The 121,369-nt window shown below is 41.3% G+C and overlaps 1 protein-coding gene across 2 annotated transcripts; it reads right to left on the minus strand.

Annotated features, from left to right (window-relative positions):
* Positions 1 to 13,849: 13,849 nt before the first annotated feature.
* GAREM1 (GRB2 associated regulator of MAPK1 subtype 1) lies at positions 13,850 to 117,130 on the minus strand. 2 transcript variants are annotated; one of them, XM_058831881.1, is made up of 6 exons: positions 116,388 to 117,130; positions 92,403 to 92,543; positions 38,276 to 38,406; positions 27,811 to 28,989; positions 22,688 to 22,854; positions 13,850 to 19,325 (listed from the first exon to the last, which is right to left on the minus strand). In XM_058831881.1, exons 1-6 carry the CDS (start codon positions 116,422 to 116,424, stop codon positions 18,413 to 18,415), a joined length of 2,568 nt encoding a protein of 855 aa, XP_058687864.1. In that variant the 5' UTR covers positions 116,425 to 117,130; the 3' UTR covers positions 13,850 to 18,412. The 2 variants fall into 2 exon arrangements, with proteins under 2 accessions (XP_058687864.1, XP_058687863.1); XM_058831880.1 differs by lacking the exon at positions 116,388 to 117,130 and adding an exon at positions 114,942 to 115,451.
* Between the last annotated feature and the right edge of the window lie 4,239 nt (positions 117,131 to 121,369).

The following is a 121,369-nucleotide window of genomic DNA, read 5'->3' on the forward strand; positions in this document are numbered from 1 at the left end:
CACCAGCCCTCCTGCTTCAGCTGAGTGTGTCAGCTGTCTCACGCCACCCACGCTAGGCAGACACGGTCCCAGGGTGTAGGGCAGGTGTCATGACTTTTCATTTTCTTTAGGCACAATTCAGAACAGAGATGTACCTTTTTTCCTTTTTATTTTCCCCACAGCTCTCCTTATCCACTGCTATTAGAGCTCAGGGTCTTTTGCTAAGACACAGATGCTGTCAGCTGAACTACCTTGGACTTTGATAAATAGGATCTTAATTCTCCTCTCTTCTTGGAGTGCATTTTCAAGCTATCTTTGGGGCTGGTAGTACAGATAGTTATGTATCAAAAGGAAAAGATAACCTACAATTAAACTGCCTTTTCTGAAACAGCCAGTGCTTTTCTTCAAATCTAGAATTACTGCTTAGAGACTTTTGTAGTATTGATGCAGTAATGGCACAACATCTGTATTTTGCTCTGTGTTATGAAGTTGTGAAGAAATATATGGTGATGTCATTTTCCCACTTCTTTCAATGACATATACTCTATTACAAAAGACAATTCTAAAGTGGAGATTTAAGGATTTGTTTCACGCAAAAAGATTATGAATTTTTTTTCAGCAGACAGATTCATGTGGTTGCTTTCCTTGTCTTCTCCCTATTTTGAGCATCAACAGAAATATCTGGGAAAAAACAATGACCACAACAACTCAGGCTGATTACTACTTACACCAGATACACTCTAACTGGTATCATAAAAGCTGCAGACAGGTTTACACTGGAGTTCTTTTGCTCATTAATACCTAAACTTCTACTGGAGATGAAAATTTCCATGCTTGATCTATGCCTTTGACGTCACCTATGGTGAAAACAAAATAGCATCAAAGAAGTTTAACTGGAACATCAAGAACTTAAAAGAACAAAACCAAACCTCATTGTTTCCCAAGGCTGTGCTGCTTAATCCTACAATACATAAACATGGTCACTCTTCCAATGCAATAGTCATGGGAAAAAAGACCTGTGTGCTCTTTATGAGACTTGAATCTTATCTCTAAACAATTTGGTGGAATATTTTGATGAACTTCTTAATGATAGCCTTTCTACTTCACAGTTACTAATATCTAACTAGAACCAGCCACCTTGTTCTGCTAGAGCTCTGTGTATGTGCACTTGCCCTTGATTTTTTATTTTAACTCCATCTGGATCTATGAAGTCTATGCTACTAAAAGCCAGATCAAAACTTTCCAGAGACACATCTCACTCTTCATCTCTACTTTTTTTCCCCCATACTTCTCATCGTGTTGTGAACGCTTGGCTTTGGAGGCAGCTTTCACCCATGTAAATGATATTTGCTTGTTTAAAACAGAGCATTATAAATTACATAAAAGTATCATTGCAACTCCAGTTTCTCTTGTTAATAAAGCTATTAGTTTATTGAATTTGGTAGTTATTAAGTTGTCGAATAAAATTTGTTTATTAACTGTGGAAGAAGTCTCTGTTGCTCCTTAGAAGAGGCAGGTTTCATTCTGGCAGCTACTGTCATGCTTTCATCACTAGAAAAGACTTGTCAGTGTAAGCTGGAGGTAAGAAGAGAAGAAGCAAATTAAAAGGTTGCCTTGACCAGTAGAAAAATGATCATGCTTAAGCCTTCACAGGTGCAGCTGGGACAAATGGGGAAAAAAAAAAGCTGCTGGGATAACATAGTATGAATTTTCTTAAGGGAAAAAAAAGCCCTAAGGAAAAGAAATAAACTTAAAACTGAGACAGTGAATACCTACTGTGGGCCACTGCATGATAATCTGTCTACAGGCCATGTCTTCCAAGCAGATTCCTCCTACTCAGCAGCCCACCCATTTGCTCTGCTTTTCACAGGTTGCCAGCTCACAGCAAGATCAATTGCCACTACATGTGTCCTTGTTGAATTATTTCCATCAGCTTACAGCAATGCCCACATCTCTCAGAAGCAAGGCCTCCAGCCACCAAAATCCCAGGGCTGCAAAGCCTCTTCAGGCAGCTCTCTCCCTTGGGAAGGTCTGAGAAGCTGACAGCCAGGAAGATGCAGAGCTGGCATAAGCATCAGACAAAACAGACTTGGGAGCTGGAAGACTGAGGAAAATCCTGGAAATGTAACCCTTTCCATGGACAAAGCCAGTGGTAGTAGCTTGTTGGGCCAGCTCTGCTGTGTCTGTGTGGAGGGCTCATCCTTGCATAAGCTGCAGCTGGGACCAATAAATAAAAGTGGTTCTTGCCTTGCAGGATTTGCTGGAGGAACCGGTGGAAACCAAAGCTCAGTTTCACACAGACACTGAAGACTGGATTTTGTCCTGCTCCCTTGGGGGGGGGAAGTCACCATCCCACATCCAGTGCCCCTTGCCAGGAAGCCAGGCTGGCCCTTCCCAGCACTCTGCCCCACACTGGCTTCCCTGGCCAGGTCCCCACAAGGTCACACAGTGGGGGCAACAGCAAATCAATTTGATTAACATCACACCTTCCCCACTGGCAACAGCCTGTCCATGGAAGATCTGTAGAGCTTTGTCTGGCAACAGCCTTCTCCCAGGAGTGTATCTTGAGCTTTGGAAGAAATTTGAGTTTCTGAGAAATACACATAGCCACAGATGCATCCATTTTGAGTGCAATCCTAGCAGTCTATAAGACATTTTTCAAGTGAAATGTGGGGAAAGGAGAAATAGAGGTTTATTTACTTTTTTTCCCCCCTGGGGGTTCAAATGAGCAAGCCACTCCACCCTTTGTGCTAAGAAAGTAATAAAAATGCTTTTCTTTATTCCATAATAATACCTGGGTGCCTAGATCCGGTTGTGCTACTTGTTTTCATAAAAGCAAGTCATCATGGCTTCCACTTGCCTTGATTTATACCCATACTGCACAAACCACTTTGCAGGTGTGTCAGATTGTGTATTCGCTTTCTCACTTATTTCCCACAGCACCTCAATGACCTGGAGGACTAGGACAGGCTGGGTTAAAATTACTTTTTTTCTTTTCCATTCCAGAAATATTCTTCAACTATAAAACACTTTCCTACTTCTTATTAGGTGTCATCAAAACCATTTTGAGGCTTTGTTACCCAAGCCCTCATGGGCTGGGGTGCAGGAGCTCAGGTACAGTGGGTGCTGGCTGATGCAAACATGGGTGCACAATGTACAACCCCTTGCACCACAGGAGGGTTTTAAAGCTCAGAAGATGGAAAGTTTGATATCTTTGGAATGCAAGGCTGAGCATCAGTTTTTTAATCAGCAGTTACAGCTGCTGTCAACTGCCTTCCTGGCAACCCCCTGCTGGTGGTGGAAGTGGTTTTGGGAATGTTTTGCAATACAAAGATCACCTCTTAAAGGGGAAAGCAGAGCACTTTGCCATCTTCTAGCTTTTTGCACACAGATTTTAGAACAATGGAAAAAAACTAAACAGCCAAATAAGCATTAGAGAAATCCTGACCTTTCTTTGCTACCATTTAATTCAGCATACACATGAATAATTAAATTGTACTGAATAACTGGTGCAGTATCTGTGAGTGCCCGCTTTCCCTTAGTTTATTAAACAGGTGTGCAGGAAGCTTTCCTTCCCTACCACGTTGTCTTTTGTCACAAGAGGTGCTGAAAGCATTTGAAATTTCTGTAGCTACTGGTGAAGTAAAATTATATCATTGACAAGACACTCCTTTCCTCTTGGCCCTCAAAGTGCCACAGCTGTTAGCAGACAGGCCTCAGCAGCTGGATAAAGGCAGTGGCACCAGGAGTACCAGGAGTCCCTGATGATGTGTCAGGGGATGCTAACCCCGATCTTGATAAATCCAAGGAAGTGTGGGGATGTTGGTGTCAAAAAAATGCAGCTTTCCAGTCAGCTGAATGACATTTACAGCCATCTTTTATGTACTACCACTTGATCTTCATAGTCATTACTTTTTATTCAGTGTTTTCTGAGCTCCTTCACTGTGAAAAGATGAAGATGCCTTTGACAGTGTTCCAGGTATGCTGAAAAGTGTCAAAGCTTTTCCTGCTTTCAAGTAATGAAGATCAAAACTTAAAAAGTTTAAAACATTCACTTAAACCTTGTAAATGCCTTGAAACATCTTTACTACATGTTTATTCCTCCTTTTATTTCATTCGTTATTCAAAAACACAGCTTCCATACAAATGTCATAAATGTCCCATCTGCTTCAGCTTAATGGAAGAAAATTGTGAGCAAATCAAATCAACATTTTTCGTTATTCCACATACAGGAGCCTGCCACGCTTCACCAGGATCTCCAAAAGCACAGGTCCAGGCAATGGGAAGAAGACAAAGCATTAGAGAAACATGTGCTCAAGCCTTAAAGTTCCCAAAGTTGAAAAAATCTGGTTAAAGAATTTCAATTTGAATTTTATTTTATTATTTTTTCAGCATTTCTTCTGTAGAATGCTACTGACTCTACGCAAACTTGGAAACCATGCAACACTAATTAGCTTCTAAACTGCTTAATAATTTGTAAGGTTATACCAACAGTATTGGCGTGTATTGTAATTGCAATTTTCATTTCAGTCTCAAACTGGAAGGAATAAAACCAGAAGCTGGATTTTCTACAGTCAAGACTGTTAAAAAATATACAAAAGAAATGAATCTGTTTTCTTAAGGAAAAGTTTATATTACTACAGTGTTATTGCATACCTAACACTCCTCTAGACAATACTGCAACACAGGTGGGTAATGAAAACATCCTCAGAAATTCTACTCTTTCAATAAATGAGATAAAAATGCTCAAAATGTACTTTCCTTTAATTAGAGTTCTTTCTTCAGAATCCTCCCAGAATAAATATTTAAAAAAAAAAATTAACTTAAAATCTCACTCCATATTTCAAAGAAGCTTGCCTGTGTCCCACCTAGCTTTGCATTTCATTAAGGGACCAATTTCTGGCTTTATTAAAGCTTTAATAGACAGTCCTCTGGATTGCAAAGTGCAGCAGATCCATTAGCATGTCATTGAGTGCCATTAGACAACTGCTTTGAACTTTTGTGGCTCCACATTTGGGTACCCAGCAAGGCAATGCAGGTGGTGAGCAAGTGCTTTGGACAAGGGGTTATTGGGCAACAGATCCCATCTGTTCTGACATGGTTAAAATGCCACAGCAGGGCCCTGGCATTTCAAGTTGCCCTCTTGAGGAGAGAAATGACATACTGGAAAGATTTGACAAGGATCATTCTTTTAGTCTAATCTATTTTTTAAAGCAAGTTATCAAATATTTGATTGAAACTCTGCAGAGAAACAAAGAGCTTGATTTATGTAAGGAAGATGACATCTCTCTCTGCCAGGAGCTGCTCTGGAGCAGGTTAGAGTTTGCAGCTAATGTAACTTAATTATGGGTACTGAAAACCAAGCATTTAAGAATGAAGTCACAACTGAACAGCTACCATCACTAAACTGACAGAAGTAGAATAGTTCCATCAACTTGAGCGATAAAGAGAAGCCCATTCGTGAAATCAGTGGGTGTCTCGCCCGAATGAGCAGCGCAGGATTAGACTCGATTGCACATCATGCCAGCACTAGTTAGAGACATAGAACAGATGTCAAGTAAATAGGGATGTGTGGGACAAAACAGAAATAATTGTAAAAATGTGCCCAAGGATAAAATAAATTGATCCTAAGACACTAACAAACACTCTTGTATAAGGCAAAATGAGTCTTTGTACTGGGTTGGCTTTTATTTTCTTGCTAATATTGCATAACAGAACTACGCTGGCATGATGAGGAGGGGGGATAATAAAATAACTTATCAATGCACTATTAACTCTACACGCTCTTACCTAATAATAAGATATTGATGTCTCCTTTAATGCACGCCCTATTGTTGAGAACTTTCTCATTACCCTGCAGCAGCATACACAAAATGGCTTTTTTAATATACTCATGGCCATGAACGTTTGGTGCTAAAGGCTTGCTTAAATGGTCAAAGATACCCTATTTAAGAAACAGCAAACACTTACATTGCACATTACCAACATTAAATGCAATCTCATTATCTATTAGCCAGTATTAGTGCAATTTATATCTTACTTTGGTTTGAGTTTTGCAGAATTTCTTGATCTTTGCCACATCATCAGTTGAGAATGTGGATGCTATTTCTTTGCTCATCAGTTTGATATTATTAGGAAGCATTATTGTCCTGGGTATTTTCCTGCAGATGCAGAGAAATGTCATGAGATTAACTATTAAATAAATACTGGACCATTGTTTACACAATACAAAAAAAAAAAAAAAAGAAATCATTGGATTTATTCACTTTATTATGGCTTGGCAAGTGAAATCTACACTGCAAGAGGATTCAATGAAGCTCCAACATCAGCCCCCGCAAAGAGGGCTCATGGAAGAGCACGGACACAACTCAGGGGACATTGAGTTGTTACTGGGGAGGGCCCAGGGCCAGGTAAAGGGAGGAAATTTGTCAAAGAGGAGATTGCATTAGGTGGAAAGGGTTGCTGTCCGCTCCAGTGGTGGTGTGGCAGTGATCCCCAGCAGGGAGCGACTGGCAGCAGCTGGCACAGGCCAGGCCAGCTCCTGGCTCTGAAACAGTGGGATCCTTCTCAGTACTGGAAGCATGCTGAGAAGAAATTTTTAAGTGTTTGGTAAATGCCAGTCCCTGCCATGGGACACCAAGTTCCTATCAAGCCAGTGCTGTTGGCAGCCTCTCCTGCTGCCATGCAGAGTTTTATGACTGCCTTACTCCACCTGTGCTCTGGCCAAAAGAAATTGATTTTTCTGTGAAAACCTTCCACATGATATCTGTAATATGGGAAGCAGACCATTTGCTCTTGAGACATAGGGTATTTGGATATTTCCCCACGGAGGAGGAGGAGGATGGATGGCAACTCTGGCAGCTACACAATGGTATGTTGAGGAAAGGAGGATGTAATAGCTCACAAGTTACCCATATTTTTGTTCCAGTGCCTGCCTCAACCTGAGCTGCAGCCAACACCTTAAAGATAGGTAAGGACACCAGGATTTGAAGAGACATCTGCCTGGGGATGCCTGCTGTCCACTGAGGGACAACAGCTCCCCACCGCAGCCACAAGACCAGACAGTGGGCACCCAGTGAGACCAGTGCTACCAGCAGAGCAGGGGGAAATGCTGTATTAATTCTTGCCATTAATACTTTCTGGGTAAGGAAACCCAACAACCAGTGCATATTGCCTTTTATACAGTTGAGAGACGAAACACAGACCAAGTTACAACAAAGCTTAAATCCAAAATAATTACATTTTGTCACAATTCCTTCCACACAGTCCAAGCTACCAAGGAAGCCAGCTGCCAGCACCCAAGGAGAGACATGATTTGCTCCACAGTTCCCTTCAATCCCACTGCAAAAACTTCCAAATGTTTGAAACGGGGAGCAAGTAAATCTTTTAATGCTCTCTGAAAAGCAATCAGCTCACCGAACGCATCATTCAGCAGCCTCTAATATAAAGTAATTAAACCATGAAAAGCTGCTGCAGTAATCTTACTTGAAAATCCTAAATTCCTTTACATTTTGAGGATCTGATGGCACTGACTCCCAGTCAGACACATACAGGCAGGGCAGAGACCGCGAGAGCTTCTCAGAGCCTGAACAACCCCTTCCACTCCTTGAGCAGAGACAGCTTAACTTTATGAAGATTTGTTGTTGCAGCACAACTATCCAAGAGATACAGCTAAATCCAAATTCATTTCATTTCCAGCCAAATTATATTTTGATGCAGGTCACTAGAAGCTAATCTTTCATCTCTGGTTTTCATACATGAAAACGAAAATAATTTCAGATTAAGCAGCATTTATCATACTAAATAGAATTAAATCAAATGGAAAATTGCATAAAGAAACTCAGTTAAAACAATTAAATTAAAAAGCCCTTTACCTGTTTGAATGTAATCTTTGATTTTCTCAGAAGAGAAGAGAACCTTATTATTAAGCAAACTTAAAAGGGATCCTGGATTACCCTTTCCCCACTTCCCTGCTCTTGAACTGTCAGTCTGTCTTCATGAGCAGACTTTGTTTCCTATCTGTCAGGCAAGTTCACTTGCTTGTTCTCACATGCCAGAAAAACTCGAGTTTTCAGTATTGCAGGAGCACTTAAGCTGTATAGTAAGCAGCAGATGAGTCTTTTACTAGTGAATTTTTTATTATTTACATGCATATATAGACAGACACACAGGTGCATATCTGCACTCAGTAGTATATAACACAGCTTCAGCAGAAACCTGAGCTCACTGCAAGCTAGCCTGCATTTAATAACCTTTTATTGATGCTCTGACAGCTCCCATCTGAAATAGCTTGTGGTAAGTACTAAAAATGAAGAAATAGAAAAGCTTTCTAGAAGACACCTATTTAAAATGATCTCACAAGTATTTCAGCTTAACTGAAGAAATTATAATTCTTCTTTTTTCCCTCCAAAATTTGCAAGACTTACATTACATCAATTAAAAATACATTTATGATCTTGGCTTATGGCAAAAGGGAGAGCAATAAGCAGTTGCTGTTTTGGAGAATAGCTCTCTGGGAAGAATTTTTCTGATATATAACAGAGGCCTAAGAGGCTCAATAATGCCTTGGGTCAAATTTTTGCTGATGAACATTACCTTAGTTTCTTGGCTGGAGTCCCCTCTGGCTTCTAAAAATCCAATTTCATTTCAAGGCAAGTTTTGTCTTAGAAATAAATGCAGAAAACCATGTAATAAGGTTGGTTTCATACAGAACTTGAGAAATGCTGAGATTTGGAGTGCCAGGCACCATTTTCTTCTACGGTATGTGGCACTTTTCCTTTAGAACCCCATGAATGAGTTGGTGCAAACTGCATCCCTTGTCAGCTGGGAGGGTGTTCTTAACCAGTCAGATACAAGCATCCCCTAATTCCAAGTGCTCCACACGTTATTGCATGAATGTCAAGCTCTGTGAGTACTGACAGAAAGTTGTAACATCTTAGAAAAACATCCAATGACAAAAATACCAGAGGCAGAGTCACATACTGTTTACAAAGCACTGGGGTCTTTGAATGCATCTGTTCCTATAACCTAGATTTTTGCTTGGTGCTTCAGAACAAAATCCAATATTAGCCACAGGTAAAAATTTGCATTTTAGCATGAGACTTCAAAACTCATTAGCGAAGACAGTGACTTTTAAACACCACTACTGTCTCTGAAAGCCCCTGAGATGTAAATCATTAGAGGTGGGGAAAGCAGTCACAAAAAACATTCTGGTGTTTCCTGCTCCCATTCCTTTGCCATGCCCTTTGCTTGGGGCTGCTGCAAGGGAGGTGATGCCAGGCTGCAACCTCTGGCTGAGGTGCTGTGGCTCAGCTTACATTTGCTTTTTTTCTGTGTGTTGGTCCTTCACGTTTGGAGATGAAAGGTGCAGTGCGACAAAGAGGCCTCTCCTGTCTCCTTTAGAAGCTGCCTCCTTGTCTCTGGTTTTGCACATTTCAAACGCAAGACTTTGAAAAAGATTTCAAAGCTGCATCTTGTATATGGAAATTCATGGCTTTGGGCAGGTTCATGATCAGACCTAAAATTTCAAGCTTAAGAACCTGCTGCCTAAATGAAATTAATTTTACTTGTGCTTTGCCTTTCTCTGATTGTTAAACAAGAGTGGGGTGTTTTATAAGCATTACTTACCTGCTTTTATATGTGGGTATCACTGTACTTGATTCCTTCAGGATTTGCAGGCATGGTGGAAGCCAAGCTCATTGCAGTGGGTGCTCAGAGGTTAAAGATCTCAGAGGAGGAGGAGGAGGGGTGCAGACAGCAGGAGCAGGTCAGGAAGAGGATGAGGTTTGCCTGGACATGGCAGTAGGAGTCCATGTGGGACCAGATTTGGGCAGCCACCCACCCCTGCAACCACACCATAACCCGTGGCAAGAGGCACCTAGTCAGGCTCTGAAGACCAAAAGGTAGCAAAGGAGGGTGACAAAATGAAAGGGGTTGGGGCTGTAGGTGAAGTTGGGAAACCTGGATTTGCACTATTTATTGCTTTTTCAATTTGTATGCTTTTTATCCCTGACCTGCCACATTCCTTCTGGAGCCTCAGTTTCCAAGTCCTAGTTTTTAGCATTGTACAAGGAGCTCAGATTGAAAAAGATTGAATTGTATAGAATAAAATAATTGTATAAAATAAAATAAAAATTAACATTGTGGGATCTGTGAAATGACACTTCATTTTTCAGTAAACCAACTGTAGCGGAGAAGAATCAGAAGAAGAAACAATATGTACCCTTAGAATTTTTTTTTTTTTAATCAGGAAGAAAAGGTTATTGGAAGCCTTACTCAACAGGTAAGATAAAATTTTAAACATCATTGCCTTTTATTAAAGGAATCAGAAGAGAAAAATGTTTCAGTAATCAAGAGTAAGGCAAGAGTAACTGCAGACCTACAAAGATGCAGAGAGCACTATGCCCATCTCTATTGCAGTTTCACTGACTTGTTATGAAAGGAGAAATTTCAGAGCCATGGAAATCAAAGACGTCTCCTATTAAGACTGAGAGTTGTGGTTTCTTAGCCTGGAGAAGGCTCCAGGGTGACCTTAGTGCTGCCTTTTAACATATAAATGTGGCTCACAGGAAAGATGGAGAGAGGGTTTTTATCAGGGTCTGTAGCAAGAGAACAAAAGGCAATGGTTTTAAACTGAAAGAGGGTGGATTAAGTTTGGACATAAGGAAGAAATTTCTTATGATGGGACACTGGAACAAGTTGCCCAGAGAAGTTGTGGACCCCTTTAAGTGCGCAAGGCCAGGTTGGATGGGGCTTGGAGCTACTTCATCTAGTGGGAAGCAGGGAGTTGGATGAGATGATCTTTAAAGGTCCCTTCCAACCCAAATGATTCTATCATTCAAGGAAATCCAGTGCAATTTTTCAGTCTTTTTTTGTGGGATAAAAACACCCATGTTTTTCAGGAGGAAACTGGAGGGCCAGTTACCAGGATGGCCAAGGCTCCATTCACCAGGAGCAGAGGCTACTATCCAGGACTAGCACTTAGGATAGCTTCTAGCTGTCGTATCTTTCTCCCACTTGCAGAGCTGCAGTTAAATAAATAAGATTAGCCAAGATATATGCAGCTCTTCAGGGGTCTGCCAGACATTCTGGCATATTTCACACTGCTGACTTACTAGAGTTTCCTCCTGCTTTCTGTTTGCACTAATCTACTGAAAACCCAGCTCTAGAGACCCGCCTTGCTGACCCCCATTTTCATTAATAATGATTGTTGATGATGTACAATGGAACAGCACCAGCAGAATTAAAACAGCTCCTTCTCATGACAGAGCTTTTGTGGCGCTGGCAGAGTCCTAATGAGGTCCCTGAACCCATCCATCACCCACTTTAGCCCCTCCAGCAGGTTCTGTCCTCCGGGGCTGTGTGCCTGTCTGACACTGTGTGGCACGTACAAGTACTACAGCAGCTGCTGCCACACACAGCCAGGGGACACGTCCCTCTGCTTCACTGCCAGCTCCCTAGGCTTGGCACCTTAGAAATGTTTTCTCCTTCATCCCTATTTTTTTTTTCCCCTTTTATTCTTTTTCCTCCTACCCCAGACTCCCTGCGAGGAGTGGTTTTCATTTATTCCAAGTGTGTTTGGCAAGAGATTTCTTTTGTCCTGCCCAGGAGTCAAGGGCATTTTGAGGTCTCATTGAGCAATAAATAAACATTTGAGTCGTATTTCTGTTGTCCCATTGTGGTGGCCTGGTTAACCACCTTGAGCTTTCCACCTCTGGAATCTGATGGAGAGAATGGTGACAAGACACCTACTTCTCAAAGCCACTCCTCATATCAGCTCTCCATTATGTCAAGTAAGAATGCACATAAAATGATTTATCCTGGGGGGAAAAGAGAAATGCCAGGTCCAGGCAAGTGAATAAAAATATAAATACTGCCAGCTTTCAACAAAAATTGATCTTCATTGAGTGTGACAATCACAGGCAAGAGAAAAGGATTCTATATACAGAATACAATTAATAGTGAGTTTTTGTGGAGCTACCAGAGCTGCCAACAGTTGCCCACACAGGCAGAGGTAGTGGCCAGCAAGGGGTGCCAAGGAAAATCTAAAAATAATGCTGTCATGGAAGTGAGGCTGCTAGGGAAATGGTCCAGCAGCACTGAGGGCCTAAGCAAAATCACCAAGGGCAACTGCCCAAGCAGGACTGATTTTATGTTCATTCTGCAATGGCAAATCCCATGAGGCATCAAATGAGCTCACAGCACAGAAAAAGGGGAGAACATGGGAGCTTCACCCAGGTTTGCAGCTTTGAGTCACTCAGTGCACAGGAGAAAGTGGTTACATGTGACGTGTGCATCTGGTGACATAAAATGTGTTTATACCTGGGCAGCAGAGCATGGTGTAGAGTGCCCCAAGCTAGCAGCGACCTGAGCTAGCGCAGTCCTCTGCACCCAAGGACTTGAGGGATTGATCAGCGGTGACACGAGACAGCACGTCAGGCTCTGTCAGCACCCCGGGTCCCTACAGCAGCTCAAGGCCAGGAGCCCCAGCGAGAGTGAGGACAGGGGCTGTACATACCTAACAGACCCAGGAGAGCTCTAGTTGATTGTATCACACCAAGAGGAGGAGCATGTCCAAGAGCATTAAGTTTGTACTTTCCAAAGAGGAGAGAGCTGTGTTTTCAAGTCCCAGCCCTGCCTCTATTCTTTATTCATGTTTATACATAGCCATAGTGACTAATCAGGAGATTTATGTCAGGCTTGGTGACTACTACAATATATATATTATAAATAATATACCTGCCTGGTTTAGAACAGCACTTTCCTGAGCAGGAGATGGACATGTTTTGCTTTGGGCTACAGCCCTTCACTTCCCTTGCATGCAGTGAATGCTGTCCTGTAGATCCTTTTGCTCAGGCTGGAGCCAATTAACTGGAGCATTCAAACAATTAGATTTTTTATTAATAAAATTATTTTTCTTCCCCTTCTTAGGAGAGGGGAGCAGAGATGTGTCCTAGACAGACCTGCTCATGGTGAATCTTTCTTGTGAAAGTAACTCTGCTTTTCTCTGTCCCTCCCCTCACCCCCCTGTGATGCACATCCTGCCTCCAGACACACTACTTTCCTCTCCCAGATGTGAGGGTTGGAGGCAAGTAAAGCACATCTGTCTCAGATTCAACAGCAACTACTGTGTCAGATTCTGCCCTGCTTCATGTCTCATAAACATATATTAATGATTCCTTCCATGAAACCCTTCCACAACTACTGTTGTGCTGTAGTAAACTTTCTCTTGGCCTGGTATCAGCGAATGAAGCTTCAGCCCAAAGGAATCTGGCACAGTAGCAACTTGTCTGCATAAGATGTTGATGGCTGTAGAGTTGACATTTCCCTCCATTGCCAGTATCGAAGGAAGTGAGAACAGGCAACCTGCAACCTACAGCACAACATTATTTTGTCTCTGATTTCCTCCCCATCCAATAAATGCCTCTGAAACTTTCTGCAAAGCAGGAATGTTTGCACATGGTCTTGCACTTAAAAGCATATCCAAATTATGAAAACTGAATGCTTTCCTCCAAAAACAAAGATAATGGGGCTTGGGACAATAGTGTTTTAGGTGAACGTCTGCTAGAGACAGGCAAGCTGCCTGGCAACAAATTCTTTGGGGAAACACAGCTCGATACTCTTGCTGAAGGGGAAGAAGTGAAATTAGAAGACAGGGAAAAGTAACATGTCTTAAGAGGTTAAATGCAAAAGCCTGATTACTTCTCCCAATCTTACTTTGCAAAATTCACTATCTGAGAAGTGCTTATTTCCAAAGTATACTGAGATGAGCAAGAGGGTAAGTCAGTGAAATTACCAAATGAAAACCAAGCCTTTTATATGATACACGCAACCCGACCAATTTAGTACAACAAATTCTGTACACATTTGAAGTATCATGAAAATAGTGTCTTTAATATACAGTTTATATACTTACAATACGTGGTTTAAATTTGTTCATATACATTACAGGGATATTTATTTGCACCTGGTTTAAATAACAATCTGCCTTCAGCCTTTTACATAAAAGCCCAAAACAGCACAGAATTCCACAAAACCCATGCTTCGTTTTATAACGGAAATGTACTAAGCCAAAGTTTTGGGTCTTTTTCTTTTTTTTCCCCTAAGTGTTACTTTTTTGACATACCCAAAGTGAATCTAAAGAGCTAAGAACAAACATATTTCTAATACAATTCAGAAGATTGTCCAAGTCAAGAGAATCACTCTGCAGATTTTCACACTGAAAATTTGGTTATTACACACAAAAATTGTGAAGTCTGAACAACTCCTGGACTACTAGGAGTTTAAGACATAACAAAATGAAGAGTCATTTATTGCTAGGTCTCAGCAAGGGGCCTGCATTTCCCCACTGCCCTGCCATTCCTGTAAGTAAAAAGGATGATCCCTCTTGCTTATTAGGATTTCATCTGTACCTTCTGGCTTGCATACAGGAATGCTGCAATTTCAGAGCATCAGAAAGAGGAGCCAGGAGAGCTGGGCTAAGCCGTAGTCCTCTCACAGGGCTGATGTTTGGCTGTTAAGTACCACGGTGTAAACCCCTGCCTGGCCTGCAGGCAGGACTTGGCTGGCCTGTGTTACAGGCAGGCAACCCACTGGGAAGCACACAAGAAGCTGGTTCAAGCACAATTTGTTCTGTGGGGGGGACAACCAAGAAGTTGACTCAGGATGAAAACATAAGAGAAAACAATTATTTATAGACAGGTTTGAAACACGGTGCGTTTTCAGGTAGCTTCGCTGTTTACGCTGTTTTCCTTGAAGCTGTTGTTGTGGAACAAAGTTCTTTTAAGTGGCAAGTAAACCTGTTCTATTAAAAAATACACAGTAAATTCTAACCCTTGCTTCTAGCTGAAAAAAACACTTCAAAATGTATTTCCCCTGTAATTTTGCATGGACCAAATGTTTTCCATCCAAGTTTCTAGCCGTAGGCAATTTTTACAATATGGCAAGAATGAGAATGCAAATATGCAGTTTGAGTTGCTGTCAACACAGCTTTGGTTAGCCAGGCAGGCAGCAAGACAGAGAATCTTAATCCTAGGCACAATGAGCATTTGAAAGAAACTAGCATTTCCCCACAAGTTTCCTCTCCATCCCTCCCCTGCCCAATTCGGTGTCCATCTCCAGAACAGCCTCCATGCCAGAACCCAGCTTTCACTGCTGAAGGCAGCATCAGTCCTTGTGCCAACACGTGACAGTTGCATAGAAAGGATGTGTTTCCTGCTGCAGGACAGAGAGTCAGCTCCATATACAATTACATGATGTGTGTTTTGCTACCAAAACCCTCAGACAAACAAAAACCCCAAGGATAACACACAGGTCAGACACCAATAATCAAGAAAGCACCAGAGGCCTTACATTTATTTAAGCTGAGGAAAAAAATCCAAGGTTAGGATGGGCTATTTTAGTGGACTGCCTTGAAAACATAAGTGATTTTAGGCCCACTCTGGCACAATGTTCAATGGTTACAGCTCTCAGCCCCCAAAGACAACCAACACAACTCCCATCAGCATGGCTGAACTCCACTACTGTCCAAAACCAGATTGCTTTTCCCCAGTGCTGACCTCCATGCTGTGCTTGGGAGTTGCCATAGCCTGGCTACCTATGGAAAGGTACCCCTTTCCATAACCTAGGATCCAAAGGCTGTGCCACACATTCCACATGCCCAGTCTGCTCATCACTCTACTGATTTCACCAGAGCAGATACTTCAGTCCAGCTTGTGTACCACAAGCTGTACACAAATGTTAGGAACACCTAAATCCCCCTAAATCTTTGTCTTTTTACAGGACATTAAAAATGGCTTGGAAAGTGAAGGTGATGAATGGCTAAGGGCAAAGGAAAAAGCTAAATGCTAATACATTATGCATAAAAGTAAGTAAGCAGTGCCAAGCCAGAACGACACAACTGGAAGGTCATCAGAAGCAAGTTAGCAGTAAGAGGTTTTAGCTGTACTTTGGTGCACAGGCTCAGCTCCTGCAATCAATGCACATTTCTAGGCCTTTCTGTGGGCCAGTTCTATCTTGGTTTATGCACATGGGATGTTAACGCAGCACGGTCATGAATGCAAATTCCACCAGTCTCTTTGCAAGAATAACCACTTCAAACAGGTAAGCAGAGATAAGAGAAAAGGTATGAATCCACAGTCAAAGAAAACTCAGGGATGTTAATATTCTGGGGAGTGTTAGTAATATTTAATGCTAATATTACCAAGACTGCAGTATTTTCTTTTTCCCTTTTTTGGGGGATATTTTAGGGTTTTTTTTTACCTAGAATGAACAAGCTGAGTGAAACAAAGGCAAGTACCTGACATAAAAAATTTGGCCCTTTCATATTTGAAGACTCATTTGACACACTGAGGTTTAGAAGGCAGTTGGTTTCAACCTGGATGAGGTCTACCAACAAGGATACACATCTGAACAGTATCTGAATTTTATCTACTCTTATTTGAAGCTAAAATATTTTAGAATGCTAATTAAAAAGCATCTGGAGAAAGCTATTGATCTGTTGCTTGAAGTCAATACATTACATAAAACAGGATTATGAACTCTTGGGGGTTTTTCTATTGGGATATTTGTTGGCTCTATAGTACCCACAACAAGTGGGCTTTGCTTTCTGGTTGGCAACTGGTGGTTTGCATTACTGGAAGACAAATAATGCCTCTTGGCTTCAGCGTGGTGACATGACATGAAATGTGTCTCAACAACAGAAAGCTCTATTTGCTAATAAACTCTTTTTAATGAGTCAATGTGGTTGAAAAAACAGGCAAATCTAGCATTTTTGTCTCTGCTCTGTACTTTCTCTTGATGCTCACACCATTGTGCCCTACAATGGAGATATTTTTTAATACATCAAAAAGGTAAGCAAGGCAGGTGATGGTGTTCTCCTGGCCAGGGCTCTTCTCAGCAGTAAGTGAAGGTGAAGTTGCATTCCTAGCTTTGATCACCTGAGGATCCTGGGCATGCACACTTGCTGACAAGGAAGGGATAACAGAGACTGTTTCCTGACGATCTCCACAAATCCTCAAATCCAGTATATAAAGGCAGGGGGATCCTGGGGTCATTTAGACACATTTCAGAAAGCTCTGTCAACTACAAGAAATCCACAAAGGACTATCAAAAGTTAATCCCATTCCTAGCCTTTTGAGCAGTTAAATTTGAGTGGTCTCCAGGGGCAGACTAATGCCCACTCACCATCTCTGTGCTCCCTTTCAACTGCTACTTCTGTGTGACATCTACTGCAGTGAGTTTTTGCAGCTGGGCAATTAGCACATCCTTTGATGCTACAGCTCCTCCCACTTTGACACCCACATCCTCCTAGCCCACCACAAAGGAGACAGGTGAAGTGAAAAGATCACAAGCATTTCCTGTGGCATGGCCCAAAACCTCCCTCAGCCCATTCTCAGCAGCATGCCATGCTCTGTTTCCGATCCCTCCCACCCTGCCAGCACTTTATTTCAAAGGCATGGCACGGGAGCACTATCACCTTCCCACACAGGTCCGACCACAGGAATAGGAGAGCAGACCAAGTGCATTTTCAGACAATCAGAACAGCAGCAGAAGAAACACAAGGAGTTGTTACCTTCCACCACAGCATGGCTCCTGCAAGGGCTGTGCTAGCAGGCTGCTGCAGCAGGGAGGATCTGCTGAGAAAAGAGCCTGTGCACTGAACTGCTTTTCCCATGAGAAAGCAGCACGACCAGAAGTCATGCTATTTACTCCAGTCATCCGACTACAAAAGCAACTTTTGAAATCTACAGGTCATAAACTTTTAATTGGCCAGGGCAGAGTGGCTCAGTAGAAAATCCCCCTTCTCCCTCCCCTCTGGGCAACAAGCTAAGCATGACTCTTGGTTTAAAAACATTTAACTCTTTTTGCTCAAAGTAACATGGAAAATGCATCCATGTTACAGATAATCAGGAAGATACTGTTAATAAAAATAATGCTGCAAGAATAGTGTATTAGTGGCACTTCACAGCAATTCTTAACATTTTCAGATGTAGTGTCAAAACCAATGCTTTTGTATATCTGCAAATCACAGCATGTTACCAAGTATTATGTGAACAGAAATAATCCTGTAAGAAATACCTTTTTTTGCAGTTAACACAAAACTGTAAACTGGATTGGTGTGTGTCTTTCAGCATCAAATTGTTCAGTAATAAATATGACCAAGTCTTAACAGACTATGGAGTCAAAGTTCCCTTAGTGTCCAGTTTTTAGCAGCTGTTGAATGTTCAGGGATGCACAAAGGCACACCTCTGCAGATTCTCTACCTTTATTATTGACATAGAAAAAAAAGTCCATTCACCACTGAAAAATGCTTATCTGCATAGTAAGAATTTTTCTACTACTATTTACAAGAAGGATTTTTAGTGCAAAAAACCAGGAAGTGATGTATTAGCTCAAATGTATCAAGTACAGTTTCACTAAAAACTAGCCAGCATCACATCTTGGGCCGCCAGCCATTAATGAACTGTAATATTTTCTTAACCTGCAATTTGCTTAGCTTGAAGTCTTCTGATAGGATTTCTTCTGTAAGCTGAACCAGTAAATTGCCATCAATCTTCTCTGTGACAAAAAATGATATGACATCTTCTGACAGACCAATAAACCTCAACGATTTAGATACCTCCTCTATGGAGAGTCCAGAAAGGTCTGTGGGTGGCTGCCAGGGAGAGCCATCCCCACAAGACCTCGGTGCTAACTGGAGGTGGAGGGGAGATGAGAAGGGGTAAGACACAGAGAATGTATCCTGCATGCCCTTTTTAGTGAGATACTGATCTTCCAAGACGACTGGAGAGCCAGCTTTTGATTCCTCCTCGGCACCATCTATTTTCAGTGGCAAGGGACACGTGTCTGCAAGTGTCTTATCTTCACTTGGCTTTGGTGCCCGAGGAGGTAAGGCAGGACACGAATGGCTCTGCTTTGTGTTGCTGTCTCCCAGAGTTTTCTCATCAGTGCAGTCTAGAGAGTAACTTGCTGACTTTGGACAGCTGGAGATGGTGTTTGTGAACTCTGCTGGGGTCAGCGGGGAGTACCCTGTTGGGAGTTCACACCCATCAAAGTCAAAAGTCAAAGGTGCTGGACAGTTTCTCTTTGGCGTACCTGGAGTCTTCTGTCTGGGGTAACTGTAGCTCCTGCTTGGATCAAGCAGGAAATCACTCCTATTCAGGCCTTCAGCAGTTCCTGAAAAATGGTTTGGCCAAGATAACCTTGAAGGCAGAGCTTCAGCTGAGGGGCTTCCCAAAGGCATTGTGCTCTCAGGCTCTTTGGATTCAGTTTTCATCATGTTACAGGGGTAGCAGGAAACAGGTGTACTCTCAGTCAGGTTGGTGTTGTCGCTCTCTGAGACGTTACTTAAGGAACAAAGCAGAAAGGATGTTGTTAGTAAGAAAAAAAATTGGCATTTCAATAAACCCATATATCATCTGACAGAGTCAGAGGACGACCATCACAAGGAAAGAATTTTCATTCCTCCAGCAGAACTTTTCACATTTGAATTAACATGTTTGAATTAACGCATTGACAGTTCCTTCACCCCTTCTACAAGCCTGACAAGATGCTGATATACCCAAAAGCCTCATGTCTTGTTTTTTCACGCTCATAAAAAGTAGATGTCTCTATTCAGTTCTGTGTCATCTCACAAATGCTCAGTTTTTCACTGTTGAATTCCTTGGGGATACCACCACAGATAAGAAACAGTCTCGCATAGACTAGAAAGATGTTCTAATCCAGTACTTTTCTATATATAAACCACAGATGTGTCATGGTATGCAAAAGCTCATGAGGGCAGGTCACCACTGCACTAGGCCAGTGCACCAGGGCTGAGTACACAGTATGGAGTTAATGCTCACTGCCAAAGGAAGAGTTTCTGCTGGAAGGGCAAGCAGACCTAGCTGGACATGCTGAAGTATCAGGCTTTAAGCTTACCCAGAGTAACTTGCTGGTGTTTGGATCTCTAAAATGCTTTGATGTTAAACACTTGATTTCAAAGAGTGAAGAAAGTTACCCTGGATTCACTTCCAGGTGGTGAACTAAGCTCAGCCTGTCCAAGGGAACTGATGGTTTACATCCAGAGACAGAGATGACAACAAAAGCATGCAAAGTAAATGTTTGCTGATTTTATGCCATGTTCTAAAAGAAAATCTGAAAGACTGTGCAGATTTTTGGAATTTTGGCCAACTAAACCAGAACACTGGAAAAACAATTAGGAGACTTATAAAATCCTTACTCAACACAACAGCTGGGAAAAAAAAAGGTGTAATTACTCACCTCTCTCTCCTGAAAACTAACTACTCAAGAAAGAAACTCAATAGTCACCCAATGACAGCTCAGAGAAAACTGCTTGAGAATGGAGCAGCTATCAAAAATCCAGCACAGTTTTCAATGGATTGTCACAAAATTACTTCCTTGTGTGCTTACAGTGGATCAGAGAGAAAGCCAATCTGGACTTGCCTAGACCAAATACAAAGTGCAGATGTGTAAAAACAGCCCTAGTCTACATCACTGGAAAATATCTGTTCCAACAGATACAGTTTCTCTTTCTAACCATCTCTCAGTCTCCATTCTGTGCCTTACAAACTTTTCATCTGTTTATGTCACTAATACAAGTCTGACAGGCAAAGCAGCTGGATGTTTACAATAGCAGACATGGGGTTTTTCCCCCTCAACAGGGGTACACCACCAACCAGTCACTTCTGGCTGCTAAAAGGCCAACTGGTGTATTACACACAGCGCAAACCATTTTTCACAAACCAAGCCATCAAGCTGAGAAAACAGTCAGTGAGGTGCTGTAAAAAACCAACCATACAGACCAATTAAATTGATTGTTCCCATTTCTGTTCTCTTATTCCATACTAGAATTGGAAGATGTATTGATTTCAAAGATTAATGGAATTTCTGAAAATTGATAAAGTAACATTTTAACATTTTCTAAGTGCATCCTTATTCGTCCTCCACTGAAGTGCGCTGCCTGGGACAGTATGAAAGGATGCAAGACAAGCCTCAAATACAGCTGAACTCAGGTATCAGGCATTTTTAGAGGCAGATAAGGACAAATCACACTGACTTTTTTTCTGTTTAAAATATTGTCTGCAACCCTTCATGATCCAGAAAACAAGATCATTGATATAAATGGCAAAGGTATCTGGTTACTCCACACAATGGCAATTTTCTAGCAGCTTCCTCTGCAACACCAAGTCAGCTCTACCAAAATGGGACATCTGGTCTGAACCCAGCTGGAGATGAATTTCATACAATTACTGTGAAAGTCAAGGCAAATCATAGAATCACAGAATTGTTTAGGTCGGATGAGATCTCTAATATCATCAATCCAACCACTAATTCAGCACTGCCAAGTCCACACTAAACCTTGTCCCCAAGTGATACTTTTTTTGAACACTTCCAGGCATAATGACTCCAACCATCCCTGAGCAGCCTGTTCTAATGCTTGATAGCCCTTTCCATGAAGAAATTTTTCTAACGTCAAATCTAAACCTCCCCTTGTGCAACTTGGGGCCTTTTCTTCTCATTCTATTGCTTGTTAGTTGGTAGAAAAGACTGACCCCCACCTCACTACAACCTTTTGCATTCCTGAGAAACTCCACTTCTGTTTTCCTAGGTTTATTCCCTAGTTTTTTCAGAAGGCAGATGTATTCTTAGCTACAAAGAGAGAAAGCAGCATTTGGTGGGCCTCTAAAGCTGGGAGGTCTTGTGCTCAGCCTCCTGTGGAGTAGACCTTGACAGAACTACCCAACAGGCTTTCATAAAATAAGCAAGCAGCCTTGATCTAGAGTGATCATTGCCAGATTCACAACACTAAGCTGCAAATGTGCAGTACGACTTAGAAAGGCAATTCCAGCATAAGTTATTATACCAACTGCATCCAGGCTGAAATGAACTCAGTGATGTTTCAGATGAGTTTGTAATATCCACACCGCTAGGTCTGTATCATTGAAGTGGTACCAAAAAAAAAAAATAAAATGGCATGAAGACATCCAAGGCAAAAAGGAGGTAATGCTTCAGAAGGTGCATATACTTTCTGAAGCCAAAGGAAGGACACTGTATCACTAAGAAAAGCTATGCAGCCACATAATTCAGAATTTACTGTCAACTTTCAAATAGCCTGGGTGGATTTTCCAGTTTGTGGGTTGGGTTTGTGCTGAAGTGTGTTTGATGTGGAAGCTGTCTGGCCTCCTTCTGCTATACCTCACTTCGCACTCAGTGGTGTCTGCTGGTCTTTCTTCCCTCCATCACATCTACCCTGTAGGTTCCCATATAGTTAGCACATTTCTGGATTACCATGCTCTTTTTGTGTCCCTGATTATCAGAGCTGGCTGCACGGCATGCAGCACTGAAATCCCACCCAAAAACTAGCTTTGAGGTGGTCTAGTTTGAAGATTCAAGCCTTTCAAGAAACATGATACACGATATTTTAGCTAGACAGCCTGTGTCACCCAAGAATGATATTGCCTCTAGCAGTGCATGCAGGTGTTCAAGATAAACTGCTAAGTCCTATCTAGTAAAACATGGTTTCTGCTGGAGCTTTTCTTCCTTTTGAATCTTTATAAATAACTCGACAGGTTAGCCCATTTTGCTGAAAGTCAGCAAGTCTGACATGGCACCGTGCCTTAGAAACAAGTGCCTTCAGAAAGAACCAAGCTAAATTTTACTATCTCAGAAAGCACTAGCACAGTGCTCCCACAGCTCAAACACATACATGTTGTGCAGTCCTGAAGAATAGTAGGACAGAGTGGGGCTGGGAGAGCGGGTCTGCTGTCGAGCAGGTTTCACTGTGCGAGGAGGGATGGAAGGACTGGTGGAGGACGGCTTTGAACTCCGTGGTGGGACTGGAGGAGCGTTGAGGAGCCTGCATTCCTCTTTTACCTGTACAAAAGAAGAACATGTAAGTGAGCAGCAAGAAAATCTGGGCAACAGCAGCCTCAACCAGAGGAAGCACATCTGGTTCTGCCTTATTCTTTGAAAGGAAATAATTAAAAAGGGAGGAGAAGAGAGAAATGAAAAAAGTATATACATTTGCAACACTACGTAGCTGTCAAAGAAATCCAAAAAGAACGCTTTGCCACTGGTAGAACTACCAGCAATCTTTTCTAGGGCACATTTCAGCAGTTTGATATCCACTCATTTAAAAAGTAGCAGCAATGAAACAATGTGAAAGAACCTTCCAGTAACGCAGCAAATCAGACAGACTGTTCCTGATATTACACATTCTGTAAGGATCAATTCATCACGCCTAAACTTCATTAGTGTTGTCTATTTAGATGTAATAAACCGAGCTTATGTAATGAAAAGATCTCAACACACTTCGATGTTTCCTGACTTCACCAGTGATAGTCAGTCATCCAAGTCTAAGATGATTGCCAGCCTCCCTCCCTCAGGAACAGTACATTTATCTGATCTATACCAGCTTCTGGAGTCAAACCTGGAGCTTCAGTCCTTGTGTAGCTGCCAAAGCAGGGCAGGAAAATGCTGTCCAAAATGTACAAGTGGAAAGGTGTACGGAGCCGACAGGTCTGCTCTGTGCAGCCAGACAACCTCACAGCTTAAAACACACAGCTGTAGCACTGATCACCTGAAATTTAGTGTGGTGTGTCTGTGTAGGAGAAAAATGTCAGGATCCATCCCCGCAGAAAATATGATGGAATTAAGGACTTAATCTCATCAAGACATATTTGGGAGAGCAACTTTATTTAGTAGGGCTAGAGGTGAGAAGGCTGCTGAGAATTTGGCTGCCAGGCAGGATTTTTAACGATCCACCACCTGCCCCTGGGCAGGAGAAGACCTCTATGTTCTCCTCGTCTGAAACAGTCTTAGATGCAGCAGAAAAGGGAAATTATTTTTGTGTTTGAAAGTTGAAGTTTATTTTTGTATTTCACAGCACTGCAGAGCTAAAAGTTATCTTAGCAATCCTGCAACACATAACTAATAATCAAAGTGATTTAATTTATTTAAAACCAAAATAAATATGGAACCTTTTGCAATCCACTTTAGTGCTTTCAAAATGCAACAACATATTTAGTACTTTTGTGAAATGGAAAACTGGGGACTAGGACATTGTAGTACATTTTTTCCCTAATTCAAAACAAGTCAAAATTACAGGAAATGCCCGACAGCATAAAACACTGAAATAAATCTTGTTCTAAGGGTTCTTATTTGCTCTTTCAAGGAAAGGGAAAAAAAAATAATTAATTTTATTCATGTTTGTTACTGAATTCAGGCATAAAACTCTTCAACCATTTTAGTGTTGTGCCCCAAGGATGCCTGAAGACTTTTTTCCCCCCAAGTCAGAAGAGACAAAGTTAATACTGAATGCTACTGAATATATATCCATGGGGTTAGAGAGACCATTCAGGGGAGCTCCTGGAGCACAGCAGATGGTCAAAGGCTTAAAGTGTTTCTTTCCTGGGAAGACTTGGGCATTCAAAGGTGCTGGCATAACAAACTATGCCAAACTCCCTTGCTGACCTAGACTGCAGATCCGAGCGAAGCCACAAATAATACCTGTTTGCACTCCCAATTGGTCCCGGTCACAAAACCACAATCACAGCTGCCACACACAGCCCCCAGGAAACCCAGTAGAGAAATAAAAAGGAGGGATTTTGCAGATTAAACTGACAAGCACAAGGGGAACCTTCAGGAAAGCCATGCTCAGTAGGTCCAAGAGAATGGCAATGAAATAAATGGAGATGAGCGGAACAGCCACCGTGTGACAGGACAATGACCTCACTGGCTGTTGCTCTTAGCTGGAAATACTCTTTGCCCCAGAAGCACTAGGTGTCACATGGCTGTCAGATACAGATAAAACACATTTACACTGCACAACCTGAAACTTCTATTTGACACTGAGCTCTCTCATGCTCCAACCCTCCTTCCTGGAACCTAGGAATGGTGGCCCACTTCCAATGGCATGAGGTGCTATGTTGATTTTCAGACTTCTGTTCCTTTTCCTTGCTGCCATCCCAAGCCCTGCCAGCACCACCTGGGCCCTGGGGTGTCACTGCTGAATCTGGGCATCATTGCAGTGACGAGCTCTGAGGCTACCTGGATAAAACCTGCCCTGTTACCAGCTTGATGGCGAGTGTAACAGAGAGCAGTTCCACACCCCTTGCTCACAAGGAGCCTGAACTTCCAGCACACTCCATTAGGGATGTGCTTTGTATCAATCAGGTAAACAGCCTCTGATTTTATGCAAATTAGCATCTGAGGAATGAAGAAATTACTAATTTACAGGCCTTAATTCAGAGGTTATTCCCTCCTCCTCAGCCTTCACGCTAATTTGATTTTCTGAAAGGTATTTAGAAAATACTGTGTGTTTAGAAATTGCTTCATCCTGCTGGAGAGAAGAAAACCAGAACAGCTTCTGAAATACCCAGATGTCCTTTCCTGTCCTGCAAACAGCTCCTGGACACACATTTTAAATTTAGTGCAAAAATACAATTGCCAGCCAACCTTTACACAGAAATGCTATGGAATATCATTCTAGAGGGAGTGATGACTAAACCGCATGTTCACTGAGCTCCTGAGATCTACTTACTCTATAAATACCTACATGGAAACCATGCAAACATCTCCTCAGCCCCAGCCCACAGATGAATTCTGTAGGTCGCTGATACTCATTCCAAAGCTGTTCCAGTAAGTCATAAAAGCAAGTCTAAATTATTAGAATCCATGGAAATGTAGGTTTTTAGTTTTGTTTTATTTCTAATGCGGCTACACCCCCTGCCCACCTCTAAATCCCAGCTAATATCTTTAGCAGAAGTTATTTCTCCAAAATGGTTAGAAAGCAACAGAAAATTGCTGACAGCACTCACACATTACCTCAGTAATGTAAGACACACATGACAAAATTGCACACTTTCCAAAATAACTCTAAAGGGCAACTTAGACATCTACCCCAAGTGTCACCCTGCCGTCCCCAAAAGGGAGTCATGTGGACTCCCCAGGTATGAGGTCCACACTGATGCTGTGTAGGTGCTCCACAGCTCTCCCAGCCCCCACTGCCCACACCTCAGGGATGCTGTAAGACCCTCATGTCTCAGACATGACCCAGGCACCTGGCACCCCCATGCCACAAGGGCTGCCCTCACCTCGCTGTGGGGCCAGCCTACCTCCCCCACCACTCACTCCCCAACACTCCAGCACTCCTCTGACCCTGTGCAGAAGCAGTTCAGCTCACAGAAATCAGCAGGAAGCTAATAATTTTCCAGATCCAGAGCTGGCTGCCTGCCCAGGCACAGGAGTGCCAGAGCCAGCACAAAAGGGAAGCTAGGACTATGTGTCTGGGAAAGGAGGAGGAGGAGGTGGAGGAGGGTGGGACCAGCCCCACACTGGTTAACGTCAGTGTAGGCTGCCAGGGAGCCTCATCCTGATATGGTGCTGCTGGGCACTTGTCCAAGAGCCTGGACAAAGTGTCAGTGCATACCTGACCTCAGCGGCAAGGAAGTGCTCTTGGGTTCCTGCACTTAGCATTGCACGAAAACACTTTGCTAAGAAGACATAAGGTCTGGCCTTTCCTAGCTGCTTAAACTGCTGCATTTGCTTTTCAGGGAAGTTTTGGTGGCAGAGTCCAAGGGCTGTAGTTGGACATCCCCACAGAAATCCACTGCAGGCTAACCCAGCATGAATGAACACAGCTTTCAACCAGGTTGTGTGACCTGACTCATGAGGGCAAGGCTACAGCCAACACTACTGGACTGTTAGACGGCAATAGGAGAGGTATGGAATCATCATGGTTTGCCGGAGCCTGGTCTCAAATTAGTCTTAATTTACTGTACAGCCATGCTCTTGAAATCACCATAGGGCTTGCAGGCAGAATGGCATTTTTTTAATTCCAGAAAAACAGATTTGATCAAAAATGATATACACCAAGATTCATGCCATGTATGTATCATCAACATTTTGCTAAAGACTTCTAGACACTCTTTCCTGGGGGAACCTTCTTTCTTTCTTTCTTTTCTTTTTTTTTTTTTTTTTTTTTAGATAATGCTTAGGACTATGTCAAGAGACCACATAATGGATGGATTCTCCAGCCAGTCTACATAAGCTTCCCTTGATAAAATTTTTTTGCATTTTTCCCTCCAAGGTCTCCATGACATTTCAGGTTTGGAGAAGTGATTTCTCCCATGAGTTTTCATTAAAATCCTTAGGCCAGGAAACATGCTGTCTTTACAACTGAGTCCTCTAGAAGGCTCATTTATCAATTCTGCAGAGCTCCTATTTATTTTTTTTCAATACAGAGTGATTAGTTCAGGTCTAGTTTGATAAAGTTTCCTTGAGGACAATGACACAATAGTCTTCAAAATCTGCTATAGGCCCGTAATAAAGAAGACAATCTCCTATTAACAAACACTTCAAATCTGTAAAAATTCTAGCTGTTCTCATTATCAGAGCCTGCTAATTGAAGACACACTAAGGCAATCTGAGGCATTTCCAAATGAGGTCATGGCCCATACACTCTGGCCATAGAAAATATGAGAAAAAATGGAGGTCACATGGAGAGATGATGTGGAAAGCAAGAGGATGAAGTGACTCAGCAATTCTTAGACCTTGTTTGCGTGAGCAAGGGACCCCAAATAAATATCACCCGAGAGTATCAGGATTAAGCTGCTAGATCAGTAATATTAAATATACTCCTGTGATTTTTAAGACATGACTTACACATGGTAGGAAACTAGCTGAAGTGGAACATCTTGCAAAGTTTGCCTGTCCCCTTGCCCTGTGTGTGCCCTTCCCACCTCCGCCAACTATCCCTAGAAAGATCTGCATGGAAACCCTTCACCACCTAAAAAAAGAAAGAAACAAACATAAATAACCCTGACTTACTGCTTCTGATTTGGGAGGCACTGGAGGTGGAGGTAGGGAAACATCTGAAGACTTTGTGGTTGTTCCGACAGTTGCAGGCACAGGAAGAGACGCAGTACCACACTTTGATCGGAAAGATCCTCTGTAGCTGTCACACTTGTTCTTCTCACTTAGCGAGCAAGAGAGAGGCTGATCACCACCCTTTCCAGACCCTTGGTCCAACCAGAGCTCTTCGTAAGGAAGTTCTGGTTTTGTAGGCAGAAACATAGATTCTTCACTAACTTCAGGGAAAAGGTAATCACTGCTACTGTCACCGGACTCCTGGTACTGAAGAGCATCGTGGGAGAACAGGGCCCACTCGTTACACAAGTCCCTGCAGCCGTGGAGGTTCACCTCGCTATTCCCGTGCAAGTTGTTCCCATAGACGCACACGGAGAGCCGGTGGAAGGACTGCGTGAGCTCGTCCCGCGCGTAGCTGAGGGAGTTTGGCACGTGGCTGTGCCCTGTGCACCGGCTCTTCTTCGGGCTCTTGCAGTCATCGTTCCAGTCAGTCTTTACGTCTCGCACGGCACGGGAATACTCATCTATGTCAAACTGTTCCTGGCATATACTAAACCAGTGCTGGATGAGGGGTTCGTGCCACAGCTCCCCCTTCACCACACTATCAGGTAGAATAAATTTGGGAAGCGTCAAGTGCAAGGGAAAATGCATGGGAATGATTTTGTTTCCACGAAGCACGCAACAAACTACCACAGTCTTGGTCTGAATGTTGACAAACTTGTACCTGTGCCCCTCACGGATGAAATGCAGGTCGTAAGGGTTCCTTGGTGTAGGACTCGGCACAGTCACGTTAACGGGCAGCCTGGTTTTTTCTACTATATTGCGAATTGTGTGCTCACCTTCTTGCATCTGCACCTCCAGTGGGCTGCGGGTGCTGAACTTGCCCTTACACTGGAAAGGGAGACTGATGCTCTCATTGGTCCTGTGGTTCATGCAGATGAGGCAGGGCATTTTGCCTCTGCCCAGCTTACTAATTGAATTAAGCTTCCCAATTTTTTTGAAGATGGTGTTGAGCCGGGACTTCTCCTTAGAAGATTTTGCATAAAGGATTTCCGCTTGCCCCATTAAAGTGAGCTCATCCCCAGTACTAAGGGTAATGTTGTAAACTTCAGTATCTTCATTGCATTCACCTGAAGCTACCTGCAAAATAATAAAAAAAATTTTAATTTCCCCCCAGTGAAGACAATACTTCAAATCTCATCAAATCTCTTGAGACTGAACTTACAAGACTATGTACTGGAAAAAATGAAAGTAGCTTTATTTGAACAGCTGACTGGTCAAGTGCAAAGTGATTAACCTGAAGTTCAGCTAAGTAACCTTTTAAAATTGTTCAGCACTTTCTTGCATCTTACTTGAGAGGAAAGAGCCACCTGAAACTGCCAAAGAAGGCATGAGAACAAACATTACCATTTTTTAAAGAAAGGTTAAAAGGGCAAATCCACATAATATCCCAGCAGTTCAAAGAGCCGCTTGTGTCATACAGCTACGACAGACCATGTCTGGATTCCCTCGTGTGTCTTTTCCCCACACCCTTGTTTTTGCTGTTTGTTAGAACTTATTTGCCAGGCTCTTGAGAGAAACAAACTTCTTTTGCCATCTTCAGCTCCCTGAGGAGCAGAAAAGGTGACTTCATCGTTACAGATGAAGCATATCCCTTTGATAGAATCTTTTCCAGGCTAGGGGGAATGACAGATGACATCTATTCCCTGAAGGAGAAATCAAGAATATCGGTCTATCCCATATGCCTAACTTCCCCCCTCCTTTGCAATCCTAGTCATAGACTTCCTTCCTCATTTTTTGATCATAATTGCAATTTAAGAGATTAAACAACATATGCACAGCCATGTGTGAGCTTTTCTAGTATGGAAATTGTACTAGGAAAAAAACCCCAACAAAACAGATGTCCAAGGCTCATTTGCTCCCGAAGTTATTTCCTTGTGACTAAAATAACTCTTTATAGACAAGATTGCCTCATATTTGAGTGGTTTAACATGAAAAGCCCTTTTCAGGGACCTAACAGAACCCATCCAATTCTTTGGTGGCAGCAGATTCCTACTTATAAATGAAGGTGCACCAGATAAACACTACTGGTCTGTTATAGACCATTTTATTTGAGAAATTGAACATACTAAAGAAATTGCCAATGAAAACTTATGCTAAAATTGTATATCCCTTTCTCACCTCCAAAACCCCTAAAGACTTCATGGACTTGCATGAAATTCAAACTCCAGGCTTCAAACACCGGTATCATCACACAATAGCCACGACATGAAATCAAAGCTGTAATTCCAGTAAGCCAATAATTGACAAGTGCTGTGAATAATGCTTCCTCTTGTAAGAGGTGACCTGCAATCCTCCGTATTTGCAGAACTGTGTTTATCTTCTGCAAGCCTCTCGGAGCAATTGCACAGGCAGCTCAGGCGAGGTGTGCCGCCTTAGCACTTCAGGCTCGGGGCTTCCGGACAGGAAGTCATTCAAACCCTGAATTATCTACACAAACACTAATTGGTCTAATCCAGGAAACCACTAGGATTTATGGTACATAATACTCATTCACAGTTTGCACCACTGTCCTGACAGCATTCTGAAACATCACAGTGTGAAAGAAAAGCACTGGGAGCTCTTTTGCTGATAACGCCCGTGACGTTCATTGCTGGTTTCTCCTCAGACTGTCACAGAGTGCTGAATTGGAGCTGCAGCCACACAAACCTGCCTTCGAGGGCTGAAAAGGGCTGAGGACACACAGGGCTCTGTGCCATGCAATCTCCCCCTCTTCTTTCTGAGAAGGTGTTTTCTCTAAGAATATTGGTTTCTAGAATCAGCAAGTCCCCACAAATGGCTGCTTTGACAATGGTGGACTTTCCACTGTTTTCACTCGATGCTGCACGATCACAGCTTTTCCTCACTACTTGTGGGACACCGAGTGAGGGAGGTGTCACAACCTACAGCTGTGGGAGCTCCTCCTTGGCCAACTTACAGCTCCCTGGTGATTCACAAACAAACAAGCCACTGCAGGAGGAAACGGTGGGTCAGATGTGAAACCACAGAGGTAACTAAATGGCCAAGCTTTACAATGAAGATCTTGTGGAGCAGCTACTTACTGATGTCATCCACTTCAACTAGCCAAAGAGCAAATGGGCTCTTAGGGTCAACACGCATGTTTAAAGACAAAATTATTTTCAATTAAAAAACATTGGAAAACATATTTTCATTGTTAAAAAAATATAGTCACAGGATCATTACAGGTGAAGTAAGGCTGATTTTAACCCTTGATGTGTGTACAGATGGGGGAACGAGATGCTGGAGAGCAGCAGTGTAGAAAGGGACTTGGGGGTCCTGACTGGTGGCAAGTTGAACATGAGTCAGCAGTGCTCTGGTAGCCAGGACTGACAACTGTGTCCTGGGGTGCATCAGGCACAACATGGCCAGCTGGGCAAGGGAGGGGATTGTCCTGCTCTGCTCTGCACTGGGGTGGCCTCAGCTCGAGTGCTGGGGACAGTTTTGGGCACCACAATATAAAAAAGGCATTAAACTCTAAAAGAACATCCAAAGGAGGGCCTTGAGGATGGTGAAGGGGCCTGGAGGAGACTGAGGGGACACCTCATTGCAGGTACAACTTCCTCATGAGGGCTAGAATAGGAGCGGACACTGATCTCTTCTCTGTGTGACCAGTGACAGGACTCAAGGGAATGGTCTGAAGTTGCGTCAGGGAAGGTTTGGGTTGGCTATCAGGAAAAGGTTTTTTACCCAGAGATTGGTTGGGCACTGGAATAGACTCCCCAGGGAAGTGGTCACAGCAACAAGCCTGACACCAGTTCAAGAAACACTTGGACATTATCCTCATGCACATGGTGTGACTCTTGGGGTGTCCGGTGCAAGGCAAGGAGTTGGACTTGATGTTCCTCATGGGTCCCTTCCAACTCAGTATATTCTATGACATTCTCTGAAAAGAAAGATGATGCTGTAGGTATAGTTTAGTACTCTGAGAAAAATACTGTTCTGCATTCCTCCTTCTAAACAAAAATACAAGGTATTAGTTGCTGTTCAAAATTATAATAAAAACTGAAAACATGAAATTAAAAAGTCTAAGACCAGAGAAATTTATCTCTATCCACCAAATTCTACTTGTGGTGATGTTAAGATTTTTGATACATCCCACCAGGCTACTTATATTTTAAAATTGGTAGGTAAATAGTAGGTAAATATGTGTTCCAGAATATTGGCAACAAAGATATACCATACATATCATATATATCTCTCTCAATACACATAACAGTGCACAAATATTGCTCAGCTTTTGTTCTTCAGATTACAAAGGCTAAGGATCATTAGGCTAAATGATCCTTATTTGTCCTTGTAGCAATGACATACGAAAATCAGACTTGCTCTGTCTTGTTCACTCAAACATTTCACTTTATCAGTGGCCACAAAACCTACAGAAAAATCAACAAAGAGCCATGGACTTTAGCTCAGCTTTACACTGCCTTTGGTGAGTTTCACAGGGCCTCCAGAAGCCCAAGATTTAGTCATGCAGAGCATTTCCTAAGAATAGATGGGACAAAAAGAAATGGCCTCAAGTTGCACCAGGGGAGGTTTAGACTGGATATCAGGAAAAATTTCTTTACCGAAAGGGCTGTCATTCACTGGAACAAGCTTCCCAGGAAAGTGGTTGTGTCACCATTCCTGGAAGCAGTGAAGACGTGGCACTTAGGGACACAGTTTACTGCTGGACTTGGCAGTGCTGGGTTAATGGATGGACTTGATGATCTCAAAGGTCTTTTCTGACCTAAATGATTCTGTGGTTCTGTGCCAAATAGTACACTTATAGACAACATGAAAGTGCATATCATAAATTATTCCTAGAAGGCAGAACCAGTAGCCCTGCACCAGTCCCATCTCCCTCTACCCTCTAAGCTTTCAGCACCGACGGAGCAGGATTTGCATCTTCACAACCCGGCTGAGAGCATTCTCTGGGCAACCTCTGCTTCCTGCCATGCAGTTGCTGGTGGGATGTAGCAGAGCCCTACACTATTTCAGGCACTTGGACCTGCTAGTGGCAGGTCCCAGCTGGTGAACATGACACAGCGTATCACTGTTATATGATATATACAGATATATCTGTATATACACAAGACAGCAGTGCAGAGTGTCTGAATTAAGGTGGTCCAGATCACAGACTAGTGCAGAAATAATCATATATTTTTGTAGTAAACGCCTAAATAAATAACTCATAGTAATTCTGGAAAAGAGGTAATGCTACAGTAGACAGAAAACACACAAGAAGCTTTCACTCAGCTGTACCACATATCCAAGGAAGGCTTTATACATTTTAACAATAATGTTTTGTGCACTGTAAGAACAACTCCTGCAGTTTTATTTTGCACTCACCCCTCTTTTGCTCTTCCCAGCCAGTTTTCATTGGTAACAGGTGGGAATAACCAACGCTCCCAGCTTTGTGAACGAGGCAGTGCTTGCCACACTACACTCCAAAGCCATCCAGGAATCACTAGTAGATATTCAAGCCGAACAATGAATACCAAAGACCCACAGAACCAGAACTTCCTCCCTGTTGTACTTGCCTTCTCCCTTCTGACTGCCAGCTGTTGATCCAAAGCACCTATTCACTACTGATGCCAGGATGCTGACCAGAAAGGATACAAACATACACACACCTTACCAAACGCACTGCAAAACAGCAGTGGTCTAAGTCACTATAATACTTTATATTTTAAGACTCACACAATTTCAGTAACATTGAAAAGCCAACTTTAAGTCCTGCAGAAGACAAGCATCAGAAAAGCAATGAAGGATCATTTAGGAAACATTCCTTTGGAAAAGCTCAGGTATACTCTTCCTTTTGCTTAAGGAAAGGCTAACTTGGAATAATAGATTTTGGTAACACCTGAGTCAATATGCTGTCTTGGACTCCAATCGTTCTAATTTGTTATAGTTCGAAGCACAAATTTTTAACTGGACACATATGAAAACCTTTATAAAAATGATTTGTGGCTTTACATGGGTTGGTATACCTGCTAGATTTATCAGAGTAAAGCAAGCATTGCATTCACTTAAAAAATAAAATTAAGATTTTTTTATATTTTTTAAAAAAAATTATTTTAGAGCTCTTGGTAACTGTGAGGTCTTTGATTCCTAGCTACACATATGGTTTTTACTATTAGAGCCAAGGGACCAATTGTAGATTTACACATATATTTAATAGATCACATATATAAGATATATATTTTTACAGGTCACAAAAATGGGAAAACATTTTTTTAAATGTAAAACAGTGCCTTTGGAAGAGCTGTTAGTAGAAAAAAAGGAAAGAGCAAACCTTTTCAAGGAAGTTGGCTAAATTTGGTATCCCATTTTACTTTTATAAATGTCTGTTTTCCAAGACAGCATCGGCAAGTAAAAGTCTTCATGCTAGCATACATGTACTTCTCTCTGGGATAAGAGGGGCTTTGCATAATTGCCACATTAACAGCTGGCTTCAGTGCTCTTTAAGGAGGTCTCAAAGAAATCAGTGGTCTAAAACTGCCCCAAAATGTGGCAGGTAACACTGCAGAGCTGTAACACGGAGCGTCTCTTTATGTGGGACGTCAGGAGCCACCAAGGCAATGGTGCAGGAGCAGGACCCCTCCCACCTCAACACAGGCATGTAGAAGCAGCTCTGCCTCCTCTGCTTCTCTCACTCAAGCCACCCACCTTTTTCCAGGAGGAAAAGAGGCAGCCACAGGACTGCAATGCCAACGCAAGACACCAAGGTGCTGAGCCTGTGTGCACCAGGGGCAAAGGGAACAAAGAAGAAAAAACCCAGACTGCTTGGAGCTGACTCTTGCTGCTTTGTAAGGCTGGCATCAAGCCACAAGGCCACTAAAGCACTAATTTTTGAGGTGAAGTATTATGAATTGCCTCAAAGTCTGGAGCCAAAATCTGCACACCACCTCATTTCAAGAAAGTCACTACTGCAGCACTTAAGAACGTCACCGTAAGTTACTACCTACTATATATGTGCTTTATGGCAACTCAGGGTGAGTTTATCAGAGGCACTAGAATTACAATCAGGAGATCAATTTTGCTCCACTGTACCGCATCAATATCTGCCAAAAAAAAAAAAAAAAGAGAGCAAAGTTTTTACTACAGATTTCTTTCTTTCTGCCAAAATGTACATTGTATGGGCCAACACAGTTAAATCACTGTGAAAAGAGGGTTACATTAAAAAAGATGAACAAATCAGGTATCAAAAGTTCCTGCCAGTCATACAATATCTTTGATAGGTAAGAATAGCCTCTATCATTATAAGGCTAATTCACTAACCCATTTCTTCATTCTAGAAAGTGTCTGCAAACAGCTTCACAGACTTTCCAGAGAAACCAAGTGATGTCTTCAGAACAAAAATGTTATTCTGGAAGACCTGAAGGGTCCTGCAACACTAAGTGGGCTGCTTTTTAGAGTTAAGGAACTCCTGGCTTGTCTCGTGTTCATTCTATCAGACAATACTGTTGCTTTTTTAAGGGAAGTTTTTGTGAATTGTCCTCAGTATGACTGGGGGGGGGGGGGTGGGGAAGGGGGGAGGGAGGGGATTTTTCCTGGTTTTGTTTTTAAGTCTTAGCACAAATAGCTTCCTGGGTGTTTGTACACACTGCCATCTGTATGAGACCAGAGCAGCTGAAAGCAGAAATCTACTCCTGTTGCTTCAGCAAAAGATAGGGTCCCGGGGTAGCTGAACATTCTGAGTATTTTGTTCCTAGCAATAGAGAATTAAAAAATTCTCACCTTTATAGCATAATGCTGCAACATAAACAAAGTCTTCTTCAATTATGCACTGAATATTAATACAAAAAGGGTTCTTACTTCTCTGGTCGGTGAAGAAAGGACAGAATACCTCTAATTTTCAGGAACAGATTAAACTATTGACTGAGTGAAATTCCCTTATGGCCAGGATGCTCTAAATTGCTGTGCCTGTAGATGCTGCTGGCCACCACTTGAAAAAACCAGCTGTTCCAAGTGCAGTACGTACAGACAAAAAAGTTACTAAGCACTTTTAGCCATTACAAAAGTTTTATTTAATCTATAATTTTTGTTTGCTATTCTCTGAAAAGATTCCATCTTTCTGTCCTAGTGGCACTTGCTGGCATGTGTTACAGCTGTCCTTCAAACAGCCAGCAGGTCCTCAACCCCCTGCCTCAGGACACCGCCCAGAAAGCCTGTCCAGCTCCAAAACCACAGGGAAGGAAGGGAGAACCATCTCCCCTGCCTTACCAGGATAAGGTGGTTGATTTTTCCCTTTAACAACTATTACAAGAAGCAAAAATAAAGGCAGCCCCTCGGAAATGATCTCGCAGCCCACCACAGCAAGAAAGCAGTTTGGTGAACGGCCACAATAGCTGTGAAATCCTGCTGGAGCAGCCAAGGATTTACACTCAGGAGCAAGGTTCACACCAAATGGAATCATAACCGTGGAGTAGTGGCACATGCAGGCACACCTCAACAAGCACAGACAAAAGCACGCAGTGACTGTCTGGTCACCTTGTAATTCTACGGCTCCTTCTTCAAAAATTATCCACTGAAGACTTGAGTGTTTGGAACAAGAAAGAATTCCCAGACTTCAGAGCTCCTTCTCATCTTAAGTGCTTCATCAGATATTTTAGGCAATTTTTTTTTTCTTTTTATATCGGATTAGCTACCTTCTGATACTCTCTTCTGAATTTAAACAGGCACGCTGCATTGGACAGGAATCAACCGTACTTAGTATTCCTCCCTTTGCTCTAATCAGCTTGACAGAATCTCTCCCCAAATTAAAATTTTAGCGTACATAATTCTCTTGCATGTAAAGGGTTATTAAACACTTTAATAAATCCTGCTAAGTTCATTTATTTTTTGGAAGATGATAACCTTGGAATAGACTTCTATGAAACTGGAAAAACTGCCAAGAGGAATACTGCCAAGATAACTGTGTAACTAGGTTAAACCTGGATTATTACTACTGTTATTTACATTAAGGAGTATCACTATAAAACCTTTTAAAAATGGATTTGATATCTAACAGTAAGCTATGCTTATTTCTCAGTTTGCTACATATGAAAAAGAGTTTTAAAAACACATTAAACTCAAGATATGGCATCTTATGTTTAAAGAAGCCTGTAGACAAATACTTTTTGCACTAGAAAATCAAAGCTGCACATTCTACTGTGTCATTCTCTTGGTTTGGTCATTGATCAAAAGAGAAATAACAGCACAGCTCTGGATAAGGCTACCAGTCATAAGGATTTTTTCTGAGCGGAGATTAAATTTTCTTGTTCCCTTGCCTAAAGATACAGAAGCATTCCAACTTTCTCATGTAGCCTTCATTCATGGAAGCCCCTGTTTTACAGGCTCAGGTTAATGCAGAGCACAAATGAAAGTAACCTACTGTTCTGCAAGGTGTGAGTCTTTGTCACTGAGTAAATTAACTGATAAGCTCTTCCACTTACACCTATAAAAATTGTGAACTAGCTGGTGTCTCCCAACTGTAGCAGTGCAAGAAAGAGGAAAAAGCCATTAAAAGGTTGTTATACAAAGCCCACCCTGATACACATGGGACCGGGAAATTCCAGATTGTTTTTGTACCAGCAGTATCAGCCGGTTTCCCCTGCGTGGCAGAATGTGTATCTCCACCACCAGCTCTAGGATGTTCTTCTACCAGTCTGAGATGGTGCTGCTGCTCACACCAACCAGATAAGCCTGAAGACCACTCTGCTCTCATGGCAGAACTGACCTACCTTGTGCAATGTCCCACATGTAGGTAGGACAAAGAAGAAGTTGTGTCTTCACTCTTTCATGCCACTGCACTGCAGTGTGTTTGGTGATAGCAAACCCTCTTGTGGGATCAGTGACCCTTTCATGAGCCCAAGAGCTGTGCACAAGCAAACACACACATATGCACACAGAGAACAACTGTGTCTTTTTTTTTTTTTTTTTTGTTATTTTATTCACAATGCTATTTAGCTATAGTAATTTTGAGACAAGCAACCCCATCATTTCACCCTGTGTGCTCTCTGAGAAAGAGGCTTTCTGGAGAGGGATTTGAGCAGCTGCTGTTTAGCAGAGAATGAAATTCAGACTGCTGGAGGGGGAGGAGAAAGGGGGCAACAAACAACATTTGCTTAAAATCTGGCAGGAGCATCCTAATTAGATGAATTATTGAATGGATCATCAGGATTGCTCCCCAAAGTGCCATAGGGCAGGAGAGCCCTTAGAGGACATGTTGATTTAAGACTGCAAAAACGATCCCAAAGAGCACCATCACTGAATGTGGAACACTAAAGGCTCGTTTGTCTCAAAAATCACACTTCCCACTCAGCGCCGTTGCTCACTTGCCATGTGTATAAAGGTTGCAACAGTTAATCATTTAGACAGGGATAAATATTTATTCAGGGACTACCTTAACGTTGAATGTTATTTCCTCCATGACGTAAACTCGTTCAGGAAATGCTTTAGCCACCTCCTCCACACTGTTAAAATACTGCACTGGTTCCTTAATATCTCGGTCTTGTTCCAGCAGCTTAAACTGCCCTGAAAACAGATGATAAACAGAAGAATAGTAAGATATTTATATTGGACAACTGTCACTGTGGCAACTGCTGGCTCAACTTCTTCACCATTTTGCTCAGTCAATTTTTCCAGTTATTAGCAACCAAACAAGACAACAAAAGATTGTAGAGTCTCCTGAACCTGCCATGAAAGACACCCACTTTCACTGGCTCAGAATGAAAAGAACATGTGGCAGCCAAAGTGAAATTAAAGAAGATTGGTTTATCACATGCTCTTTAGAAATAGTAAATAATTATAGCGGTATTTGCATTTGTGTACTTAATTCAGTGTCACAGTATCTGTACAGATAGCACTTTGGTGCCTTTAATATTAGAAGTTTTACAGAAAGAGACCACACCCATTACTACAAAACCCCCAAACAATAAACATAAGGAGTTTGGGTTTGTTTTTAGCATCATCAAACAGCAGGCTAAACCTAAGCCCTTTTACCCCTGGGCTTCCCTAATAATGGAACAGCATCTAACTTTCCTCAATGAGAAACTAAGCCCTTTGAGAACTTTAGCTAACATAAGATATTAAACCACATACATCTAAAACTCTTTTGAAGGTGTCTGCCTTCAGAAGAGCATGAGAAAGAAGTGTTTCTTGCTAACTTTACCTCCCCCCCAGCATGAAAACTTTGGCTATTTTCTATGTCTTGTAAAAGGCAAGAACTAACATGGAGAGAGCCACTCCAGGCAGGCCTGCCAGGGACAGCCAGGCACATTAATCACCTGTGTGCACTCTGAACACAAAGTTAAAAAACTTTATTTTATAAATACAGAGATAAGAAAAGCTTAGACAGTTCACTGTTTGCATGACTTAAGCTTAACATCAGTGCTGCGATCTTTCCAAATTTAGATATAGTAACTATTACTAAATTAAAGGCTGGTCTAAGCGAGACTTGATGTAAGAAATGACTCTAGAAAATGAGAAAAAGGTTGAATAAAATCTATGGTTGGTGCATCTCCTATAATCACATTTTAAAATTTGAAATGCATGCACTGGATTATTGTTCCCAAATAATGTTCAACTTCATTAAAATACATCCAGAACATGAGGATGTCAGCCACCTACAGAAATATTTTGTCACTCCTTCAGCATTCTTGTGCTCAACACCCTGCTGCCCCTTTACATCCCATCAGGCTTGAGACTTCTGTGAATCGTTTGGAGAATTCACCCACACTGAACTATTTCAGACCACACAACAGCAGAGGAGCAAACGAACACAAACTCAGCGAGCCCTGACGCCCATGAGAGTGAGCTGTCCTGCCCCTCTGCCAGGTGTGTGCACATGTGTACCCACCCATCCACTTTCCAGGAGAGGTGCCAGAGCAAGAGGCTCAGCGCTGCTGCCCATCCCCAGCAGGGGATGGGATGTCAGGGGCACGCCCTTTTAATCAGCATGTTCAGAGCTCTGTGGCTGTAACTCTGAATAGCAACTTGCAAGGCAGAGGACTTCCTTTAATACCCTTCCATATGTTTTGTCTTTCTAAAGTGATCATGGTAACTTTGAAGTATTATCAGCAGGCTAACTACAGATGCTCATTTCTCATTTCAGAACTGTTTTTCCAGTGTTTTAATAACCTTCATCAAGCTTCCAAAATTAGTTGAGTTTTCCCAACTTCACATCTGCTTCAGGATGATTTGACATTCTGTGATTCTATGATGATGCTACGATTTGACATTCAACCAAGGCAATTCATGTACTTTGGAGACCAGCACTGGGATAGAAACCACAGGACTTTTGGTCTGACCTGAGGAAGCCCTTCCTATGGTGTACCACAGCAGCAAGGGATTTTCTGGGTCAGGGCAAAGGTCTGCCTTGTGCAGCTTTCCACCTTAGACAGGAGTAAGCAACAGCTGTGTAAGGAGGTTGGACTTAATGCACAATTAGCAATACTACCCAGAATCTCCTTCACAGCTCTCAGAGGAACTCATAGCTGAAGGATGCCTAGAGCAGGGAAGAGGTTTTGGGCTTAGCAGCTCCAGAGGTCTTCTTTCCCGTATATTTGCTTAATTGCTTCCTGAAGGTATCCAAAACTTTCATTGTAGACATACATTCTTATCCTGAAAAATTTTGGCAGACTCTTTTTCCACAAGCTTTAAAGAACCTCTGGGATTAAGACTACAAACTGTAGGAGCGATAAAGCTATACCTGGGAGATGTATGAGTAGCCACAGGAAACCTGACAGCAGACAAGCATTTGGAAAAATGCTTCTCATACTTAATAGAAAAATGCCAGCATATTAAAGCTGAATTCCTCAGCCTGCCCACTTCAAATACATTTGGGTGCAAAGCAATAGAGAGGCCAAGGAGCCAACTTCAGCACCTTTGGGCAAAGGGAATCTGAAAAATTAACAGGAAGGTGCTCAGTTAACTGATGCTGGAAAGTGTGTTATGACTGATGCCAAAGCACGCACATGGAGAGATGAAGAGAGAGCTGTGCTTTTTAATCCCCAGTCTGCCACAGACCATGAAAATCCATTCTTCAGGATTTCCCTGTCAGCCACAGCCTAACCAAGAGGAAGATGCAGTCCCCAGCTGCACAGGTCCTTTCTCACAGAGGCACTCCACTTTCCTGTAAAAGAAACTGAGGAGTGGGGAAGAGGAGTCAAGTCAGGTGCCCTTGTACATGGAGTCAGGACATCCCAGGACATTGTGCAGCAGCAGAGACTATGAGCTGCACCAGGGAGCATTTGACAGCACAGAAAAACCACCACTCTAAAGCACAGAGCCAGTAAATGGACTTCAGATAGTCACTAAGGGCAGGATGCTCTTAAATTTAACAGATGTCATACAGTGTTCCTTCACCATGGGCTGACCTGAGGCTGTGCTTATTTTTGGTTGTTATTTTGACTACCGACACAGCCACTGGGATACAGCCCTGACTGACTGCCCAGTTTGGGATCCATGTGTCTGATTTGCAGGATTCCTGTTTGTGGCTACCATCTGAGGCAAGCTGTGATTAGAGTTTTTAATAACAAAAAAAACCCAAACTCAAACCACAGCAAGTTTAGGTCATCTCAGACAGATCTAAACTCAGTGGACTTACTTCTGATTTGATACTCTGTGCTTATGCACAGAATGAAGGCGAGTAGGATCTTGCATGGAAGCTACATAGTTTTTGGAAACTGCGGTATACTGCAGTGATAAAATTTTGCTAGCTCAGAAAGACATTGAGAACTCTCACTTCAGAGTGGGAAATGAGTTGGGCACAGCAACAAAGCATGAATTCACATGAATGAGGAAGGAAAACAAAATACTGAATAGTAATACACAATACGAACAATACTCATCCAGCCCCTTGAATGAGACAGTGGTCTTTAATTCTAGGTTCGCTAGTTACTCTGTTTGGAAGCATAATAATACTATTTTTTCTGTCACTGATATATATTTAACAACAGTCAATCTGGTGGCAAGACAAAGCCACTTACTCCCTGCAACCCAAAGCTCTACAAAGAAAGTCTCAAATTCCTCAGCACAGAAGAAATGCTTTAGGCTGTGTGCAACTGGGAGCAGAGTCTGCTCTTTACTACAGAATTACACATTCCTGAAAAAAAAAGAAAAAAAAAATCATCATTGGGAGCTTTGGTTCGGTACAAAGCGACGCTCAGAGCTGTGTCGCTATCTGTGCCATCCTCCCCGTCCTTCAGCTGAGCCTCACAAACACAAAGCCGTCTGTGCCCTCACTGCTAATAAGCAGCAGTTCATGAGGAGGTTGACGACAGAGGAGTACACACAGATCCCAAAGCACAGAATAGAAGGGCAGCATTAATCTCTGCCTGTTACGAAATCAAGAAGTATGCTGGGCATGGGAGCTGTCAGGGCTAGCTGTTAAAATGCCTCTTCCTTGAAAAAGATGGGTTTATAATTTGAGATTTTCTATGGACAGTTTTAAAAAAATTTATTACCTCATTGAAGAAAGCGTTTTTTTTACTGGAAGGAGACAAAGAAGGGCTGAAGAAGAGACTACAACACACATTTGAACCAGATGTCAGTAACTAACTAACTAAGCTAACTAACTAAACTAATGGGGAGGAAGCAGACCATTTCTTACTATGTTTCTCCCTTGTCTCTATTCAAGCATCCATAAAAAAAACCAAAGACAGCGTGGCTGAAACACAAGTTTAGCTGACGTAAGTATGGCTTTATTGCATGTTAAAGTGGAAATTTATTACACTTCACAAGAGGCACAATTTCATTGGGAGACTTAACAAATTTGACAGCAAGCCTGAACAAAACACAGGACAATTTCACTTCGTGTTAACTGGGAATTAAACAAAAAAATAAGAAAACCAAATATAAAGTTAAAAATATACCTTTATAGAAGCTCACCCCTCTGTCTGACTAGTACAAAAAGAATAATGAAATGTTTCTGTAGTAAATCAGTGAAGGTTCAGAAAGATCAAAGATTCATAATACCTGCATGGTCCACTGAGCAGGTATGGCTATTCCTCTGCAGCCAAACTCAAGGGAGAAATGAACAACTACCGCAAGCTTTAGATCTCTTTATCTTTCTGTCTGGCCTCTGGCAGGCACAGTATTGGAACAGTTTCATCCTAGTATATGTTATCTCTGTAGATTATGAATCCTTATTTCTCTGTGAAGGTACTTACAGCAAAGACAGTAAATCTACTGCTGGTGGATATGAGTCTGGAAAGCTAAAAAGGCAAGGAAGAACCTAAACCAGTGCTTATTCTCCAGTTTATGGAGGCATTTATTAAAACCCATTAGCAGCAGGAAGATCAGTCCATCTTCCTTCTTGCCAGATTGGCCCTGGAATGGCTGTGAGCAAGGGTATTAATCAGTCCTTTCCGTCCCAGCTTCTGCTGCTTCCCCTGCTTAGGTTCTTGCAGGCTTATACAATCTCCAACTCCAACCCAGCTCACACAGGTTATTTCGGTGATGTAAGATCCCCTGGTTTTCACAGTGACTTAGCCCTTACCCTCAAATAGTCCAGCAGTTTCCAACAGTCCAGAATGTTTCCAAAACAGAAACATTCATTCTGTACAGTGTCTGCACTGTCTCTAGACGCAGGCATCTTTATCTATGGCAGGTGCTCACTGGCTGGAAAAACATTCAAGTTTTCATTGATATAAAAGCATGAGAGCACTTTTATGCTCATACACCAAAAAGAAAAGCTAGAGAAAGAAACCTAAAAAAAAAAAAAAAAGCACGTCATCAATAGGAAACATGGAAGGTCATTGAAACATCTGCTCAGCTGTGTCAGCCACTAAATGTTTCTCCAAGGAGGCAGGAGCTGTATTGTCTTTCAGCAGCTTTGATTATTTAGTAAGTCTCACAGCCCTCCATGAGACTGTGTGCAAGGCCCAGTGCTTCTCAAGAACACGCAGACAGCACAGCAGGGTAGCAAACATACTGCAGAGGTTTATGTTTCATATTATTTGTTAACTACTGACTGCATTTCAGTATTTCAAAGAACTGCAGAGCTACTCAAAAAGGAAAGGCCCTAGCTGCCAGAATAACATCTTTTTCGAAAAAGACAGTTCTTGCCTACATTTTTCAGCATTCCTGTGCATAACACTGATAGCAAAGTGCTTTGTTTTTCTTCATAAAATAATGATCTTTGATATAACATGGGCAGAGTTGAAGAGCATAAGCCAAAAGTATACTTCAGCACATCTGGCTCTTGGATGCACCTGTACAGTCTTTATCTGATTGTAATCTACAACACTGGTAGACTGCCTGCTACAGATATAAATCCATTTTAGTGGGGGAAAATGGAAGGAAATCTCAGTTTATGGTCTCCCCTATCAGCCCATCAACTAGATCTTACAGTAGAGCTATTTCATCCTTAACTAATCCTTAGATAAGGCAGCCAGTCATGAGAGCATGGCAAAATAATGACTTTAAAATAATAGATAAAACTATAACCATAACACTTCAGCCTACCTGCAATTAAAAAAAAAGGGCAACTTTTAATTTAAATTGACATTTGCCATTATGTCTTTGCATTGGCATTTTGTTGTTGCAAGAAGTGTTGCCCTAGCAGTGGCTGTAGCTGTCTAGACTCGAGAAAAGAAAGAAGAGCCCATCACAATCTTTGACAGGGCTATCATGTGGCTAACTGGGGCCACAGTGTAAAGTTAATACTGAAGCTCTTTCAGGGACCAATCACTAAGTCAACGTGAAAAGGTCTGGCAGACATGCAGAAGTAATGATGAGTGGGAAATAAATTTCTTGCTTCACTTTTGTCATCTTCCAGCTTGTCCAAAGTGAGCATTTATTCCCAGCTCTCCAGAGGAGAGAAGAGTGCAGGCACACAGCAGCAGAGCCCCACTGCAAAGAGAGAAATTGCAAGTGTAAATGTAATTACAGAATACTGTTTTAAGAGCAGGAGCAGACAGTAGTCCACAAATGGACTAGTGCAGGCAGGCTCAGTGCTCACAGGGAAGAGAGGAAAGTGAATCACCTGCGCTGTTATCTCTCAACTCTCCATTGAAGGAGCTGCTGATTTCATCTCAGGCTGGGATGTAGCAGCAGACTAACATGGATGCAGTGCCATGGTAAGTTCAACCTCTCAGTCAAAGAAAGAGCAAGATAACCCAGCAGCACAGGTTCATCCTTATCTGCCACACCAACAGCTTCTGAGAGCTATGGGAAAAATGGCTTGGGGTCAGAAAGAATATTTTTTGGAGTTATTAATGAGGACTTCTTTGTCTACTTTCATACTGTAGCCTGCTGAAGGCATACAGGAAACTATAAAAGGGTGGAGAATACAACAGGAAAATAAACAAGTATATCTTTGGAGCACAGCTTCCAACGGATGACAACTGGGACACAAACTAGAAATGCTACGATTGATTCATGAGGCATAATCACCTTGAAACAGCTGTAAGAAACAGAAATATTCCTTCTGTTTTTTTAGGAACTGTGTGCCAATACTTTTTCTTGAGGAGACAGGTGAAGAAGAGGACCTCCTGTGTCCCAATCTATACCCAATCTTCCATAAATGTGGGAATGTATTAAAAAAACAGATGGAACATGGACTAGAGACAGATCTAAATAAACATGACACAAGTAGAATTCATCAAGTGTACCGGAGCTAAACTTATGGCACTGCAAAGCAGAGGACAAGGCACAAAGGCACATTCAGTCAGCAGATATTGGGTAACGTTTCATGGGGAAGGAGCCCTTCAGAATGAATAGTTTTACTTTATATGTATTAGTATTTTGAAGATTTTTGAAGCCTTAAATACCTTTATTCCTCACTGTGTCATGTCTGTGACACAAATACCCAATCAACCAAGAGAGAATGAGTCAGGCCTCACAACCTGGTGAGACATGTTGAAGCAGAGCATCAGCCCACTGACACATCACCTGTGCGTATGCACAGACACCATCTGAGAGATCAAGGAAGGGAATCCAAGTCTCCCACACAGCAACGCAGTGCTTGCTAATCAAACCCTCTAATCCTGTGCTGGCAAAGCAAAGGGGATGGTACAGCCTAGCATTCTCTTTTGTCTTATCTTACTTTTATGATTCGTAAGTAGCATAACAAAAAAAGAGAAAGATTCTGTTGGCAGCATAACAAAGAAAAATCAGTTCAAATGGTGACTGATGATAGCTTAAAGCAGATTTAACTCACAGATATTGCAAGAGAGGGAATTTTAGGTTACAGATGATGTAAAAAGACAGACAGGGAAAACAAGCCTAACCTCCAACCTTTGTTTCATAGGTTATTATCATCACAAATACAAGATTACCACAATTAAATGTTCCATTTTACAGGGTCACATGTTTTGAGTGTCTGGACTGTAAGTTAACTAGATGTAACTTACTGGGTTATCATCAATTTAACCTGTAATTTTCTTCCTTTCCTATATGCTCCCAACAGACATGAAGAGTGTGTTCCATAAGCAGTGTGTTAGCTCTCACACTCAATTGACCACGCTGAGCACTTTGGTGAGTTCCACACTGTCTGACTTTCCTAATTACTGTTAACAAAAGCTGTGGTAAGTTTCCTGTTGAAGAGTAAGAATATAAAGACATATACATGAAGATGGGATGCTCTCCTGGTGAGACCAGCACTTGCTCTGATCATGGCTCACAAAGGGATCGAGAGAAAGAGAGAAAAGTTATAGAAAGCCCAACTGAACCAACTCAGAGCTTGCATGGAACACTATTGAGGTGATTATATTTTACAGCAGTTGTCCAATGATAAAAGCTTTCCTTGTATGAGTATGAGCATCATTCCCTTGGTACTGGAGTGGATAATATCCATGAAGATCTCAGTTATGGCAATGTTTAATAGTCACTGAAAGCCTGTGGCTCCAACCTACTGCACCAGCATCCAGGATCATTATGAGAACTATCAAGTCTTCCTCCCTGCCACCAGGGGGTGGCACGTATAAGATGGTAAAGACAACTTAATCCATCATTTAGAAGCCTCTAGAAAAAACTACCAGAAAAGAAAATAAGGCAGAATCAAAGGTGAGAACGTACATGGTTACAGTTCTTACTATACTTTGAAACACTTGCTTTACTACGTAAATGCATTGCTTTAACTTATACTTTAACACTTATTTGGGGCTAAAAATCAATCCTAAGGAGCAGAGACCGAGTTTAGATATGTCAATGCAAGCTGAACATCAAACCTTGCACTGGGTGGCACATAAGACCAATAACAGAACCTTACACTGCTGTGCCTATGGATTTTTCTATTTTAGTGAAAGACATCACATACCTTTAACAGTAAGAAGCAACACAGACTTAATGTACCTTTGGATCCAGACATAGCTAGGTGATCTCCTCCCAAATCATCAGTATACATCCATCCCAAGACATACATACCTTAAATGAACAGGGTTGTCTATAACAGATTAACATTTAATTAAAACACAGAAGAAAGTTGAGATGAGAGTAACAGAATAAACTCCTGGTTAACATTTGAAATTAATATTACTGGTTTCAAGCAGGCTCAAACAGACTATGTTAGAACACATGTTAAAGGTTAGCCAAGCATGCTGGGATTTTCTATCACAGCTGCATCCAAGTGTTTTGCCTTTATACCACAGATTACTCACCTCATTAAAACTGACTTCAGAAGAAATTATGAATGTGTAAGGTTTCCTCCTCAATGTTGACAGAGAAAATCCCATTTCCTTTTATTCCACAACAAATTTGTAATTAATAATTTGGAGAAAACACTATAACAAAATCTGTTCCTGTGGACTGAAGCCCACATCAGCAACAGTGCAGCTGTAGTCCATAATCTGCATGGGGATTATGCACTACCACCTAATGAGTGCAGAAACCCAAGGACATCCTTCCCTTGCCTCAGCAGATGCCTCCTCACAGAAAATCCACCTTTCACTCTTGCCATTTTGGTTGCTAAACAGATAACCCAGTTCCTTGTGCAAATGAAGTGTCAATGAAGGAAAGTGGAGTATTTTCTGAGGGCAGCAATATTTCAGGACCTGAGTTCAGTGCAGTTCTAGTAGAACAGTTTTGTTTACTTCCAGTGCCTAAATTTGTTCAAAAAGATAAAAATTATTTTTTGCACTGACAGAAAGATAAAAACCAGCAGCATTCAACAAAGAAGCTGTGTTCACCTGTGGCAACAGAGAAATGCTATAGTGACAGACAGAAGGGGTTTCATTCTTAGAGAAACAGATGAGTTTACAAACAGGCTAATAATTTAAGGAGACCAAAATGTGATTGCATTGAAGAGAGACAACTTCTGCAAATTAGAAACAAGCAGATTTCAGACTCTGTGTTAGGCCTGGTCTGAATCCTATAATTTCACTTTGCTTTAAAAAAATTGAGAGATTGGAATTATAGGGAGAGATTTAAGATGTGCAGAAGTGCATTTTTACCATGATATGGATTCCAGGGATCCTAACCACAAGCAAGTTGTGGATTTACACCAGACAACTTTTTGCATTTGGTATCCATCTCTTAAAAAATAAATCTGCAAAGTGAAAGCAGCTCTCCCAAACAAGTTCATACACATTCTTCTATTTCTTGGTAAATCAAAACTTTCACTAAAATAACAGCAGCAACCTCTGAGCTTAATCATTAACTTTGCCTTACTGAGTAACAGCTTTTATTTATTTATTTGGCAAAAGCTTCAAAGCCAGCAGTAACCAAAACTCAAGCTCTTAATGTTCCTGCCACACTGCAAAGACATTTTCTTCAACTGCAAACTCACCATCCTTTATGCTTTCTTCTCTTTTGCTGACAGATCTTTTTCCTCCTCCTACTCCTACATGAGTATCCCCATTTCTATGACCTGACTCGAGCACTATTCTTTGCCCTCTTGCTCACTGAAAGTCTTTTGTGCCTTTCAGGTTCTGACCCCATCCCGTGGGCAACACACCCTGGCCCAAGTGTAGGACGGTGTGTCCTCCACCCAGGGAGGGCAGTCACATCCACAGCACTGCCCCTGGCAGCCACTTGTGCTGCTGTAAACAAAGCTAAAGAAAAAGTGCATTCACAGAGCAGAAATCTTTAAAATGCACATAGATCAATTCTGCATAAAAAGTGCTTTTGTTTCCTGCTCAGGAACAGGTTTTTTAATTAACTGAATGGGAGGAGTTGTAAAAAACAGGAACAATGACTGAGTCAGAAGCTCAGTCAGTTCTCAGTAGCTTAACAGGGCTTTAACATGAGACAGAATAAACTTATTTCATTCAGTTAGACATTTTTATCAATGTGTAGAGAGACTTCAGAGCTGAGACTTGGTATTCTGAAAGACCGTCTGTGCATTATAGAGCAGCTTATTGTTTCAAAGCTTGTATCTCATTTGCTTGCTGAATATATATGTAGTTTCTAGCAGAGCCTATATTTTTTCCCCTTCTTCCCTCCCCCTCAACATAAATCTACTAAAGTATTGTACTCAAATTAATGCAGAGCCTGTCACTCAAACAAGTTCCCAACATTTGTGTATCTGCAGTGGAAAAAAGTAGTTGTTTTTCTATGTCATTAAAAAGACAGTTTTCTTTTAGATAGAAAGGTACTATCATTTTGTATTGTCAATAGCTTAAGTTTACATATTTACAACGTGTTTAAATTAGGAAGAAATTCAATTTATTAGGAAGGAATTAAATTATTTATAACTCTGACCACCAGCAATCATGACCAAGTTCTGAAAAAAACAAGTTCACTTTACTTCTGGAACAAATTAAACAACATTTTAAAAACTGAAATGAAGCCAATTTCCAAAGAAACTCTTTAATTACACAATAGGTCTGGTTTATTCATCTGAGGTTTCCTGTCAAGGAGAGTATTCAGTTTTAAGTACATTCATGCTACAGCTAAAATTACATTAAGGAGAATTTAAAACAAGTGCAGAGCCAAAATAATACATGATCTGAAAATCACCTTGATGAAGTACACATAGGAGCTTATGCTCCAAAAACTGTAATGCTGGAATATCTATCAAGCATACAAAGTAACTTGCAGCAAGCAAATATTTCTAATTTTTTTTGGTCTAGGATCAGCAGTCACGTTTGTATCACCGCCTCAGTTGAGAGGCAGAAGGTGTTTTGATCTCTGCATTCTGCATGAGCTAAGCCATCTCTTCACTCACTCCCTGCGAATGCAACAGAGTTTGTCAGAATTGTCTGGTTTCCAGTACAAGAGGACATTGATTCAGCGCTGTGCAATTTACCCATGAAGCAGACAAAGCTCTTGATAACAGCTCAAGATGAATGAAGGCAGCTTTTAAGAATGAGCATTTTGGCATATGTTCACAGCGTGTGCTGAAGTGTCACCAGGAAAAAAAAAAAGGGAAAAAAAAAGGGAAAGAAGAGATGAGCTGAAAAGGTGGGTGAATAGAGATGATGAGTAAGAGCACACTGCTTCAGCACTGCCACTTCATTTAATTTTCACTGCTACTCAAGAAGGCAACAAAGATGATAAATCTAAAATGCAGATCTAAGCAAGATATGCATCTGCCTCAGTTCTCTTGAACGCATTCCGTCACACACGTTTTGTTTCACTACCTTAAATAAGGAGGGTACCATCTAAACCTCTCTCTGGCAGTTCAGCTTACCATAGCTGAATCCAAAAGGTATAAAGAAACAGAATGCCCAGCCAATTTTTCCCTCTTGTAAGATGCCTGCCAGCTTGCTGAGAGCCAAATGGAACCCGTTACTACAAGCTGCCAGCCTAGTCTAAAACAGCTTGACAGAAAAAAATGCTACAGACTACACATGGGGTGGTTTAATTCCAAAAATGTTTTCAGACCACCACTTACGGGATTTTGTTTCCTTCATCTAAATGATAATTCATGAGTTAAAGAGTTGCGCTAGTGAATATTTTTCCTCTATGTGTTTCTAGTGAAAACTTCTCACTAATACTGGGCATCTCCCGCTGAAAGGCATTTTTGCACCAATCCCACTTTGTAGCCTTTCACTGAAAGGGCTGTGAAGTGGTAATTATCAGAGTGGCTGGCCGCCTGTTTGTCTTTGAGTGCACATGGACTTCCCCAGCTGCTAGATTATCATGAGATATATTATTACGTACTGATTTCTAAGTACAAAAGATAACATTAGCAGCTGCAAGTATTCCAGGGAAACTCTGTACTTTAAATTTCTGCAAAAGGACTTTGGCTGTAAAACAAGGTGATCTTAAATCTGCCTCTGAGATAAGGAAAAATATTAAAACTTTCATTTAAAAAAACCGTTATTCCTTGAATAATGAAGCTAAATCAATACTGGGTAGTTTGCCTCAGCACATAGATTTAGAGTTGTAAAGATGCCATGGATGGGAAAAAAGGGTATTAGGGTTTCAGACAATGAGAATTGGTTATGGTAGGTATTTAGGAAGGGAGGCAGATGGTGCCGGGAGACCAGAAAAACTGGGACATCCCATGCTAAAAGTAACTCAAAACCAGAACCCATCATAAGATCAGTCTGCTAGAGTTGTTACAAAGTTTTCCTGACAGCTTAATATTCCTTTCAGGAAAATGACTATTTCAGTTGAGATTTCTGAACATAGGAAACAGAAAGGCAAACACGCTTTAAAACTCCTGCCTTTGGAATGACCAATTATGCTCTTTTGAAGCACATTTTTCCTCAAAAAAGCCCAGTCCTTCCTTTTTTTCAACTGCACTCCTGCATAGCCAGCAAAACAAAACCCAACAGCACACAAGGCCTTGACAGACACACAGTGGCAGTCATCACTGTGCTGAAGAAGGTCACTTGGTGAAGGGTCACCTGCTCCAAGGAAGCAGACCAACACTTATTTTACCTCTTCTGCCACCTCCTCCTACCATGCCAAGCTGCGTTGAGGGGACAGTGTCCCTGCCACCAAAACCATGCCACCGAAAGGGTCTCAGCTTGGCCAGAAGTGGGTGCAGCGTTCACAGAAAGAAGCTTCAGCGCCTGCCTACATAAATGAGTAGAAAGCACATTTAGTTAGAAGACTGTGACTACCTCAGAATAGCCAGATACAACCTGGTTTACAATTTTTGTCTGCTGGGCACTTACTGATTGAGGGATATCAAAGCTGGCAATTCACTTTTCCTCACTGCAGTCACTCTCCATGCTTTGAGCATGTATTATTTTGGCCTCCCCAGCCACTCTTCAAGTTAGAATTTCCCAGGGGGCTGAGATTCTAAATACATACAGCAGTTACTTGATGTCTTACCTGCATATTACCCTGCACCATGCCATGCCCCAGGGATGCACCCCTGCCTGCTGCAGGCTCCTCATGGCTGAACAGGCAGCTCATTTGCCAGCTCTAGCAAGACTCAGCTGAGCCAGCCCTCAGAAAGCTATATATATGCCAGCTGACCCAAGGTTTTCCTTGGACAAGAGTCAGAAAACCACTCAGCACACTTTCCATCTGATCCACATTAAATAAGCCTTACACCACGAAGTGACAAACATCTGCACTATGGGAAAAAGGTGGCTATTTTCATTCTCCACAGTGGAGAAGACAAGTGGTACATCCAAACAGGACGAAGGCACACAAGTGTCACATCACACACTCCTGCTCCCCTGGGCCAGCACGTCTGACAGCAGTAAGGGGGACATGGCTAAATCACCATGTGGCTAAGCACCACGTTCCACCCTCAGCAGCACAGGATGCCCCCCTTCCAGTGACTCCCAGAACACAGACCTTGGTTGCCATCACTTGTCAGGCTGCTGCTCTGTCCCTGCTGCTGCTGAACAGGGATGCTGATGTTCTTACAGATCCATGGGGGTATGTGGGCACACCCTACGTGCTTCACTTCCAGGGTTTCTAGAGAAAGTTTCAGGCCTTAAGGGCAGCTGATCTGCAAAGCCTGCACGCATCTTTAAGCAGAGCTGAAGGCTTAGCATGGCGCTTTGTATTTTATTTACCTTTTCCCTGACAAACATCGTGTCCGCCAATGCCTCTCTGCTCCCCTTCTCCCTCATCCACAATTATTTCCCTTTGAAGAAAAGGAAAAACAAGCAAAAGAGTATGTTTGAAATTATCTTCTGTGATTCTCCTCTAGGAAGTGGCATACGCAGGAATCAGTATGACCCAAATTTCATAGTAAACTTACGAAAACGTACAGTAAAGTAATCTATGCTTCACAAAATGATTTTAGCTTCACAGCTAGTATTAATATTTAGAGAAATCAAAGTTTAAAAGCATTCTACCCAGAGTAACAACAGAGGATAAGTTTATCTCTGAGCACATAGCACACCAAGCCTGACAATCAGTGAAAAAAGTTAATTAGTTAATTAGTAAATAAATTGAGCCAGATACCAATCCTTCACAACAAAAAAAAAAGCTTATGTATACCAGAAATATCAAATCCACACACTTAAGATCTTCATGCAAGATTACAGCATGAAGCGCTATTCATGCTATGGGCTAATCCAGGAACACCAGACAATTTAATTACATTTTCTACTGAAAAAAATTAAACCATATGCATAGCTCATCAGATCAAGCTTTCTAACATGTGTCTCGTTTTGATATCCAACATCTGTCTGAAAATGAGATTTTCATTTCCCTTATGAAATCTGATTCCACCTGCATGGTCAGACTCAAGAAGCATTGATGGAAAGAAGTGAGTGAAAAAGAGCAAGTGTTGCGTCATCTTATTTAGTCTTATAGCTGAGAGTTCAATCTCTAAATACTAAAGATCTTAGAATACAATATTTCTTTCTTCACAGGTGAAGGCAATAGGGAAATGCAAGAATACTCAGATTTTTTTTCCATCAAAAAATATATCCTAAATTGTCTTCATTTTCTTCCTCTAGAACTACAGCTAATTAGGGTCTCAGCCATTATTAAACAATTTCTCCCACACTGTAGTGCTCTCTCACTGGTTTTGGCTGTCTCCTTGAGAAAACCTTGCAGAAAGACTGCACATGTGCGATGTACAAAGAAATGACACAGTGCTTCTGCTGGATCAGCTCATCTGTCACCTTCATCACCTGTCCCCTGCTGTCACTGAGCAACACAAAGCATGCTGAGCTTTAGAAACCTGCCCATTGTGAGGATCCAGAAATACTCAGTGCTCCACCTCCTGTCAGCTGAACATCTATACAAAGGAGAACCAGGGAGGTGGTGATTTAACTCCAAAAAACAGTTGCTGTAGGTATTATTTTACAAAGTCGCAACACCCCCCCAAAAAAAAGTGCTTTTCTGATAGAACACAAGCCTGCATATTCCATCTGTATTTTACCTTATGCTAGAAATTTGCCTGCCATGTTTTTCAGCAGCTCCCTTCCAAAGGATCTTGAAGCTCCTCTGAACATTTAATTTCACTAAGTGTACAGACGAATTCTGTATTCAGAAACTTGGCTAAACTTTTCTGGCCCTCATACTGATCTGCAGTTTTAGAGTTGTTTCATTTTTTTTCTGCAACAGTATGATTCTGAGATACTTTCCCAGTGCTTTGAAGCCTGCATGGAATGCCTGCATGCACTCAGTGCCACCAACTAGGCTTAGAAAACCCTACATCTTGGTGCGCAGCTGGAGTTCAATCTACCCCTCTTCTGTTTCATTTGAGCAATCAACTTGAATTTATTACATCCCTGGTACAATCTTCAATCTTTCTGCCACAGTAAAAAATGTCAGAAGAATAAAAAAAAAAAAACAAAAAAAAAAAACTGCTCCAAATACAATCCTTGGGGCAGGGAAGCTGATTATACATCCTTATGGTCAAGGAACTGTGAACATGGAAAGCAAATTTCAAGTCACTGCTCCACATCCAGCAGGATAGGAAATGCAGGAGTATACATATCTTATATATTATTTGCAAAAGTTTTAAATCACTAGTTATTGTAGGGAACTATTTTCTATTTCCATTGTAGATCTGAGAAGCTCTTCAATTAAGAAAAAAAACCAAAACAACAAAACCAAAACACAAGCCTACTTTCAGACTGAACTCAGCATGCTACAAAATTGTGAACAGTTCAGCACCCCTATGAAAAAAACAGTTTAGCTAAAAATTAATTCTGCCATCTCTAATTTCAAACCTCTATGAAGAAATCATTATGAATGTTCACTCACACCATTCACCCACACTTACACTAATAGCCTGTATTTGACTATAAATTTCCTGTGATGGAAACACAATGCAGCAGCAGCAAAATATTTTACCCCTGCCATAGCAGAAAAAAATTAACTTGCATCCTCCTGGTTCAGGAAAAGTTTCATCAATACACATTGGACAGCAGGGTCTGGAGCTGTGAATATGTTCTTTTAATGATTTCCAAGCAGCGTTTGCTCATTACATTACTTAAAATAATAGCCCAACTCTTTCAGGATTGACAGTTTTCTAAAGATTAAACTGCTTTATTTCAGCTTCCATCCAGCAAGAAGAGTAGGAAATCACTCTTACACCAGAAGGGGGTTCCTTCTGACGAAGCAATTAACAAGATAATCCAAGATGCTGCAGCATTTTGGAGAAGCCAGCCAGCACAAGGGGCACATTGTTAGAAACCCCCTGCCTTGCAGGGGCACCCTGGCTCCCCTTAGGGCAAGGGTTCAAAGACTTTATACAAATCTGTGGAAGGGGCAAGCTGCAATTCACCTTCTGCTCTGTTTTTTCTCCTTGCCTGGGGTGCCAGAGGTGATGCCTTGGAGACAGGTTTCAAGGATCAGGTCTTCACCTTGACTTTCTGAACTCCTCTGGCTTAACTCTCCTGAAGGCTGGTGGCAGAGAAAGGGTTGGGGCTGCCTTCCCTTCCCTGTCAGGACTAGTCCCACAGGAGCACACAGCTCAGGATTACACAGAAGGGAGTTTTGTTTCCTCTTGGCATCAGAACTGATACAGAGAGTCAAAGGGAGGATCAGCACTGAAGATTCATTTGTATATCAAGGGGAAATCCAGAAGCCATTGAAATTGTTTACAGCAGGTTGAAAGAATAATAGGAAGAATAAACATTGTGCTGACAGATATTCAGATGGCTTTTGCAGGCAAATATCAATGCCTTTAGCCCAGCTAAGGCTCATTAACATTTACGTATCATCTCAGAATTTTATTTATAAAATTTATAAAGCATCAAACCATGAAGGCTTCAGATAAATGGGAATCATCATGCCTTCTCCCACTCCCTCCTGACTCTGCTTTATGACTGAATTGAATTTACATGGCAGAGCAAAATGGTTCAAACAACTGGTGCAGATGACAAAGGGAGGAATGGGGAAAAAGGTGTAATACACTGGGGAACTAAAAGATGCTGATCGTGCAGCTCTGTGGACAGGGCTTTTCTGTGACAGAATTTCTCAGAATTCCTGCAGTTTCACACTGTCAGAACAGGCTCCTGAAAGTTTGGAAAAGGCAAATCACATTTATGGTAGGAGAAGGCAGGTCCATTACCTTATATCCAAACACTTAGTTCTTCCTACATAAACTCACCTGGTGATTTCTATTGTTACTTGAAATCCCTGTATCTAAGAGGATGATGGAAAAGTATAGAAGGAGATGTTTCCCCACCAGACACAAGAGCAAGCCAGGAGTGATGTGTCAAGGAGTTGCCCACAGAGACCACTCTCCTCAGTGGGAATCAGGCACAAGTATCCAGACTTAAGACAAAGAGCCATGGAAGTTGAAAAAGTTCATCACTATTCATCCACACCCAGTTCATGTGAAAAAGGAGTTTATCAAGCAAACCCCTTTTTTATATGGCTCCCCCATTTTGTGATACTAAAATTTCCTGAGTTCTGTACCAATGCATTCCTGGCCACACCACCGACCACTGTTTCATGCACTGGGTACAGAATATAAACACTTAACATTTTTCAGCCTATCCAAATAAATCATTCCAGTATGCTGCTAGAAGTAAGAAAGGGTGAAAAAGTAGCACTGAATCCTTCACCTTCATGTAATGGCACTAAAGTTAAAATAGATTTACAAAATATTTGTAATCCTTAATCTGCCTTCAAATCAAAGTGATGTTGAGATTCACCAGTGTTTAGAGATCCCAAGAGATTTATTTGTAAATGGTTGGCTCAGACTCAGCTAAACCCTCCTTCTTTGTATTTAGCCAGTTTGGTGACCTGGTAACTATTCAGAACATAAATTATAATGAGAAAAATATCCAACAACCTCCAGCACATGAAGGTTCTGTAACAGACATTATAAAAGAAAAGAATAAGGTGTTGGTTCACAGAAGCTTGGGGGAGGGGAGACCTTTTCAGCAGCAGATGAATTCAGTGTTCAGAAGAGGCCTGAATCTTCCACCCATGCAATGTGTTTTGTGTGGTTCCCTGCACAACTAATCTGTTGTTACTTATTCTTTTTTCCTGCAGTATAGATGGACCCTGTGTAGCAGGGAACAGGGTTTTGGAGAACAGCCCTCATTTTGTTCAGTACAATACAGCCTTCTCAACCCCTAACGCTGCCACTTGAACCCTCAAACCGTACACAGGCGAGAGGAGAACAACTTTGAAATGAATAAAGCAAATAACTGATTTGAGCCTCTTTTGGGTGTAATGTCACATCCCAGCTTAAGGGCTAGTACAAACTTTTATGGAATATTTTTCACACCTGGTAGTTCATACAGATGCTCCCTATAGGTATTTCTCAACTTTCCAAAGGAAAGAGACAATTGCAATTGTCCTGAGCAGATTTCCAATCAGATGTTTGGTGAAGATCAGTGAGGAAAGGCATTACATGTCTGCTTCCACATGTTTAAGTGGCATCACTGCAGACTAGTGGATACCTTCATTTATGTAAGGAAAAGGTTTTAGGCTTTATCAGTGACATTTTAGATCACAGCCAAAGAACCTTTGCTGATCTACCATGACTCATCCAGATTAATACTTCCCATAACAATTTTTTTAATACTGAAAGAAGAAAGTGTAAAAATGCCCACAATAAACCAGAAAAAAAAGCTTACCACTAAAAGCCATCTTTGGTGAATGCTGAATTTTTATATTGCAGCACCCGAGAACACAATTCACACGCTAAATCTGTTCCATGTAGATAAAGTTCAACAGAATTTTATCCATAAAGGCATAGAGACATGCAGGCACAATTCCCAAAAGATGAAGGAATTCCCATTCTTATAGTTAGAAATGAAAGGAGTGGGCTGGAGAGGGAAATGACTGTAGTTAAAACTGACAAGGAGTCTCAAGGAATCCATACACATTGCCTGACCTGAATCTATTCCAGTTTCCCATGGTATGAGAACAGAACATTTGTTTCCACATGAAAAACAAAAAATAAATGTGTCTTCATGGCTTTCCTGGGTAAAGCTGCATTTGAATCTGTTTTGGTATAGCACTTTTTGTAATGGTTTGGTTACTATTATATTATTAGTTCAGAGCACTTCAGGCTGGTAAAGGATAAAATAGCTGGCTCACGAAAACAATATTGCTCTCAAGTATTGTAAAATAAACAGAGAGACATCATTAATTTCAAGAAAAAACCCAACCAAACACGATCAGCAGGAGACCTCTGTTCGTACTTCATTAAACAGGATGGAATTTATTGCTCAGTAAGGAAGTTCAGGATGTCAAATTTTTGCCATTTGGTGCAAAGCTGGACGTTGGTGTGCAAAGCAGGTGTGACAGAGAGCAGCATTGTTCCAGCATGCTAAAGCAAGAACGTCCTGTGAACTCCTCCAGAATACTAAGGCTTCATTTACTCATTTGTCATCTTAAAGTCATTCTTGTCAGCTTCAGGTCTCTGAACCCAAATGCTCCCAAACACAGTACTGGCACTTCATGCACTTGCCCCTGAGGAGAATGTATGACTAACCTACCTTTTAAGGATACCTACACTGAGCTACGAGACATTCTTGTACAAAATTCTGCACTGAGAGGTATTTAATTTTATCTTTTATTAGCAACTCTTGGCAAGTGTCATTATCAGCACTGCAACAAAGAAATTGTAGAAGATGGAAAAGGAAAAAGAAAAGGAAAGATCTATGATATTAATGGTTATAACTACCAAGAAACTAAATTCACATAAAATTATAAAATTATGAAGCTTAGAAATCATGGTCTTTCAGCTACAAAAAGAAAACTCTACCGTGTTTAGCAGAGGGAAGCTATTCTATTCCAAGAAATGAGGGGAAAAGAGAGTTGAGGTGAGGATTCAGAGGAAGCTATTTGGCATTGATCCCAGAGAACTGCTAAGCCCTCTCCTTCCATCTCTGCCTGAAGCCCCAACCCACCAGAACACAAAGAAGAGTTTCCAAGGAACTAACTTATGCCCCAGTTAAGAGGGAAATCTGGACCCACACATATAAAATAGGAAACAGTGAGGCTCAAGGATATCGGGGTCATTACATCTGATGGCAAGAAAGTTTGAGCATATAGGAGGCGATATAAAAAATAGGCAAAAGGCTGTTTATTCCTAAAAATCCCTAAATCTTAAAATACAGAGCTTAGTTTCTGCTTTGTGAAAACCACCCAGTCGCTTTGTGAAAAACTGGATGTTTGAGTAGCCAAAGAGGCAACCTGGAAGGGTGGGGAACATTTTGTGGGTGGAAGCAGGAAAACAAAGTGGTCGAAAAATAAAGAAAACTGTACATCAGCACAGCTACTCAGATGAACATGAGTATTCCCGGCTTGTATGCATAAGGGCTTAAAGCAGTAGAATCCAGTTTTCACAAGTTCACAGCCATGAGCAGAGAGACCTTCTCTCTCCAGAGAAGGGGAGAGAGGGGGAGGAGAACAAGTAAGTTAGCCAAGGAAGGCCATCTGTTAAGTGAACTTCAGCTATGAACTCAAGACCTGCCCTTACTAGGCTCAAACATTAACAGAAGTGTCCAGAAAACACTAACAGCTAAGCAGAAAAATTCCTTTAAATCAACAAAACTAAAAAAAAACCCAAAAAACATGGAGATATCTTATATTAAAATAAATGCTATAGCCACTTAGTCACAAATTAGATACAAAATAAACCTTACAACCAACTCCAAAGCAAAACGTTCTTCATCATTTCAAAGGTGTATTCTCATCAATTAGGAATAAGTGAACAGTTAAATGGTGTGCACATGCCAAAATTTCTCCTGGCAGCATTTGTAAACTTTAGGAAGTATTTTGGAGAGATACGAGAAGAAAAGGGAGTGGGACAAAAAGCCGCCTACACACATCCCCAGCTCCTAGCAGAAAGGGAGAAAACAGCAAATCTCAACATCAGCTCCAGATTTCAGGCAGTAATTCAGAAGGTTGGGAAACATGAGAAACTAGATGGCTATAACCCTTACCACTACACCTTGTGGTACACCATCAGAATTCCTTTCCCACAGAAACAAATGTCACCAGTGTACTGCAGGTGGTAAAGACAGGGTCATTCCTCTCCTCCTCTTGCTGTCCAAGTCTTAAGAGCAACTCATAAAACAAGACAAACACCAGAATAAAACTGTCCATTTTAAAGTAAGATTTCAGTACTACAGACTCAGCATTTAGTAATAACCAGGAAATAAAGGGGAGGGATGCCTGTTCTTACAAGACAAAACCTGGAATGTCCTTAATCAGGCAGGTTCCTCTGCAGGTCATGAACTGCTCAAAGCATGACTAACTTGAAAGGTGGAGCACAACACCCAGTTCCATCAGCCACAGTGATGGTGACAAAGCTTTTCCTTACACCCAAGTGTAAGTTTCCCTGTTGGACATGGCATGCATAGCTCTTTCATTGTGCATCTCTAAGTGTTTCACTTGTCTTCTCTCAAAACTCCCTGTGTCTGGTGGACACTGTCATGCCCCATGCTTCTCTTCTCCAGGCTGAACAAGCCTGACTTCCTCCAGCTTTTCTCATAACATCACATGCTACAGCTCCCAGCTATCCCAATGACATTTTCCTATTGATTACTAATTCTAGATAGACACTAAAATTTGCAGAGAGCTCTTCACAGCTAAATAAGCTTATCAGTAAGACCATTTAGAAGTTAGCAACCTTCCTTCTTTGACATTCCCTTTATATAGTATGTTACTGCCACTTCCCTCAACATGAAGTATGTATAGTTTCATAGTTTTATCTAAAAATGGTTAAATACCGGAAATATAAACCAAGCCTCTTCTGCCCCGCCAAAAAAATTCATTATATATTTAATATGTACAATATACCCACCACCAACTACTTGGTTTTGCCTTTTTGTCAGATTTTACAGTTTTCAGGACATATTTCTATAGTAGTTTATTTAATACAAAGGAAGCTTGCACCAGTTATTACGTGACTCCAGAAACTATGGTGTCCAACAAAATAAAAAATGAAACAATTACTGAAAAAAAAACAATTAAAATCAAGAATTGAGCTGAATTCCCTTGATAGTAAATGAACAGTGTCCTCCCTGCTATAAGAATAAAAGCTAAAATATACTTCTCTGATATGAATATTGGTAGAAATACTAATGACCTAAAAAGAACAGGCAGAAAGACTGAAAACACCACTTTCAGAGAGGGACTACAGAATGCTAGTCATGGGAAAACCCTCCTTCCACTCCTACCAGAGCTGCTAATCTCCCATTTAATCCTCCCCCTCTCCCTCATTTTGCAAAATAAATTACGAAGCCAGAAGGAGCCAATGTAATCATCTAAGTCTTTATCTCTTTGATAGAACAAGCCAGAGGATTGCAGTGAATTATTTATTTTGAGTTAAGGCTTATGGGTTTTTGCTTTTTCCAAAAGGGAAGAAAAAAATTCCCCCATCAATCTTGACTGAAATATTTCCAGGGAAGGAAGTTTTACCCTCAAATTAATGTTTTTGTCCTCATGCTGATTGCTACCATTTTGTTTACTTTCGATTCCAGTTCTGATGTGACTTGGCCTGGCAGGCTCTTCTAGCTTTAACATTACACGGCTTAATTTCACTGCTTCGATAAGGGAAAGCTTTTCAAGACTACAGCTGAATAAAACTTTCCTTCTATGCCCCCAGAGTTCACAACTGATATTATTGTCCAGCCCATCATGTTAACATGCCTCTTCTAGGAATCCTGCTTTCCCCCTAGTATCTGCTCCACTGTGAAAACTGGACATAAATATTCTGGCTGCAGCCACATCAGTCCCAAAGAGAGAGTTTATGCCTGTGTTTTCTCAACCCATTGGCTACCATGAGGCCCATTTACCACAGAAATCAGATTAAAAATCTCACAGTGGATAATCAAGACTTTTTCAGAAATTATACCTCTTAAAATAGTGTTTCTTGATCCTGTAAATGTAACTTACATGCCTTGGTTCCTACATATATAATTTTTGTATCTGTCTATAATGAAATAAATACTGTTTTAATATGGAATAATATTTAACCTAAATTAATTTTCTACCTGTGCCTGATCTTTTGTTTCCCAAACAATTTGTTAATAGAAACTCTAAAAAACACACACACATTTGAGAAAGACTGGGTATGGATAGAGCTTTATAATAGCTCAGTTCTTAAATCACAGGAAACAAGAGCAGCTGTCCAAAAGTTCTCTCTTCCTTCCCTTCTCTCACTTCCAATGCAGAATTTGTTATCTCTAAAACAATTCTGGCAAATATCTGACCTGTTTTTAAAGCTTCTAACATAGGAGATGTCTCAAACTGTCAAGGCACTTTAAGCCAATGTGTAGCATCTTCACATGCAGAGAAGTTTTTTTGGGTTACTTGGAATAACTCATTTTAATCTCCCTTGCTAGGACTCTTCCCTTCAGAGGCTGTGTCTTCTAGCCCTTGATTATTCTTGCTGCTGTCATCTGGATTTCCAGTTGCCTGCACTTTTCTTGATATTTGGTGTCAGAAGTGAACATGCTGCTCAGCTCCTGCCTTACCAACAGCTGAGAGAGCAGAACCGTATCATCCTACAGACTAAGCTCCATCTCAGACACTTCACCCCTCCTCTTTCCTTGAGGCAACAGCATGACACAGTTGACTCATGTTCAGATTTATAAACAGAAGTAAACTATTACTAAATTTGTTTTCCATCCCTAAATATCCAGCTGAAAATAAAATCTTTGATGTCTGTTGCCAGCAATGTGCTTGATGCCTGCCTTTAACCTTTATTCATGCTCTTGTTCTAAAGTGGATTCCATTTCAGCTGTCAAGAATTCTAAAACTGGAACAATCAGGAGCTTGGATGGTTGATTTTCAGACATATCAAAAGACCACTTTCTTAATAAATAATAATTTAAAAAACAGAGCAGAGCAGTAGATGCAGACCACAAACACTTCTTGCTTGAATCTCAATTGTCTGTATTGGTGAAAGGGCATTTAATTTTGATTGCCACCAACCACCCTCCAGCATACCAAGTCCACATGGACAATATCTGCTATTTCTTCAGGAGAAAGAAAATCTATCATTAAAATGAGCAACTAAGAAAGAATAGGGTAAAAGAGCTACTGATGGCAAATACAGTGTTTTTTTTAAAAAAACAACTTGTGTCACACAGAACAGCATAAGAAACACTTTCTTTATCTTCCCTCTTTAGCGCTTCAGTGAGGTAGAACATCTTGGGAACTGACCCACAACTAGAAAAAAGAGGCACCAGCAATGATCACTGAGGTAAACAAGCAAAATGTTCAGTAGCACACAGAGGTTTCTGTCTTACTTAGACTATACAAACCCAGCAAGGGAGCACTCAGGCTACAGCTCTCTAAAACATTCCTGACTTGTGTTCCTTACATGTAACAACTGTTGTCATTTCAGATACACTCTCCATGTTTTAGAAACGTGTAAATAACATACACTGCAAACTGTACTGCATTACTACTTCACAGAATATATTATGTTTGTATTAAACATCACTATAATTTTCCAAAAGGGATGCTGGTGTGCAAGAGCAGTGAAATGGACAGAGAGTTGAGGAAGAGTCAAAAGAAGTATTTTAAATACATGAAGCATTGGGTAGGAGATACACATATGTGTGTCTTAAGTCTCAACAGTTCATAATGGAAGAGATGAAAAAACACTATGAAGGAGTTGTAAAAGCCTTCATTTTGATAAAAATACTCCTCTATTTTTTTCTATATGCTGTTGGACAGACAGACAGTGACAGACAATCTGCTGCTTGAAGCAATTGAATTTGTATCTTTGTTCATCACCTAGTAAGGTGGTGTTAAGATCTTCCTAAAGTTCTGACATGGGCTTCGAATGCCTCAAGGTTGATTAGTCCAAGAAACAAACAAAACCCCAAAGAAGCTTCTGTTGAAATGTGTTTCTCCTTCTGAAATGTGTCAGGCAAACGTTCTATTTTTTTTCCCCTCCTAAGGAAAGTAGTCACAAGAAGCATTAAGAATACGTAAGAATTTACAGAAATAACTGCTGAACTAATACCATAAAAGGCAGAAATGAGCCATAAAATTAAGAGCTACAAAATGTGACATCTCCATGGTGCCTCCCAAGTAATGATTAATATTTTCCTTGCCTCATATACCCATACAAGTTCTAGAAGCTGCTACAGGCCTAGCAATATCCTTCTTTCCAGAAAGAAATAAAAATCCCTGGATTTTTCTTTCAACTGTTTTAAACTAGAGTAGCATGAAGGAGTTTAAGTGAGCCACCTCCTGTCCTTTGTACACGGAGTTCAGAGGCCATCATTAAAACAACTTGAATTTCAAAGCTGCTTTCAAGCATTAGCAGCTACACAGTGCAAGTTCTCCTGGCTCTAGAAGGGAACATCATTTAAGCAACAGTTCTGCCTGGCTCATTTCTGAATTGCTAATCAAGGCAGATTTTATTGAATATGTCCAAATACAGCATTGTGCAACACTCAAATCTGACAGGAAAGGGAAGTACTTTTAAACTGTAGTAAATATTATTAAAACCACAGTCATTTATAATGAAAGAAGCTACTGACTTACATGAGACCAACAGACATCAATTGCATTTTCTGTCAATGAACACAGTTCAGCCTTTTTTACAGCTTTATTTTTCACATTTTACTAAACAGTTTTCTATTAAAAACTTTACCAGATTTCCTGATGTGAGCTCCTTTCCAGCTGTAGGGTGAAACTGACTTAACCACAGCCAACATTTCAAAGTCTTTTATGGAAGTGGTGTTATTTTTACCAAGATAAACACTATATAAATTTCCACAACAGTCTTGTCTGGAAACAGCATAGGAAAGTGTTCTGAGTTCTAGAAATATTTCTAGATGTCCAGTGAATATTCTTTCAAATCAAGTGATTAGATCCCTCTGCTCCCTAACCATCAACAACAAGAGTCTTTTAGAATTCCTTGGCTCATCTGACTTCTAAGAATGCTGTTTGCTTAAATACTACTTAGCCAAATACTCCCAACAAAGACTAACAAAAAAAGTCTAGCACTCTATATGCATGTAAGACATCTTAACACACTTATCTTCTGTTATATGCCTCCCACACAATGTTTATAGTGATTCTAATATTTAGGGTGCGAAGTAAAATGGTGCTAGGATGTTATTTAGAGAATCAAAATTTTCTTAAAATCACTCTGAGTTCTGTCCTGTTAGAAAACACCAGTAGGGTTTTTTCACATGTTAAAGTGCCTAGATTAAAATCTTGCATGTGTGACCTCTTTAATCCAGATTAATCACAGATGGTGAACACACACAGTATAAAACATTCACCCAGCTCACTCTCTGAACCCTTCTTATATTGGTAGCTGGTACACGAATGCTTTTGAGGAGGACTTACAGAAATCCCCTTCAATCCATTCTCAATCAAGTAAGTGTAAAACTACACAGTAAGCAACCATCTTCAGTCTTCTGAAGGAGAGCTGGTTGACACTAGAGGATAGGAAGGCACAGGCAGTTAGTGACATTACAGCACAGAGATACATTATTGGCTTTTTTGTTTGCTTTTTAAAACATTATTACAATTCTTTCATTTAAAAAAATCTATTTGAACTGTATAAACCAAGAAATTATTATTTCTAAAAAGTCTTCACTGGATTTTTCTACTACAACATCCTTTATCATGGTTAATTTCTTAGATTTGGAAGTACAGGCAGCATCTCTCTTTCATGCCTTAAAAACCAGGCAGTCATCAGCAATTCTCCTGCAACACAAGAAGTCTGTATTTCCACACAGCTAGACCAGGTGTTGAAGTGGAGATGACTCATGTTAAGGTAAGCACTGCTGGCTACTTGTGTGAAGATCTCCAACACAACTATTTTTCGTCTCCCTGTGTAACAAGAAGGCATCCTCTCCTCACTTGCACCTTCCCACATAATGCAAATTTCTCAGATGCTGAAGAACCAAGAATCAGAACTAGTCTCAGCTGAAAGCACCACTTTTCATCCAGGCTGGACTGGGCTTCGAGCAACCTGGTCTAGTGGAAAGTGTCCCTGCCCAAGGCAGGAGGGTTGGAACTGGATGGATTTCTAAAGTCCCTTCCAAGCCAAAGCACCCTGTGCATAAAAAACAATGTGGTGCCCACAGAGTACTAAACTGGGTGATTTCCACACTGCTATCTGCTAATAATAACAGTGCCTAGTCACAGAGAAAAGTGTAAAATCTCACCCTGTAAAGATGAAATTAGAGGCTGAGAACATTTTCTGCTCTACATCAAACTGTTATGCCCTCCTGCTTCAATACTCAAATCCTCCATTTATTCTTCCCGCCAAGGAAGAATAAATGTGTCTCATCCCTCCCATGCAGTACAAAAATAGCTGTTCCTCCCTAAGAGCCGTGTGCCCAAAAGTCTGTCTGCCTTTTCCAAATGTATCTTGTGAAATTCCAGCTGGTCTAACAAAAATATTATGCCTCTCTATATAACTTGTTGTCACAGTGAGACAACATACCTACAAACACTACGGGTACTGCCCCTCTCTGCCTGCGTTTTCCCTTCCTTCCTCCTCACTTCTTCCATAGAGAAAGAAATAGGACATTCCAGGGGATCCAGGTTTTAAAACTTTAACTAAGAGTTAGTCAGAGATTAGACAGTTACTTAAAAAGCTGACAGTTATTTGATTTACAGGGAAAAGCCAGAAACTGCTCAGACTGCTTGCCAAAGGCCTTCTGCTTTCTGATACCCCAAATATCAGCTGGCATTTTGGCACCAGCAAGATGTAGAATCCACAGAAATGTGGGACTGCAAAGTCCCCATGGCCATTATGTTCATGTTTCTGATCAATCACAAACCATCACAGTAACAGCTCTGTAGTCCACCAAAATTGCCAGCACAATCAACTACCACTGATTGTCTCATTATGGACACAGAAGCAGAGGGATTTTGCCCTGGCCTTGCTGCAAGTAGCAAAGGAAGACCATGCTGGAGCAAGTTCAGAGGAGATCAGAGGGCTGAAGCACAGGCTGAGAGAGCTGGGGTTGCTCAGCCTGGAGAAGAGAAGACTCTGGGTAGACCACAGAGCAGCCTTCCAGCACCTGAAGGGGGCCTGCAAGAGGGCTGGAGAGGGACTTTTTACCAGGGCATGTGTGGTGACAGATAAGGAGGAAGGGCTTTAAACCGAAAGAGAGAAGGTTTAGATTAGATTTTAGGAAGAATTTGTTCCCGTGAGGGTGGTGAGACACTGGAACAGGTTGCCCAGAGAATCCCTGGAAGTGTTAAAGGCTAGACTGGATGGGCCTCTTGTCTAATGGAAGATGTCTCTGCCCATGGCAGTGGAGTTGGAACTAGAGGATCTCTAAGGTGCCTTCTATGATTCTCTGATGTAGCTCTCCAACAGTCTCAGCAGAAAAGCAGCTCAGGTTTGTGCATGCAGATTATAAATTATGCCTCTATCTTCTCCCGAGCAACCCATTCACATCCCAAAGTAGACAGCACACTCCCTGCAGAGCCAGGCTGGCTTCTCAACCCCCTGCAGTGTCCTTTGGAAGAGGTGGTTGGCAGCTGGAGCTCCAAGTAGGGTCTCTACCACTGATAACAAGCAAGAGCCACTCCAGGAAAATTGTAATCCTGTACTCCCTCCCCATCTCCAGCTAGGCCACGTACTAGTAATCTCCAAGTCTCAGACCTGGGCCTAGGGCTGAGTTTCTGCTCTGATCACAGAAGGTCAAAATCACCTCAAGTCTCCCAAGGACAGAGTGGCCACCCATCAAAAGCTAGTTTTCCTGTTAATACGGGGGGGAAGAAAAAAAAAATAAAAGATAATACTATGGGAAGTATTCCTCAGTTTTGGCTCATCTGTGCAGGATTTACAGCCTCTAAATGTGAACTGATGCATCACATATAGGTCATGAGCCTCTAGTTTCAATTCAGAAAGAGGACAAGCAGAGACTTTAAGCTTCAATTGGATGCTTTCATCAGTTTACTTACATTTATTTGCCCATGCAAAACTGTCAGGCAGTTTTTTAAGTTGCTGCAAGACAGCCGTAATTACCCATAAACCTTAAGTCCTTATATAGATTTTAATTAAATGTGTTTATAAACTGCTTTATAAGATTACAGACAACATCTGAATCTCCAGGAAAGCCCTTAGGAAGCATTTAGTAAAGTAAGAGAATTCACAAACAAAAACACACCTGGAAAAAGCCAGATAACTGAATGTTTTGGCAGGCCCCCAATAATTCTTTTACTGGTAGCAGTCAACATCCAGTACAGACTCTGATTTGTCATCTACTACTTTTAAAATAATGGGGCAAATCCATTAGCCCCAAATACCATCGTAAGCAAAAATTTCCAATCAAGTTTCCAGGAAAACTGCGCTAGGAAATCTACTCTTCTCCATTCTTGTCACTATTGAAAGTTTATGTTCCAGAGTAATGATGTGACAAAATCAAGCACTTCGTAGTTATAGTTATTCTTGATTACTCCAGAGGTAATATGCAAATTAATTCAATTTAACGAGGTACAGTGTCATCACAATCAGCTAGGCATAACTGAGCCAGTACGCAATCAAGAGTCCTCATAAACAGAAGTTTCATCACCTAAGTTAGACCAGCTTCCTTTCATTGATGTAAGCACACATCAGCCTGCAAAGGAACTACAGTTTTTATGTATAACATAACCTACAGAGCAGCAAGCCCTGCACATCCTACTCATCCACTAGGGAAGAATTAGACTAGCAGAGACCTGACAGCAATCACCGTATTTAGTAACCAAAGCTGGGTTCTGTCCTCCTACTCTGCTGCACTTCCTGTTCCTACCATCACATGAAAGATGTCATCATTCAGTATTGCCAGGCTTGCTCCACCACTATTTCCACTCTGTTTTCATTCTGGTTCTTACTTTGATACACCACTTAAGTAAAAATGTACCCAATGTACTTTTGCAGAAGATTTCCAGGTCTGTGCAACACCAAGTAGCTCACACCTACAACAGCAGAACATTGTGAGAAGCACCATACATATGTCTTTTACTTGGCTCGACAAATGGTGATCATCACGTTACTTGAAAGAGAAAGTACTTTTTTTGGGTATGTTTAATCAGTGAGGTATGACCCTTAATTTTTGCTTTGCATTTGATTTTCTACCACTTGCCTTATATCTTCCCGCAGAGGCTTAGAGAAGTTATGTTAAGAGTACACACAGTTCATACACAAGAGGCTTTTGAGGGAAGAGGAAGACTTCCAAGTTTGTTACCCCTGCAGTAATGGCTTTTAATGTTTTATTGACTATACTTAATTCAAATGTGAAAAGCAAAGAGTTCTTATGTTGTTGTTTGTATTCAGCGTATACTGGCCATAGAAATATCAGGATCTTTACAGGAAAAAGAAAAAGTCAAATGGGTCAAAGACATAACTTTAAAAAGAGAACCCTGAACAACTTCAACAGCAGGTAAGTGGTCCAATCTCTACAGCAAAGTTACAATGACTGTCTCCAACTACACAAGCCTGCATGAATCTGCTGTACTAAAATAGCCTCCAGGGTAGTGCTGGTTTTTAACTTTCAACTGTTAGGTGAAAGCTGGAAACAGAAAGCAGCATGGTGTCACCACTGCTCTGCTAGTTCACCGATGAGCAGCTAGCAGGTGGTCCCACAGAACATAACCTAAAGACCTTCTGCTGGAACCAAACACCTCTAGGAACCAGTTAACTTGGCAAGATTTGTGAAGAGCAGCAATGAATGAATGAATGAACTCTAAGACACTCAGTTCCACATAAGCATAATTAATGTATCCAACTATGAAGCACAAGACTGACATTAACTTGGAAAAACTCCAAGGGTCACAGGCACAATACAGGAAAGGAAGCTATAGAAGGAGCTACTGTATTTGCTTAATAAATCTATTGCACAGACTGCTGTCAGTGGATTTTGTTCCAAAGAACTACACAAACAAAACAGTCTTTACAGACAGAAGAGAGGGAAGGGGTGGGAGAGAGGCAAGAAGGATTCAATCTCATGATCTCTAACAACACTGAACAGCTGAAGCAGTCATGGACAATGTCTGTGGAACACATGCATTTTCTGAATTATTGTGACATTTCGTAATTTCTCAATTTCATAACCTGAAGGAGAAAAAAAGCACTTTAAGAAACGAAGAAATGTCACAGTTTGTCATTGAAACATGAGGTTGCATTTAAACAGATAACTTGTTTTTGTTGAGACATTTACATTCTTTAAAATGTTTTTCATCATTTTACAAGATGGGAGTCATTCCCATGTTGTCTACAATTGCTTTTCTAGTAAAATAAATGGGTCAAATTGTATACAATCTGCTTTCCTATAAGAGCACTGGAGAACTCCAAATATACACTGAAGTCTGATTTTTCACATTACCTTCTCAAACCACTTTAGTTCACTTAATAGGCTTTAATTGTACTGTCTTTGCATGGAAGTATAAATGTTAAGAATAAAAAAAAGATGTCTTCAGCAGAAATTTTCCTAAATTTAAGACTGTATACACTGCAAGTGTAAGGATGCCTTAAAATTACACAAAAAATAATGCTTTTTCATTCAGATTTAAGAATACGAAAAATGCCAAAGGATAATCAATTCTTCTCATATCCTTCAACTACACTGCTTTTCAATTAAATTTAATTAATATACCCCAAAGGCGTTACTTTCATATCAGACTTTCTGGAAGGTAATCACAGAAAGAGAGCATTAGGAAAGGTATTTATGCAGGGTACTACTGACTCTTTCAAAGTTGTCCTGAGGAGACATTTTAGACAGGACTCTCAGATGACTCAGTAGATGGCAAAATTCCCTGTACTACCAATTATTAATTAAAGCTTATTCTAGAGAATTAAGCTCATATACAAGTGTCTCTTGTAACTCAGAAACTTCTTGCAACTTGGCACGTGATTCTGGAGCTCATTACCTTCCAAACAGGCTTAATTATTTTGTAGAAGTATTTTTTTTTCCTTTCACTTACAGCTGTTAAGGAAGCTTGGTATTACTACCCCATTATTCTTCTGTTTGCAACAAGAGCTTGGCCTTCAGGAAGAGCATCGTGCAACTCTGAATTGTTAACAGGCACTAAAACAAGGTGGCAGTAGCAATTATCACAGTTTCAGACAGGCAGACAGATGTGTATGTGTGTATTTAGATATGTATGATCATATGAGTATATATGTAGACAATACATACATATAAATTTTAAAACATGTACCTTACCTATTAAACCCCTGCAAAAAATAAAACCAAAAATCCCACTTCATAAACTCTGTGAGATCATACATACACCTTCCTTCCCCCAGCTTTCCCTTTTCCACATCTACCATGATACTCTTAAAGCATCTGTAGATGTCAGAATAGATGTCAGAACAGCACACTCCTTTCTCCTTCAGCACGTAACTCTGACACACTTCTCTGTGGACAGCTAGTGAAACAGGCTACAAATATTTTACTCTGCAGCTGGTCTTTAAGCCCTAATAACCAAGGGAGGTTGAAGTCACTCTCTAATCTCCTAATGTGTAAGAATCAACAGAGCTCCCCTTTGAGCAGCCAGCCTACGCCGGAGCAGAGAACAGATTGTGTCAAGTGACAGCTGCTTTCTGGCAGAACATGCAGGCTCCCTACCAAGAAAGGGAGTCAGGAAGCATCACTCAGCTGAGGAAAAGGTTGCCAGATTAAAAAAAAAAAAAAAAGAAAAAAAAAAAAAGAAAAAAAAAAAAAAGAGAAAAAGTTATACAGCCATTTGAAGCAGATCCATGCAACTCTAAAGACTTGCCTGCATATACCCTGAATGTATATACTCTGTTGCCACATCCTCTTCATCTCTCCTCTGTTCCTTGCCTTTAGCAGGAACAAAGTTTCCCACCACAAGGACGATTTGCTTATGTATCTGAATGGTGCTTCGGGTATTACGGGTGCTCTACAGAGAGAAATCAAAAAGGACTGTCAAGCTCTCTAACTGGTTAAACCAAGTTTGAAATTGAACATGTCATACAGATACTTTTCTTCAGAAAAGAATTGGGTGTAAGAAAATGAGCTGTAGTCTGGTGATTGATCATGGATATTATTGTGTGCATATACACATATACAAACACCTAGAAACACATTTCTTGCTACTGTGTCAACATGTAAGAGCAAGACATGGAATAAAAAAATGGTTTCATGGCTCCATGTTCTGACCAGCTTGTGCAAGTATTATTTTCATTTCCAAGTATCCACTAAATACAGCTTAAGACCAGTCACAGCTCAGCTCAAGTAAGAAGCTTCTGAAGTTTGAGTAGCATTTTTTCTGGGTGCCTACAACGTTCTGCAGCACAAACAATTTTTTTTTTAAATGCTACATTTTTAAAAAAAAATTGTTAGAAGTACACATTTGTACCTTCCAAGATGAGGGGAAAAAATAAAATCAGTTTGTAAAAAAAACAAACACCTTTTCCATCTCTGTTAAAGAAACAGAAACAAAAAATCCTCCCCAAGAAAATCTTGGCAACAAAGCAGCAAATTTTTTTTTTTTAGAGGACCATTTAGATATTAGGGCTGCAACACTTGGCAAATTTGCATTCATATCCCTTAGCTGTATGATTTAAGCCCTTGTTAGCTTAATTTCAGTCCTGCTTAAAACCTTAGCCAGTATGTTAGACATACGGCAGACTGCTTTGTGAAATTCACATTTATGTGTAAGCAGTCAACACATAGAACTTATGAAGGGATTTTTACCAGTTAGCTTCAGCAGGACAAAGAAAGGACTAGAAAAAGCTACGGAATTAAGCATTTTTAGAGGAAATGCACCATATGGGTTCACAAATCACAGGATATTCTGAGCTGAAAGAGACTCACACAGATCATCAAGTCCAACTCTTAAGTGAATGGCCCATACAGGAATCAAGTCCATAACCCTAGTGTTGTTAGCACCATGCTCTAATTAACTGAACTAGGCTGGCTGTTCCTTTGAAAGGTCATATAAATCAGACTCAAGAAAGTTCTAATACTATATGGTCAGTGAAGAATGTTAAACTGCAGATGGCAATCTTTCAAGAACTCAAAAATGGCAAATGGGTGTAACGTAAATACACCAGACATTAACAGTTCAATTTGTGGATGAAAGAGAAGTACCAGCCCCTAAGAATAAACATACCCACAAACTGATCTGATAATAGGAAGAGTTTTGCAATTCAAGATAATACTAATAAAACAGGAAAGATGATTACAAATTCTGTCCTTGCAAGTGTCCTGATTACATCATGAATTTAAAAGATTATAAATTATTGTCTTTACTACTTCCTCTAGTGCTTTACATTCTGTTTACCAAACAGAAATAGCATGCAAGGAGCATGTAGCAGGTGTTCCACTTTGCTGTGCTGTAGCAGTGTCCCACTTGGACATCACAGGCCACACGCGAGTGGGGCACCTCTGCAGAGCTGATGGAGGACAAGTCCAGAGCTGAGGCACAGCTGGGGCACGTGAACAGATTCCTGCACTATGTAACCAAAAGCTGCTGCAGCTTCTGAAATGTTAGTGGTTGGGCAGACATACTGGAATTACATGATGCTCTCCTAGTTTTGCATCTGTGTTCACCAATATATTTCAACTCGGTGCCAAACTGCAACTGTTCTCACAAATATTCCTTTCTAGCCAGAGACCAAGTACTTTCAAAGCTGGTCTCTGGTCAGGATCAGGCTAGTTCAGTTACTATTCTTAATTCTGGGTCTCTATTACACAAGCCCACACAAATACTGAAGCCCAGAGCCAGGAATTCCCCTTCATTTTCCATCACCTCAGCCTGTAGCATCTGGTAAATAAAAATACAGAGTCTCATCTAAGAGGAGTTGTTTATCTACATATGGGTTTTAACACCTTCTTGCTATGTGTCCAGCCTGTGGAACTTCAGTCTCATCCTGTTTTACCTGGGAAGTTCTCTTTTCTCCTGGCTGAGCCTAAACGTTGAGATGCCTCCGGACCAAGACTTTCAACAGCACGTTCATAGCCAAGAATGCAGTTCATCTCACAGAGAACCACAGGAATAGCCTCTCTGTCTTGTCCATGCAAAACTACAGCAATAAGTAGCCTCTTACTGGAAGGTTTACAGAACTTAAAAACCATAGAAAACCTACTGCCACCATTCTGGACCTGAGAAGGATTTATGCCAACACAAAGCACCCTTAAGACCATACACCGGTAACTTTTTAAGAAATTAATAATGGTTTTTGCCAAATAATATGTCGGTCTTGCTAACTGCACAATAAAATAGGGGAATGTTCAGGGATTTTTTAAGTGGCCCAAAATCTACTCTTACAGTTAACAACTATTCAAAAATATTACAAATTTCTCATAGTCAAGTACAGCATAAAGGTATTTTTTCCACTACTGCTTTTCACAGATCTCAAGATCACAAAGCTTTTACTCAAAAGTTAAATGCTAAGTAATTGAACTTGCAGGACAGTGGTGCTTAACAGATTAACATGTATGTCTGAACAACTGCAAAACAAGAGGGAGAGAGCAGTCTAAAAGTGACTTTGCTATATTTAGGAATAGCACAATCAATACAATACAAACATCAACTCCACAAATATAACTCGGGTTAGTCGCCAATGCCTGGAGCCAGTACATCTGCAGAAGAAAAAAAAAAACCCAGTAAATAATTAAATAAACAAACAGTTAAATCAGTCTGATAACATAAGGGGAAAGATTCCAGTAAAAGAATTTGCCAGGCACAGAAAAAGTGCTTTCTTTCATTTGGGGGAATTTACTAAATCTCTACCCGAGTTTATCAATCCCTTAGCTGTTCTTCACATGTTTAGTTTGATTTTGCTGTAGTTACTGTGGGACTATTAAGTATCCAAGAACATTAAGGTGATACCACACACAGGCACAAAATAACAGGAAAAAAAATAGTAGAGGTTGTTAGATTGCTACTATTTTGACAAAATAACTGACTTTGCAGCTCAGAGGGAAATGTTGCATTATAATCTGGATGCAATCAAATCTCTGGTGGGTTTGTTAATCATTGCTAAGAATAATCTGTCTGGTTGTTTACACTATTTAGAAGAATATTTGTGTCGACACTCAAAGTCTGATTTCCATGTTGGCCTGAACTCTTTATTCTGTAACTGTTCACAGTTACAATTTTGTCATCTCTATTAGTCAGTCCTTCTGGAATAGTCAAACACTGAAGTTAATAGTTCTCTACAAATCTAAGTGATAACCCATAAAGAAAAGGAAGAAAGAAAATATCTACCACTGGACTGAAAGACATCCATTAAAACAGTACTGCGGGGTTTTACATTTACTGTGTTACTGACTTCTGCACAGTATACACTCCATTTATGATTAAAAGTCCTACAAATGTACATGGCCACAAAAACAAAGATTTGCTACAGTTTGGATGTGTGGGGTTTTATTTTGTTCTTGTTCTTTTTCAAACTCAGAAATTATCCTACAGTATTAACCTCTACCAGCTAGTTTTAATGTATGCAATTGTATGCACTGGAAGGAAAGAGAGAGGAAACAACAGTCAAAAGCCTCTGTTTCCAAATGCTTGATTGGATATGGTTCAAAGAGTCTGCAGTCCAGCCCTTCAGGAAGAGGTGCTCACATTAAATAATACAAATCCTTTGCATATGATCTTGCACCTGTTCTTTTCAGTGGAAACCCTGTTTATAATGTTCACCCCTCAGTGTTTCTGAGCCACAGCAGTCAAGAGTAAGGAACCTAAAAGGTGCTCCCAAGACACAACACACATAAATCCATTGCTGTGTGTGGTTGGGAGCGACTAATTCATTGCATTTAAAATTAATAATTGTACTTACATCCGAGTTTGTAAGGACACATTTCTTCTGTTGCTGCTATTACAAACAAAGTAAATTTAATATGGAATCACATTTTTGTTGTTGCTGCCACTACATATGAACTACATTTCATATGAAATCAGCTAAACAAATATATGCACCCTCCTATCTGCATTATCTCCATTCATCCTTGGGTATTAAACTGATATTGCTATCATTTATTTCTGTATATAGATGGATGTTCTTTTATAGCCACTGGATCAAGCTTCCATGTTTAAGGCAAAAGGCTTTTGAATCTTAGCTGTCCCTGAGTAAGGTTTGGAAGCTTTGCCATCTGTAGCTTCCCTCTCCTCTCACTGAGGTGAACCCATAGATCCAGGGCACTGTGTTCAAATAACCAAAAGCCACCCACATTGCTTCCTTACATTTTTCACTTTTTGAACCATTGTAGTATGAGCAGACTACCAGAGAGAGAATAAAAGTATTTCCAAATACTCAGAAATAGGGTATTCTCAAGAGCCCTTATTAGTAATCCAGCTCTGCTCCCATTGAAATTATTGTGATTTTTATCACTGTCTTGAAAAAAGACAAAGATAAAAAAAAAAAATAAAAAATTCAATGGCTCAATTAAGGAAATGTTACATATATCCATGAAAGTTTTCCTGAGAGGCCAATGAAGAGTTTCATCGAATCCTTCCCTGCTGTTTGCTTTTTCTCTTACTCCAAACATTACCCAAAAGTTCTGACATCATCCACTTGCTACAGCCACTTCCTTCTTAAGGCAGAGAAAAAAGAAATTTTCCTCCAGTGAGGAATTACCAACGGAAACAACTTGATGAGCATTTCAAATGAAGACAATACTTTTTGAAGAGTTACCTGATGAGGGTTACTAAGCCCTAGAACAACAAAACAAATCACTCAAGACAAATTTCAGAGTTATAGCATTTGTTAATTTTAAGCATAATTAACTTGTGAAACTCATCTAGCCTAAGAAGCCATGATACAACATGCTGTAGCATACAACAACATGGACTTGTGCCTGTAGAACAAGTAGAACCTAAGTGTAAAAAGACAACACACAAAGTTATTTTTAAATCTATTTCAGAGAAACTGTTTGAGGACATAGGTAAGAGGGTGTTTGTGCTCATTTTAATGGTTCCTCACATGTAGGAACAAACTTCTAAAACAGTTTTGTTTGTTTGTTTAGTACAGAGAATTCCTGCAAGGGAGGCTAATATTTATAACAATGCCAGTCAAAGTATTCAGTCTCCATTCCCAAGATTATCCCTCCAACTGAGGAAAGCAAGAAACAAAAAGCCTCATCTGCCAAAACCAGCCCAAATAGTTTCTATTGTTGATTTCTTTTGAAGTCAATGATACTGAAGCCTTGGGCAAATGCTTACCAACCAGGTCCCCCATTTTAGTTTTCCAAACAGCCATCCAAACAAGGTTTTGAGCTTTATAAACAACTAAGCCTTTACAAAATGAGTATGTTTTAAACTGATCCAACTAAATTATGAACAAGACCAAGTATTATTCAAGTGCTGCCTTTCAAAATGCAACAGCTGAAACTTTTGATTCAGATTTGGACGAGCAGGGCTTACTTGCACTCAAGGGGAGGCCCCAGGCAGTAAATGCTTATCTTCTCCTCCACTTTATTTTATGAATGCATCTGAGTATCACTGTGACCGGATCAACAACTATGGAAAACAATCAATACCCATCACCACACACAATGCAAACACTAGAAATATTCACATAAATCAAGCATACAGCTCCTATGACACAGACCCTCCAAAGTGAGGGTCTCTGTTTACATGTAGTACAGCTCCTATCCATCAGAGTAGCTTATGAGCACAACAGGCATTTAAAGCTGAAAATGTTCTTACCCTGAAAAAGTAGCCTTGTGTTAAGCAAGGCAGCAGATAACTCTGCTAGTGATTTGGGCAGAGCAATCCTCTCAGAAGCATTCATATAGTAGCTTGGTTTTCAAAACTTGGGGAAGAGAAATTAAATTTTCTTAGCTCTTAAATACTTACTTAAGAATTAAGTAAGTTAAGTTACTTAAGAAACTTAAGTTTCTAATTCTAGGACTTAACCTTCCTTCCCCACTCCCTTAAGAGCTTTTTCCAAAATGGAAAGTGGGGACTTTGAATTTCTTTTGCAGAAACTTTCTAATAGAAACACCAGCTTCCTTACACACCCACTCAGATGTATACAAGTTGTGGCAACATGCCATAGAGGAATTTCACAGCATCACATACATCTTTCACCATCTCCCTCAAACAGATCAGTTAACTTTATTTTTTGCTCTTAAGATTTGTGACATTAGATACCTGAAGGCAGATGAAATATTGAAATATATTAAAGTACTATATTATTGTTGAAAACTGCACATGAAAGAATTCTTCTGTTTTTTTTTGGAGAACCAGAGATGGAAAGTGCAGAAGCCTGATTTTGAGTTGCATTAAATTTTCTTTAAATTTTTTAAAATTTAAATTTTCTTTTTCAGATGAATTCAAGACAATGAAAATAAAACTAGATACCTTATGAGTTTACTCCCAGATAGGAAACCGTCAGCTACTTACTGTGCAGTCAGCAGGACCTACCAGCTCCTCATTGATCCTATTTAATTCATCACGCTAAAGGAGTGTACATACCCTTTACGCTTTACAATGGAAAACCTAAATTAAAAAAAAAAATTAAATCCCCCACAAGCATCCCAACAGCAAAGAACACAGTTTAGCTCAGCCAAATTGGTAAAATTAGGTAGGCAATTTTGTTGCATTGCTTTTTTAGTTATTTGCCTATAAGAGCATACCTTTCTTAAAACATATTTACATTTTCCCCCCGAAAGGTTCAACTCACTCACAATGAATGATTTTTACTGCTTACATACAAAGAATAAGTATCTGGGAGTAGTCTGCCTTCAGGTATACAGATACTTTGGAAATCAAATCCAGGTGAGATCTAATATTGAGAGTGTATATATACATATATATCTATATATATATATATATAGATATATATAGATATAAAAAGAGAAAGAGAGAGGCTATTACTCACACCTTGCTATGATAATACAACTTGGCAAATACAGAGGGTCAAATGCCTCTGCTCTCCCCCTCTCCATATTGTGCTGCTATAATTGGTCACCAGCAATGTGACATAAAAAAGGTTTGTACATTCGCACTCAGCTGGCACGCGTCCAGGCAAGGCCTGGGGAGGGAGAGCTCCCTAAGAATCCCTGCTGGACACACAGTTGGAAGAAAGCCTGCAAGACTGAAGATTAACAGTCTGCAAAAAGACCTCCAACACCCAGGCTGCGTTGGCCAGCTGAAAAGCTCATCCCCAGATTTGAAACCAGTCTGTCAGACACCAGACCTGGCAGCGCCTGAGGCCAGCAGCACAGCTCTGTTTCCAGGCTGCTTAGATAACAACTGTGCAGGCAAGGGATGGACTGGGAGAAGTTATTTTAAGTTGCAATTACGAGTTCATACGTTATCAAAAGAGCCGGATGAACAGTCAGTGCTGCTAATAGCTTCCTTTTCTCTTCTGAAAGAGCCACAAGGATTTTAGTCATGGCAACTAAAGACAAAGTAAATAGCACCAGGTGAAGGGTTAGGTGCACATTGCAGCTGCTACCACCCCAGTGAACGCCAGTAATTCCCATTCTTTTTTCAGGCAATCCTACTGAAACAGGTCTGAAACACATCTCTATTTTTCTTGTAGAAGTACATAACCAGACTCTTTCCCATGGAGGATCCAAAAAACCCACCATGTAGTGGCAGTGCTCGAGATAAAGGACTGCACAAGCAGCCCTCACTTTTCAGCTGAGGGCTGGGTAGCCACAAATGCACACGGAGGGTGGAAAAGTACTTCACACTTTCAGAACAATCACTGAGTGGCCTGGAAAAGTGCTGGAAATCAGAGCAAGAAGGAAAAGCAGCACTATTGGACAAGAGGAGCTTCAGAAGGGTTTAGCAGCAAGATGATGGAGCACAAGGTATTCTCCCTTTGCTACACACAAGCTAATTCCAACATGAGAACAACGACTAATGTCAGAGCCAATACTAAAAGTCATTGCCACAACACAGAATATTCTTCACCAGTCAAGGTTAAATGTTGAATGACAGCCTGACCTTGCCACAAGTTCATCTGAAGTCATAAGGCTGAATGAGGAAGTTGGGCATAAATAAGTTTTTACTTGCCTGAATCCTTACACAGCTGCACCTTGTCAATGGATTTCTCTTAGATCAGTCACACAGCCATTACTAACAGCAGAGACTGATCATCATAAATTTTACGCTCCCATACTGGTGGAACCCATGGTTTACAAACAGTGGTCCCACCAATCCTCCAGACCTACTACTGACTACCAAATGCAGTATTTTCTGACAAGTATTTATTGAAATTCATTTTAATAGGATTTTATAGACCAGCTGCAATCATTTACTACAGCCTTTCAGACTACTGTGACTTTCAGAAGGCAGACATTATGTTACTTCATTTTATTTGTCATCGAAAATTTCACATGCTCTAAAAAAGTATATATGGTACCCAGCCACCACTGAGAGGTAAAGAACTGTGTGCTTTCCAGTTTGCTAAACCAGGTTCTGCAATATTTTCTTACAGCTTTGGTAAAAAATTGTTGAGGAAGCTACAGTGAAGTTTTGTCTTTCTTTAATACTTACATTAAGATGTTTCCCACTCCCCTTCCTGAAAGGAAACTCACCAAAAAGTTGCAGGATTTGATTTTTTTTTTTTTTAATCTGGCAAGAAGATGCTGCTCTAAGACTGTGCCACACACAAACTGGATGAGCAGCCAACTGCTGAGTGGGAGGCTTATTAAAAAAGGCCATTTGCTTGCCATATGTCTCTTTCTTCTAGACAGACTAATTCTAGTCATTAGAATTTTAACCAGAAGTGCAGATTAGCACAGCAACTTTTTGCTAAAATGGCACCAGAAATTTTCCTAGGCAGAGTATTGAATGCTACTCGGTGCTCAGAGCAAGTTAGCAGTCTGACAGGGGAGCCCCGATCCCAAAGCAGGATTGGCAGAACGCCTCATCCTTGCAGGGCTGGTGTTTCCTGACCTCCCAGTGGGGAGCCCTTGTCCCTCCATCTCTCCCTCCTGCTGACATCCACCACCACCACCCATGCTGCTGCTGCTGTCCCCTACCTCCCCCTCACTCCTCTCCCCCACCACTACTGCCCTAACACTCCCATAGCCAGCAGGATGCCAAAAGTCAGCACAAGCACATCTGGTCCCAGCCATCTACCTAGAGATCTTTGGATTCACTAGATCCATCAGATCCTTTGACACCTTTGTGTGCCTTTGATGGTGTGTGTACTGACACACCAGTAGCCAAACAGGTAACCCATAGGCAGCCACATACTTCCTGAAGTGGGACAGTGGTCAGACAGCAGCAATCAAATTAAAGAAAAAAAGAAGAACCACCAACCCACCCCAACCCTTAGGATTTCGAGTCCATCTCGGCCTTTTTTTAGACTCAGATAAAGCAGCTTTGCAGATAGGAACACATGCATACTAGATTTTATTATAAATGTCACTTCTGTTTACATGCTGTTTTAAGACACTACCAGTCTGAACTCAAATTCAGGTTTTCTATTGATTTTATTTAGAAAGTTTGTCTAAATTCATGTGTTATGTTTCTATAGCAACTTTTCTCATGGATGGTTCAACAGCACTGCATAGAAAAAATCTGATACCATGAACAGTTACAGAACAGTTACTGACCATTTCCCAAAATCCAAAGTCCCACAGTGTCTAGTGAAGCCTAAGGCTGATTTAGTATCATATAGCAACTTCATTTCTACACAGAGTATTTCCCACCCAGACCCCAGGACATGCTTTAGCTCTTCTACTACAGTGACTCTGAGACACATCCTTCCCAACAATTGGTTCTGGATTTCTAAGCCATACTTGTAAGAATCTCCCAACTCAGATCCACGAATCTAATGCAGCACTACTACTTTTTTTTTTGTTCTATTTTTGGCAATGCTATTTGTGTAGCCAATGTCTTCATTTTCCCATATACTTTGAGCCCTAGTATTTAATTTATCGGAGACATAGTAGCTAAAGAACTGGATTATTCAAGTCACCCTGCCCATCCATCTCATCCATGTTTCACTTTTCCCACTAAGCTTCACAGTGATCCCACTTGGCCTACACAGACTTTACTTTTTGAGTCTGGAAATGCAGAGGCCCACACAGCATTTTAACAGCTTTCTCTAGTCAGAACTTTTTGCTGAATGCTTTGTCCTCCACAGACACACACCTCACACTTGCCTATGCTCAAAAGGTTATACATAATTTTAAAAATTAAATAAAATACACAGACCAATTATTCTGGCAGAACATAATAAATGTACTTCCCATCATTTTGATGAAGACTTTCAGATGGGATTTTTCATCCTACTCACATATCCCTCTTTCTTTTTGAACATGTGTGCAGCCATCATAACAAAAATGGGACCTTTCACATGATCAGCTGATCCACACACAGCAAAAGAAGGATCAGGTGAATGCCATGGAAAAGGCAACAATGACCAGATGCAGCTGGCTTGATTTATTTCAGTCACTCAAATGCAGCCAGCCAGACTTGGCTGGCTAGTCCCAGTCCACTGCAATATAGAATCCATGTGAGATGAACCGGAAAGGTTGAACTGGTGACAAATATTTAAAGAGTGTGACATCAAGGTGCCTCCCCTGAAAAACATAACCTTAACACATGGATTTAAAAGGTCCTTCTTATTCTACATAGGCTATCAACCACCCAAGATGACAGTAGCATCTGTCAGCATTGTAGATTTTGTGACAGGTGGCTCAGCAGCCTGGCATTCCTTGTTTGAGGGCATTTATGAAAGCCTTCTTACAACGGATTTCTTTTTTTGCCCCTGCTCTACCTAGCTTTGGACTCAAAATGCACACTTGGGTTCGACAGAAGAATGGAGGCTCACCTGAAGTAAAGGGGATGGAAGACAGAACTTCACATCTGTACATAAAGCTGCAAGAAAGTACAGGCTCTCAGTTTCTCTCTGCTGCACAGGTCCTTCAGAACAAGAAGTTAAATACCCATGTTCCTCCTCTGCAGGTAATAATGGTCACCTTTGCTATTAGTGTTAATAGCTTCCCCCCCCACTCCCTGCCACTGAAACAAGTTCATCTCTGCCAACTGAGAACAGAAAACCTCTGTACAACAGCCCACGACAGAGGAAAATGCCAGTTTTTCCACTTCTTTAACTTTCAAAGCTCACAGAAGTGCCTTTCCCTGACACAGCAGAATCACTGCATTGGATCACAGGCTAAATTAAACACACAAATTACATTCTCCATATAAACAGTTATACATGACTTAAATAGCACGGTTTTATTTTCCTATTGGCACCAATTGGTACAGTAGTTCAGTCAAAGCTTAGGACATCAGTGATGTCAGCTGCTTTAATTGGCAGCACTGACGTGACCAGTTCTCGTTCCCAGACGTGAAGAGTGCCGGTTTCCATAGGGAGGATGCTGACTGAAGAATTCCTACCACACTTCCTATCAGTTGTTTTCAGCAGCAAATACTGGCTCCAGCAGGGAAAAAAAAAAAAAAAAAACCACCCAAGAAAAAAAAATCATCTGTTTGGGCATCCAAAAATTCACAGGATGACGTCATCCTGTGAGACTAGATTTCTCTGCAGCTCCCTCCCTAACCACACATGACCTATCAAAATTCCTGCTCTACATTCCTGCCAGCTGGGTTCTGTATTTACTGAAGGGAAAGACATCAATAATTTTTGCCTTGCTTGTTTGCCATGTTAGCTCAGTTGTAACAGTTCCCCCTCCAGCCCCCAGAAGGAAAAGAGACAGTCTGTCTGAAAGAGATTTCATAGACTAATTATAGAAAGCTCATGGCAATTTCTTCCCTCACAAATTCCCATGCAGATTTAGTCCACGTAACAAGTCATCAGGAACAGAAAAAGTGGGGATGAACTTGAAACAAAGTGAAACCAAAAGCAGAAGAATCAACCAAATGAAATGTGCAGTAGCTCATAACCAAAATCCCCAAGCATTAAAGGCTGTACTTCTTTACAACAGTCTTCATCCACTATTAGCATGAACTGTGATCCAGGTAAGAGTCATGGGGTAGCTGCACTGGTGACTGCTTCATTCCTAGCAGTCACATGTGCTTGCTTTCTTCTGCACCTGGTACTCCGTATGAAAATTCATGCAGCGTTACATGGCAGATTAACAAAAGGCATCATTGCCCATATGAACCATCAACTCAAAATATACCATTTCTCAGAATTTAATAAAAATTCTTCCCCCAAGTTTGCACAGAAGGGAAAACGTATTTTTTTCAACTGATTAAACATAGTCTTTACCTTTCTTTTCTCTTTACTCTTTATCACATCAAGTGATAACTTCATGACCAGATGGGTGGTATTGAAACTGTAAAATTCCTACTTAAGGAAAACTGGTGTGATGCTCCAGATTGCGATTACAGACTATAGGCTAAGAGACCCTCTTTGACTGTCTTAATTATCCTTAGAGACTTGTAACTGAATGCTTTTCTGTCAGGGAAGGCAAGGGGTGAAGCAGCTTCTCACTTTATTCATGCCTTGCTCAGTGCCTAGAAACAGGCACTGTTTCCCTGCCTCAATCTTGCTTGCAGGAGCTCACCAGCTGGGTAGTCTGTAGTGTTCATGTAACTCCTCCCTTTTGAATTCTGAAGTTAGACCTCATGAAAGAGGAGAATAGCTGTCTCTTGAGAACTCAGGAGCCACATTTCCAATTTCCTTTTAGCTAGTGCTTAGGGTAGCTTCAAATCAATAGAAATGCGGGATCGGACCAGAACCTCAAGTGCAGCACTGAATACACCTCAGATTCCCAGTGGGGATCAGCCTTTTTCTCTCAGCTTCCCAGTGGTTAAGTTAGGCAGCTTTTAAGACCCTCTCCCAAGCACTTAAGTCTTTCCAGCATCATGCAAATGAGCCCAACACTCCCTTGCTCCAGCCAAGAGCTAAGGCAAAGTAATTCAAGCAATGCCAAGCAAATCCTGTGTGATTCAGGCCATCTCCCAGTCTTCTGGGAACCAGTTTCCTGGCTGCTATTCTACCCTTCCCTCAACTTCAATCTTTCAAAAAGTCATCCTCCCCAGTTAATTTCTTTTGTACGAGCCTCTAGAACTTTTTCCTAATTGATGCAGCTCTAATCGGCTTTTTTGCTGTCCATGGAGATCTGAAACAAGCAAACAAAATGAAACAAAAAACCCCATCAACCACCTTACAGTGAACACTTGTAAGGTCACAGCTGAATTTCAGCAACTTTCAAGTCCGCAGACTTTGAGTAACAGCCAAGAACTGTGGAAGTCTAAGAGGAGCATGTGATACTAGGAGTCATCAGTTGTAAATGATGCAGGTTTTCCCTCTCTCTCCCTACTTCCCTCCTCACAAATAAAACGCGAAGTTAAACGCTGAGCCAAATCTTAGGGTGTTTTGTTTTTTTAATACAAGGATAAGATTATACTTGTGCTGAAGTCAAAGCAGAGGAGAACAAGAGATCAAGACTAGTGTATCTGAAAGTATCTTCCCACCTAGTACCTCACTGCAAAAGGATTGAAAAATATCCCTGTCATCACAAGCTTTTGGTCCCTTTGTGCTTAAGGCATCAAGCAAATCCCACAAAACCAAGCACATTTTATAGTGGAACTGGTGTCTACAAACCACAGACTCTTATTCCAGGCTAGAAAGGAAGAGAGAAAATGCAAGTATTTTATTTCCATTAACTTCTGGAACATAATCAGACTTTTCCTCCACTGCTTGAAATATTACTACCCTGTGAACTAATCCTACTTTTCTCATTACATCAAAGAGCAACAGTCTTTGAGGGCTGCAGACTCTTACAGCAGTTCCAGTTTTGCTGTCTGGACCATCTGAAATATCTGAAAGGTAAATTGGAACTAAAAGAGTCTTGAATGTGGTATCATTAAAAAGCTGGATACAAACTTTGATATACCCACCCACCAAACTGAACATCAAGCAAATTCTACAGGTTCTGTAGGGGATACCAAGAATCTCACAGACATAAGGCTTTGTTTGTTTTATTTGTAGATACACAAAGAAAGAAACAGTTTCACAGTCTGCTGATTTTAACTTATGAAATGGTAACTTTCGGGAAACTAGGCACTGCAAAAAAAAATTGGCTGGGTCCAGAGAGATGAAGTCAAAAGTGAAAGAGTCTCAGCTGTGCAACCTGATGAAGAATTCCACAGCGTCATTTCACTTGACACGAAATTTGAATAATTTCTCCACACTGAAGGGGCATTGCTGATCCATAGCTTCCATCCTGGGAAGCTGCCAGCACATGACTGTAGAAGAAAAGGGTGGGGGGGTGGGGGGAAAGAAGGAAAACATGTGTGTACTTTCCTTAGCAGTTACAAAACAAAACGCAAAGTAAATTGGATTCTCCAACACAGGTGATCTGACAAAAGGGGAATGTTTCATTAAAATTAGGTAAAAAGCTGCTGCTTCACCAGACTGGCTAATAGGGGGAGATGAAAGAACAGGAAGAATAAGTGCACCCACAGATCCAAAAAGAAATAAGCAATTTTTGCCAGCAATCTCATTGAATGCATTTTAATTCTGCAATTTGATATTGCACTGTAGATCAATGGAGAAATTTCAAAATGTAAATGGGCACAGAAAGTGAAATAACAGACAGGACCATGGGAAAGTCTGACAACTTGAAGGAAACTCTGAGGAAAAAAAAAAGAAGAGGAATATGGATATTTGCTTGTACACAAGAGTCCATCCAGTTTTTCAAGGAGACAGGTTTGAGAAGTCAGAAATATGAAGAATTTCCAGACTACAATGCAGTGATTTCCTAGAATAAAAAAACTAAGCCTTTGTGGGGAAAATGAGGTAGCAACAAACTGAAATCAAGTCAACAACTATATTTTAAAGCATAAACATTTCCAGAAAAGCATATAACAAAGCTATATGGGCAATTACAAGTGTTATGGACATTACTGATCTCAGAGTTGAGAAGGCACAAACTGTTCAATAGAATGAATGCCCTCTCTCTCTCTGCAATATCCAGGCACTACTTTACAATCAGACTTTAAAATTAATATTAAATGCACTTTTTTCTAAATGTTTATGTGGAGAGAAAGGCTGCTGTTCTCAAGAAACATAACACAGTCAAGTATTCAAAACTACAGAAGTCATATTTCTCTTTTAAAAGCATGAAGGGTATATGCTGATGGCAATGCTCTTTTATTAGAAGCATTTGTGAAAAGTTTTCAAACCTCCAATTGCTTTTCAGGTACACAACCCTTTTCAAGAAAAAAAAGAAAAAAAACAACACAAACTTGAGTACTGGGGGGATTAAACGTGTGGGTAGGTTTATTTTTTGGTTTTCTTCTGAGGATATCCATTCATTAATCATTTACCAGCCCACGTACACACGGCAGCCTGCCTCTCTCAGGAGTCCTGCATGTGAGCCCTGCTCTCTAGAAAGTGATATTCTGCTGCAGAGCACAAAAGCCTCAGGAGAACTATGTGATAGCTCAGTGCCAGGTCAAGTTCAAAGCAAAACACAAATTAAAGTGCAAAACATTTCATATCAGGGAGTGGTGTGCCTGTTGGCTGGAACAGACTCACCTAAGTTCTTTTCTCAGTTCTCTCTCTAAGGCAGTGTCCCTCCCTGTCTTAGATCTCACCCAGCTCTTTGAACTTAAAATTACCCCATCAGAGCTGTGCTGCTCAACTCACTCAGAAGAACAAGCACAGCTTTCCCTGGCACCACCTGCTCTTCCCAGGGAGGCAAAGCACTGGACAAAGCACTCTTTGTCCAGCACCACCTTCCTTGATCAGCAGACAGCATTAAATTGCATCTGAGGGAGCGGAGAGTCTGAATTGAACTTAAGCAGGCTCTGTCCCCAAAGTAACACAAGCTGGCAGCAGATACCATAAAGCTGATGAGCAAAGGATGTGTGCAGTCTATTGTTTGCTCTTCTCCCCAGGACCAGGAAGAGAGCTCTACAGCAAACTTACAGAAGATCCAACATACTGTAAACATTTAAGAGTGCTCAGCATCACCCAAGGAAAAATCTGAGCTCTTCCAGACCTTCCAAACCAGGATGCAGGAGGTCAGGGTGGCTAAAGGGGAACAGCATCTGCTGTCTCTGTCACCACCTCAAGACAACTGGGAGATGCCTAACTCACACCATGCTCTCCTCCCTCAGTGTGCAAGGGATGGCTCTTCCAGGGTGGGTAGCAACAGGCCTATGGGAATGGCTTTGGAGGCAGCCATGCCTTTGGACCTTTGGAGAGACATGTTGCCAAATCTCAGGGAGCTGTCCTGCTCTCCTGTTGCCAAGGCAAGTTCACTCTTGAGAAGACCTGCAGAGAGCGTCTTCCTCTGTGCTAGCAGGACACGGGGAGGAGCAGGTCCATGAGGCACTGCTCCGTGATTAACAAATCAAACCAGTAGAAACAGGTTTCAGTGGGGTGTTTGTACACCAGTTCCAACACCAGAGAAGGGCTTTCTGACTCATTCCCATCCAACACCCCACCTGGGAAAGGTTCACATGACAAGGTTTTATATTTCCTCATTTAAAAGACATTAAGAAAGCTATCAGTACACTTGGGAAAGCAATCAGAGCAGGGCACCAGTGATTAATCTGTATTAGCAATTGCACACCTTCACTCTGGTGGGGAGGTGTGAGCTCACAGGAGTATTTTCAACATCCCGGATGTGTCACAGTGTGGCACACCCTGGAGTAGGGTGTTACTTTCTAATATCATTATAGAAGTATTTTTGTTATTAGTTGCCTCCTGTGTGGGCACAGATGGCACCAGATACTTAAGAGGCATTCCCTCCAAACTCTGGGCAAAACTGAGTAGAAGACTACAGAAAAAGAAAAGGATTTTTACATTTGTGTGTTTTTGGTTTTTTTTTAAACATCATCGCAAAGGAACAGCTTCCCTCTCAGAATGGAAAAAAACAAACAGTTGAGAAAATGAACCACCAGTTGCAACAACAGAAATAAGGCCTTAAAAAACCCTAACATTAAAAGTCCTGTTATGATTTGATTAAACATGGGAGTGAGTATTTGGGGCAAAATTACCTAGATGCTACCAACTCATCCTAAATTATTTTTGTCTTTCATTGCATGCATTCACCACCACTAGCATGGCCTTTCAAAGAAAAGACTGCACTGTGTAGGTGGGGGTATGCACACACTCCACAGCCTTCTGTGCCACTTTTCCTGTGCAGCAGGTTTTAAGCAACCACATCCAACGTGATCATCCACTTTCACATCAATTATCTGCGCACATAAACAGCTGTGACCACGTAGCACAGGCATTTACAACAGACTGAACCCAAGCCATTTACAGCCAGAGCAGAACACCTCTGTGGCTTGAGCTGATGAATCCTCAGAAACACTTTTAATAGTTTTGAGCTGTAGAGCTCAGGAAGGTAATGCAAGAAGAATCAGACAACACCCAGGGGCCACAGTATAAAAACTCTGAGAGAGTCTCTTCAGTGCCTTTCAGTTATCACAGAACACATCTGAGATGTGGTCACCAGCATATCCCTGGGACACATCCTTCTATGCAGAACTTCTGCAGAAGAATGAAAAATACCCTTCTTGGCAAGCAGCAGCACAGCAAAGAGTAATTCTGCAAGGTACCAGCATGTCCTGTATCATCCAAACTGAGATCATAAACCAGTATTTTCCAGCGACTACCAGGGGAGACATTTATCAAGGTAAAGGTTACTGTGCTGCCTAAGGAAAATGTAACCGGTAATATTTATCATCAACTGGAGGGTATTGGAAACACACACTCGCTTTTAGAGTAGAAATTAAGGATATCAGAGTACCAGGAACAACACAAAACTAGTTCAGACAGAGAGCTGATAAGACCTTTCTGTAAGTATCAAGTGTGAATTGTGTACCTGAGGAAAGCAATTGACACCAAAGGAATGTCCATCTGCTGTGACTGGACTCCTGTGAAACCCATTCTTTCACACCAATACAGGGCACTATCAGGACATTAATTTTGATATGCTCTCCATTCTATATGCATGTGAAGACTTCTGTTGTTTTAAGTGCCAGAAACACATTAGTTATTTGGTTTTAATTACATAAAAATTTAACTTGATGCTACATTAATATCTACGCTAAAGAGAAGCAGGCTGGAGAGAATATTCAAGAGAGAATGGTTGCACTAACAGCTGTCATATATGATCTTGAACCAAAAAAATTAACCATGTCTGCCACTACCAAAAGAAACAACCAGGGTAGCACTTTAATTTTAGGGAAAGCACCACCAGCAAGACTGCACAACTCAAGTTCTAGTAATAAAATTTCACTTAAATGTAAAATACAGCATTCCCCTTCTTTAGTAAGGCTTTATTGTATTTGTTTTATTGTATTGTTTAATAAGTGTATCAAAACCTGTTTTAACAAGTAGCAAAGTAAGATTTACTTTATGCTCATACTTATATATATATGAGTGATGACTTTGTGGTACTTAAACTGTAATCTCAGGAAAATAAAATCAGTTTCAGTGTATCTTCCTGCTCAACTGTTACAACCAAAATCATGTTGCAATTTATGACATTGAAATTCTTGTGGGGTTTAAAAAAAAAAAATGTATTCTATTAAAGCCAAAACAAACCTAGAAAGTCATTTCAATGAACTCTTACGTTCCATCTCGAAGGGTCATTCTGGTAGGCAGTACATCTTAGCTGGCACCTCTGTCTGGTCCTCCACAGCAGCACAAGTTAATCTTTAGGGTAGGGAGAACACCTCTAACTGCATTTATAGATGCATCCAAGTGCAAACTGCAGTGCTTCGCTAACTAATCTTTCAAACATGTAGATTCATCTCTCGTGTAGGCAAGCCCATCAGACACGCTCTGGTTCTGCAAGCTAGCACAGACCATTTTTGTGAAGTTCCTTTGGCAACACTGGAGCTCATCATGTGTTCAGTAAGTGCCCTCACTGGAAGCTTCTGAACTTTCAGGTATTTTCATCTCATTAATGAGAGTTTTGTGGCGGGGAACTTTCTTTGACAGCAAAATGTATTTTGCTAACTAAACACACCCTCTTTTCCTGCATTAACACAAGCCAGGAAGAAAAGCGCATTGACACTTCTGCAGTATCTCAGGGGATAAATTTTGATTTTGCTGGTGTCTGTGTAAATTTAAGACATGAATGAATGGAAACATGAAGAGTCAGGAAACCCTGCTTAGCATATCTTTGCTAACTTTAAAAATAAAGGACCAAACCAAGCCTTCAGTAAACCCCTTTAGATCTTTCATACCAATAACCATTTTATTTTCCGTTCTCCTTTTTCCAGGAATCAATGTAAGGATTTTAAAACACGGAATTCATATTGAAGGAAGTGAAGTGTTTATCTGTTCACACCACTGGAGCTTATGTATCCAGGAGATGTTAAAAAAAAAAACAACAAATCAATATTACTAAGCATAAGCACTAGAAAATGTTTATCATAAGAAAGTTAACTTCAGGGAGTTTTAAAGCTGCATACATTATGACACTATATGCCAAGAAGAAGCCTTTACTGTATCTTAGAAAAATTAATGTTCCAGCAGTGAATTCCAAGGAGAAACAGTACCTAAGAAGGCAACTGGTGTAATTTTCATCACTGGAATTGGCTGCATTGCAGCAGTACTGGTGTGACAGACACAAAGCAATTCAGCCAGGTCTTGTCCAACTCAGCACACCCTCAGTGCAGAGTGTTTTAAAGGAGACTGTAGCAGAGCCAAGTACATTATTCAATTGATAACTGGTTATACAGAAGACTAATTAAAACACTGAGCCCACATCTTTATTTTGTAGCCACGGCTCTTTCAGCTCACATTTTCCAGCTTTTAAAAGTTTTCTATCTATTGCTGTAAGATAAGCACTTCCCACTCACATTGTATTGTTCTGTTCAGCTTGTGAATAAGGACACTAAGCAGCAGGAAAAAGTATTAAAAATAATTTCCTAGGAAAGTAAAAATAATTCAAAATCATAAAATAAATATGGATTAGTTGGATCATAGCTACTTGGAACAACAGTGTTTCTCTATCACCCAAGAAGGCGGACAAAGACAAGGCACTAGTGAAGAGCACTAATTTAAAACTGCAGTATTATTATGAAGAGTCCCTGACGTTTAACATGGAAATATCAGAAAATCCCCTCCAGCTTGAATGTAAAATCTATTCCATCTTTGACCAAACATTTCAAGGCAATTTCAAACTTTCACACTTGTGTCTCCACATTCACACATGAGAAGTGCTGGCAACTCATTACGCTCAAATTGAAACCAATTCCTCTACACAGCTATGTCTTCTGTCAATGTGCTGCTCAATGAAATACATCTCTTTAGCAGCCCTGCAAGCAAGTCAGTATCTCTTGCTCTGTAACATTACTGAAAAGCTAATTCACTGACAATGGCATGAGAGGCTTAGCTTCACTCTCTCAAATATAATGATCAGTGTAAGTGGTAGGCAATTAATTAATTTTGAGTTTGTATTTCAGGTCAACAATAGCTTTACCTGCATAATGTACAGGGATTTCTATCTTTGGCCCGATGACGTAGTGACCCTCCTCCAGACTGTGAGCTGTAATTGTTGTCCACTGCCGACACGAATGAATCAGAAGATAATCACTCTCCCGAAGACCTTCTACAGTTTCTCCTGCAAAACAGATGTAGGGTTTTTTAAAAAAATAAAACAAACTGCACTTACTGCATGATGAATTAGGAAAATATTGCAACAAACATTTCATTCTTATTGGTGTTTATTTTTTCCAGACTTTTTGATAATTAAAAATTCAATTAAATTTCAAGTCCAGTATTCACTTTTGCAACTTAAGCACCTAACCTTCCAGAAAAGAAACATGAAGCAAAATACCTCAGTGCACACATGGATTATCACAGAGATGCAATCCAGATTACTGAGTAGTGGCTTTGGGCCTCCTTTTTCAACTTTCCGCATAAACACATTTTTCATATTTCTATTTTAGTCTGCCTATCTCACTCAATACAAATACTTGAGAGGTCCTTTAGTTTTTAAATAAAGGAAAAAAAAAGGTCCAACACATTTTCGTATTTGAAAAGATAAGCATCACACTACCATACAGTAGTAACTGGATATCACACCTTCAGATAGAGATTTCATCTTTGTCATTCTATCCTTTTGCAAGCCACTGCTTAATCCTATCACTTAAGGAAGATAAATAAATAAATATTTTTTAAAAAAAATACAAACACCTGAGTCCCCTCTCAGACTAAAATTTAACCAGAAGCCTACCCAGACGATGTGTAGCTCACCTTTCTAAGGCATTCTCTCATACTCTTGTACTCTGGTGTCTGTCAAACCTATCCCAAACACAGCCAAAGATCCAGCTCTCCTTTCTTCCCTTCTCCCTAACAACTTTGCATTTCTGCAAAGTATCCTCCCCTGTTCTACAGTTTGCAGTGTGTGATCAGGTCTAGAGTGCTTTGCTAGGTTTTCCAGCAATTCCAACAGCCATATTAAACAGACCATTTAAAGCACCAGCTACGCATCTCAAGCATGATATGATACTAATATATCAACAAAATTCCACAAGGAATTTTTTCCAACAGGAAGCTGTTCTGCATATCGTCACAGAACTCCTCTCACACACCCACAGTCCTGCACAGTACACTTCTGTGTTAAGCACACAAAAAGCCAGCCTTTCTCCAGGTGTCTTTGAAGCAGTCACTTGGACTTCCAGAAGCACTCAGTAGACACTAAACATGGGCCAAGAATAATGAAACTTTAAATTTAATTTTCCTTCTCTCCCACCAGCCCTCTGCAGTTACAGCCAAAAATAACGCAAATAGTTTAGCCCTGGAATCAAGTTTGGACAAAACCCATTCCCTTCAGCTACTACAACAAACTGAACTTTCTCCTCACTGTCCTGATATTCCTAAAAGTCAGCGGAAGAATGAGAATTTCCTCAGCCTGGGGCAGCAGACATTTCCTCTGTTCAACCTCTGCAGAGGAGAGCTACTTCCCATTGAGCTTTTTTTTTGCCTGGAACAGGCACTCTTCCACCGTAGGCAACAGCTTCTACACACCCCATTCCTGCCTAATTTCATGCTCCCATTCTATCAGAAAGCACCCTCCTACACAATTTAAAACAGAGCAACTGGTGTGTGTGAGAATTGTTAGCATTTTAAATCAGGAGAGACCATTACAAGCATCTGCTCTGTCACCATTTGGCCAGAGAATTCTGCTTATTTCCTCCAGAAACTCAGATCTGGCTAAACAAGAGAGAGACATGGCACAACCTGCAGAGTCCAAGAGATGGACTTGCATGGGTCTGCTATTCCATGGCCTGTTAAACCTTAAAAATATTCCTGTTTTGCCCATCTCTGTCTTTAACTTATAACCATGGGTAAACTGCTATGATAGGGGTGTAGAGGAAAAACAAAAAGTAAAGATTAAGAAGTCAGAAGGTAGACAAAGCTCCTTAGTACCAGTTATTCTTGCTCCTATATAAGTACATTTCTAGGTTTCCTTCTTTTCCACAGAAAAAGCTACAGAAAGTAGCTTCCAGGTAAACAGGCCATTTCATGAACTGGCTTTCAGGTTTTCCTTGGACCACATTCCTTAGCAGCCCAGACAGGAAGGCTGCTTAACACCAGTTCCTGATCTCCTCCACCCACAGCACACTGGGAATAAGGCATCTCATAAAGCCTAGGGAAGAGTGGAAAAATTACCATGCAGCATCAGGGAACTCTTTTCCCATCCATATCTTGAAAGAAATGCAGATATATTGGCTGAAGGAATTATGCATCTGGTAAGTTTTAGCAAATTATCAGACCTTGAGCATCTCCTGGCTTCTGCTCACAGGGCAGCCTCTAATATGTGTAAAAATTACCTTCATCCAGCTGCAAAGCTTTACTATTTTAAGGGAAAGAATAATAACAATAACAATAATAATAATAATAATTAATGGTGTTATTTGAAACTTAACTTTCAGTTTTGAGACTTACACTCATGCTTCCTATAATCCGTCACAGCAAGTAATTATTCTGTCCCACAACAAAATCCAACCAATGATACCTAAGGGAAGACCTAGTATTTTGCTAGTTTCACTGACAGTGGTGAACAAATTTGGAATAAAACACAAAGCATCTCTGGTATACTTTTTCTCTGCCTTACAATTTGTAGGTATAATTTCAGAATATTACCTAAAAGGAGCCTGGACTCTACATCCAGGATTGAAGGGAAATAATTACAGTATGGATCACCCTCAACGAATCTGAGGAAGATATTCTCAGGAAAATAAAGACACCCATTATGAAAAGGTGCTGCCAGCCATGGCTCACATGCTGCGATCTGTTTAAGTGGTTGCTCCACTAAAACTGGGTGGGACAGGTGAGTGCAAAAAGAGATTAGTAAGGCAGGCCCAAGAGCGACTACGTAATTGAGTCTGCAGCTGGAAGTAGCTGTATTTTTTTAAACAGAACCTTGGAAACCACAATTCTCATTACACCAATTATTTGCTGCAACCGATTACATCGGAAATGAATTTTGTGCTTTGCCACAGGAGACTGGAGGAGACAAGGTGAAGCAGATGTGACAGGGAGTTGACACTCCTCTTGGCTCCTTAACAAAGGGCAGGTCTGTCCTTACCAAGCCCTGATCTTTCCTAACCATAGGTGAGAGAGATTCCTGGGATTTGCTTTGTAGGAAGAGGCTCCTTGTCACCAAGGGATTAAAGGACTCTCAAAACCACCTGGCTAATCATGGTCTCCAAGATATGCAAGGAAAATGTGACTGAGGACAACAAAGCAACTAATTTCTTCCTTCCCTTTTCTTCTACTCTGTCTCCCCCATAAGACTCGCTCACTGATTTTCAAGTGGTTTCTTCCTGGAGGGGAGGACCTTCCAGGATGGAGACACCTCTGACCCTTGCTACAGGACTCCTGTCCCAGCCCAGCCCAACCCAGACTCAGCCAACCATAACTTGCAAAACAGCCACACACATTCAATCTGATTTCCCCCCCCCGCCACAGTGGCATAAGTTATGCAAGCCTTCCATTAATCACATTTTAGCTGTGTGGGAGAGAACTCGGCAGCCCTCACATTCACCAGCTACGCAACTCGGTTCTCACCTATTCAACACACTCCTACACTGCTGCTTTCGTAAAAATAAGATGCCAAGAGAAAACAGAGAACACAGGCCACTCATCTTTAGTAACAGTTTTGTCTCTTATGATCCAGTATGGATTAGCTGCTCTATCTTTTCACCCTCTCCTCCCCACCCCACATGCCTGCAATATAATTAAACCACTACAAAGACTCTACAGGCAAATACTTGTGCTGGTCTTTTACCCCCCTGCAAATAAAAGTCAAGAGAAGCAATGAACTTACCACATGCAATTCCCCACCTTTCCCCAAGTTGCCTACCTCCTTCCAAAATATGAGTCAAGTTTATTCATAATAATGCCCGAGACTAACACCCATTATTTGCTAGCAGCTCCTAAACCCTAAATCAAGCGTCGACACCCATCATGCCTGAGATTAAAAGCCTCAGACCTCTGAACAGAAAACTTAGCCAATATGCTCCAAAAGAAGCTGATCTCCCACAAGCACTCTGACCACAATCAGTGTTTGGGCATTTCACTCAGCACCACCAAAGCAGCACTGCAACAGGTCTTCTTCAGGTGCTCATTGCAAAGAAGATTCACTATCATTTCTTAACTGCATGACACATTACTGTACAATTCCTAAAACCCTCCAATACTGCCAACACCACCTTTGTTGAAGGGTAGTTGCAAGGGAAACACTGATCAGGAAAGGAAAATAATTCACACGTTGATACAGTCATTAAAAAAAAAAAAAAAAGGTAATTGCTTAATCAAGAGACGCATGCTTATTAAATACTATCTACATTAAATGCCAATGCTAATTTAATAATTCTTTCCAGTTCCAGAACTGGATCATCCACATTTGGCAAATCTTGACTCTGTCATTGTAAACACTCCGATTTCAAATTAACCGCTAACAACTGTAGCAAGACTGATGGAAGAGGAACAGGACACCTCCATCTACAAATTCCAAGATGAAATTCTGTTTTCAGATGCATTTTTTTAAGAACTAGGTGAGAAAACAGGTCAACTACATGCAGGGACTGAGTTTATATATGTCTATGCTGCAACACAGAAAGACACTAATTTCTTTTGAAAAGAGACCTCTCTGCAAGTTGTTGACACTGCTTACTTTCTAAAGACACACACATTTTTATTTAGTTTAGCATTTCACAGTTTCAAAATGCCTGCGAATTCCCCAAGCCTCAGGAGTAGAAATGAAGACCACTTCAGGTTTGAAGGATCTGAGCACTCCTGTCTCCTCTTTGCCTCCTCCTGGATCATAGAATATCTCAAGTTGGAAGGGACCCATAAGGATCATCAAGCCAAACTGCTCATTTCTCACAGGACTGCCTAAAACTAAACCACATGAGTAAGTATCATCAAGATGCTCCTTGAACTCTGACAAGTTTGGTGCCTTGACCACTTCCATAGAAAGTCTGTTCCAGTGACTAACCACCTTCTCAGAGAAGAGTCTTTTCCTAATGTCCCATTACAATCCACTAAAGAAAATTCACACAGGTCCCATGTACTCTGTTTGCCAAAGACAACAACTTTTCAACATCAAACACTAAAGAAAATTCATGAAACAAATGAAAAGAACCAACAACAAGCCAACAACAAAACTTTTAAAGTTCTCCTCCTAATATTGAAAAACTAACATTCAAGTCACTGCAAAATGTTCAGGCCAATATGACTCACTTACTCACATACTGAAACTACACTGCCAAAAATAGGCAGTGATGTACAGGACTATAAATGCTTTATAATGCCACACACTTTGTCATTGTGGCTAAGAGTTTGCATCACTGCCTTAAAGCACAAGCTTTGCGTCTGGAGACATTAAAATAGCAGGTAACAAGGTAATTCAGAGAAAGAGAAGTTGTCGCATGCAAGGTTCCAGTAACGCAACAGATTCCATTTACACACACCAGATGAGCTAGACACCATTTCCTCTTGCCAGGAAGATGGTTACGGATGCATTCCACTCATCTCATTCATCACAGAAGACTGCAAATTGAGCTTAATGCTGTCCCTTGCACATCAGTCCAAGCACACTGAATCTGCTCTTTCTGGAAAGAAAAGGCTTACGGAGAAGGACTGGGAGCTCACAAGAAACTTAAAGATGGCTTTTGTGAAATAACTGATGAAAAAGGTGCCTGTGAATACCCCAGGGAAAACTCAGCAAGACTTAGGGCCATGTGTTTTCATTAAGCCTGAACACCATCTGTGTGCAAGGTAACAGATGCCGTACAATTAAGTGCATCACCCGGACTGTCTTGGTCAGTTAAGTAGGTGGTGAGTTTAATTATTCCATCTAATGTTCCATAATCACATTACATATCATTACATAGAAAAATCTCAGCTATATTAAAAATCATGACTGGGTGCTCAGCCAGGTACCTACCAAACCACACATAAGAATAACATCAACCTTTTTCCCCCTAGAATTTGAACTAACATTTGCTAGGACTAAAGCGCTAACTGGAAAAAGAGGTGGCTGGCTGGTCAGGTGAGCACCTATGCTGTGAAATAATTAGGCAGAACTGTCAACATGTGGCTAGTGTTACAAGGGAAGGAGGTTTATCTGGCAACAACTGAAAGCTAAGACAAAGAAAAACTATTAGAAGCCAGAAAAAAGAAAGACTTGAGGTTCTTACTTACTCATCAAGCTTCTGTTGCAGCGAGGAGCTCTACTCACACACTATCTGCTTCACTGGGCATGCAGATTCCCTGGACTTTCCCTAGCTGAGGACCACAAAAGCCATGCAGTAAGATAAAACTTAACATTACCCTACCCCATCATGAAAACAAAAGGACAGCCCCACATAGTATCAAATGCAATACTAATCTATCTCTTCTTTAAAAAAAAAAAAAGAAAATTATAGTATTACAGACTTGCATGGCTCTGTGCAAAGAGATGTTTTGGGTCAGAGAGAGGTCACACTGCTAGCACAAATATAAATGCCAGTGCTGCTTTTTCATGGCAAAAGATGGAACCTACAAAACCTGGCACTAGCAAGCTAATAAAAGCTGTTTAGTTTTTGGAAAGGCAAATCTGTGCTTCTACAGACATGGCTAGTCACAGAGCTCCCACACAAGGTAACACCTTAAAATGAATTCAACTTCTTTTCATCTTACTGGGAGATCCACAGAAGGTAAAAGATGAAGCCAAGACTTCCTCTCATCACAAAAGCTTGGGGGGGACCCCATCTAAAAATGGGAAGCCCAGGGCCGAGCACTGATGAGACAGCACACCTGAGGGGACCACACACAGGTCAGAAACACCCAGCACCTGTGAGCAGCTGTGAACTGCAGGCATCACACACACTTCAGTCTCCTTGGCAACGAGGGTCTGGGAGCACCACAGCTACCTGCAAGCCTTTCCAAGGTATGCTTTGCACTACCACCAGGTGTTAAAACAAGGCTGGGTACCACAACATTCTTTTGTCATTAAAAAAATTAAAATAAGAAAGAAAAGATCAATCATAACTCAAGAGCCATTCTTATCTGAGCGTCTTTGTTTCCTCTCACTGGTGGGCTAATCCTTTGCACAATCTTCAAAGAGGTCTCAGCATTCTGGTTGTTGTTTAGCCAGTTATTTGTTTGAGCTTCTGATCTCTTAAAATACAACACAACAAAACACAAGGCATAATATCCACAACAAAACAGCAGATGGCAACTTCTTGTCCCACACAAACCAAGTAAGCCAAAATAAGAAGATGCACACCAGGCCGCATCACAAAGAACATTCACTGTTAATTTGAATTTGTACTTATTTGATTCAGAGACACACAGAAGCACCACTAGTGCTCAAGCAGTACTGCACTGAGTTTGTTGCTTTCACAGTATTAAGAACACAAGTTCTCTGAAAAAACATACAAAAAAACCCCTCAGAGTGTTTGCATGGGCAATAAGCTATTGAAAGAGAACTCCAAGTTCCTTGCAACAGTGCATGGGACAGCTTCCATCCCACTCGCACACAGCTGTCAACACGTGATCCCTCACCACTTCCAGCACTCAGCTGTGTTACTGACACAGAATTTCACTGGCACAACAGCTTCATCTTCTCCTACAGATCATTTCACTAATACTTAGAGCTTTCTTCTTTTATAATGATGAGTTTGGGATTTATGTTTTGTTCAAGAAAAAAAAAAAGTTTTTGCTAAGTCTGAATAATTAAATTAGGACAAATTATTTTATATTATTATTATTATTTAGCACGCTATGCCACCTCTCCTTATAAGAACTCCAGCTGAACTCTGAGGGAAGGTGGAGGAAGAAACTCAAACCTTTTTGTTTTCTGCACACTGCATGATACTGCAGACTATCTGCTGCGTATTTTATCTATGGAGACGCACCTCAATGAATGTCAAAGACTAATAAATATTAAATTAGGGTGGTTTGCTTGCTTAAGCTTTGGCATGGTCCTTCGTTACTGAGTCAAATCTCCATTGAGCTGTTCAGCCTGTCAGTGCTATTTCTTTAGAAAAAGCACTGGTCTATGATGTAGGTCAACAGAAAAAGTTCATTATGTAGAGAACAACACCTGAATTTTTCAGTCTGACGTAGCAAAGGAAATTTGTAGGGAAAAAATTCACATCATTGTAATGTTCCTTAAAGGAAGAGTAAGAAAACCCCAGAAATACTGTGCTACATGATGAAGCCTACTTGTAGAAACATCAAACCTACAAAAATTGAATATTTTTTTTTTAATGTCACTATGACTGAACAGATGCTTGTAAGAGTTACTCTTGCATAAAATGCCTAATGGCAGAGAAGTAGAAAGAGCAGTTGTAGAAAACACGACTACTACTGAAGAAAAACCTCCTCTGAAAGTCACTTTATGTTATCAGTCTGACTTTCTGATTTCATACAGACACAAAAAAAGGTTGATTAAAAAATTAAAATCAAGCTGATCAGAGAAACTTCCTTGTTTAAAAGAAAGCATAATGACTTGCGTGGGAGTGTATCATGCAAAGTCTAAATACAGACTGCCAGTAAGTTAAAAGGGTAAATGTTGTAATTTCTAGGAGCAAATATTGTCGTTTCTAGGAGTAAGATAAAAAAAAAAACAAAACCACCAACCCAACCAAAACAAACCACATTAAAATTTAAACATCTCAGGGCTATATAATGTAGTGTACTAAATTTTTAATTTAAAGTGGGTAGATTCATTAGGAAAGCCTGACAGTGGTCTCAACTGACTTTCCATGTCTGAGCCTAGTGGAAAAGATGAAAGCAGAAGGCTCTGTACCCAGCTACACAATCTTTTGAACTTGCAACACAAGGATCTAGAAAAAAAATCCAGTCATATCTAGAGCTATTGATAATCAGCCTCACTTTTCAGTTTCCCTTCTTCCTTCTCAAATTCCCAAGTAGTTTTCAATATGTGCTTTAGTTAAATACTTCCATTCCAGCAGCACATTCATTTGTGCTGCTTCCCATTATCAGTGAGCATTTCTGTCATGATCCAAACTGCAACTCAGCACTCCTCTCTCCAAAAAAAATAAATCCAAAGTAATACTGACTTGACCTTCCATCAGCAGCACAGACTTCATGTCTTTGAAAAGTTTCCTTTGACAGCATAAGGATTCATACTTATTTTGATTTTAAGATGACTTATATTCTTCCTTCTTTTGCCAAAAACAAGGAGTGGGGAAAAGTTGTAAGCATGAAAGTTCAGGCAAAATTAGTTGAAATTCTTGTGTGCTGTCTGTCGGATTAAGATTCAATCTACTGTTGTTCAGAGTTGCTTTTTAATTACAAAAGAAGTTTAAAAAAAAGAGGTTTTAAAATATTTTTATTTGAGAGCTAGGCATCAAAGCCAGCTCAGGTTGTGCCTTACAAACTCCACAACAGTTTCACATCATCTCTTCATTAATTTGTTGCTGAAACAATGCAGGAAATGTCCATGAGACTTGTCCAACCTCATCCAGCCCAGAGTGCTGCCCAAAAGCTGCTCATCTGCAGCAAGGTCTGCCACCAGCAATTACACTTGTCTCTACCTTGGATGGTGGAGGGAGGGACAGTGAATCTTCCTGAGATGCATCTACCCAAGCAATAGTTTGTCCCAGATGAAGCTTCTTGGCACTGTACACCTCGGATAAGCTGCAACTGCTGTTGGCTGCACTGCAACAATTTTCAGCTGGCTGAACAGAGAATCCAGTTTGCTTCACTGACCCTACCTGCTCAGCAAGGAAGGAGCAAGGACAGCAACACCTTCAGAGTGCCTTATATTACTACCTGGGGTACTTTGTGCATTGATGTAATCCTTCAGCCCCACAGTACTGTGATCAATCAGACTTTGCTCTGGGCAACCATTAAATATTTCACAATCAAGAGAAAGGAGATAAGGCTTTATTTCTGCAATTTCCAATCCCTCTGCAAAAGCCTGATAAAATCAAATTGTTTCAATCCATCTGATGCTGAACTTAAGGTATCACCCACTAATTCCTAACAAGAGAGCAGAGACTCCCAACCACCTATTCTTTTTATGCCTGCCAGCAAGAAGACAGATTTATTTCTCTAGGATTAGCATTTTGCTATTGGAATGACTGGATATACCAGTACTGTTGCAACAAATCAGCATAAACCATAATCTCATTACAAAGCTATGGGACAGATTAATCCACTGAAAAATCCAGTTTGTTCCAAGGCAAGCTTTTCCCTAGCTGCAAATATACAGAGACAGCATCTCAGTGAGTCCTAAAAAAAAACCCGTCTGACCTACTGCAGGGAAGAGAAGAACAAATATTTTAAATAAGCAGTAAGTGGAATTTTGGTGCCACTGCCACTGATGGTAAACTCCCTGCTGACTTCAGCAATCTCACAGTTTGAACCTCGGCAACTTGCTTTCTTTGTGTTCATACGAAAGCTAGTGAGAAAAAAAAAAAAAAAGAGTAGTAACAACACAGATTTCATTGAGCTTTGTTTGTGTTTACTTCAAGCCTTCAGAACTAACATCCCAGAATGAGAAACCTTACTTTTTTATGAATTCGAGCCAAACAAGCCAAAACACATCTTTCAACAGACTGCCTCTCACTCCCACACAGGGGGGAAAAAAACACTCAGCACAACAACATCTTAACACTTGCATTACAAAACAGAGTAACTTTCTGTTACTACCATAATTACTCTTCTTATTAATACTGAGCATTATCAGATGAAACTGCAGATTTGCCATATCCTCATGATAGATTTAGTTCTATGATTGATCAAACAAAACAGTCAAACACCATGGTTACTTACAACAGCATAGAAAATATCAGCAATTCTTTAAACTATTCTGATACTCTGCAACATGTTGAATATGTGCCAGCTATTAGTAGCAACTATTTCTCGGGGTAAAAAAAGGAAAGAAAAAAAAAATCTTACAACCACTCAATTCCTTAAAAAAATTAGATTCTTACAGAAGAAAGCTCTCTGGTTTTCACTTGTGCTAAGAAAAATAGCAAGGAATGATACGTTTAACTGCATTTAAAATGGTCACAGATTAGAAATACTGAGAAGAAAGCTAAGTAACTTTTCAATGCATGCAAGAGAGGTTCCAGCCTAGTTTATTGTTACCATAGCAAGTGAGAGAAAGGAATTATGTTCATCTCATCTGTAGTTAATTTTGCATTTTGAATTCTCATGGCCAAAACTGAGGGGGTAAAAAAGTTAAGTATTTATCTGCCCTTTGCAACCAAGACATCAGGCCTGGAAATGAAAAATGCAAAGAACAGCTTTCAAAAGAAGTCTGATAGGTAAAGAGAACAACAGCACTCAGTACAACAGTACATGACCAAAGGAAAAACACAGCAGTAATGAGACCTCTGAGCAGTTTGCTGCCATACAAATCAGCTCCTTTAAATACTTCATTAAGAGAACCGAGGTTCTTTTTCACTAGAGGCAGGCATTCCCCATTCTAGAGAGCTCCTGCTCAGATGTGTCTATAAATACTGTGAGGTCCACTGGACAACACACTTCCAAGTGCCTGTTTAGCATCAGGTGCCCAGCTGGGGAAGTTTAACACTTAAGAGGTGGGAAGTCAGCATTTAGCATTGCACTTAAAACACTGTTACTGGCTTCCTATTTATGTCCAAGCACAGATACAGAGTGATTGCTTCAGCTGATCAAGCCAGAGGCAGCTGCACACCTTTGCTGCTGCACAAGTCTCAGGCAGTGTGGTCAGGGAAGGCTGGGTAAAGCCCCCCAGAGTTGGGATGCCAATGAAAAATATTTTAACCCTACCAATCTCAGGGATTTAAGAGCTAGAATTTGATTCCAGATTGCCCTGGCAGACAGAGAAACAGTCTATTCATTCAGACTTTTCCTGGGCACAGCATGAGAGCTGGGGAGCTCTCATTGACAGTTATTTATAATTAGATGATATTTTAAAATAGCATCCAAGTAAACACGCTCTATCCTCTCATTATCTATCCCAAGTCCTAAAGGGACACTATGGCACTTTGTGCTGCGCAGCAGTGATCCCTGCTTGAACTTAGGGCATCTTGGATAAGCTCCCAATCAAAAATAAAGTAGCCCAAATGCAGGAGCTGCTCAAGCATGGTTTTCTTTGGCTTTCATTACAACTCATCATTACAATTTAATTTGTCGCTCATCTTTCTTGAAGCCTGGGTTAAGAATGAAATAAAAACAGCTGGAAGCGAACAAAAGTTCAGCTCTGCTCTGAAGTGGGGTCACCACCTGGCTGCTTGCCCAGTGGCCTGGCCCACCTCCCCATGCCCTCGGAGTCCGAGCAGGCACTAATGGATTGTGCACACACGGCACCCGACTGTTGGAGCTGCCATTGCTTCTGCATTTTAGCTACATCCACCCTACCCCTTCTGCTCAACCTGGAAAAATTCAAGTATCACTAATAGGCATGCCTCTTCCAGCGTGGGCTGACTGCATACAGGGACAGAAGTATGGATGTTCAGCTCTAATGAGGCACCTCTTTGGTCTGCTCACATCCTGGAACAGTACCTGAGTAATATGGGAATACTAACAGAAGGAACACATTTAAAGCAGCCCCATGATCTTTTCTGATAAGAACAGTCTTAATCCTGAATGTAGTTTATTTCCATTGTTTCAGAGAAATCTATACTTAAGCTGTAAAGTATAAAAAGAATGGATTTGCTTTTAATAAAATATAAGGGACAACTGAATAACAGCTGTTAACAGCTCTTTGATAATATTTCTATCACCTTAAGAAAGCACACATGAAAGGAAAAAACCAACCCCAAAACAACACACCCTCCTGTGGAAAGGAAAGCTTTTCTTTTGGTAAGCAACATGCAGAACACAGAGTGGATAAAAAAGCCCATCATTCCTCACTCTCCCCTTGAGGGCACATTTATCTTTGCCCACAGGCAATTTGGTCTTAAGATATTTTGTTATGTACTGACAGGAATCCAAATGATATTTGACATTGCAACCCATAAGACATGCAACAGAAAATCTCCTCCAGCTCGCCCTACATTTGGCTGCTGTGCTGTTACAGCTTTGCTGCTGGTCTGCAGCCACATCCTGGGTCCAGGGGCTGCAGCAACACGTGTGTGTCACTACATTTTGTATTTTGAGCCTTCTCACCTCTCTGAGTCACACATGTGCTGATGCTTTTTATATTTTCCTGCTATGGGTTTTCTGCTTTACATTCAGAGATTAAGACAGGGGAAAAAATTGTCTGACCATAATGAAATTACGTAAGTGCAGCTTGGGTAAGATCTCAGATTTAACACTATGGTGTGCCTGTGGCCCCTTCAAAAAGGAAATAGGGCAGCAGTTTGTCCTCTGAATACATAGAAGTCTAAAAAAAAAACTGTTAAGAAAGAAGAATTAAATGTTTTGGAAACCAGTCTTTCAGCAAGGATACACACCTAAGATTCTCCTTTTGGCTCATCACATCATGTCACAAATGGCCAAGGATTACTATTATTCTTACAAATACACAGCATGCCCACTCTCATTCTCTAGGTCAAGCCAGCAATCAGTGTGGGCTAAGAAAAGGAAGCCTTACATGCAAAGCCTATCAATTCACATTTAAGTCCTGCCAGCAAAACTCCCTTCACTGAAGTTAAACAAAATATCCTGTCAGCCGCAAAGCGTAGGACTCCTGAGGAGAAGATCCCACGTTTTCTGCACTGATATCAGCCACCCTCTGCAGCAGGGAAGGAATTGCAGCTCCTTCTAACAAGCTTCCAGTGACCAGAAACATTGAAGTCTCTAGAAATGCCTAAAATAACTTTGCCTGCTTCCTTTCTCACTTCTGGTACCACATACACAGCTATCCCTCCTGGAGCACACACAGCCAAAACACCACACTGCTCTCTGGTCCAAGAAACATCCTGACTTCCTCCATGCTGAGGGAAAAAGAAGAGGGCAGAGCAAAAAGAGGAGGGTACGGAGAGATGGAGAAACAGAGTTTGCACAGGTGCTGGAAGAAGACAGCACAACAGATGGAAGAGGTGAAAGGAAGGACTACCCTATGTGAAGACAAAAAGGGATAAGAGAAGCAGCTTCTGCTCCATTCTGCCACTGCTGGACAGTGCTGGGAGTTTTACCTGACAGAGACCTTGCAGAAAACCTTGCAACACCTCCTGGAAGCCCACAAGTGCAGGACAATAGCCTGGGGCATGGAAAAAACGACACAGGTTGAGCCAAAGGTTCCTTGAACCCACCATGCTCTGAAGGGACACACTGAAAGATGCAACAGGAAAGCTGGACAAGAAGAGATCTATGCACAAATGCCTTTTTCCTCCCTCTCCTTGAAGAAAAAGTTTCCTTCATTTTCCCACCCCAGTCTTCCCTCCATCTCCAAAATGGTGAGGCGCCAGGAAGCAACAAGAATAGCTTTTAGTGGGGCAAATAAACAAAACTGCCAGCTGGAACCACAACAACAGAAAAGCTGCAAACTGAAAAACAAACACAGGAGAAGGGGTATCCAAGCATTTGTGGGCTACTTGGAAATAGCTCCTGGAAGTAGTAACTTGAGTATCTAGACTGCATAGCTCTTACAAACCCAGCTGCAAGGCAAACATGCTCTGCTTCAGTCTGGCCAGCTCACGCAGGGCTGAGCAACAGCCCTGGCAGTGCAACACAGAGTGGGGGCAGTTCTGAAATGACTGCTTATGCTGCAGGGACCTTCCTCCACTTGTGCCCTTGGGTCAGCCTTGGGCACACAGCCTGTCCTTTCAGGACAGACTGAAGGCTTATGCACTCTGTTTAGGGTGGTTAATCTCTGTACTCTGTGCAACTAGCCCATATCCTCCTTGCAGAGCAGAACAGTGTCCCCCCACAACCTGTAGCCCAGAACATCACCTTTGGAGGATGTACACCCCCACACAGTATCCCAGCCAGCGGCTGGTGCTCCCCTAAACAGAGGCTGCAGTCCCCCAGCCGGTCCCTGGAAACCTGTCACCCATGGAGCCACATCCTTACCCATGCCAAGTAGACATTTGCCATGAGGGCACCAAGACAGAAGGCAAAGCAGCACATTGCACATAATGGCCCATCAGAAGGGGCATTTACTTCTTTACTTAGCTTTTCTTCTCACTCACCCAGATCTGACTGTAAGGAGAAATGCCCCAACTTCCTTGTCGCCACCACAATGTTTTCCCAGCTCATTTCAAACAGAATTGTAGCATGTTGTATTTTATATAACATTTGAGTCACTAGGGCTCAGCCCTGGTATGAAGCAACTCCAGTATCAACTTCATCAGGTTGAGCTCTTGGGGATCTTCCAGCCTCTGAGACCATGTTTAAATCTTTATTCTTGGTTCCCTTAGAAGCCCAGACATTCTCACAGAATAAGGAAATCCACACATTTCCAAGTTCTCTGTGATTACAAGACTACAACATCCTGAAAGAAAAACCCCAAAACCAAAATTACTTTTCATGTAATTCTGCATTTCTTGAAGGTTTGCACTTCCAGGAAGCTCCAAGTGACCCTCCCCACTGCAACAAGATTTGCTGCTTTTCCTGTGAAAATCACTACCCACTCCTCTGCTGAGAGCACACCAGCTCTTGCCTGGGTGTGCAGATGCTGCAAACCCTGGCACAGGGCTCCCCATGCCCCCCAAACACACAGCTCTGGCAGCTATTGCTTGGCATTTCACATCTTCATTGTGGCTTGATCTGCTCAGTGTGCACCTGGCAGTCTCAGGAGCGTCTCCCTCCACATAAGAGGCAGCCTGAAGGATGAGGAAGCTCGACTCCACAGCCTCCCCAGCCCCAGGAAGACCCTTCTCCCCCCACCAGCATGCAGCACCAACATAACACAGCAGCAGACCAGGAGATACCAAGGAACAGCACCTATTCTAGTTGGTGCAAAGCCTCAGCCAAGCATGCAGGTGCCCTGGCAAAGCTGTGATTTATTAGTTTTATGCCGATTTGCACACTGCCTCAGACACTGCAGTGCAGATGTGGCTCTAATCCTCAGCAAAGACACTCTTCAATCTGCTTATACACCGCAATTTTACATTTCTGTGCTAAGCCCTTTAGATGAGCAGACGTGGCTTACAGGTGGAGCCACAGTGAAGTTCACAAGTTTTTCATACTGCAAATGGTATGAAAATCGCAAACCACAAATGCTACGTAAAACTCTTTCCAAAGAGAAGCACCATTAAAAGCAAAAAAAATCAGACTTGAAATATTGGCTCACTGAATTTTATGAAGGTTGGTTTTGAGTCATATGCAATCCACATTAAGATGATGAATACTTTCCTATAGGAGAGAGACTTAAGCTGCCCTAATCCAACCAACTTGTTACTCCTAATGCCAAAAGGAAATACAGGAACACCCATGCCCTTTGCTTCTGACAAACCACCACTGGAATGACTGGAACACAACACAACTCTTCCCACAACTTCCATCAAATCCTGTTGCACCAGACCATGCTGTCCAATATCCTCCAGCACTTCATCTTGGCATAGTTGCCTCTGCTGGGGCATTACAAGGAGTGCCAGTTCTCATAATCACCAAAGCCAGGAACACCTAGTTCCAGAACAGCACTTACAGACAAAGCAGAAAACAACGAAGCCCTTCTTTCCTATGCTGGACTTGTACCATTCCTTGCAACAGCAGCATATGATTCATCACACCACATTTGTTTTAAGATTAGGGGTTTGACTAACTGTTTGAGGCACCTTAATACCTTAGATTTTATGTGTATCTTGTGCTTTATTTGAAAGCTAGATGTAATTTAAATGTGGGGGGGACAACTTAGAAGTTATAGCACTTGAATTCCAGTTAAGAAAAGACTAATGGTATTTCACCTTCCAATACCTGAACTACATAATGATGCAGTAGGTGTTTATCCAGTTATGTACACGAAGGCTTCTCCTCACAAAGTCAAAACTTTAGAAATTGAAACATAGAGCTAGTAGTTTCACGCCTTGAATAACAGGAATATGAACATTTATTAAGCACACAAGAAATAAGAGCAATGTAACTATTTTCCTTCCTAGCAGCCCTAACACACTACCAAGGGTTCAAATGTCTGGTTAAGAACATACAATACACACTACTAAAATGGGTATGATGCTGAACTCACTGGAAGTCCAGGATACTCCTGGGAACAGGCTTTGCCAAGGTACTGGCCTCCATCTCCAGAAAGGCACGATAATCTTCACAGACACCATTCGGTAGCTGCAGGTTTTAAATGAATTGAAAGCTTTTTCACTAAAATGTTTCTCTGCCAGCAGGGGAAAAGAAAACACACCTCTGCCACCAGGGGAAAATGAAAAAAACAATCCAACCAAAACAAAAACCTAGGACCAGTGGTTAGTGGCAAGCTGTCAATTGGTTTTTTCATTCAATTGTCTTGATGGAAACAGCAGACCACACAGTGATGGTAGAAAGAAAAGGAAGCAAGCAGGAGATGCCATTGGGATTGTTCTTTAATGGCAGAACACACAGTATGAACAGTCAGTTTCCAAGCTGTTCAGCATCTAAGGAAGAAATCAAGCCATGTGGAGACCAGATATCTTGAGGATATTTGCAGGCAATTCAAACACTTGTCTGCCCCATACATAAGAACTATCACCTACCACACCTTATTGTACAAGGCAGCCAGACCTACAGTGGGCAATCAGATCACAGCCATTGCCCAGGGTCTGAGCATATCTGAAACCTCTTTCTTGGTCTGTTCAAAACTTTGCCCTACTCCCACTTGATGCCTTTTAAAGATTTATTTAATAGCAGACTACTGAGACATGCTGCACTAGCTTCTCAAAAGAAGGAGGTCATTCAAGACAATTAAAGCACGGATAGCAGCATTCAGACCTTTAAAGAATAAGTCTCTTTGTAGTTTCAAAGTATTGTTCAGCTGGACAGATAACCCGCATTTGTGGAGTGACGCAATGCAAAATTGTCATTATGTACACGGCCATGCTGTTCTATTGAGTATGATCTTCTTTGATAAGATGTGAGGGTGTATAGTTTCCAGAACTGGAATCAACTCTACAGTAATGTGCTGAGCAGAACAATAGTCCCCTGAACATGACTAGGGTGGACAGTTGTCACCATGAGAAAGTTTTGAAATGGAAGAGGAGAACCTGAAATAAAACTAAATAAAATCCCTTTGTCCCCAGAAGCAGCAGCAGTACAAACTTGCTATTCACTCACTACTTATACGCACAGTTCACCTAAGGGTAAGAAAGTAGAAAACCACCTTTTAAATCTGTTACACATTTTACAGATTTTTCCTCTCTTTACAGCCACCAATCCTGCCATTTCATCTTACAGCACATTTACAATGCATAAGGAAGAATTTCCTTCAATGTCTCGGTCGCTCAGAGATCCACCATCTCCTTTGCAGGAAAGTTCAGCATGTTTCCCCTGCCATGCACAGTAGGGAGTCACTTCTCTGTGAGCTGAGGTCAAGTGCCACTATATTTGATCCCAGCAGCACCACCACATTTTTTTTTTTTCCTAGATATCACTTAGGAAGAAAAAATAAATCAGAGAAACACATGGCCTTTTAATCCCATAAACTTTAGTCTTTGTGCACAAACTGGGAATTTCTGTGAACTCTTCCAGTTCATATCCAATATATGGGTAAAAAAAATATCTACAAGCAAAGGCTGATCTCTACTTGTGAAAACACAGCACGACTGCCTGGGAAAAAGGGATTTCCACTATGAAAAAGAATGACAGGCTCTTGGGAGTCTGAAGGGAGCAGTGAGCTTACAAAAAAAAGCTTGGCCTAAAGCTCAGCTCTATGCAAAGCAATATTTTCTAGATCTTAACCTTGATAGCATTTCTCTTTTACCCTCCAAAATTATCCTTAGAAAAATAATTACCAGAAATTTAAAGCCCTGAGATCACCATGCACATCATTTCCGCACTAGCAACAAGACACAGGCACAGTTTCACCAGTCACAGTCCTGAAGGTCTGAGGAGAGCCAAGGCCAGCCTCACGGCCCTGGCCACGCTCACAGGCCAGCCACGCTCACCTTTTGCCCCATTGCGACAACCACACCGTGATAAAATCTCCTTCTGCCGCCGGTTCCCAGAGCAAAATCTTTTCCCCACTGCACCCACCCACAAGTCTCTCACTGGGGTGGGATTCAGCTGGGACAATGCAAATGGGGACTAGGGGGCGGAAGGGGGGAGGACAGGAAAAACATAGCACAAAGCTTGTTCCTCTCTTGTTCTTCAAGTCTTGCTTCTTTTCATCTGAAAGAGCCCACTCAGTGAATTCCACAGTGTGAGACCAAGTCCACGCATTTTTGCTGGTAGGGTATTTAGCACTTTTTTATCAGTTTTGTATTTGAGTTATCATCTAGAAATACTTAGGTTGCTATGGAGGTCGGAAAAAAAAAACCAAACACACAAAACCCATTTGCTCTCTTCAAGAGTGACAGGTTTGGAGTTTTTTGAGTCTGTTTGCTCAATTAATATAACAATATTTACCAGCAAAACAATAAAACACACAAAACATATTGAAACAAACAAAATTTGATTTACAACTTAACAGCATCCAAAAGCATACCCTGAAACACTACCAGTCTTAAAAAAAACCCAAAAACCTGAAAAGTTTCTCAGGTTTTCAAACTCTGAAGAAGAAAAACCTAGAAGCTGACGTATTTATCACTTCTAGATGGATAAGGTAGGCATGAATGCTTAACTACTTCCAACTATATCTTGATGTAACAAAAGACTACTTCCTCCCATACCATCAAGATAAACCTTCCCTTCTTAGCAGAGGACCAAATTTAGTGCGCATAAATATTTCATAACTTCATCCTGTCAAGAAATCAAACTGAATTACTTAAGGGCAATTTTCCAGGAGCTGCACATCCAAGCTCGAAGAATAAAACAGAACTGATCATACCCATTCTTCTGCTTCATACTGAAAGGCCAGAAGGTGAAGAAATAGTGCAAAACCGGACAACTTGTGTGGGTGTCATGTAAGAACATTATCCACCAAGTGCCAAACCCCATTAAGAAATGTAGAAACAACACATTAAGACTGGCATCTTCTGAAGAGAATACAACTCCAGCTTTACAATCTTCTCCAACATCCTCATCTGCCAGAAGAAACAATTCTGGCTTTCACAAAACTTCTTAAAAATGGAAACAACCACCAAGAAACAACTTGCTGCTACAGACAGAGGCTATGCACAGAATCAAAAGGTGACTGAAGACAGACATCTACAGGTGGTTCGATTTCCAACAGCATGAAACATACACAGCTTCCACTGACCTGGAGAGGAATTCAGCACCTGAAGAAGACATCAGGCCACTTCTGTGCAAACAAACCTGACCCAAAGATAAGAGCCACACCTTACTAGCACAAGACACTACCTTGCTAACAGAGGTAACCTTAAACTTCCTAAGACTCAGATGATACACATTTGGATTGGACTCTGTATTTATTTTCTTCAGTGTTGCATCAAGAAATTTTCTGGCAGAGCTCCATTTGTTAACTTTGCAAGACAAGAAGCGGGATGCAGAGCAACCACCAAGCAACAGCCCGTGCTCCAGTCAATTCCAAAAGCATTGCACATTCCCAGCTTTTCTCCTTTAGACGGCTGTGCACCTATTCATGGTTGCTTCCTCTTATCGCAAGATAACCTCCTCTGGAAAAAGGAGAAGCATTCTCTTCGTATCCCCAAGACCATGGCGTCTGTATTCTTTATAAAATATTGATTTGTCTGCTGTCTGTAGTGCCTGAAGTTAAAAGTACATGCATTTGAGTAGGCAAAACCAGACCCACGAGCTGCTGAACTGGGCAGACCTAAATGAGCTCCAACCCAAAGCCCTTCACACTGAGCTCCACCTGAGCCTGCCTCCTGGCAGGGCTTAGTGCGGGGCTGAACCACTAGTGCAGGACACCTACACCAACAGCTGCCTCATGTCTGGCCATCTCAGGACATGGGCAGAAGAGCTCAGGTCTGTTGACATCCATGTGCCCGTGCACGTGCTCTTAAATGCAGAGCATGGGACAAAAAAGACTTTGCACAAAAGCCACAATATCTTCGTCTCCCCAACAATTATGGGATATTCCCATCAACAGCTCCAACACAAGACACCCCCCCCACAAAAACCCCAACAGCTGCTTGCTCCAAAAGCCACAAACTTTCTCTACGCACAATGCTTTTTCAGGTACCTTCCAACAAAAGGAGAAAGACAAGGGAGATTGGGAGGTATAACACACAGAGAGGGAAATTAATCAGTCATCAATATATACATCCTGTTAAAGCCTGAATCAGTGCCAGAAGCCTCAAGTAAATTAACAGCCCTAAGTGCAGTGACTGGAGGCCATCTTAGTAGCAGTTCCTAGTGACAGAAGGTATTACTACGAGGAGCTCCTTAACATACCCAGGACAACATACATTTGACAGTATGATGAACAGGCAGGTGCAGCTAAAAAAGCCAAAACCCCTTTTCTTTAACCTGCTCCCGAGTGCCAGCTCTGAGGAAGCACTACGAGTGAAAGGGAATGTAGTGCATAATCCAGGGGCAAAGTCAAAAATCATCACTGCATTATGGAAACTACAGCTAAGTAATAAAACAGTATTGGTCTTGACCTGTACAGTGGGAAGAGAGGATGATGCCTGTGCTCACTTTCAACTTTTCGAATCAATACCAAACTTGATAAATCAAGAACTACCCTATTACATCATAAAAGTACATGATGACTTTGTAAACTAATGAATTAAAAAGCCTAGATTTTTTTTTTTTTTTCCCAGTTTGTGAGTTATCTTCTGCATTCCTTTAGAGAGCTGGACAGTTTTCATGAAGCTACCATGAAATGCACATACACATTATTACAAAGCAGCTGTCTGAGCCTTTATAGAAAATTTCCCATATTTCCCTAGCTCTCTCTGCCGACACATTACTTTCCAAGACATGGATCTAGGAAAGGTAAAACGGTGCTGTCATAGCTCTTCTGTCAGACCTGATTCATATTTCCTGGAGTAAACAAAAAGCTGCACACTTGGAAACGGCAGGTGAGCACCCAAGTGAACTGTAATAAAAAGTTATCTGGAGACTGCAAAGGCTTCTTATGTTACTCTTTTTTTTTTACAGGTCCGTGCCTTTCTTAGGGAAATGTAACAAAAGGGATTTAGCCCACATGGCTATTTCGTATCCCTTCTTATTTGGCCTTGCTGTAGCATCACTTCACCAAAACACCGGATCTCCAGTGCTGAAGATGCCCTTCCACGCTTAATTTGTGATTGCGAGGACCTCTCTCAGCGGGGCAGGCTGCTGAAAGCAAAGAGGCTCCACCGAGCTGTCCTCCGCACACACCGAGGGGGCGCGGGGGCACCTTATCCAGACATTTTGGTGCAAAGCAACGCGCGGACTCCGCGGCGAGCGGGAGGCTCGCAGCGAACCCCGGCAGATGCCAGTTCAAGGACCGCCGGGAGAGCGCTCCCGGGAGCCGCGGGAGGCACGGGGCGCTCCCGGGACGGTGTCCGGCAGCCCGCCCGCAGCCCGGCGCCCGCCCGGCCCCGCTCCCCGCCCCACGCACCGCTGTCCAGCCGGGCGATCTGGGGCAGCCGGTAGGTGCTGACGAGCAGGTCCAGGGGCACGGCCACCGCGCTCCACTTCACGTCCTTGAGGTTGCAGCCCAGCGGCGGGCCGGGGTCCATCTTCCCGGCCCAGGAGGGGAGGGAGCAGTCAGACAGGCAGCGCCGGAGGGGTGCTCCCACCCGGCGGGGCGGCTGCCAGCGGGGCGGGCGGCGGAGGGGGGCGCCGGGAGGGAGGGAGGGAGGCTCGCTCCGCGCCAGGCACCCGGGACACGCGGGGCTAGGCAGAGAGGGAGGCCCGCCGGGCGCCCGCTGCTGCTGCTGCTGCGGCGGCTGCTGCTGCTGCTGATGCCTCTGCGGCTGCTGCTGCTCCCGCCGCCCCCCGGGACCGGCTGGGGCCGCCCGCCGCCGCCGCCGCCGCGCCTGGCCCAGGAAGCGCCATCCCAGCACTGACTAATCAACAGGGTGCGAGCAACGCCTGCGCAGCTGCCGCTCCTCCCCGCCGAAAAGGAAAGTGCCGGGCTGCCCGCCCGCCCGCCCGGCGCGGAGAGCAAGAGCCGGAGCCAGAGCCAGAGCCGCCCAGCCCGTCCCTCTCACTCCACCCTCCGACCGCTCGCCCGACGTGCAGCCCGCGCTTGGGCTATGTATCTGTCATTTTAGCTTTCACCTGTGAGTCATGTATATACGTGTGAGTTCATGTATACAGGCTGTGCACTGTTACTGCACACGCAGGTATTACATATATTGCGTATTCAAAGGTCTTCACACCATGGGAACGTTTGTAGACATTCGTTCTTTAAAGTGGCTTATGCGATGAAGTCTTTTATGATCTTCGTAAAATACTTTATTTAATGTTATCTATCCTTCATTTTACGCATTTTGATTTCCAGGCTGCCGGACTGCAGAAACTTGGAAATTCAACCAGAAAAACTCCTGGGTGGCTGCACTGTACTGTGCTCATGTTTATTTTGTTCACTTCTGTGTCAAAACTGTTTATTTTACTGCAGCAAACTTGGCTACATTTAAGCCTTTACTGTTATAAGAGATATAAAGATAAATATATAAGAGATATAAAGATACATAAGAGATATAAAAGTCCCTTGCAGTGATTGGCGGAATGACATCCACAGCCAACATCTCTCTCCAGGCTCCAGCTTCTCCATCTATCCTCTTGACACCAAGGATGGCAGAGCTCCGGGAAGAGTTGTGGTACCAAGAGCACTCCAGCCACTCACCCTTCCTCATGGCCTGGGTAAAGGGCCAAACACTGCTGCATGCCTTTGTCACTGCTGGTGCCACAGCACTGCCAGCACGAGGAGGGCTGAGACAGACACGCTCTTGTTCTGCTCTGCTGCAAACAGAGACTGGGACTTTATCCATGGTCTCCAAGATAAAACAAAGACCGTGGAAACTAGTCGATCAAGAAGACTACAGAAAATTCAAGTTACCTTGCTTTAAGTGGGTCAAGGCTGTCTTGAAGCTCATCTTGCTGTGGGTCCATGCTTTAGCTATACAGTGTGGCACTGGGTTTTCCCAACACTGTGAAAAACCTTTGTTCTTTACAAAGAAGGTTTTTCTGCTGTTAGGTCCTACCTACCAGAATAGTTAGCTTAAAAAATGTTAAAAATTTACCGAGGAAAGATACTTATTTTCAAAGTAGTTTTCCTTTTACCAAGTTCACCAAATGCTTTTCATTACCAGTGAATTAAGCTCTTGAAGGGCAAAGTAGTACCACAGACTGGGTCAGGTTGGGAGGGACAACATTGGGTCATCTGGTCCAACCTCAATGCTCAAGCAGGGTCATCCCAGAGCACGTGGGACGGGATTGCATCCAGACAGTTCTAGAATATCTCCATTGAGGGAGGCTCCACAACTTCTCTGGGAAATCTGTTCCAGTCCATGGTCACCGGCACAGTAAAGTTCTTCCTCATATTCAGGTGGAACTTCCTGTGCCTCAGTTTCTGCCTGATGCGTCTTGTCCTACAGCTTGGCATCAGCAAGAGGAGCCTAGCCCCATCCTCTTGACACCCTCTCTTCAGGTACTTATGAACAATGATGAAGTCTTCTCAGTCATCTCTTCTCAAGGCTGAACAGCCCTGTCTCCCTCAGCCTGTCCTCATAAGAGAGATGCTCCAGCCCCTTAATCATCTTTGTTGCTTTCCACTGGACTCACTCCAGGAGCTCCATGTCTCCCTTGTATCGAGAACTGGACACAGCACTCCAGAGGTGGCCTCACCAGCACTGAGTAGAGGGGCAGGATCACCTCCCTGGATCAGCTGGCAGTGCTGTTCCTGATGTGGCCAGGATACCATTGGCCTTCCTGGCCACCAGGGCACCCTGGCTGGCTCGTGGACAGCTCGTCCACCAGGGCCCTCAGGTCCTTCTCCACAGACCTGTTTCCCAACAGGCCAGCCCACTCAGGTATCAGCCACTCCTCACAGCTTTGTGTCATCAGTGAACTTGAGCACTGTTGCTAAGAGCATTATTGCTGAAATATGGAATGCATGGGTTTAGCTCATTCAGGCTTGGTGAGGTTTCCAGGTGCAGTAAGTGAAGCAAAGAAGATCAGATCAGACTGAGATTCACCAGGACTTGAAGCACTAGTCTGTCAGGAATTGTTCTTAAGCACTGTCTTGGGTACCATTAATTTGAGGAGAGATACCATCTCACAGCATATGTCTCTCTCAGGCATCATGCACTTCTGCAGTCTAGGAAGCATCTTTCACACAAATATGGTTACTGTTGATTTTTCTTGAAACATTTTTTCAGTCTTCCATACTAGATGTCCTATGGCCTTTAAATCTGCCTTCTCATAACTGTGTTTATGTTCTCTCCAACCAGTGAAAACCCAGCCCACTCTTAATCATTTTACTGGAACAATGTGCATTTGAAAAAAATGTAACTTCTAGATACTATCTAAATTGCATTCAGTTGTCTCCAGGCAGAGAGTTCACAATGCTTACTAGTATTTAAATGCCTTGTTTTTGCTGTTGGAGTCACTTTGTTATGTGTCCTAACTGTATTCCAGCTCCACCTCCTTGGAATATATTCTAATAATACACAAATGGCATTCAAATCACCAGCACATAACAGAAATTTCTTGTTTTAACTGCACCTTATGTATAATTAACACTTTAGATAATTTCCCTGATGTCTAGCAATGCCTTAGTGTGATCTCTTACCTGGCTCTTACTTGTGTAAAATGCTAATGAAGCCACCAGACCTGAAGAGCAAATCCACTCTAGGACCATGGCCTCAGTTTCACAATGTCTTAGTTTTTGTCTATGTGCCTTTCAGGTGGTGTTCAGGGACAGTCTTTGTGAATCCACAGAAAATTCTTCTCATAAAACCATAAGCAGTGCAAAAGAACTTTCTGAAATTATTCTTAAATGCATTTTGAATTGACTTGCACATTGACTTCACAACACATTTATGCAGTAGTCTGTAAAATCTGTAGTATATATGTATTCCATTGCCAATAGCATTATTTTTAAAACATTCCAGATCATCCCCAGTTCATATATGTGCTAACATTTGAAAAGGATACAACAAATTCATTTTAGTATGTGTCTGGTAACATGCTTTACAGTTTTGTGTGGATACATCAAATAAAACTGAGCTTCATACAGTAAGTTTCATGGGAAACCATAATATTTGATATTTCTTTAAAAAAAACCCTAGTAGTTTTCTTTTCTTGTTCCTATATGATTTTTTTTTCATACCAGAGGTCCAATTTTCCTAATATTTACAGATCCAGTGGGATATAAAAGAAGATGCAACAATCATTTCAGAATCAGATCCTAAATTTCTTCCTCTGAATCTCAGAATTATGGAATTATTTAAGTTGGAACAGACCAGCAAGATCACTGAGCACAACCTTTGACCAAACACCACCTTGCCAACTAAACCACAGCACTAAGTGCCACATCCAGTTATTCTGAACACTTCCAGGGATGGTGTCTCTACCCCCACCCTGGGCAGCCTGTTCCAATGCTTAACAACCCTTTCCATGAAGAAATTTTTCCTGATGTCCAACCTGAACCTTTGTTGGCCTTTCTAGTGAGAGTGGTGTTTATTCCCCACTGGCACACACCTGTAATCTACAATAAGTATGTTTGGAAAAAGGCAGTTATTTTGCCCCAGAAGATGTGAGGAGAGCAATCATGGTGCTCATGGAATGTTAGGTGAAGCAGGAGTTAGCATCCTGCAAAAACTGCTGTGGGAACCTGAATATCTGCATCTCCTTCAGGTGGGACAGGATCATACCTAAGCACAACTGTGCATGAAGGAAAAATGTATAGAAGAAATTCCTTACTTGAAATTCTCATTAGCTATAAAGAGAAGAAATCAAAATTACAAATTAATCTGACCCTTTTTAATCTATTTTCATTGCCAGAAAAAGGAGGAATTACATGGAGGCTTAAACCTAGAGAACTAGTAGATGAACTGTGAGTTCAGGACAGCTGAAAGTTCATCAGAGATCCACTGCTGAAAGGCAGAGCTGCAGAATTTGATCTGTACAGAGGAGGGGAAGGAAGTGAGATAAAGATTAAGTTGGATGAATCATGAGAACTTCAATGACCTGAAATAAAATAGAAAGTAGGTCAACTTACTAAATTATTAATAAATATACAGACTATGTATGGACAAAACCTGAAAGACAAGCTTCCAAAAAGTTAGAAAATTGGACTTTAATGAAAGCAAGCCTGTTGATAAGATGCACAGTGATAATACTAAGGAAAAAATTGGTCTGTTATTCCACAGAGGGGAAACTCTATTTAATCATCACTGGTGATGCTGATGCTTTCAACATCAGCCTTCAACTTTAGAAGGCAAATGTGATTTCACTCCAGCACCACTGACAAAAGTCCAAAGCTAGAAAAAGGAATAAATAAACTGGAAAACGCATAGGCAAGTTAAAAGATTTTTGGACAGACTGGACCTGGTGAAACTCCCTTACGGTTCAAACTATGTTAAAATTGCTACTGATTATCTCCAAGAATCAACAGAATGTGTTTCCAGAAAAACCAAAAGGGATTGCATCTCTCTCAAAGGAGGGGAAGAAATACCTATAGAAACTGATCAAGTGGATTTCTACTAAATAAAGAGGTTTTAACAGGCTTTGTGGATGGGGGAGAAAGATTGAGGATCATTAGAGTTTCTTATAATGTGCTCTTAACAGAAAACCCCCAAACAAACAGTCTAGGCAATATAAATACAAAATTATTTGGAAATTATTAGTACTCCAAAACTGAAAGAAGACGTTGAATAGGATTTCACTTAGATCCAGAACTATCCAGGACTCAGCATCATTGATGACTGAACAGAGTACACTTCTATTTGGAGACTGTACCTGTAGGAAGAGGCTCCAACTATGTTGGAGCACAACATTAAAATTCAGAGTGATCTTGGCAGACTAAAGCAACTGGAAAAAAAAGCCCGCAAACAAGGAGAAACAGAAGGTTTTACACATCCAAAGGAATAATCAACTGCACAAGTATGTAGCAGGATAAAGCAGTTCTATGGATCACAAGCAGTGCTAGACTACCTCACATTGTGTCGATGCTGGAATGCAGAAATAGGAGTATCACAAGTAAGATAAAGAAAAAATAGTTTCAATCTATCCAGCTGTTTTTATGTAAACTGGAACAGTCTGCTCAGTTTTCAGGTCTACAGTCCAGGAAAATTAAGAACCAACTCAAGAACTTTAAGAGGAGGGGGACAAAAAGGGCAAAATATTCTGAAAACCCAAACTACAAGGGGAAGGTTGGGAGTTCTCTTGAGAGAGAAGAGAAAAGAAAGAGAGGAGAGGCAGAGGTGTTCACTTACATCAAGAGGAAAGGGAGAACCTACTTTCCATGTGTACCAGTTAGGTCAGGTATTAGGAAATTTCCTGCTTACCAGAGCAGTTAAGTAAGGACTGTTGCCACGCAGAGACACTCTTAAATCTCTACTACTGCAGGTCTCTGATCATCTTCTTGCATTACATCAGGGGCAGCTGATCAGAGGCTGAGATAGGATGAGAACCTAGACTCTTAAAATCCCTTTCAGCACTATTTCCTTCCTCTACTATGGTTTTAGTGAAGGCAGTTCCTTGTTTTTAGATATTGTGAAAAGCACTAGCTTCACTGACTGGCCATGATGAATAGTCAGGAGCAGCTGTAAATACACAGCCTAGACTATCCTTCTGCACCATTTCCGCAGGCACACTAACCAGGGTAGGGGCACATGAACCTGGCACTATGCTCAGGCACATTTTGGTCCCATGTGCTCAGCTTCCTTTCTCAATACCAAATTTAACAATATTTTGATATTATGACAATCTGCAAACAGCCTGCAAAAAAGAAGCAAGTATATTTCAGAATATTAGTGGCATTTCAGAACAGTAAGCCAGTGGGGTTAGTTATTTCGGATGTGCTGGGATGGATCA

This window comes from Poecile atricapillus, chromosome 2, assembly GCF_030490865.1.
Source record: "Poecile atricapillus isolate bPoeAtr1 chromosome 2, bPoeAtr1.hap1, whole genome shotgun sequence".
NCBI lineage: Eukaryota > Metazoa > Chordata > Aves > Passeriformes > Paridae > Poecile > Poecile atricapillus.

What these genes read in the sequence shown, in the direction of transcription:
- GAREM1 (XM_058831880.1), bottom strand. Translation starts at nt 115,062, where the DNA reads ATGGACCCCGGCCCGCCGCTGGGCTGCAACCTCAAGGACGTGAAGTGG. An exon ending in AATCCCTGTACATTATGCAG is followed by an intron (nt 38,407 to 92,402) that starts GTAAAGCTATTG and finishes ATCTGTTTTCAG; the next exon opens with GGCAGTTTAAGCTGCTGGAA. An exon ending in AAATAACATTCAACGTTAAG is followed by an intron (nt 28,990 to 38,275) that starts GTAGTCCCTGAA and finishes ATTATTTTGCAG; the next exon opens with GTAGCTTCAGGTGAATGCAA.